The 144,179-nt window shown below is 45.3% G+C and overlaps 3 protein-coding genes across 4 annotated transcripts in view; 1 reads left to right on the top strand and 2 right to left on the bottom strand.

Moving 5' to 3' along the window:
- The window catches only part of ASPM (assembly factor for spindle microtubules), a 45,405-nt gene extending 33,406 nt beyond the window's left edge, over positions 1-11,999 (bottom strand). For both annotated transcript variants that reach the window (XM_066597196.1, XM_066597197.1), the window contains exons 1-6: positions 11,725-11,999; positions 8,226-8,369; positions 5,400-7,161; positions 3,007-3,096; positions 2,734-2,844; positions 2,321-2,467 (exon numbers count right to left, since the gene is read on the bottom strand). In XM_066597196.1, the coding sequence (XP_066453293.1) occupies positions 2,321-2,467; positions 2,734-2,844; positions 3,007-3,096; positions 5,400-7,161; positions 8,226-8,369; positions 11,725-11,973 (2,503 nt within the window). In that variant the 5' untranslated portion in view covers positions 11,974-11,999. The remainder of the gene's footprint in view (positions 1-2,320; positions 2,468-2,733; positions 2,845-3,006; positions 3,097-5,399; positions 7,162-8,225; positions 8,370-11,724) is intronic.
- Positions 12,000-23,973: 11,974 nt separating this feature from the next.
- ZBTB41 (zinc finger and BTB domain containing 41) lies at positions 23,974-52,064 on the bottom strand. Its single transcript, XM_066597195.1, has 10 exons — positions 50,002-52,064; positions 49,704-49,911; positions 46,549-46,618; positions 42,440-42,587; positions 38,618-38,747; positions 37,153-37,248; positions 35,567-35,673; positions 31,660-31,765; positions 27,715-27,803; positions 23,974-24,756 (listed from the first exon to the last, which is right to left on the bottom strand). The coding sequence occupies exons 1-10, from the start codon at positions 51,743-51,745 to the stop codon at positions 24,254-24,256; spliced, it is 3,201 nt and encodes a 1,066-aa protein (XP_066453292.1). The 5' UTR covers positions 51,746-52,064; the 3' UTR covers positions 23,974-24,253.
- A 35,770-nt stretch (positions 52,065-87,834) lies between these two features.
- Positions 87,835-143,603, top strand: CRB1 (crumbs cell polarity complex component 1). Its single transcript, XM_066594991.1, has 14 exons — positions 87,835-87,943; positions 93,946-94,002; positions 95,691-96,224; positions 99,765-99,960; positions 100,039-100,178; positions 102,380-102,544; positions 109,196-110,116; positions 111,652-112,199; positions 113,614-113,776; positions 117,011-117,911; positions 118,065-118,109; positions 124,778-124,906; positions 127,837-127,963; positions 143,329-143,603. Exons 1-14 carry the CDS (start codon positions 87,835-87,837, stop codon positions 143,542-143,544), a joined length of 4,251 nt encoding a protein of 1,416 aa, XP_066451088.1. The 3' UTR covers positions 143,545-143,603.
- Positions 143,604-144,179: the final 576 nt, after the last annotated feature.

The following is a 144,179-nucleotide window of genomic DNA, read 5'->3' as shown; positions in this document are numbered from 1 at the left end:
GAGCCTGCTTTATAGGGTGCAGATGAAAATACAAGAATTTACTGGGTCGTCAAGTCATTAAAAAGCAGTAGTGAAATTGATCTCTAGTTCTGCCGGCAGAGTTCATTTATCAAAATTCGGAGAAGCTCAGTAGCTGGTGCTAATCCGTGACTGACAGTCATTCCTGTATGTTGTCTCATATGGGGAAGGATGTCAATCATTCAGTGAAACTCCCCACATCTACACATGTATTCATCTAAGCTACATGTGTCAAACACAAGGCCCGCTGCCTCATGTTATGTGGCCTGCGGCGTGCCAACGTCGCTCACCACCGAAGCGATTACCAGCTGGGGTGCCGCAGCTCCTCGCTGGTAATCGCGCTTTTGCCAATGATCCCGGCGCACACTGACGTCAGTGTGCAGCCAGGATCCTCCTCCCCGAGTCCCCTGCTCTTCAGTTCCGCAGGAGAGGACTCGGGGAGGAAGCGTTCCGGGCACACACACTGATGTCAGTGTGCATCCGGGAATCAGCGCGAGAAGAGGAGGAGCGGGCTGACAGAAGGGAGGAGGTAAGTATATGGGGGGGGGGGGGGCTTATTATGGTTACTGAAAGGGCCTATTATTGTTACTGAGGGGGGGGGGGGGGCTTCTTATGGCTCCTGAGGGGGGGCTTATTACTATTACTGGGGGGAGCTTATTATTACTGAGGGGGGCTCATTACCGAGGGGGGGCTAACGTTGCTATGGGGTTATTACTACTGAGGGGGGGCGGGTTAACGTTGCTATGGGGGTATTATTACTGAGGGGGTTAATATTACTAATTGGGCCACTGTGGGGGTCATTATTTTTACTGGGGCCACTATCAGGGTCACTATTAGGGGTCGTTCACACGGGTGTAATTGTATTTCGGTCACGCAAATACGCTGCGTAGTTGCGCTATCGAAAATCGCTTAGGCCTGTATATTTGCGTTTGCAAAAATAAACGCACGTGGGCCCATTGAAATGGTGCGCAAATATACAGTGAATACATGATTTTTTTCTGTGCATTCACCACGTATTTGCGCGGCCCATGCACACGGGCGGAAATTCCGCGGCGGTATTTCTGCCGCGTTAGAAAATGCAATCCTATGTCCATACGAAATCTCGCGCAGAAAACAAGTCGCGGCATGCTCTATTTCTGTGCGGGGAGCGCAGAGCCCCGCACAGAAATGTCACTCCCCGGCCGCCGGCTCCGATCTGCGCATCGCCAGCTAACCGGCAGCTGGCACATCCAGAGCTGGAGCCGCGGGAGCAGGTAAGTACCACGCTGGTTCCTGCAGAGGAGCGGGTCGGGTCCCACTGCGAGAATTCTCGCAGCGGGATCCAACCCGGCCGTCTGCAGGCGACCTTACAATCGGCCCTTTGAAGGTCACCATAAGCCTGATGCGGCCCTCGGTGAAAAGGAGTTTGACACCCCTGATCTAAGGCCTCTTGCACATGAGCAGATTTGCATTGCAAAATCTGGAGCGTGATTCCGCCTCCAGATTCTGCAGCAAATCCAGCCCATAGCATGCTATGACAATACATGATTTCCTGCCCACAAGCAGAAATAGATTGAGATTTTCCACTTAGGGTGACTACCCACTAGCGTTTTTTTTACTGTGAAATTCGCAGCGGTTTTTTTTTCTGCAGGGGTCTTTGGGCTATGGGACATATAAAGCTAAAATCGCGATCGTGCAAAATCGCGATATCGCGGTAAATCGCGATTTTGTGGAATCGCGATTTTAACATTACAAGTCCCATAGACCCCTGCAGAAAAAAAAAAACCGCTGCAAATTTCTCAGTGAAAAAAAACGCTAGTGGGTAGTCACCCTCACAGGGGAAAAAAAACAACAACAAACAAGCAAAAAAAAAAAAAACAAAGAATGCTGCGATTTTGTGTGGGCTACGCATGGCCAGCTTCCACTGAAGTCAATGGAAGCCATCCGTCCCACGGCCATTCTGCAATCATCATTGCAGTATGGTCGCGGGAGCCGTGTAATTGCCATAGCGATGGCGCTGCGTCCTCTCCTGCTCACCGGCCGGCACATCTGCAGCAGAGGAGAAGACGGTGGAGAGGTAAGCTGGGGTCACCAGGTCGAACTCCACTGCGGGAATCCCGCACGTGGGGCCCAAGCCGCCCATGTGCAGGAGGTCTAAATATTCCATGTATATAAGTTATACTAACTCTTTCCCCAAAAACTAAATCCGCTCAGCTCCCTGCTCCATAACACCCCGACCATAAAATGGACAAGAATGTTTAAGGTGACAACAGTCTTTTAAGCATGGTAAAACTCCATCACATATAGATTTCACTTTACTGACCTTTCATAGAATCTGTTTTCACCGCAAAGTCATCTGGAGTGAGAATGAAGTTCAACCACCAGGTAAAGCCCCGTTCCTGCTTTGCCATCCATCGCTCGTCATAAAACATGTTTTGGGCAGCGAATGGCATAGGGTGGCGAGGAATAACTATAATAAAATATAGTATGTTAGTATACGGTAAAGACACTCTTAAATGAGCAATCCATGTCCTTACACAGCAGAGTAGTGACCAAGCCATAGACCTCAGCCCTTACGCACATACGCTAGTCATATCACCCATCTATTTGTGGCAAGACTCAACCAAAAAGTCATTTTCTAAATGTCATCGAAAAGAGTAGCAGATAGTCTGATTGTTCCTTGCTTTCAGGTTGCAATCCTCTAGAAAACCCATTTTAAAAGCAAACATCCATTACCTGTTTTTGGGGGCTTCATAAACATCAACTTTGACTGAGCAACAGCAACAATTCTCTTGGAATTCTTAAAAGTGACGGCCAGCGGCAGTGGTGGTCCTGCGGTGTCCGACGCTGAAAAGTAAGCGGAAGAAACACTTCAACCCTGACGCTTTGAGCAGGAGTGTGCATTACAGTCATATACTGTACATATTACGGCCATTCTATCACAAGAAGTAACGCTATGCAGTAAAGGCAGCAGATCAGATTGAAGCTACACTTCTAGCACTTCCATACCTTTCTGTGTTTTTGCCACCGTGGGTTTTGCCTTCATAGTGTCAGCTCTGACCTTGTGTATTTTACCAGTACTTTTCAACGCCAGATTAGCTAGAAAATAAGTAGACAAAGTTAGTGGTGTCTAATTAAACAATCATTGATTGGAGAGGACCGACTTCGATAACACGGAGTCAATCAGCTGGCAGATATCGCTGTTGCGGGCCGTAAAAACTGCATTTTTGTTACAGTCAAGTTCCTTTCTTGTCACGATCATTGGGGGACACAGAAGACTTGGGTATAGCTGCTGCCACCAGGAGGCGGACACCAAGTCAAGAAAGTTAGGCCCTCCTACCAGTTATTCCCCTCCTGTAGGCACTGCGCCAAATCAGTTGTACGCAAGCAGTAGGAGAGAACCAACTAACACGTGAAGTCAATCAATGCAGAGTATAACCAGAAAATATACAGTTCTAGGTCAAAACAAGGCTAGATGGAGGATCACAAAGTTATCCAAGAAGAAACAAGTCCAGCTCACCACTTCCTCAAGATGCACAGACAGAGCGCAGATACTCTTGGCCAAAAGCTATGTGAATACATGCAGGAGAAGATCCAGCTGAACCAATACTTGGCAAAAGAAATAAATAAATTTAAAAAACAAACTTTAATTGAAAATTATTAAAAATATTTTGATGTATACAGGATGATCAGTGAAATGTACTGGTCAGATGTATTCCACAAATGTGTAAGTGTCATAATTACTGGCGATAGTAAAATATGACCAACTCCTCCTATGGATAGGATTGCCGTGGTAAGCTAATGCTGCAGCGGACCACTTGGCGAGGTTGGTGCAATGCATAGTAAGAGAGGGCATTCCTCACCAGGCAGGTGTCCCAACTGGAAGGGCTTCCTCAGTGTTAGCCAGACAAGCCCCATGAAGCCTCGTCCACAGAATGCCCTTCTTGAGGGTGAAAAATTGCCGGTAATCACGAGAGGTTGGACTAAACGTCAGGGAGTCCCATCATACTGTGCAATCTCGGCTACTGTGCTACCAAGATTTTTCACAAACTAGCGTAGAGTGAGACGTAGTGTATGGGGCAAGCAGATCTGCCACGTACGGACACCAAGCTAAAACAGATTTAACTCAGTGCCTGTAGGAGGGGTATAGCTGGTAGGAGGGACTCTTTGCTTAGTATCCTCCTCCTAGTGGCAGCAGCTATACCCTTAAGGTCTGCTGTATTCCCCAATGACACGGATCAGAAATTATTTGCATTCAAGTAAATTGAGATATGTTTTATTAGTTTTATCTAAAGCGAGAGCCAAATCACGTAAACAAATTGCCAAAAATCACATTCTGTTTTGTGTGTTTATATTTATGAATTTCCATTATGAATATCTTCTGCCGACAACTAGTAGGAAAACACTCTACAAGATCTTCAGTTATATGGGTAGTATATGACAAAAAAGGATGGACAGGGGAACATTGGACCACTGCGGTAGTTGTACCTAGTACTTTTGCTCTGGAGAACGTGTCAGGACTACGGCTCCTCAACACCAAAGCAAGGCTGGTGGCAGTAGAGATGGAGGCTTTTTTGTATCAATGCCAAGCCTTCCCTTTAAGCGAGGTAGCATAAAACACCAGCAAGGCTTTATGAATATGGAGGGAATAAAGAGACAATACTTCATGCAAGTCAATTTCCTTCTGTTTGAGCCTATACTTCGTAACAGATGGCTCAAAAACAATATGTCCTTCTGTCCTCCGGGTGCGGCTGGACACGTCTCCCTTTCGGTGGTTTCAAAAAACAGTGTAGTGTTTTTTTTATGTGATTAAATGGTATTTTTACTAGGTTCATGCTGCCCGACACAAGCAGCGTGAACCCCTGGTAGGTTTTATTCTGAAAAGCTGCAGTGGTTCAGATAAGACATACTATGAAGTTTGACTTGTGAATGGAGCTCCGAGTCACAGAGGCGGGCCGTGCCGGCCCGTCCACACATCATGGAGTGTGACAGGTCTCTCCCTACACACAAAAGGAAGAGAGCCGTCAGTCTACATGCCCCATTCCGAGTCAAACTTCCAAGGTATGTTTTCTTCGAAATGCTGCAGTGTTTCAGAATACTAAATACAAAGGGCAATAGGCACACCTGTCCCGGGCTCATGCCGCTTGTGGTTCGGGCACCATGAATCTGGTGACAGATTCCCTTTATCTACAGGCTACCATAGGGCTGCAATATTAGTGACACCTATTGCTGTGCCTACTGTTACTAGCTCCAGTAAGAGAGGGAAGAGAATCCAGTTTCTTGCAACCACAATAGATTGTGGACTAGAAGATGACAGAAAAGTATAAACAGCCTACAGAATATGAATATGGTGCCACCACTTGTCTTACAATTCTGCAGTTCCACAACTGTTGGGCTTTTACCTGTTTTGCTCCGCTGACCCTGCGTGTTCCCATGCCTTGAAGGCGTAGGTTTGGAGATGTGTACTTTCTTTGCTTGGGTGGCAGTATTCTGTAAGGTGTCATTGGATGTCACAGAAGCATCTCTGGAAATCTCCTCGCTTCTTCTCTTGTGGCCGCAGATGGACTTGGGTTTGGATACTTTTATTGAGGACTCGGAACCACTGATGGAACTTGGAACTGAATAATCTGAAACACTTATCACAGGCAAATCTGAAAGCAGGATGATTTGAGGATCATCACTCCCGTCTGATTCGATGTCCTTCAGCCTTCTGCGGGACTTCGGCTGTGGTTTCTGTTGCGTTTCGACGCAATTCACTGCCTTGACTTTTACGACGGTCGCTGATGCTATGGATGGCTTTACGGGATCCTTGGTGCTAGTTTCATCATTGGTCAGAGGTTTTGGTTGGTTCTCTCCATCGTTATCAGGCTTTACTTTTGTAACTGTGTTGGATATTATCGGCAATCTTGGAAGATACTTCATGTCAACTGCATCATCACCATCTTCTTCTAGTGGAGACCAAAGTCCATGCTGCTTTCCACTGCCATCTCGTACATTTATAACAGGTGGTTTTACTGGATTTATGGTACCAGTCGTATCATTAGTCAGTACAGACTGAGGTCCAAGATGCCTACTGATGCCGTCCCCAGTCTTCCCTTTTGTAACAGTGGCTGGTATGATGGGTGGCTTTCCATGACCCTTGGGAACAGTTTTGTCATTGCTCAAGTGCCTAAAGTTTCCTCTTTGCTTCTTAACACAGAATGTTAGCCTGGAGCTAGCCGGCTCAAGGACCTCTATGCTACCATCCAGAGATTTCTGGTCTATGTACTCAAATTGTGTCATTGTCACCTCTTCTTGACTAACAGACGATTTACATGGTGTGTTCAAGGAGAACGCACCACGAGCTCCCAGTTCAGCTGGAGGCGTCATGAAGTTGTCCTTCACAAACTGATCTGGTGACAGAATTGAAGTGTGCGAGGCCGCCGTCAGATACTCCTCAGAGACCATGTAACTATTACTCACAAAGGAGTCTGGACTCAAGGCGTTTCGTTGTGGTGTCTGCAGGACTGCCGGAGGAGTACAGCTCCTGGAGAGGATACTTCTGCAATGCTCACGCGAAGATTCTTGCGAAGAGCAAGACGTCTGTGAAGGTTTCACTGTAACCTCAGCTTTAAAGAACTCAGTAGGGGACAATGTAGGGTAAGACGTATGCTCATGGGAAATACTCGGGGTACAAATAAAGTTACATTGCTGGTTAGGCACAGGGTTAATCGGGGACAGGGACTCTTTACTTAACCTCGGTTCACCTAGAGTCCACTCCTCTTCAATAAGAGCGTCTGCCTGTGTACTAGATGCGGTGGGGACGTCTTGAAGGGTCTCACTGTACTCTGTAGTACACAGAACCGAATAGGTTTTTGACCTCCTTAATGAGCCTGAAGTAAAGTCCTGGAGCTGGTTGGCAAGAGGGTCGACTAGGTCGGCTGGAACTCTGTTTTCTGAGCCTCGTCTAGACTCTCTGATTGGAGAAGGGCTGGACGCCGGTTTGGACAGATTTTCACAGGACTGTAGGGAGCTTCTTGCCCTCTCTAATGCCCCATGGCCACCTTTGTGGCTTGCGCTGAAGGTTTTGTTTTTGCTGCCCTTAGAACAAGAAACTTTTGTCTTGAACTCTGAAGTTTTGGATCTCACAGAAGTTTCCTTTCTTATGGTGTTCCATCGATTTCTCTGGAAGACAAGGACCAAATTAAAAGCATAGACTACATGTACTTCAATTTCCAATATTAATAGTGAAGACTTCCCTCCAGGTGTTGGCATTCTCTGAATAGAGTTAGCAGGGCACACAGTGAGCGACTAAACACGACTACATTCAGAGAACATGGGCAGAAGTAAGCTCCCAGCTCTGGAGGAGAACCACGGTGGGTTGGAGAACCGCTCCCAATAATTCACAAGCGTCCGATCTCTACAGATCCAAGCCCACTGACCAGGTGATGGAGAGGACTACATCTGCCCCAACAGGGTCTCTTTTCTTGGCACTATGTCTGGTATGATTGTATGGAAATCGTGGTTGGTACTTTTTAGTAATTGAGGCCATGTTCCCATATATCAGACCTTGGGCTTTTTTTTGGCGCTGTAGTTCAACATTGGGGGAAGCTAGTGCCGGAACGGATCCATAGTTTTCTACGGGACAATTCAAGGTATCAGGGACATCTTTAATTGTCCCGGATGCCCTGAGTTTTAACCGGATGCGATACCAGACTGTGTGTTCTTCATGCAGACGTATTGGCAAGCCTCATTACTAGGATTACAATCACCATCATGCCACACGCCATGCTGCTTATGTGTCCCAGTTTGACAAGCTTACAGTTATTAAACAGAATCCATCATTACCTTTGAGCCCCATAAACTACGTGAGGCGAGGGAGCGGGCAGTCCGGGGCGCTGTGCTTCATACTGACAGGTTGCCCCCGTTCTGTACTGTGTGCCGCACACAGCCCATCTGAAGAGAGTTGTGCCACGTGCACCAACTTTGCAGTGAATCCATGCAGGAATGGAGCACCCACTAATTGTGAAGCACAGCTCTCAGGACTCCCCGCTCCCTCATCTGTGAGCCCCGTTACATAGTTTATGGTGATGGCAGGTTCCCTTTAAAGCCAAGCTGACACTGACAGGCTCTGCCATCCTCTGCCCCCGCCGGACCGTAACTTTATATAAAACACCTTGTTGCTTTATTACCCCCCCTCGCACAGCAGTTATGGCAGCCCCGACACGTCTAGCGGTTTGGACTTGTACCTTTCTCTTCACTGGAAGCTCGGCGCGTCCCAACAACACAGCCTGGTGCTTCACCACATTGTTCAGAAGGAAGGTGACCAGTTCTCGGACCCCTCCCTCCTCTAAGGGGGTCCACGTGATCGTCAGAGGAACAGTTTCGAAAGGCTGCAGGGGGGGAAAAAAAGCACAATTAAAAGTCAGCAGAATTGACCATTTTGCAGTCCTTGTACTTCTGGATATGTGAGTGATCAGGGGGGGGTTCTCACCAGCTATTATACAATAGTCACAGCATTATCGGGGCGCCCTGAGAACACACAGCGGGGCACCCATTGTACCCTTGTATTAAAGTGGTTGGTTCATCACCCACACACAGAATAAGTGATAGATGTATTACTGCTGGGGGGGGGGGTTTGACCCCTGACCCCCCACAATCATCACTATGATTGAGCATGCACAGCACCCTTCCATTCACTGCCTATAGGATGAAGGAGATAGCCGGCTGCAGCGCTCAGCCACTCCTATAGACAGTGACCACAGGGGACATGGGACCCCCGTCCTTGTGAGCAGTGGGCTCCCAGCGGTCAGACCGCCACCAAGCAGGCATTTATTTTCTATCCCATAAGGGTTGTTGAAGAACCGATTTAACATTTGGCTCCCCAGCAGAGAGGGGCTTAAAATCCTGAATGCTGATCGCTCAGTGTAAATAGCAGCCGCTCAGTACTGAACGGCCGCTGTGTTATGTGAATGGAGAGGGGCGGGGGAACGAGAGGAGAAGATAACCGTGACGCAGAGTGTTAAGGCAGCAGAATGCAGTCCTAAGCTCTCACTTATGACCTGAAGGTTGCAGGTTCAAGCCCCGCTTGGTTCAGGTTGGTGGCTCAAGGTCAGTAAAATGAGTACCCAGCTTGGGGGTATAATAAATAAATTACCTGCGGAATAAGTTGGCACTATGCAAATAACGATTCCCTTCTATAGCCCTGTAGCCATTTATAGAAGCCTTCATCAGTACACGCGGTGCCCAGCGCCTCCCCTACCCAGTAGTAGCAGCCACCAGGACTGGCACACCCCCCCCCCCCCCCTCCCCAACCAGCTCCAACTTTTACGAAACTTTTTACAAGAATCTATATAAAAGCAATTTTCAAACAGTGAAAATTGGGCACCAGGGCCCCCTCCCCAGTACATACAGGTGCCCATTACTAGTGCCCCCTCCTGGTATATATACAGGCACCCATCACTAGTGTCCCTCCCGGTATATTCAGTTACTTCCAACGGTGCCCCCTCCCGGTACATACAGGCGCCCATCACTAGTGCCCCCTCCCGGTACATACAGGCGCCCATCACTAGTGCCCCCTCCCGGTACATATACAGGCGCCCATCACTAGTGCCCCCTCCCGGTACATATACAGGCGCCCATCACTAGTGCCCCCTCCCGGTACATATACAGGCGCCCATCACTAGTGCCCCCTCCCGGTACATATACAGGCGCCCATCACTAGTGCCCCCTCCCGGTACATATACAGGCGCCCATCACTAGTGCCCCCTCCCGGTACATATACAGGCGCCCATCACTAGTGCCCCCTCCCGGTACATATACAGGCGCCCATCACTAGTGCCCCCTCCCGGTACATATACAGGCGCCCATCACTAGTGCCCCCTCCCGGTACATATACAGGCGCCCATCACTAGTGCCCCCTCCCGGTACATATACAGGCGCCCATCACTAGTGCCCCCTCCCGGTACATATACAGGCGCCCATCACTAATGCCCCCTCCCGGTACATATACAGGCGCCCATCACTAGTGCCCCCTCCCGGTACATATACAGGCGCCCATCACTAGTGCCCCCTCCCGGTACATATACAGGCGCCCATCACTAGTGCCCCCTCCCGGTACATACACAGGCGCCCATCACTAATGCCCCCTCCCGGTACATACAGGCACCCATCACTAGTGCCCCCTCCCAATACATACAGGCACCCATCACTAGTGCCCCCTCCCAATACAGCCACGGTATATACAGTGACTGCCACCCGCGCCCCCTTCCAATATATCCAATACATACAGGCTCCCATCACTAGTGCCCCCTCCCGGTATATACAGTGACTGCCACCCGCGCCCCCTCCCAATACAGCCACGGTATATACAGTGACTGCCACCCGCGCCCCCTCCCAATACAGCCACGGTATATACAGTGACTGCCACCCGCGCCCCCTTCCAATATATCCAATACATACAGGCTCCCATCACTAGTGCCCCCTCCTGGTATATGCAGTGACTGCCACCCGCGCCCCCTGCCAATACAGCCACGGTATATACAGTGACTGCCACCCGCGCCCCCTGCCAATACAGCCACGGTATATACAGTGACTGCCACCCGCGCCCCCTGCCAATACAGCCACGGTATATACAGTGACTGCCACCCGCGCCCCCTGCCAATACAACCACGGTATATACAGTGACTGCCACCCGCGCCCCCTCCCAATACAGCCACGGTATATACAGTGACTGCCACCCGCGCCCTCTCCCAATACAGCCACGGTATATACAGTGACTGCCACCTGCGCCCTCTCCCAATACAGCCACGGTATATACAGTGACTGCCACCCGCGCCCTCTCCCAATACAGCCACGGTATATACAGTGACTGCCACCTGCGCCCCCTTCCAATATATCCAATACATACAGGCTCCCATCACTAGTGCCCCCTACCGGTATATGCAGTGACTGCCACCAATTCCCCCTCCCTGTTCATACAGGCTCCCATCACTAGTGCCCCTCCCAGTATATGCAGTGACTGGCACCAGCGCTCCCTCCCAGTATATGCAGTGACTGGTACCGATGCCCCCTCCTGGTACATACAGGTGCCCATGCCTAGTGCCCCCTCCTGGTATATACAGTGACTGGCGTCAGCAACCCCTCTAGGTAAATACAGGCACCAATCACTAGTGCCCCTCCCGGTATATTCAGTTACTGCCACCGGCGCCCCCTCCAGGTACATCCAGGCACCCATACCTAGTGCCCCCTCCCAGTACATCCGCGGTATATACAGTGACTGCCACCAGCACCCCCTTCCAATACATACAGGCACCCATCACTAGTGCCCCCTCCCAGTACATCCACGGTATATACAGTGACTGCCACCAGCACCCCCTTCCAATACATACAGGCTCCCATCACTAGTGCCCCCTCCCGGTATATGCAGTGACCACCAATGCCCCCTCCAGGTTCATACAGGCTCCCATCACTAGTGCCCCCTCCTGGCATATACGGTGACTGGTACCCGCAAGCCCTCTAGGTAAATACAGGTGCCCATCACTAGTGCCCTCTCCCAGCATATACAGGTGTCCGGCGCCCCCTGCCGGTATATACAGTGCCCATCACCACCGCCCCCTCCTGGTACACAGGTGCCCACCACCAGTACACATTGGGCCTCCCATGACATATACGCTGTAGGACAGCATGGCATGCTTGGGGTTGTAGTACCACAGCAGCTAGAGGCGACCCGCACTCCCCTCCACATACCGGTACGAGCAGCTCGCTCTCCCGCACGCTGAAGCCCCGCTCCCGGGGCAGCTTGTCTACGGTGACCTGTGCCGGGTCCGCGGAGGGATTCTGCAGCAGAAGAACCGCGCTGCGGGCGGAACCGGGCCGGACACAGCCGAAGCTGACGAACGGCGGCCGGCAGAAGTGTGTGAGGGAGAGCAGCGGCACATCCTTGTCCTCCGGGCGCCGCTTCTCCTCCGCCGCCGGGGGGGATATACTGAGCAGCATGTCCGTACTGTCAGCGCTGCGCTATCTCAGCTGCCATACACTTCTCCACTACTACTCCGCTCGTACACAAAATTCAAACTACGGAGACCACTGATTGGTCCAACGGTAACATTCTCTCCGCCTACTTTCTAGGCTCACCCAATAGCAGAACAAAACGAATAGACGTTCCAACCATTCAGCAGCCGTACTGGTAGTGAAGAGGCGGGGCCGAAGGGGACAACCAGTAAGAGGTCGGAGAGTTATTTAAAAACGCAGCATCCGGAATGCACCGCGGTCACGTGAGAGCAACGGGTAAACACAGCAACAGAAAAAGCACATCAGTGAGGCTAAAGTGGAGGTGCTGGAAGGAGGTGTGACGTCAGGCAATTTTCTCCAGTCACGTGATGCTAGCAGCAAGCTGTGGGGAGAGTATACAGTGCCGTGCATGAAGAAGTTGTGGAGGAGTTGTAGAGTGCACAGAGTCACGTGGTGAGCTAGCTGAGTTGTGAAGCAGGTCTGTGGATTGAGTAGTCGTGCTAAGGGTCACGTGACGCCAGTTTAGATATGGAAAGCATGCCGTATCTTACTGTAGATTTAGATGTGTGGGTGCCATGGGGAGCATTCCGCATGTTGGGGGGCAGTAGAGAAGGTCCTTTAACAACCGATGTGGTCTTTCAAAGTACAATAAAAAAGCATGAACACCTGCTTTCAGAAAACGCTGCTCGAAATTGTGGCATTTTTAGTGTTTTTTTAACTCCTGGTACAGCGCTTTTTAATGCGTCCCATCATTGTGATGGGTGAGGAGGTCTGTTAAACGCGAAAATGCAAAACTAAAACAGACATCTCTCGAAAATGGCGGTGTTGGAAATGGGAGCGTTAAATCAGGACACTGCGGTAAAAAGCGGTATGTGTGTGAGTGGCCTTAATATCTTTTTCACTGACTTTTTTTATTTTATTTTTTTGTATTTTTTTTTAAACCACTATATTTACGCAAAACTAAAGTATGTGAACGGGTTACTCTACTTGTTTCAGACACTTTGATATATATTATGAACGGTTTTGGTTGGTGTTGGCTTTGGGTTATTTTCTTTCTTTCTTATGTATATAGTTTGTTCAGTAAGTTTTAACTTATGTATGTAATTATGTTTCTTACCATCTATGTCCCCCATGACGTTGTAGAAGACCTCTGGGGGACATTCACATGTTTTGAGATATATATATATATATATATATATATATATATATATAATTTTTTTTTGTTTTTTAATTTTGACACTATCCCACTGCAGCTGAGCATCCATAGGAGCCCCCACCCCCGCCCCCACAGTGGAAGAAACCCTTTCACTTTAGTACATATCGCTCATTGAGCGGTGTGTACTAAAGAAAGGAGGAGGCAGAAAGGGTTAAAAACCCACTTCTCCCTCCTCCAGGTTATCAGCTGTGACTAACAACCCGTCCTGCTTCTGATTGCAGGAGCCTTTCAATCCCCACCGTAATTTTACATACGGCTGGGCTGTGGGCTGCATTCCCACGAACGTATATCGGCTCGGTTTTCACGCCGAGCCGATATACGTCGTCCTCATGTGCAGGGGGGGGAGGATGGAAGAGCCAGGAGCATGAACTGAGCTCCCGCCCCCCTCTCTGCCTCCTCTCCGCCCATCTGCACTATTTGCAATGGGGAGAGGCGGGCCGGGGGCAGGGCTAAGTTCCGAGAATTAGCCCCGCCCCATTGCAAATAATGCAGAGGGGGCGGAGAGGAGGCAGAGAGGGGGCGGGAGCTCAGTTCCTGCTCCTGGCTCTTCCAAACTCCCCCTCCCCCCCCCCCTTGCACACGAGGACGACGTATATCGGCTCGGCGTGATAACCGAGCCGATATACGTTCGTGGGAATGCACCCTTAAGCCCGAGACCAAGCGCCGTATATTCACAGCACCTGGTCCTACATGGGTTAAGGGAAGTGTCCTTGGGCCTCATTTCCTGGAAGGTGGCTTTTCTGGTTGCTATGACTTCCATCAGGAGATTCTTGGAATAGGCAGATCTTCTATTGCCGTTCCCCCTTTTCGGTCCTACATCTGGTTCCCTCTTTCCTACTGAAGGACATTTCTAAATTCCACCTCAACAAAGGAATCCTGTTGCCATCATTCTGTTTCCCTCCCACCCATCCCTCTCGGAGAGACAGCCTTGCACACGTTGGATGTAATGAGGTCAGTTTGCCCGTACCTATCCATCACCTCCTCTTTCTAGTGCTCTCATTCTCTGTCCTCCCAGACAGCCGACGCGAGGGGTTTGCCGGCCTCTAAGGCTACTATCTTTCAGTAGATATGGGCAACTATCCTCGAGGTGTACCGCATAAAGAGACAGATTTCCCCTTCTGGAATTTTGGCCCACTCTATTCATTCAGTGGGTGCTTCCTGGTAGCGTATAACCAGGCTCTGGCCCTACAGCTCTGCAAGGCTGCTATGTGCTTTCTAGGTTTTACAGGCTGCAGCGGCACAGCCTTCTACCAGAGGTTCTTCTTGTTGCCCACCTCTGGGGATTGCTTTAGGACGTACCATGGTTCTTGGGTCCCTCAATAAAGCACCCAAGAAAGGCTTCCCCCTCCGCGGGCCAAGGGGCCACCTCCTTCTTGCTTCTGCTGTGCCGGTCTTGAGAGCTCCTCTATAGAAGAGGTTGCAGCGCACTCTCCCGCTCCTGTGACACCAGGGGGCAGTGCTTGCTGCCGTCACATGACCGGCCAGCAGGGGGGGTGGGGCATGTCGGCAGCAGGTGTGATTCAGTTAGAAGCCTGAGAAGAACAGGGAGTGGCTGTTTGCAGGTATAGGTTTTACCCTTTACCATGGTGTGACTTCTGCAGCATTGCTCACTATAAGTGCTCCAGCATCAGATAATACCAAGCTAGCTACAGCCTCTGGTGCCGTTAGTAGCCTGGGGGTCACCCATAAGCAAGCCTATAATATCTGAGATGCCCTTGCTGATGTTGCTCTTTGTTTTGATGAATGGCTGAGTGCTGTGACCAATCACAGACAGCTCTCAGCCGTCCCTCAATGACAGGGCGCTGGGCGCTGCTTTGATTGGCTACAGCACTCAGCCAATCAGAGGCAGTGCTTTCTGGAGGTGGGAATTTTTCAGTCCCTGGCCTCCAGAAGACAGGAGATGACTGCCAGAGCTAGATGGCTCTTCTAGGTGAGTTCTTTACAGCTAGGGTGGATTTTCAGAGAAGGGCTAATATTTCAAGCCCTTCCCTGAAAATCATCGCTGCAGGGCTTGCCTGCAACTCATTGCTGTCAATAGGGCAGCGGCAGCAGTGCCGTCCCCATTGAAAGCAATGGGTTAGTATCGCTGACCTCTGCCACAGCTGTGTCAGGGGAGCGCGATGTACTCCCTATGCTTTCAATGGGGCCAGCCCTACTGAAAACAATGGTCAATGGTGAAGATTTTTCTTAGCACTGCGAGTGTGCAGTGAAGGCATCGCAAATGTGAATGAAACCATTGAAAATCATCGGTTTCATTTTCATGCGTACTCGCTCTCAACGCAAGATAGGCTATCGCCAGTGTGAAGCCGGCCTCCATTTCATTATCGAAGAAACCAAAATGACATTGAAAACTTTGAGTTGGCTCCTGGCTGTGAGATGTAGCCCTTTTTAGTTCAATATATGTACCTTCATTCAGATGCATCCACAAGGTTAGAGGGGTGGAATCATTAAAGGGGTTGTCCCGCGAAAGCAAGTGGGGTTCAGCACTTCTGTATGGCCATATTAATGCACTTTGTAATGTACATTGTGCATTAATTATGAGCCATACAGAAGTTATTCACTTACCTGTTCCGTTGCTAGCGTCCTCGTCTCCATGGTGCCGTCTAATTTCAGCGTCTAATCGCCCAATTAGACGCGCTTGCGCAGTCCGGTCTTCTCACTGGTGAATGGGGTCGCTCGTGCCGGAGAGCTGGTCTTCGTAGCTCCGCCCCGTCATGTGTGCCGATTCCAGCCAATCAGGAGGCTGGAATCGGCAATGGACCGCACAGAGCCCACGGTGCACCATGGGAGAAGACCCGCGGTGCATCGTGGGTGAAGATCCCGGCGGCCATCTTACTAAGGTAAGGAAGAAGTTGCCGCAGCGCGGGGATTCGGGTAAGTACTAAACGTTTTTTTTTTTTTTACCCATCCCTTGGGTTTGTCTCGCGCCGAACGGGGGGCCTATTAAAAAAAAAAAAAAAACGTTTCGGCGCTGGACAACCCCTTTAAATAAACAAGTATATACTGTAGAGTAAAATAGCTAAATAAGTAAAATGTCAGTCAGATACCGTAATGCTTAAATCTTAGAATTTATATGTATTACAATAAAAAAAAAATGCAATTCTGTGTTTTCCAGTTTTTGTAATTTCAGGTTCTAATCCAGGATGCCTCATAATTGTAAAAACTCTCTGAAAACGTCTGTTACATGTGCGGCGAGGAGACATTTTCTGCCCAGAAGCCTAGAATTCCTCCAATCATGAAGGCTGCATATCCCCAATATTTCAGTATGCAGTTAGGAGATCAGGACCAGCCCCGCATATTGTCTGCAATTCATGCGCTGTGAACCTACACAGATGGCTGAACAGAACTATACATTCTATGCCATTCGCCGTCCCACTGATTTGGGGAGAGCCTTCAAATCACATAAACGACTGCTATTTCTGCATGATCCCTCCCCTCAGGCACGGCATGTCACGAAAAAAGAAATAGCCTATAGAATACCCAAACATCCCGTCAGCCATTCGACCTGTAGCACTCCCTCCAGTAGGGTGCACTCTGCAGTCAGAGGTAGACGAGGAGTCACCGTGTCCTTCATCACAGGATCCTAACTTTATGCCAGACACTGAACTAGCAAGTGAGCCAGCAATGGTTGGTCAGGCTGAACTAAATGATTTAATTCGAGACTTAAAGCTACCTAAAGACCAAGCAGAGCTTCTGGCATCAAGAAAAGAATCTTCTACCTAATGTTAATGTGTCTCCATACAAGACTCCACAAAAAGACTAGAGTCAGTACTCTTGTCTACTGTAGTGTGATGAAGGCTTTATAGTTGGAGTACAACTCGCACTCTGACCGTGCAGGAAGCCACCTTACATCCATGGTCGTTAAGGGGTTAAACACGCATGCTGGCTTCTGGATGTTACAGCTCTAAAACATGTAACCACATATTTACACATAATAAATATATATATCTCTATCATGTCTTCAGGAATCTATTGTTCCATAGTTTAAGGCCGGCTGCACACGGCCGTGACAGACTCCGCGGCGAAGCCCGTCAAGGCGCCCCCCAGGAGACCCCATACTTACCTGCAGATCCGGCGTCCTCACTCCCGCATGACGCTTCCCCGCCCACCTCTGCAGTGTCATGTGACACACCTACCGTGTCATATGACGCGGCGGCGGTGGGCGGGGAAGCGTTTTCACGCTATCTTCTGCTGTGCTACACTTTGCAATCCAATTTTGGATTCAGGGTTCCCTAGGGGTTTTTCTCTTTCTGCCATTATACAATGGCGCCGTCTGCTGGCTAGAGCCAATACTGCGGTAGCGGACATGCCAGAGAGGCCCCCGACAACAGAGCAGCCAGTAATCTACAGAAATACCCTGCTGGAGCTGCACTGGCTTCAATCAGAATGTCTTCAGACAGTGGATTGGAAAGGGTTAATACGACCAAAGTTTTGTAGCAAATGGTAAATTCAACATTTATGACGTAGACCTTGTGTATGTCCTGTTCATGCCTCTCCTGGGTATACTTATGTAGACAACTGGTGGCACCAAGCAAGCACAACATTTTGATACCAGCTAAGGGCTCCTGCACACTTGCGGTTTTTCTTGCACGCTGTTTTTCACACGATATCGCTGCCTTTTTTAACACAAAGGTCAATGGGACTTTCTAATGTTAAACGCATCGCACAAACTAGCGACTTTTGTGCGATACGTTATTAACTCCTTCCTGATCCATGACTTACCGGTGCGTCATGGGAGCCTGGTACTTCCTGCAACATGACGTACCGGTATGTCATCGGGATAGTGCGAGATCGTGACTGACCTCGCTCTATCCCGCAGCAGGAGCCGGCTGTCAGTCATAGCCGGCCTCCCACTGCACCAGCCAACAGCAGGGGGCATCGGAGACGGGCCCCCTGCTGTTAACCCCTTCCCTGCCAAGAGTTCACAGAGGGATCGCGCTCCCTCTGTGTCCCCAGCCGGCTCTCGCGAGGTCATCGCGAGAGCCCAGCCTGTCACCATGGCAACAGTATGCCAGACACTGGCGTCCTGTAGTGTCAATGCCTATGATCGCTGTACAAGCGATAAGGCATGGCAGGGGAGTAGCTCTGCCATGCCTTATCACAGCGATCATAGGCATAGTGCTGCAAGCCCCTCAGAGGGACTCACCTTGTGTAAAAAAAATCTGGCAGAATTGATGCGTTTTCTCTCCCTGTTATCATAAAAAAATAAAAGTTTTACGATATAGTCTATGTACCCAAAAGTGGCACCGATTAAAAACTACTGTTCGCCACACAAAAAACAAACCCTTATATGGCCGCGTCGACGAAAAAATAAAGTTATGGCTTTTGAAAAATGGAGATGGAAAAATACCAAATATCGCTTGGTTCTCAATGCCAAAATCGGCCGTGTCCTTAAGGGGTTAACATTTGCATTAATAAAGTGCAAAATTACCGCTTGTAAAGTAAAAGAACAGGGGCAGCAGAACTTGCGGTCTCTGGGCTTAAGATGCTAATGGGTAGGTGGCATCTACTGAAAAGCAGACAGATGTACAAGTAACGGGCAGATCTACTCTGATCACCTCACGTACCGCACACCAATGCCTGAGGGACAGAGCGGCACAATAAGGCTGGTATCACACGGGGCGGAAAGCCCGCACAGTAACTCCGCCCACGGCTCCTAATCCTGGGATTAGCCAGCAAAGTGGATGAGTTTTAGCAAAAATCCCGTCCACACGCTGCGGCCGAGCCGCACTGAAACTGTCATGCAGTGCGGAATTCAATTCCGCAGCATGTCAATTGTTTTGTCATTTCTGCAGCGGCGCCTCTCCTCTCTATGGGAAAAGAAAGCTGCGACGGACTGCCGACGGTGAAACCGCTGTAAGGGCCGCGGATTGGAAGCTGCACTTTTCCAGCAGAAATCTCGCAGTTTTTCGGTGCGGCCAGTCTGTGAGAATTCTGTCCCGTGTGACCCCAGCCTAAAGGACAATGGGATTAAAGCATTTAAAGGGAACCTATCTCTTCTAAACACTATAAACTATGTAATGGTAGTCCTAGGCCCGGTCCCAAGGAGTCCCGGGTTGTAGTTTTTATACTCGCCTCGCTCCGTTTCTGTGCGGTCATCTTTAGAAATCACATCGCCAGCATGTAACATTTAACCCATTACCTACTAGGAACAAGATGTACACTGCAGTATGTCTAGTGCAATACCTGGAGTGGAAGGGTCTTTTGAATCTGTGACTTGACCACTACACCCTCAGGGCTCCAGACTGGGCGGAAAAGTATCTTTTTGATGGAGTGTTGCAACATTGTTGGAAAATAAAATAAGACCTACTCTCCTCCTGCAGACGGCCGGGTCGGATCCCGCTGCGAGAATTCTTGAAACGTGATGCAAGCTGTGACCACTGCAGCTCACCTGTTCCTGGTGTCTCCTCGCTCTATGTGCCCGCTGCCGCCCAGCCAGCTCGTCACGAGTGACGTTTCTGTGCAGGCCTCTGCGAGACTCACACAGAAATAGGACATGGCGCAATTCGTTTTCGCGCAGTGAAATCACGGCTTTCTGCATAGGATTGCATTATCTAATGCAATCCTATGGCAGCAGGCACGGGCGGAAATTCTGCGGGAAATCCCGCCGCAGAATTTCCGCCCATGTGCAGGGGGCCTAAAGGACTCCCCAATCCCACACTGTCATCCTGGTCTCTGCTGCTCTTATTGCAGAAGATGGAGCGTCTTCTGAGATCAGAATAGCAGGGAGTAAGGCTCTTGTGTTGGACCAGCGGGGCCACTTAAGGTGGTGCGTGACTTATTTTTATTGATTTGCCACCATTTTTATTCCCCATATATTTTTCTTTTCAGTCCTGGAAAACCCACTTTAAGACCCAGTTCACATTTGACAGTGGGAGTGTGGGCAGATCGTATTTTGCATGCGGGAGCCCGCAGCTGAATCAGACCCTGCCTACGGCCGAGGACACTGATTACCCGTCCTGGTCTTCTATTTTCTTCAGTGTGGAAGCGCCAAAAGGTCTGCAAAACAAATCTGCATGCTATATTTCAGCTGCGGACTTCCATGTTTCGCTATGGGCGGCTTGAACTGAAGAATGTCAACGCATGGCCATTGGATCTTAGGCTTCCCGCACACAGGCGTTTTTGTATAGCGTTTAGCGCTGCTTTTTCAGCACAGCGCAAAACTCTGTACAACGCTCTCAATCATTTCAATGGGGCTGCTCACAAATGGCTGAAAACACAGCATCTTCAACAGCGTTGCATGTCCTATTTTTGACCGTTTTCAGCTCTGTGTTGCCATTGAAATAAATGGGCAGCGGTTTCAGCGCTGCTGAAAACATGACACAACTTGGTACCGCGCTTTTGGCAGCACTAAACTACCTGAGTTAAAAGAAACAATCAATACTCACCTTGCAGGTGATGTCTCTGTCCAAAGTGGCGCTCCCGGGACTTGTCGGCCAGCAGGGAAACCTTTTCTCTGGTGATGGGGATTTGAAATCCCTGCCTCCAATGAGAGATTGCTCTGATTGGCAGCTCACTCAGCCAATCACAGCCATTCATTCATTGAATGACTGTAATTGGACACATCCATTGCTGGCTCTGATTGGCTCAGCCAGTTATCACTCAACAGCACTTAGCCAAGCGGCAGGCTTCACAAGGTCCTGACAGCGGCACGGGGGACAGAGCCTTCACCAGGTAGGTGACTATTGATTTTTTTTCTTTTATCAGATACACTGAAAACGCAGCCATAACGCATGCCAGCACTGCTGAAACCGGGCGGAATCTGCAAACCCGTGTGAGGGAGGCCTAATTGTTGATCTTTCAACCACATCTGCTGGAAGTTTGTTCCAAGCATACAGACCCTACACTTGCAGGAGGCCAAGCTGCCGAAACACAACGCCCATGGTCATGAATGGTGCTGTTTGCGGAAACTGGGAAGGTATGTCCTTGTTCTCATGATTGGTGGGTGACCTAGTAGTTGAACCAACAAATGATTAAACATTGAACCATCAAGTTCCCCGCCCACAAGCCCTGTGCATGTAGTTCTACAGTGACCATAGTTTCCTTTTAAGAAGCACATCTCAGAAATGTTCCTGGAACAACTTCTTTAAGAAACCAACAAGTTTTTATACCTGGTTTTCCCACCATTTAAATCGATGAGTAAAACATTGCGGCAGTCTCAATACAACATCTCAATCACTAAAGCAGCGTTTCTCAACAGGCTGCCTGTGCAATGCTAAGGACATCCTGGAAACTAGACCTATTTGAGGTCCTTCACGACTAGACTTGAGAAGTAAAGTACAACATGGAAGCCACAATGCAACAAAAACTTCAAGTGTAAACTTGGGCTAAGCTGGCCAATTTCATTAGATGAATCGAATGCCGAATATGCATAAATCACCAGTTTATTCCAGGCACATTCTATAATTTGTTCCTTTTCTCAATATCACCCAGCAGTGGAGCGGAGATCCGTCAGCCCACAGTTAGCACATATGGTCAAGATCAGAGTTTAGTAGTAAGTGGGCACATCCTGGTTACATCTATTAAAGAGATATTCCGGGGATTAAAAGTGACCATTCTATGCTTCATAGGGAGACTTTTGCAATATAATGTTGTGTCTTACAAAGCTCCAGAGATATGGCTTTACCTGTGGTCTCCCTGAGCTTAGTTCTCCGTTGGTATCCAGTGGTAATGACCTGTACCCTCTGCTGGTTTACTGGTCAGGCATGTGCAGCGTCCTCCGCTGCGGTGATGAGACAGTCTGTGCAGTCCTGATTGTGCACTCACTAGTAACTGGCAATGGGGCATGTTGGGAGATGTAGTTTTTGCACTCCCCGCCAGACATTTTTAATAATAATGTAGAAATCTGAAGTTCACTGCGACACAGCGCGGGTTGGCAAAGAAAAAAGGTACCGGAGGTCAGTTTGATGTTTGGAAAGTTTTGCCAAGTCTCCAGAATATGTATTTAAATTGCATTGCCTATATGTCCAGGGGCGTTAGGACTCATGCACACAGGTGGATTTTTGGTGCAGAATCCAGAGCAGGCGTCCGCCTCCAGACTCCATAGCCATCTATGGAGGGCTAGTGCTGTTGAAAAAGATTCTTCCTGCGGTTTCCGCTTGCGGATGAAAAATTGCAGCATGCTACATTTTACTGCGGTTCCTGCCCAGACGGCTTACATTGAATATCAATGGAAGCCATGCGATTCACGGCCTGTCCACAATTAACATGCGGACAGGCTGCGAATTCTGCTGTAAACGCACGAGTTTGGGGGGGAAAACAAATCTGTACTGCGCCTGTCCGACAGCGAGTCGTGTGGACCATCTGCCATACAAAAAGTAGAAAAACAAACTAGGTACACGCGGACACCGCTGCTGCTGCCAGGGTCAGATTCCGCATGAGAAATCAAACCCGTCTGTGTGCATGCGGCCTGAGGATGGCTTTATGCACACTGTATGCAGCAAAAAGAACCCATTCATTGTGATGGGTTCTCGTTTACTTTTTCTTTTTACACACACATTTCTTGAACACACAAAAAAAAAATAGGACCTGCGCTATTTTGTGTGCATTTGTGTACCAAGGGTCTCTGTAGAGGTTTATGGAAGGTTCTGCAACACTGCAATTCTGTGAAAAAAACAACACATTTGGGCCTCATCAGGCTACAAAAGCCTTTTAAATGGGAGGGGGGGGGGGGGGGGTTGCAGATTCATGTGCAAAAAAAAAGTACAGTACAATGCGCAGATATGCACAAAAATCAACCTCGTTCATAGTGCAAATTAATATGGACGGGGTAGTGCTGAAGCACCTAAGGGCGCTGTGACATAAGGTCACACACAGTTTTTACAGCATTTAATGCAGCGTTTGAAACGCCATGCTCAGTGCTGTAAAACGCCTCAACTGATTGCAAATGGGCTTCTGAGATGAGCGTTCAAACACGGCGTTTCTCAAATGCTCTCTGCTCTATTTTAGTGCATTTCAGCACTTTTTAACGCACCTCCTCACAATGATGGTGTGCACTAAATGCTGTTGAACACGTTTGTCTGCTTTATTTCAGTACGTTTTAGCTCTTTAACACACCTAATCACCCATTATCATAATTGGATGCAGTAAAAGAAAAAAAAAAATCGCTTTAGAACGCGTTTGAAATGCAGCATTTTAACAACTGTGTGTGTGACAGTGGCCTAAGGGTTTCAATCACAATGGCCAGTCCAGATGCCAGCTGTAATCAGCATTTCTCCCCTACAAGATACAGAGGAGAAACTCTGTTGTGTAATAGCAGCAAGGCCTCATGTCCACGGGCGAGTTGGATTAGGCATGTGGGAGCCCATAGTGGAATCCTACCCTGCCCACAGCAGAGGACCCTGCGTACCTGTGCCTGCATTCTTTTTTCTGTACTGCGGATGTGTGCGGAAGTGCCAGACGGTAAGGAGGGGTGGGGGTGGGGGGGTGTCTTTTTTTTAACTTCTGCTTTTCTGCAAAATCCGCAGCCCATCCGCAATGTCAATTGTGAACGAGACACGGATCGGATGGAATCCACACTAAAATGGAGCATGCTGCGATTTGTTTTCCGTATGCAGAATCCGATAATCAAATCCGCATGTGTAAATTGAAGTGTGGGCGTCCACGCTTCCCTATGGGCGGCTAGAACTGTGGATCTTCCGCAAATCAAATCTGCCCGTGAACATTGGGCCTAAAGCCTCATCAGGATTGTAACATTTACCAGTGATACACCAAGTTCTTAGATATAGGATGTCTAAAAGAATAGACTAAACTCTTGTGTACAACTGGTCTTTGGTATGAGAAAGAAGTCTTTATTATTCTACTACACAGTGGAGTATAGCGGGCCGTTATCGATGATCACCATGCAAACTCAACAGCCTCTTCCAGAACAAAAGTAACTTTCTAGAGTCTGAACTCCGGGCTGCAGACTTTCACATATTATACGGATAAAACGAAGACATTTATTGTACAGCAGTGTAAAAACAATTGAAAATTTCTAAACAACCTAAATAAACAGCAAGGGTGGTGCCTGCCCGTAACCCCTGTAGTGCCTGCAAGGTCTCCCCAAGGTCATTGATGCTCCGTGCTGGAAACACTTTGCGAGTCCAGCCCAAGCAACGTCCCCAAATATGACTGATCTCTGCTTTCCACGATTTGCTCCGGTCTGACAGGATGGAGAAGGGTTGCCGGCTGTGGGTTAAGGGTGTATTTTTCCAAGAAAGCCAAGTCCGCCGGCTGGGCCATGACGGAAGATTCGGCATGTGTCTCTACCTCTGCCTCGTTTTCTCCCATTTCAACTGGTACCAATGTGATGGGGACACAGATCTCTGCGTCGGAGCTGTGCGAGGGATCGGGGTAGGTCTTTGCCTCCTCTCTCGCCCCTTCTTCCTCCTCCGTCTTACAGCCGTGAACATGGTCGGTGTGATACTTCAGCTTATCCTTCCGCTTGAAGCTTGCGCTGCAGTGCTGGCAGTTGTAGGGCCGCGCGTCTGAGTGTATGACTAAATGTTTAGTCAGAGTCTTTTTAATGCGGAACGACTGGTTGCAGATCGGACACTTGTAGGGCTTCTCACCTGCGGAGCAAACAACTGATCATTTCTCCAAAAACTATATAATGCATTTTCTTAAAAAGATGCTCAGAAGTTTCATGAAATCCAGCCTCCCAAATAAGTCTAGTGTAACCCATATTGAGGTGCGCAGCGTACATTACATGCGTCACAAGAGCAGGTTCTGAAAACAGGTCACTTAACCCCTTCCCGACACACGTACAGCTATATCCCGCTAAAAAAAATCCCTAGCATGATTTTTAAGGATTTTCGGGGAAGCTTAAAATATAAGCCTTACCCCAAAAATAAGACCTAGTTACAGTGCTTTAAAAAAGTCAATAGGAATGAATTAGGACCAGGAAAAGGGATATAAAAACGTAATTACTGCCTTTTACAGTGCTTTTCAGCCGAGTCACTTACCTAGCAGGCTCGGTCCAGGTCCTTCCCGCTGCTCTCCAGCGCCCTGACGTGGTTCCCACGGTTTCCGGCCGCCCAAACAGCATCACTTTCTGCTTATCAGATTCATAAAATCTGCCTACAGAAAGCGATGCTCAGCTAATCAATGCAGCGCTTAAAGAACCAATCACAGCCATCGCTTTGTGAAGGTGGGATCTATAAACAATTCCCGCCTCCACAAAGCGATGGCTGAGCAGCAGCGTTCGAAGAACCAGTCACAGCCATTGCTTCGTGGAGGCGGGATCCTGTGTGAGTGGTCGAGGACTGCGCAAATCACACCAGAGCTCTGAAGAGCAGCAAAAAGGACCTGAGCCGAGCTTGCTGGGAGAGTAAAAGACAACATCCCCTAAAAGTAAGACCTAGCACAATTTTAGGGGCACAAATTACTATAAAGACCCTGTCTTATTTTCGGGTAACATGGTGTATCCTAATTGCACATACCACTGTCCAGTTCAAACTATGGTATATAACGTTCTGACTAGAAGACACACCAGGTTTAGACAACAAAAAAATATTTAAATATTTAATACTAATTAAAACTTTTTTGGTACAGTAGAGGGTTAACAGCCACACAGCCGTATGCGAGGTGTGCCCAAGAATCTCGGGCACAACTTGCATCAGACAGGACACTGGCACCCACATGTGTGCTGTGCAATTTGCATGGGGCATGGACATTACATCCCCTATTCTCGTATGCGATATGGACAAAAATATGACATGCCGCACATTTTTTCACACAGATCATTGGCACTTGTGTGTCTAGTCCCGTAGGCTGACACGGCTCTGTGTGCGGTCCATGAAATACATGGACCAAAAATATGGTTATTTGAATAAGCCCTTAAATGTGTCTTCATCTATTGGCTACTGAAACAAATTACAATGGCGGATGTAGAGACTTTATTTACATCTTGGCTGAAAAGGGGGTTCTCACAAATGTCCTGTGGCTGGCAGGGGCGCAGAAGCTCAGTCCGCCCCATCCACAGCCGGCTGTGCCCGACAGCCAGCCTCCTGCTGTTAACCCCTTACATGCCGTGATCAATGTTGATCGCAGCATGTAAAGAGTTTACAGAGGGAGGATGTTCCCTCTGTGACGTCATCGGCCCATCATGATGGAATCGCAGAGGGCTGCTGGGCTGATATGGCAACGGCATCCGGGTCTGTCATGGCCTCACATCGTTATGAATAGTGATAAATACATGCAGTACTGAAGTACTGCAATGTATTATCAAACGATCACAGTTTCAAGTCATCTACAGGGACATAAAAATGGAAGTAAATAAAAATGGTAAAAATATAAATATATATATATATTAGTAAAAAGAAAAATAACCTTTTTGCACACTTTCCCCTCTTTTTTTTTTTTAAACAAACACACAATGTTTGTCATCGTATCCCTTACGAACTGTATAATAAATTAAAATAGATGTTGTATTCTGCATGGCAAACGCTATAAAAATAAATACATTTATAAAAACTGAGACAAAATGCTTTTTTGCTAATTTCACCTACCTAAAAAAAGCAGTAATAGTAGTATATAAAAGCCATATGTACCCCCCCACATGGTACCAATAACAACTACAGCTCATCATGGAAAAAAACAAGCCCTCACAGAGCTCTATCCACGGAAAAGTAAAGTTATAGGACTTGGAATGCAGTGAAGCAAAAAACTTATTTTAAAAAAAAAATGCAAAAGCGGAAAAAACCTAAAAACAAAATATATAATTTTGGTATTGTTGTAAGCATACTAACCAGCCAAGTAGTTATGTAATTTATGCTGCATGAGTATCGCTGTGTGTGGTGGGTGGTATATTACTTGGGTTGCTATCATTATCAAAATACCAGCGACCATTTGTCTGTCCATGAGTTATATGCTCCGTCCCTGATCACATGACGGTGACTGCATCAAAGGTCCTTCATCCTGAGTTACATGCTTCACCCCTGATCACATGATAGTGATGTCATCAAAGGTCCTGTAAGGACAGGGCTGCTGTCCGGCTAGGTGTTCGTTAGTATTCCATAGCAACTGAGGCCACGGGGTTTGTATGGGATGGAATACTAATGAACACCTACAGCAGCCGTGTGCTTACAGGACCTTGCATGATGTCACTGTCATGTGATCACAGAAATGCAGCAGAGGTGTGGCAGCATAGATGGTGAAGTTTCAATTAAACAAGTTTTTATTCTTCCATGGTCTGAAACTTCTATGCTGCCACATCTCCGATTACTACTTGAGCTTTTTTGGTTCAGGCTCGTTTTTTTGGCTTTGCATTCTATTCCACCTTGCTTGGAAGGTAACTGTTTGAGTGCTGTTGGTCCATATCTTCTATACTAGGACCATCATGTGATCAGTCACCTGTGTGGGAGCAGTCCGGGGGTCACATGACCAGGGAGTGATCAGTGAGTGCAGCAGAGCTGTGTGTGATGTACATGCAGCAGAGCTGTGTGGCGTGCATGTAAAAAAACTGTGTGGCGCCACCAGAAACCCTGGTACTATATGATTTCCTAATAATTACCAGTATTTCTACTTACCAGAATGTGTCCTGAAGTGCATTTCAAGACTTGATTTCCCTTTAAAGACTTTTTTGCATACTTCACATTGATGATATTTGGTCTTGTACCTGCAAAGTGCAGAAAGTGACATGCGGTCAAACTTGCAAACAGTACTAGGACCAAACAGAGCTGCTAATTAAAAGCACAGCTAATCTTGCATGACCTAAGCAACAGCATGAGTTATCTGGTATCACAGATAGTCCATGGTGGCGTTCCCAGACATGTTGGCAACAGACACTAAAAGGTGAAAAAACAAACTACCTCTGCCTGTACATCACGGGGAGGGGGTGCCTTATATTTACAGCATCTGCAGCAGAAGCTGTGACTGACCGTGGGGGTACCGCTGTTCATCCCTTACATGCTACAATCAATGCAATACCTATTAATGGTGTGAGGCTGAAGAAGGTGCATCAGGGGTCTAGTCCCCACACTATGGTGGGCCTCTGCGGAGCCTAATACCATTAATAGGTATTTAAAATGCTTTGCATTATCTGTGACATGCACTTTCCTCTTGAATGGGGGTTGTACTGGAGATGCATTGATGGCTATTGCCCTGGACATACCTAGTGATATACATCTACTTGAATCTGTATTATGCTCTCAGGGATATTATGTGGGGACTTTCTGATTTAATGTGTTTTTATATTTGTGTGTGTGCTTCTGGGTTTTTCTTCTTTGTAGGACTTTTAGCTAAAAGTGCAACAAAAGTGATCAAAAGCTATATGTATCCAAAATGATACCAATAAAAGCTACAGCATGTCATGCACATAACAAGCCCTCACGCAGCGCCTTGCATTGAAAAATAAAAAGTTATGGGTCTTTGTATGCACCAACGCAAAATAAAATATTTTCCACAAAAAGGGCTTTTATTGTGTAAAAGTAGAAAAACCTAGAAATATATAATTTTTATATAATCATACTTGATCATAATGACCGACAGAAAAACTATATGTAATTCATACCGCGCGCCGTAAACAAATATAAAAGGGCAAAATTGATTATTTTGGAGGGGCAGGGTGAAAAAAATACAAGTAATACACCACATTATAAGTACCCCAAACATGTGCTACCGAAAACCTACAGCTCGTTACACAACGAGGAAGCCCTCATACAGCCATGTCAACGGAAAAACAGGATTGGTCCCAGTTAAATCCTTTGATCGGATGTTCATAAGCGGACACAGCGAGGACCTTAAGTTCAGATCCTGCCACAACAGGGAAACGGCCGGTACTCCCGAACAGGTGGGGGCCGTGTCCCCCAACGAACAGTCAAGAAAAGGAGTTCACAGTGAATGACAAAAAAAAACCTAAATTGTGTTTTCTCATCTGTGTCATTGGGTGGCACAGTGAAAGCCCTGAGACATTCAAAAGCCAAAAGTACCTCTGTGCAATCAGAGTGCTGCCACATGCAGAATGCTGCAACCAAGGACCGCATCAGATCGCAGCCTTGTAGACCTAGAGAGCAGAAACGCTAAGGGACACTGCCCAGGAGGCACCCACCGTGTATGTGGATTGAGTCGTCACTCAAATGGGCAGAGTCCTGATCTTGGCACAGTAGACTTCCGTAACCACTGAACTGATTCTAGGTCAGGGGATTTGGTATGCCTCCCTGAAGAGGTGCGTTTTTAAGGCACGTCTGAAATTTCGTGCATCGGGAATTGTCCGGATGCCTTGGGGTAGAGCATTCCAGAGGATGGGTGCTGCTCTGATGAAGTCCTGTAGGCGAGCATGTGAGGTTCGTATTACAGGGGTGTTTAGTCTGAGTGTGTTAGCTGATCAGAGTGAGCGGGCTGGGTGGTGTACTGACAGGAGGGAGGCGATGTATGGTGGCGCAGCGCCATGCAGAGCTTTGTGAGTGAGGTAGAGGAGTTTAAATTTAGTTCTGCAGTGGATGGGCAGCCAATGCAGCGACTGGCATAGTGCAGAGGCGCCTGAGTAATGGCTGGATAGAAAAATGAGCCTTGCTGCCGCATTTAGTATGGATTGGAGTGGAGCGAGTCTAGTGGGGGGGAGACCGATGAGTAGCGAGTTGCAGTAGTCAAGCCGGGAGTGGATGAGGGCAACCACAAGTGTCTTTAGTGTGTCAGTGGTTAGGAACAGCCGTATTTTAGCAATATTTCTGAGGTGCATGTGGCATGTTTGGGTTAGAGATTGGATATGGGGGGGGGGGGGGGGTAAAGGAAAGGTCAGAGTCCAGTGTGACCCCAAGGCGGGTATGCTGTCTGGGGGTTATGATGGTGCCAGACACTGGAATGGAGATGTTGAGGGGAGGTCGGTTGGGAAAAAGGGAGGACATAGTGTTAGAGACAGCGGACAGACAGTCGGTGATATTTTGGAGGAATGGTCCAGAGATCTCACAAGAGGAGGTGTATAGTTGGGTGTCGTCAGCGTAGAGATGGTATTGGGAGCCGAATTTGTGGATGGTTTGTCCAATTGGGGCAGTATAGATAGAGAAGAGAAGGGGACCAAGGACCGAGCCCTGGGGTACCCCAACAGCGAGAGGAAGTGGAGCAGAGATAGAACCAGCAAAGGAAACACTGAAAGAGTGGTCAGAGGGTAGGAAGAGAACCAGGAGAGAGCAGTATCCTTTAGACCAATAGAGTGGAGCATAGTGAGAAGGAGGTTATGGTCAACAGTGTCAAATGCAGCAGACAGGTCAAGGAGGATTAGTAGGGAGTAGTCACCCCTCGACTTTGCAGTCATCAGGTCATTTGTTACTTTTGTAAGGGCAGTTTCGGTCGAGTGTAGAGAGCGGAAACCAGACTGGAAGGAGTCGAGGAGTGAGTTGTCAGACAGAAAGCGTGTAAGGCGGGCGTAGACCAGGCGTTCCAGTAATTTGGAGATGAAGGGGAGATTTGAGACGGGTCGGTAGTTGGCAGCATCAGTTGGGTCCAGGGTTGGTTTTTTAAGCAGAGGGGATATGATGGAGTGTTTAAATGAGGTTAGGGAGAGGTTGCAGATTGTGGTGAGGTGAGTAATGAGAGCTGGGGAAAGGAACCGGAGGAGGTGAGAGGGTCGCTCGCGCAGGTGGTGGGGCAGGCAGCGGAAAGGAGCCTGGGGACTTCTTCCTCTGTCGTTGGTTCTAACGTAGAAAGTGAGTTAGTTCTGGAAGCAGTGCTGAGGAAACTGGGATCAGGGCTAACCATGCAGTTTTCAGAGATTTCTTTTCATATGTTGTTGATTTTTTTCTTTGAAATAGGCAGCTAGTTCTCCAGCAGTCAGGTCTGTCGCAGGGGCCTGTTCTTTGGGGCTGAGGAGGGAGTGAAAGGTCTCAAAGAGTTCTTTGGGGTTATGGGATAGTGAGGAGACAAGGGAGGTGAAATAAACTTGTTTGGCATGGTGAAGGGCTAGGTTATAAGTTTTAAGCATGAATTTGAAGTGGGGGAAGTCTGCTGGCAGCTTTGACTTTCTCCACAGCCGCTCGGCGCACCTAGAGCACCGCCCATATAAGGGGGTCCCCAAATCCCTGCAATTTCAAGACTGCAAATTCAAATGTAGCGTATGAAAGTGATGGTGAAGAGCAGGCCCCTGCCATAGCAGATTCTGACTAAGTGGCAGGGGTCCATGGCATGTCAAGCAGTAGGGACACAAGATTGGCATACCAAGGATGACTTGGCCAGTCTTGGCTTTCTTGAGAAGCCGTGGGATGAGAGGAATCAGTGAAAAGGCATAAATGAATGAAAACTAGTTCTGAGAGATCGCTAGAGCGCTCACCATCTGCGCTTAAGGATCACAAGTTTATGAAGCTATCAGATCCACATCCGGAACGTCCCATTTAATCACTCTGGCACAATGGAAGCTCAAAATAACAGGCGGCTATAATAAACTATAGCCTGGTGACAGCAACTACATATACTACATACTGCACATCTGATATATTTACAGTAACAACTATACAAAGGTATGGTATTTATAGCAAACTTACTTCTGCCAAATCTTTTCTCCTAGATGAACACTTTTATAATGTACAGTCAAATGGTCACGGCGGCCAAAACATTTCCCACATTCTTCGCACTGATGGGCTCGCTCCCCTTCAAACAGATAAAGCAAGTAGATGAGAACAAATTCACATTATGTAGAGTTACTGTACCAGATGTATGGCACAAGATGTTACACATGGAAGAAGAATAAAAAGTATACAAGTATGTCTGACGAATATCATCTGCTGGAAATCAGTCACCCATAGGCTCCCATGTTCAAAGGAATGCATTTAATGTGTGTGTGTGTATATATATATAATTTTTTTTTAACTGAATGGCTGTTGTGTATACCTCTGATGACTGCCATTTGCCACCCTATGGGCTCCTATGTTATAGCTAGTGTTTGTATTGAATTGGTATCCTGAAATATTGTATAACAATAAATCTGTATCATGCACATATCTATACATACACATGTCTAATGCACATGTCTACGTATTAGACATGTGTATGGCCAAGTCTATGGGAGAATGCGCACCCGAGACTGATTTTCCTGCGCCACACGAACTTCAGAGAGACCAGGTAGCGGGCCAGTATAAAACCGACATCACCCGACTCCCTGTCAGCATCATAACTTAGTTTGTGGTGCTGTGGGGACGTGATGGGTTTTGCCTAAATGATTGATCCCTGTAAATCACTGAGTAGGATTTAAAATAAGTTAATATGGCCTAATAAAACACAATCTACACTTTGTAGGTAAAAGAAGTATGGTGGTATAGGTCTCCATGAATTTTAAACTTAATACTGTGTTTTCCTGAAAGTAAGCCCTACTCCTAAAATAAGCCCTACCATAATTTTCAGTTCTCAGTGCTGACAGAAAAATCGCTTGCTAGTAATGGGGTTTGTAAACCCCGCCTCCAGCAGATTGCTCTGATTGACTCTCGAGTGCTGCGGTTCAGCCACTCGCTGCAGCGCTTGATGAACCAATCCTAGCCATTCATTGAATGGCTGTGATTGGTTCATCAAGCGCTGGCTCCAATTGGCTAAGCTGCGGCGCTCGAGAACCAATGAGAGCAATCGCTTGCTAGAGGTGGGGTTTACAAGCCCTGTTACAAGGCAAAGTATGTTCTGTTGGCGCTGAAAACTGCAAGCAAGCCTGCCAGAACTGTGGAGACCAGTGGGAGGTGCCTGCTAGGTAAGTATAAGACACTCCCCGAAAATAAGACCCTGTGCCTCTTAATATAAGACAGGGTCTTATTTGAGGGGATCCAGTACAAAGTTGCTTACCTGCCTAGAATATTGGATTGGTGCTGTCAGGACTCAGCAGGACAAAGCTTTACAGTTGTCTCCTGAGCCGTTATTGCCTTGGTTGAATTCCTCTCAACTAACTATATTAAAGTCATACCACCATCGGTGTAACCATTGCCTGCTACGTGAATGCACACATCTACTCCTATATTCTCCCTCTGCCCTCTCCTTTCTGCCTGATCCTAAGTAACCCAGCTTTTCTGCTTAGTTTAGAGGACCCCGTATTTAGAGCAGGAATCATATCCGAATTCTCTAGAATTCTACATATGATGGGGGGCTGTGACTGGCTCTCACCAAAGTCAATAATTTCACTGTCTGATCCTCCTGCCCATGGAGAACTCTACAGCTTCACCACTTCCTCAGCTCCCTTCCTCCTCAGAGCTGCTTTCTTGCATCCCAAGATTGCATTTGTATACCTCGGTCTAGATACCGGTCTCCTGCGGCCTACCTTGTCTGTACCTGCACATTACTGCAATCTTCCCTAAATCAGCCTCCATCTATGTTTCTACTCCAGTGGGAGGCTGATCTCAGTTTTTTATTGGCCCTGGAACAGCAGCTCCGTACTTGCATTCTAAGGCTGCTGTCCACCGGGCGTTTTTGCATTGCGTTCCCCATGGGGATAATCCAGCCGCGGGGAACGTAATTCACACTTTCCATAGCGTTGCTATAGAAAGTGCAGCGCCCCTGTCTACGAGTGGAGAATCATAGCAGATAGGCTGACCGCGGAGATCCGTCTGCAGGCTCCTGCTCCAGGGCGGCGGCTTCCGTGGCGGAGATCCGCCGCGGGATACCGCAACACCCGTGGACAGGCAGCCTTATGCATAAGGCGTCCATTTGATCCCGGTTTCAAGAGGCCAACTACAAGGTTATGTCACATTGGTATAGTGTTCCGACCCATTTGCATACACTTATACGCTCAGTAAGCCCAACATGATGGAGATGTGGGGACATAAAGGGTTTAGTCCTCCACATTTTTTTGGTCTTGTAGAGTCTTGGCACACTTCTGCTAGGAGGTCCAAAGCTAATCCATATAGGTTCATGTCGCTTGGTCGGACTGGGGCTGGCCCTTCTCCTCCATCAGTAAGGGATTCCCCAGCCCCATTCCGACCAAGCGACATGCAACTATATGGATTACCTTTGGACCTCATAGCAAAAGTGTGCCAAGACTCTACAAGACCAATAAATGGTCCATTTTACATTTTCCTGTGATGGAGGCCAGAGTCTGCATTCTTCTAATGTGGAAACACGAAAGTGCTCCCTCCATGACTATGTGGCTGTCCAAAATGAGTTAAGTCATGCATATGGAGGATCTTACGTCCATTATACATAACTCTTAGGATTGGTTTTATTAAAGAAAAATTGTTTTACCGGATGGAATTCCCGCTTTCAGCAGAATACATGGCTTTCTTACAAGATTCAACATGACAAGCTTGCCTACTGTAAAAAGACCACTTGCTGACCCAGTCACGTTGCCTTTCCCTTCCACCTCCTTACCCCCTTCCTTTCCCTTTTGCCTACCTAGCGCTGGTTCTGGTTTTGTTTCTGAGTTGTAAGACTATTGAGGTGAACTCGGAGATGCATATGAGCTACGCCTGCCTCCTCTTATCCTGCCCATCTCTTTGTGCTTGTGTTCTGCATGTGAATTATTCTATCATGTGTCTGTTGTTTATTATGGGTTGGTCTGTGCTTGTAAGGGCTCACTCACACGACCGCATGCGTAAACCGCTGCAGTGTTTACCGGTCTGTGTGAGCCAGCTATTGCCACGCATGAAAGCGAGCGCACTGCGTTTGAAAGAGTATCTCGCGCACGCAGTTATGTGCAGCGTGACCTTTGTCTTATTTTTTAAAATTCCCCGCTGTCTCATAGCGCCGCTTCGTATGCATCGTCACCCATACACAATGTATTGTGTATGGACAGCTTTGCATACGCTACCCATACAAAAAAAAAGTATAGGGCTCTCGCTGTGCGATACATTGTGAAATAGAGCATGCTTTGATCTATTTCACGTATGTATCTACACACAGCGTTCACACGCTAATGTGAACAGATCAATGAAAGTACATGGCCGTGCATCATGGTCATATGAATGAGCCCTAATAGTAGTTTGTTTATCCTGAGGACAAGTATCCCTCCATTCTCTGTTTACTGACTCCGTTCTTATATGTAATGATTGATCGCTGGGGGTCATGAGAACAACGCCCCCCCCGAGACCACTAGGTGAATGCCGATGCATATATGTGACCACTACTCCATTCGCTCTGTGAGACTCTGGAAGATAGCTCAGCACATCACCCAACTAAGTCCCATACATTGGAATGGAGCAGTATTCAGTATGCCAACCATCCCTCCACGATGTAACAGACACAGAGTGATCAGTCCTCATGATCCTGCAGTCAGACCCCAGTGGTCAATCATTTATCACCTACCTTATAGTACCAACATATAAAGTGCGAGTGGCAGTCTGTACTACGGACATCTTTCACATATGCCTTACAAACAGTTGTCATTACCGGCCTGTATTACAGTGCAGAATCCAAAGTCATTAACCAAAGTACTGGAACATTCTATATACACATATTAAACATCTGATAGCTTCACCTTACCAGAATGTATCTTTTTGTGTTTAGTGAGGTGATCATGGCGGATGAAGGTCTTCCCACATTCATCACACTCGTATCGCTTATCGTCATGATGGACACGAAGATGAAGTCTAAGAAACAGGGAGACGTTTTTGACTAGCCTCTATATAAAGGAATATCCTGATGCAAGATGATGATACGGTCAGCCTACAGTCACTGAGGAGTTTTTTTTGTTTTTTTTTAAACTGGAGGTTGAAATCCAAGGCTGAAACTTATTTCTTGCTGTTTTTGGCCAGCAGATCTGAACATGGCTAAGCCCTGTTATATAGTACAGCGGGGCTCATCTGTAGATTTTCCCCACAGACATAGCAGCAATAATGAGAATATTAAAACCTGTAGTGCGTTCATTATTTTGCACAGATTTTTCTAAAGCATGCGAACAAGTATAAAAGACCCCAATTACCTGCATTAACTGCGGAATATCGGTAGCTTCGTTTAGGTAGGGAATCCGTGTTCGTGGTGTTACAGTTTTAATAGTGACGTTTTTTAAAAGGAAGCCTGTCTCCAAGTTTATGTTGCCCGAACCATGGCCAGCATGAACCTGGGACAGATATGTACACTGCGCTCTTGTAGATCTTATTAGGATGCTCCAAATCATTAGGGTACTGCCATGCTGGCCACTGCCCACCCAGATCACCAAGAGTGACGGCCCTCTCCCTGCTTGTGTATAGGGAAAGAGCTGTCCCTCTAGATGATGTGGGAGGGGAGAGGATGCCCCTGTGGCACGGCCCCCACCTATGACTCAGAGCACCATTTGGAATTGAACTTCAAAGTACCATATATACTCTACTATAAGCCTAGTTTTTTAGCACATTTTTTATGCTGAAAAAGCCCCCATCGGCTTATACTCGAGTGAGGTAGAAAAAAAACAACTAAAAACCCGCAATACTCACCTCACAGCCGGCGTCTGTGTCCCCGGCGGTTCAGCAAGCTGCTTGAGAATTCTCCTCACTGTCATCTCCCTGCTCAGCTTTAAATTTCCCCGCCGTCAGCGCTGTGTAGGTAAGATCTGTGGTTGCATCGAGCGCCAGCCAATCACAGCCGGCGCTCAATCATTCACAGCCATTAAGTGGATGACATCACTGAATGACTGATTGGTTTATCGAGCGCCGGCTGTGATTGGCTGGCGCTTGATCCAATCACAGCGCTTACTTACACAGTGCTGATGGCGGGGAAATTCAAAGCCAAGCAGGGAGATGACAGCGGGTAGAATTCTCAAGCAGCTTGCCGCAACGCCAGGGAGACCATTGTGGCGGGGACAGACGCCGGCTGGGAGGTGAGTATTGCATTTTTTCTTTACCTAGTGTATACTGGAGTATAGCTCGGTCTATACTCGAGTCAATAAGTCTTACCAGTTTTTTGTGGTAAAACTTATTGACTCGGCTTATACTCGGGTCGGCTAATACTCGAGTATATACAGTATGTTATTTCTGAAACACCACGTAAACGGGCACAGTCTTCATACCTGTCCGCGGTTCGGGCAGCATGAACCTAATGACAAGTTCCCCTTAATTATTTTGCACTGGCTAAGCATAAACCAATCTTGTTACCTGTATGAGCTGCCATGTCGGAAACTCTGCCCACAAATACTGCAAAGGTGCGGCTTTTCCCCGCTGTGAATTCTTAGATGCTCCTCCAATGTTGTCCTGGAATACATTTAAAGAAAATAAATCTAATTTTTCATCCGCTGTTGTACATCTAGATCATTTTCTGACTTGGTTTTAAGACTTTTAGACATTAAAAACGTGCACATTCAATAGCAATGATGACATGACTCTTGCATGAGAACCCTTGAGCATTACAACTGAACGCCGGTTTAGCCCAAATGTTTGAGATTTTTAGAAATAGTTTTTTTCCCTATTCTTCCATAACAATACTGTGGCGTATATATTATATTTTAAGACTAATAAAAACCTAAAGAATCTTGAAAATCTGCAGATGCTAGGTCAAATACATCAATAACCCAGAATCAATAACACCTATGCTCCACTCTGCCATACCTAGGCACCATGTGTTTAACATTTTTTTTTTTCTTGCAGTTTTCAAAATGATAGCAGTATATACCTTTTATTACAAGGGATCTCAAGAAAATTGTACACTGCACAGTGTAGTGTAAAAAGGAGTCTGAACAGAGCCTCATACCTGTCTGACAGGTTGTGCCATCAGACATACAGTGCTGCCCCCCCCCCCCCCCAAAAAAAATAAGCCCTACCCCTTGGGGAGGTGGGGGTGGCTTGAAATATAAGCCCTACCTGCACTTTATGAAACAAAACCCAATACTCAGCTAGCAGGCGCCGCGACGGTGCCTCTTGCTGGGCTGCGGCGATCCTGCAGGCTTCTGTGCAGTCCTCAATGCCAACGGAGCATCTCTTGTTGATGGCGGGGCTTGAATACCCCGCCTCCAGCAAGCGATTGCTCCGATTGGTTCAAGAGCACCACTTCAGCCAATTAAAGCCGGCGCTCGATGAATCAATCACAGCCATTCAATGAATGGCTGTGATTGGTCCATCAAGCGCCGTCTCTGATTGGTTCCGGAGTGCCGCCTGAGCCAATCAGAACAATCGCTTGCTGGAGGCGGGGTATTTAAGCCCAGTTACCAGCAAGAAATGCTCCATCGGCATTGAGGACTACCGAAGCCCGGCGGGAGGAACCCAAACAGCAACTGCTAGGCGAGTATAAGACACCCTCCGAAAATAAGACCCTGTGCCTCTTTTGGGGCAAAAATTAATATAAGACACGGTCTTATTTTCAGGGAAACACTGTAATACTTTTTAGAACTAGGCAACTGTTTGGCCAGGAAAAAGGCTTTAGCCAGTCAGACACTTCGCCAGTAGTAGTATAGACAGTCTTCTAGGTGAATGGCCATCCTATAATACAAGCACAGCTAAAAGTCCACTCAAGCAGGAGAGCAGGTCTTCATTCTGGCTCATGGAGGGGGGTCCCAAGTGAAGAATCCTTTTAAACACAATATAAGGTTCTTAGCTGACCTACGCTCCCAGGTCCCACATTTCTTACCTTTCTCTTACCGATTTTCCACAGATAAAGCAGATCCACTTCCTCTTTCCTCCATGTGTATACTCAATATGACGTTTCAGATTGCCAGTGTCATTAAACTGCCGTCCACAAATATCACAAGGGAAGGGTCCTGAAAGGCATTTGAGACCAGATGTGTAAATGACATCTACTGCTCTTACGGTCCTCGGCTGACAAGCATTTGTTGGACAGTAAAACAATTAAAAAAAAAAAAAAGTTTATTCATAAAAATTTTTATTTATCTTCAGAGAATATTAAAAAACTTGGAGGATAAAAAGACAAGTTTCATCTAACTTTCACATAAAAGGGGTTGTCCCGCAAAATCAAGTGAAGGTAAACACTTCTGTATGGCCATATAAATGCACTTTGTAATATACATCGTGCATTAAATATTGGCCATACAGAAGTTATATACTTACCTACAGGGGTCCCCTCTCCCCCCGTGTTGGCGTCCCCGTCTCCCTGGCGCCGACCAAATCCTTCTCCTGGCTGAAATAGACGCGCTTACGCAGTCTGCTTCTTCTGTCCCGTGGACGCGCCGCTCCAACGTGCTCACACCGCACAGCTGGTCTGCGCATGCGCAGACGACCTGTGCGGCGCGAGCACGTTGGAGCGGCCCCATTCTATGGGACAGAAGAGGGCAGACTGCGCAAGCGCGTCTAATCAAGGAGAAGGATTTGGTCGGCGCCAGGGAGACGGGGACGCCAACACAGGGGGGGGGGGACCCCCTGTAGGTAAGTGAATAACTTCTGTATGGCCAATATTTAATGCACGATGTATATTACAAAGTGCATTAATATGGCCATACAGAAGTGCTTAACTTCACTTGATTTTGTGGGACAACCCCTTTAACTAATACCAGCTAGTTTTCTTGTTCTGGAAGGTCAGCCCCCCTATGACCTAAAAGGCGTACCCGTCTGCCAAAATGTTCCTATTTTTGCACAATATTACATATTTACTGGGCAGCAACGACAGCTCTCTGGGCGTCCAAGCAACGCTGCAATACAAATGACATAATGTACTGCATGGTACAGATGCTGAGAAAGCTATGACACCCGGAGAGTATTGAGCATAGGTTCATAGTGCGCAGAAGGAATACAGTGAGTACATAGTACAAAAGTAGGTGCCCGGCTGTCAAGGTCTGACATTTTTGGATGTAAAACTGACAGGTTTGGGTAATGCCACAGCGTCTGCAATGAGTACAAGTGCCAACCCATTTCTCTAATGATACTAGGGTAAACCCTAACATCCTACCAGTACCACCTTTGGACACCGTTCTTCAGTGTGCATTTAGGATTAATCTACATAAAATGCAACTTTGGGAATATATTGCATTAAAAGGAGTACCCGCACTTCCACTTAGGAGAGCTCCTGCTTGGTCAGCTGTTTACGGCTCCTTCTGGGAGCTGAAGACAACCCCATATAGCGCAAAGTGCTATATGGGCCACATCTTCAACTGCCGAAAGGAGCCGAAAATGGAGCGATCTTCAGCTGGCGTAAGGAGCGCTCTGAAGGGAAAGTGCAGATACTCTTTAAGAGGTTTTCAAGCTTCTCTAGTTCCAGCCCAGCTCTGTGCAGCAGAGTTTTTATGCCGCCGGGGCTTCCTGTAGATGGGTCTACCAAAGTAAAAGGACTACAGTTTTCATGATTTCTTAAACATCTCATAGACATGGCCTCCATTTATAGCTTCCTCCGTGGTTCTCTATTAACCCTTTCCAATCCACTGTTTGACGTCTGAAGACATTCTGATTGAAGGCTGCACAGCTCCGATGTCGGAAGATATACAGTAGGGTATTCTTACTGTATATTACTGGCTGCTCTGTTGTCGGGGTGGGAGGGGGGGCTCTCCAGCATGTCCCATATCGCAGTACTAGCTCTAGCCAGCAGATGGTGCCACTGTATAATGGCCAAAAGAGAGCCCCCTAGGAAACCCTGAATCCAAAATTGGATTGCAAAGGGTTAACAGTTAGTGCTGTCACTGCTCCTTGTCTTCACATACAACACAGATGCGCTACTTAAGGTGTATTTACACAGAACAAATTATCGTATGGAAAAAAAAAAAAAAAAAACCCAAAACGCTGGATCATTTGAATAATAATCATTCAGCGTAAACATGGCCAGCGATGAAGGATGATTCGTTCATTTCATGCAAGCATGAAAATCAGCAGTGGCTCGTTCACTAATTGTTTGGCTTAAATACCAATCATACAGTCGTTCTCATTCACTTAGTGAATGGGAACGACCGAATATTTTAGCGAGCAAAGGATCTATCTTCATCTATAAACACGCTGCATGAGTGCACTCTGGCGTCATTCGCTTGAGCGAATGATAATTCACTCTATCCAAAATTACCCTTAAGGTCCTTTAACTCAGCATGACTATCAGGCGCTTCAGCACCCAACAATTGTCCCCATGATGATTGCTCCTGTGCTTTCACTTTGTCTGCCCGCCTCTATTCACAGTAAACAGGCCGTCGTCGGCCATAGATGAACAACTGCCTGTTCACACCGGCCGATCGTCATCGGGTTTTTTTGCCTGCAGAAGCTGCACGACGAACAAACTATTGTCCATTGTTCAAGGTAGATGATGGCAGTGATGGCACAATTAGCATTCAGATTAATGAATAAGAGATCCCTTATATACCTCCCCAGCTGTGACATGTACCGCAGAGAGGAGATAGCCATGAGAGAAAAGGCATGTGACCTGTCAATTCCTGTACTTCAGAGAGGGGTAGAGGAGAAAATGTAACTTCTTGAGACTAACTGCACACGGGCGAGCGCCGATATTGTGCTTGGCAACGTTAACTTCACTGGCGGATGCAAGGCGATTTTCAGGCAAAAACCCCTCGCATCACTTCTGGGCAACTGCAATCCTCTTGTGTAACGTTCACGCATGCTGGAGGATCGGAAATGTTTTTCATTGATTTTAATGGGAAACCTTGCATCACACTCGCATGGCATGTGAGAGCCAGGTGATATATTTAAGGTCCCATTTAAATCAATGGGTATGCCAAGATTTCTTTCCTGGCAGCAGCGCTGCGAGGACAAACATTGCTCATCTGTATAGAGTTCACATTCGCGCAGGTTTTTTGCGTCTCGCAACAAGAGAGTTCTCACACGTGTGAAATCAGCCTCAGAGTACAACAGACATAAAAGCAAAGGGGAATATACACGTGAAACATAATCTTGTGACAGCGTGAGACTGACTAATGTTGGGTTTACACAGGACGACTGTCAGCTAAACGACTGCACAAGCACCTAAACGATTGCATAAGCGCCGGCGTAACCGCTAAGGTTGTTAGCGCTGGTGCAGAGTGTTTACACAAACAGATCACCGCTGAGTAAGGAGCGAGAAGTCAGCGATGATTTTTATGCTGGTTTGAAAGTAAGCGACAAAAAAAAAAAAAAAAGTTAACAAAATAGTAAACAATGTTTTTGCATTAAAATGTCACGATTATCGCGCATTTTTGTTCGGGTGAACAAATTTTGCGCGATAATCATCCCGTGTAAATGGTCCTTTACAAAGGTATCTCAGCTACAGACAGTACATGGATACGTGATAACCTATGTTGCATTGAAGCAACCTGCACATAGTTTTTGAAGATTGTAACACTCCTTTAGCTTGTACTGCTCCTCAGCAGCAGCCTTCATTATAAGGCTGTTATGGAAGTGGTAACACTAGACAATATGGAAGGATTTGCAGTTGGGTCATTGCCATAACCTGCCACCCATCTTACATGAAAAGAAACAGTTTTAGGTCACTTTTTACAACACTTTGTCGGTTTAGAATATGAAACTTTCATACCTAAGTGATATTTTTCTTGATGTCTCAACCTTTTAAAGCGCGATTTAAACTGCTCATCGCAATAGGTGCATTTAAATGGCTTGTCCTGTGAATGGAGGATCATGTGCTCTTGTAAATGGGGTCGCCGCGTAAAAGATTTATTGCAGATCTAAAAACAAAAAGATAGCAATGTAAGACCTCTGCAGGAAAGTGAAAACCAATGACTTCATTTTCAATGGGGTGAGTCTGATGTCTACCATATATTAGAGGACTTGGAAACGATTAGTAGCTGTCTCTTTATACACAGTAATAAGCAGTCAGTCAGTGACTGGAGGTGGATAGAGCTAGCCTACAGCTCATGAATATCGATGACTACTTCCTGAAGTCCTCTATATCTGGCTGCTAATAGAATGCAAGTTTCTCCCAAACTACTGCAGAGATACACACAGCAGACATATCACTGTAATTAATGTGTCACTACCTTGTGCTGCTCTCAGAGAAGGCCGGGAGAATATGGCGAGAGTCTCTTTACAATAAATCGGAACTGTTGAGAGATGCTTTGGAAAGTACATTTCATTTACGTCCATGACAGCACCAGTGAGAGACCACCTCCTGTCCGGACAGGAAACAGGGACCTCCCAGATCTGCTCTTCACCCCGTCAGTTCCCGTTAGGAGGAGGTAACTGATGCTTGGCTATTTCGTCTCTTTCAAGGATTCCTCCAGATCGCTAAAAGTGATGGACTGCAGGACCTCACTCCCAATGTCTATGGCATGAAAGGTTACCTGTCTAGTATAAGTCCAAGGGGACCTACTGGGGAAGCCTGGAATCATCCTCCTGTCTCCTGCATTAGATGCTGGGCTTCCCTGTTTCTTGAGGTTATGAAGAGATACTTCAAGGCTACAAGTCAATTTTGGAGTTTCACAGGTACTTTACCCAACGAGTTATTGAGCCATCAGTAGAATATAATTTCAGGCCATCAACCCTCCCTAGGTATTAATCTTATTTAATCTCTCATTGGTGCAGTCATAAAACATAAGAGAAACATAAGATCACTTACCGGTAATCCGATTTCATGGCCGCACCACTAATTTCCCTCCTACTTCATCATAGGAGTTAAAAATAAATGTAAATAAAAAGGGATGGGCCTCAAACAGTCCATGGATCTTGCTGCAGAACTGAGAAGGTGTAGGGTGTGCCTACTTTTAAAGAGATCTAGGAGGCTCCTGTCTGAACGGGGGACGGTCTCTCACTAGTGCGGTCATGGAATCATGGAAAACTGATTACCGGTAACTAACCCCTTCAGTGGCAGGTTTATCATTACCATGCCATGCCTCACAGGGCAGGTTTTTAAAATGAGTCAGCAATGCAATTAACCCCCCGGAAGATTTCAGATGGCAACTTAGTGTTCTGCACATTTCAGCACTAGAGCTGTCCACGGAAATCTTCCGGGGTTAAACTGCATGTTCAGTGCAGCAAGCCCCGGAGATTTTCTGGACATGCCAATAAAAGGGTCAATCTTATGTTTTAGAATCTACAGGGCTTATGACATTAAAAGAGGTTTCCCGGGACTTTACTATTGATTACTTATCCTCAATGAGCTGCTTGCAAGAGGCCGCCATTAGTGCAGACAGAGCTGGAAGCCGATAGTTATGTCTGTCTTGCAGCAACCAGAGTTGGCATTGCAGGTTTACGATAGTAACACTCTTTACACGCAAAGAAAAAAAAATAATCAAGCACCTAGAAGAAGCTGTCATTATGCTGCAAAACTCAGCGTGATTAGGTGAACGGTCTTGCTAACTGAGGTCTTAAAAGTCTTGCTACCCATAGCCTATAAAAAGGCTCTTAGAGGCTACTTGTGTGTAGTGGACCAAAGCCATTCTAACCAACTGTTAGGAGGTGTTGGGACCAGTGAATGAATGAGGGCACACAAGGTGACCGGGCTCAGGAAAACCCTTGACAGACCACCAATAGAAAGGATCATCTGATCGTCCGACAAGCACCACCAGCTCCAACTGTTCCGTTGTCTACCATCCAGAGACAGATGGCGGCATCATCATTACAAGCCTCTGTGTCTGTCGGAACCATTTCCAGGCCCTTCGCTGAAGGACATTTGATCTCATAGTGCCCATTACATGTACGGCCTTTGACCCCACCATCGCCTCAGTTTGCAGTGGTGTCAAAAACTATGAAACTGGACGCGACAGGGTAGAACTGGGTCATCTTCAGCGATGAATCCAGGTCTAGTTTGGGCACTGACTTAGTGTGAACACCTCAATCCTGCCTTTGCTGTGGTGCAGCACACTGCCCCCTGCTGGTGTGATGGTTTGGGAACCATCACATATGACAGTCGGTCACCCCTAGTAGTGGTACGAGGGACAATGACAGCTCAGCGATATGTTCAGGACATCCTGCAGCCACATATGTGTTCCTCGCATGGCGGCTTCCAAGAGGCATTTTCCAGCAGGATAATGCTCGGCCGCACACAGCAAGAGTGTCACAGGAATGTCCCCACAGCATTGTCACACTTCCATGGCTGCCCGGTCATCAGATTTATTGCCAATAGAACATGTTTGCGACCATCTGGATGCCAACTTCGACAGCTTACGTGTTTTCACGAGAGAGGCTCAGTTACAGCAACTATGGAGCGATATGCTGCAGGATACCATACAGAACCTGTATGCCTCCATGCCCACCCGTATCACATCTTGTATCCAAGCTAGACGCAGTACAACAGGGTACTAGAGCCTCCATGTCCACCCGTATCACATCTTGTATCCAAGCTAGACACAGTACAACAGGGTACTAGAGCCTCCATGCCCACCCATATCACATCTTGTATCCAAGCTAGATGCAGTACAACAGGGTACTAGAGCCTCTATGTCCACCCATATCACATCTTGTATCCAAGCTAGAGGTGGTAAAACAGGGGACTAGACCCTCCATGCCCTCCCGTATCACATCTTGTATCCAAGCTAGAGGTGGTACAACACAGTGCTAGAGCCTCCATGCCCGCCATATCACATCTTGTATTCAAGCTAGAGGCAGTACAACAGGGTACTAGAGCCCCCATGCCTGCCCGTATCATATCTTGTATCCAAGCAAGAGGCGGTACAACAGGGTACTAGAGCCTCCATGCCTGCGCGTATCATATCTTGTATCCAAGCTAGAGGCGGTACAACAGGGTACTAGAGCCTCCATGCCCGTCCGTATCACATCTTGTATCCAAGCTAGAGGCGGTACAACAGGGTACTAGAGCCTTCCTTCAAGGGGTCCGTTTTCTATAATAAATTCTCCTTTTGCTACGATATTGGAATCCCTTATATAAACGTTACAATTACAAGTTTCATTCCATTCTGACAACTCCTTCCAGGCGCTTGATTTGTATTTCTTTTTTACAATGAGTGTAGTAAATCTCCAGTGTATTTATATTTCACAAGTCACCAACTGAACAATGCCCTTTTAGGCCGCCTGCAGACAGGCGGAAATTCCGCTGCTGGAAGCTGCCATAGGATTGCGTTAACAAACGCAATCCTATGCACATGGCTGCGATTTGGCCGCGCGAAATCTCACGCGGCAAACAAATCACGGCATGTCTATTTCTGTGCGGGGTTCGCTGAGCAATGTCACTCACCAGCCGCCAGCTCCGCGGCAGCCGGCACATGAAAGAGCCGGGGCCGCGGGAGAGGTGAGTGTCCACGCTGCTCTCTGCAGACGCTCGGGTCGGTCCCACTGCTCGCAGCCGGATCCGACCCGGACGTCTGCAGGCGGCCTTAGGGAAGCAGATTCTCAATTGAACGATCAAGTAACATCATCGCTAACTCGTTCGCACACATTCAGCTTATTTAGACAGGCAGATCATCGTTGAGAATCGTTCACTTCTCGTTACCATGTGGAACGCCAAACAGGGAGTGTTTACAAGCAGCGCTAAGTGCATGAGCCAACGAGGAGGTTTAGCCCTGCTGAAACCGAACGAAAAGTGAAGGATTCTCGTTCATTGTTGGCTCGCATTTACACCAAACGATCATCGGTCAGTCTCGCTCGTTTGAACAATAATCGTTAGGTCCAAGTGCAGCATTAAGAGCATAATTCACCGTTGTTACATCGCACACAGAGCATCGCGTTACTTACATCACAATTCCAGCCTTCGGTCTTTATTCTTTTGATGGTGAGAAAATCTTCTGCATTTTCAGCGTGGAACCTAAAGAAACAGACAGAATTGCGGACTGACTATCATATCCAAACATGCACATATTGGCCCACAACGAGAACCACAGCCTGGGCAATTCATTCCACGTGAGCTTCCATTGCATGGATCGAGCTTGTCTCTAGAACCACTGACTACAGATGGAGCACGTTGTATTTACCCCTGTACTTTGTATAGGTTGGATGCATGAAGCTACTGAAATGCAGTAACAATGTATTTGGGATTCAACCGTTATGCATCTCTCAAAAGTTTGGGAAGAGTATCATCTCTCCTTAAGGACAGCACCTAGAAGGTGAGTGAGGCGTCCTATAAGGCCATGCATACTCCTCTGGGAAATATGCCAATAAGGAAGATGGAAAAATACCTCTGGAGCGCCACCTATTGGATGGCAGCATTCCTTCAAATCAATCTCAGACTCTTTATACAAGCCTTGTAACAATGATTGTTAACCAGAATCCATACACAGACAGCTGTTTAAGGGTCCTTTTTCCTCATCAGCATGCAGTAGGTTTCTGGCTTGGCTAGTGACAGGCCTATGACGTTGGTTGGGAAGAGTATTATTTTTCCTTAAGGCCCCCTGTCCACGGGCGAGACGGAATAGGGGAGAGAACTGACAGTTCTTTGTAGTGAGCCTATTTGACAGATAGGCTCACCGCAGAGAATCGCGGCAAATCGCAGCATGCCACAATTTGAGTCCCGCGAGCGGAGAATCGCTATGATTCTCCGCTCGTGGACAGGGGGCTACGCTTTCCATAGCAACGCTATGGAAAGCGGGCACTGCATTACTCGTGGCCGGATTATCGCCGCGAGTAACGCAATGCACGATTGTCTATGGACAGGAGCCCTAAGCAAAGCACCTAGAAGGGCAAAAACCCCTAAACAGCTGTCTGTGTACGGATTTTGGCTGGGTTTCCAATTCACAGTCAGCGTTATAAGCCTTTTATAAAGAGTCTAACATTGACTTGCAGAGATGCTGCGTTCCAATAGGTGGCACTGCAGAGTTATTGTTCCATCTTCCTTATTTGCGTATCTCTCAAATACACTTGTATACATGAGGCCTTAAAGGTATGAGCACACGGGAGAACCAAAGGCAGATGTTTCTGCCTCTGAAAACTGCGGCTTTCTGCCATGGCTAGGCAGATGTAGGGCCGCGGATCTGCATAGGGATTTAGCCCTTTACAATGTGCAAATTCTGGTGCAGAATTCCCAACGAGGATTCAGCACAGAAACATCCCGGAATCTGCAGCAAAAAGTCACATGTCACTCTTTGTCATTTGCGGATTTGCAATTCATGTGCGTGAAAGAACTGCAGGATACAGACCTCAGCACAGATTCGCAATGAACTGAAAGGGTTACAAGAATGTGGCTGACATAGAAAAGGAGTTAAAATAGTGCCGCAAGGGGGCAAGTATGTCCAGATATAAAATAGTGATATAAGCTCACCTGCTGTGGTTATGTGTTAGTGATGACACTAACAGTAGCTGTCAGTGAAGTCCTGGGCAGGTAGGCAGCTTGCTTCCAAATTAGTGAAATACCAATCCAAAAATTCTTCATTCAACCATAAGGCCCAGGATCCAGAGGGGTCAAAAATTATTTACTTCAGGATAATAAACAGCAACGCAATTTGGGAACTAGAGTCCCATTCCTCAGAAATACTTAAGAGGGGTTTTCCATTGAAATACTATTGATGACCTATCATCCGGAAAGGTCATCAATAGTTGATCGGTCGGGGTCCGCCACTCAGGTGCCACTGTGTGGGTGCATGCTATCAGCGCCGCAACAACACAGAGGGCGGAGCAGAAGCCTCCCATCCCATGTAGTAGCCTGTGCTTATAACTGCAGGCACAGTTTGCGTTGATTTCAATGAGACCCGTGCCTGCAGTTACAAGTGCCGGCCACTAGACGGAGGTTCACTCTAAATACACAGAGGTCAGAGAAGCCTCTGCACCAACAGCTTGCGTCTGCACAGCTGATCGGTCGGGGTCCCAAGCGATCAACTATTGACTTATTTGGATGATAGTATTTTCATGGAAAACCCCTTTAAGTGAAACTTTTATTAAGTATCTCAAATGTGGCCCTCTGTCCTGAAGGATCAGGCCCCCCTCCAGTCAAGTGCCTTACATTAGTACTACCCTTGTATATCAGATACTTCATTGATGTAGAAGTACTACTTTTAGTACTTGACTGGGAGGAGCGGGCGGCTCTCCTTCAGGTACGAGTGCCACATTTAAGATACTTGTATTAAAAGTATTATTGAGGAAGGGGGCTCTAATTCCCAAAACGCGATGCTATTTTTTATCCTTTCACTAAACCATTTTTAACCCCTTCTGATCCTGCGATTTCTGGTTGAAGAATTATTGGATTGGTATTTCACTAAGTTGGAAGGAAGCTAGCTACCTGCCCAGAGAGGTTTTTCCAAAATAGCGGCGCTTCCCCTCCTCAAGAATACTTATTACAGATACTCCCCTACTTACGAACAGGTTCCGTTCCAGGAGCCGGTTTGCAAGTACATTTGTTCGTATGCCCGAACAAGCGGTTGTATAGTGGGGATCGCGGGTGGATCCCCTTCCATACAATGTCGGGTGACAGCTGCTCTTACAGCCGACAGCAGCAGTTCCTACAAGCCCAGCCGCTCATCGGAACTGTTAACACCTTAAATGCCATAATGTCTGAGATGGCAATAGTTCTTTAAAAGGGGTTGTACCGGGATCGTAAGTTATCCCCCTATCCACAAGAAATACCTAAACACTTGCCACTCTGTTCTCTCCACAGTCCCAATGATAGCGAATGAAGCGTCAGAGCGATCGTGCGACCAATGCCCCATTTAGTCTCCTCCTCATTGTGGGGGTTGTGCAGCAAGTGCAGATAGGAGAAATGGGACCCCTGTTTTCAAGACTAGCAGGGATCTTGGTGGCGAGCCCCCCGTGAGCAGCAAGTTATTCCCAAGCCTTTGGATGGGGTATAATTTGTGACCCTGGTAAAAACCCCTCTTCAAAGTAAAAAACTCTTACACTAAACTTTTGTTCTAACATCTCATAGAAAATCATGAGTTCGCCAACTAATTAGGCCTATACCTCACCTCTTCACATGTTTCACAAGGGTCTTCCTACTTGCATGGAGCCTGTTACAAAATGGACACTTGTGCTCCTTCTTGGGCAGGTCAGCCTCGTTGCTGTGCTTCTTGCGGTGTACGGTCAAGTTGGATTTGGTGGAGCATCTCACATAGCAGATATCACACTCAAATGGCTTTTCTCCCGTGTGGACGCGGGTATGACTTACGTATTTACCTGGGAAATAAAGGACACGTCAGCCGATCCCTACGCTCTGCCGTCATCCGTATAGCCACATCACTCCTAACAAATAACACAAATACATACCAATTCGATCAAAACTTTTATCACACAATGGGCACTTCAAAATCTTCTTGCAGCGTATCTCTGACAGAATAGGGGCGAGTCCTTCAGGGAAGTCTCCAAGAGAAGAGCGGTTGTCAGTCTTTTCTTCAGGTTTCACCAGATCCTCACCTGGTTCTTCAGGATGAACTTCAGATACCTCCTCGTCATTCTCTTCTTGCACAGACGTATCCCCTTCCTCCACTTCTTCGACCTCATCATTCATTGCGTTACTGTCTTCAGAATAAGATGCAACTTGAATGATCTTGTAAGATGCAGTACTTATGGAACTGTCACTTTCTACATCATCTTGTTCTCCAAACTTTGCCGGACACTTTCTCTTCCGAGCCGACTTCCTGGTGGAAGAGTCAGGATCCTTAGAACCTGCTTTCAGCCATGGATGGGCTCTGTCCATGTGATTCTCTAGCGTTTTCCTATAACGGAAGGTCCGATCGCACAGAGGACACTTATGCTTATTTTCCAGTTTAGCCGGCTCTTGCGTTACTTCTGGATGAGACGTATTTTTAACCGGAGATAAACGTTCATCCTCAGGAGCCAACGGCTTAACCGGAGAGGAGTGTTCATTGTCAGGAGATAAAGGCTTAACCGAAGAGGAGCATTCATCGTTGGCAGCCAATGGCTTAACCGGAGACCGTTCATCCTCGGGAGCCAACGGCTTAACCGGAGGTGAGTGTTCACTGTCGGGAGATAAAGGCTTAACCGGAAGAGTGGGTTCATCCTCAGGAGCCAATGGCTTAACCAGAGAGGAGAGTTCATCTTCGGGAGCCAGTGATTTAACCAGAGATGAGTGTTCATCGTCAGGAGATAAAGGCTTAACCGAAGAGGAGCATTCATCCTCAGGAGTCAACAGTTTACCTGGAGATATACGTTCATGCTCAGGAGTCAACAGCTTAACCGGAGACGAGTGGTCATCTTCAGAAGTCAACGGCCTAACCAGAGATGAGCGCTCAACCTCGGGAGTCAACAGCCTAACCGGGGATGAGTGCTCAACCTCGGGAGTCAACAGCCTAACCGGAGAGGAGCGCTCATCTTCGGGAGTCAACGGCTTAACCGGAGAGGAGCGCTCATCTTCGGGAGTCAACGGCTTAACCGGAGAGGAGCGCTCATCTTCGGGAGTCAACGGCTTAACCGGAGAGGAGCGCTCAACTTCGGGAGTCAACGGCTTAATGGCTATACGTTCATCCTCAGGACCTAACAGGTTAACAGCGTCTATGATATCAAGAAACTTTGCGGCTTCCAAGACTATGTTTATCTCCTTCTCAGAAACGAAAAACTCTGACGTGTACAAAAAATTAAGCAAATGTTGGAAAACGGCACTACTGACGTGCTCCAACATCACCACCTCCGCGTCGGGGTTCTTAATCAAAGAGGCGTAGAAATAACTGCTCCCCACCGCCACCACCACCTTGTGCGCCCGGAACTCCTTCCCTTCCACCACCACCACGAGGTCGCAGAACGAGCCCGGCCGCTGGCGGTCATCATTCAGATACTTCAAGAGATTTTCGTTGTAGTGACGAGAGCTCAGGACTTTCCTCTGATCGGGGGGGTGAAGATCAGCGCCAACATTATTAGGATCGCCCTGATCGGGGGGGTGAAGATCAACGGTATTAGGAGTGTCCAGGACACCAGTGACGTCATCATCCGCCTCCTTCTTGTTGGTTTTTGGCGGCGGAAGGCTTTTCGGACCCAATTTTCTCCTTTTCTTCATTGTAACAAATGATCAAAAAAATGACTTCCTGCAAATGGTTAAAAGATGCATCTAAAATCCTATCAAATGTTTCATATTGTAATCAGAACATCGTATATCTGCTATATAGACAGGATGGGAGATGTAATAAGCCAGGTAGAAGCCATCACAGGTGCCCCATAACATGGCACCCAATGACTATGTCAGCTCCACTGCTCAGGACGCCATAGCGGCTCCCCCATAACCCGGATAGCCCTAGTGATACAGCCCCCACACCTCCTATTTGCACCGCGCCGTCCCAGCCGCACAGACCCGCAGCATGCAGAAGAAACACTTCCGGGAACGTCACTTCCGCTCAGCGGCCGCCATATTGCCGGAGCCCTCTTCTCCACACTGGGCAAATGTCTTCGCCAAAATGGCTGCCGGGCGGAAATTGTAAAACACGAATAAAACCTTCTCGTTCTGGGACTGTTCTGTCTAGATAACCGACGGGGAGGGTCTCTGCAATGGCGGCTGTAGGAGGGAAGCAGCAAGGATGCGTGATAGTGCTGGATATTAGGCTCAGCTCTGCCTGCAGGGGGCAGTATTTTGGTAGCTTTGCCTTTGTGGGGTTAGGTTTAACGGAAAGTTTTCCGTTAGGTCTCATTCGCACCGGCGTATTCAGTTTCGATCTGTGAGATGAACAGCATTATCGCGGACTGAAACCGTGCGTATCTTTGCTCGCGTATTTTGTTTTTCACACGCGTAAATAAAGACAAGACGGCCCCGTTAATTTCACGTGTAAATACGTTTGTATCGCGCATATCTAGGCAACCCTATTGACTTTAATGGGTTATTTTGGTCTGTAATAGGACCTGCTGATTACTCCACTGCAAAGCAATGGGGTTTCAGCTCTACGTATTTTGCACCTAAGGCCCAATGTCCACGGGCGGACTTGAATTGCGGAAACGGTCCGCAGTATGAACCCACCATAGAGAAACATGGGCGTCTGCAGCTAAAATAAAGCATGCGGGTTTGAGTTGCAGACCTTTTGGTCCGGAGAACAAATCGCGGCATGCTCCATTTTAGTGCGCATCGCACACAGACGGCTTCCTTTGAAGTCAATCAAAGCTGTCCGATTTGTGTCCCATCCGCGATTGAATTGCGGACAGGCTGCAGGAAAGCAGGAGTTTAAAAAGAAACACCCCACTGTGCACGAGCGGCAGCACGCCAGCCGGCGCTTCTGCACACATCCGCAGTGAAGAAAATAGAAGACCGGGATGGGCACGTAAAAGACCCAGACGTGTAAGCAGTGTCCGCGGGCGGGTTCAGATGGTCGAACATAAACCGTATAGTGGCTGTATCAGTATGACTGCAGGGGGCGGTTGATAATGGCTAGCAGGAATTGCAGTCAGTAAGTCAGGGAGCATGTTATCAGGCGGAGTACCGAGGGGTTTGGTTTAGGGAATGCGGTATGCCTCCCTGAAGAGGTGCGTTTTTAGAGCACACCTGAGGTTGTGTGTATCGGTGATTGCCCGGATAGTTTTGGGTAGCGCGTTCCAAAGGACCGGAGCTGCTCTGGAGAAGTCTTGGAGACGGGAATGAGAGGTTCGGGTTAAAGGGGCGCGCAGTCTAATTTCATTAGCGGAGAGGAGGGCGCAGCCTGGGTGGTGGATTGAGATAAGGGAGGCAATGTAGGGCGGCGCGGTGATGTGGAGGGCTTTGTGCATGAGGGTGGTGAGTTTGAATTGGATTCTGTATTTGACGAGCAGCCAGTGCAGTGACTGGTGAAAAGAGAGGACATGAAGCGATATTCGTTATGCAGCGAGGGAAAGCATCACTCATGTATATGACTCCATTCAAAAGAATGGAGTTCATATTTGCACGAGTTTTGTGAGTCGCAACGCACCCAACTCACGTGAGATTCTCGGCTGCGTGAAACCAGCCTAAGGGTGCATTCAGACGACCATATATCGGCTGGGTTTTCACGCCGGCCGATATACGGCGTCTGTCTCTGCAGGGGGAGGAGGCTGGAAGAGTCGGGAGCAGTGCACCGAGCTCCCGACCCCTCTCTGCCTCCTCTGCACTATTTGCAATGGGGAGAGGCGGGACAGGGGTGGGGCTAAGTTCCGTGAATTACTGCTGGTAATGTATTAGTGTAGATACCACAGGACACATTAAGAGGTCTTTCATGTCTAAATGAGGGCTCCTCTACAGGGCATATTTGTGCACGTAATATTTACACATGCCATGCGGAGAGAATAGTACCCATTGATTTAAATGAGTTTGTTCACATTTCTGTATTTTGCAAACAATACGCAAAGAGATGCAAAATACTCTGCGTAATTCTGCTGGAAAAGGAACACATCTGGAACTCATCAGATGAAGTAGCCATTTTAGGTGGTGCGCCTTTGTTTGACACATTTAAATGAACGTTTCCTGTGGGCAAAAAAGTACAGTAAAAAGAATTGTTCATTCCACAAAGCGCTCAGGTACACAGAAATGCACATATGCTCATGCAAAGGAGCCCTTAGATGTTTTTGCAGAGCTAGGGGCATCTACACAATACTATGGAGGTGAATTTACTGGCTTGGCAAATCAGTGTATATACATTTTGTCAAAAAAAATCAAGCACCTAGAAGGAATTGTCGTTTTGCTGCAAAACTCGGCATGCAGTTACATCTCAGGCATACATGCAAATGAATAAAGTTGTGGCAAGATTAGATGAATGGTCTTGCCACCTGAGGCTGTAAAAGTGGTTCTCCCCTTGACCTATAAAAAGGGTCTCGGAGGCTCCTTGTGTGTAATGACCTCTTCTGATTGTGTAGAGCTTGTTAACCACTAGGTATGCCTCCATGACGCAGTCAAAGAGATTTTGAGAGGGGGCGCATTATTGGAATGTGTGATCTGGATGATCGTATCAACAAATTGCCTGCCACCTGGGCAATTCTGACCAGAATGTTAGGAGGTGTTGGGACCAGTGGATGTCTGAGGGCACACAAGACAACCGGCTCAGGATGTCCTCAACAGACTACCAGTAGAGAGGATTGTCTGATTGTCCAACATGCATGAGCAGCTCTAAGTGTTTTGTTGTCCACCATCCAGAGACAGGTGACACCATCGCTATAGGCCCCTGTGTCTGTCAGAACCATTTCCAAGCCCTTGGCTGAAGGACATTTGGTCTTGCGACACCCATTATGGGTACTGCCTTTGACAGTCACCCAGTGTCGCCTCCATTTGCAGTGGTGTCAAACAATTAAACTGGACTGCTATGAAGTGGAATTGGGTTGCTTCAGCGATTAATCCATGTTTAGTTTAGGCACTGATGATGGCCATGTTCATGTCTGAAGACCTAGGGGTGACTGCCGCAATTCACCCCCCTTTGCTGTGGAGTGGCACACTGCCCCCATTGCTTGCTGCTGTGATGGTCTGGAGGGCCATCGCAAATGATAGTGAGTCACCCATAATAGAGGTGCGAGGGACAATGACAGCTCAGCGATATGTTCAGGACATCCTGCAGCCACATGTATACCTCTTATGGCGGCTTCTAAGAGGCATTTCCCAGTAGAATAATGCTCGGCCGCACACACAAGGGTGTAACAGGAATGCCTCAGTAACACTGTCTTAATTCCATGACCTGCTCGACCGCCACGTTTATCACCAATGGAACATTCAGCTCAGATGCCAACTTCAACCACCTTCAAGTTTGCATGATCTAGAGGCTCAGTTATAGCAAATGTGGATTGATATGCCAAAGGGTACCATACGGAACCTGTGTGCCTCCATCCCCGCCTATATCACATCTTACATCCAAGCTAGAGGTGGCCCACCAGGGTCCTAGAGCCTCCCTTCAAGTGTTCAGTTTTTCACAATAAATAATAATCTTTATTTGTATAGCGCCAACATATTCCGCAGTGCTTACATAGACAGGGGGAATACAGAAAGACAATACAAACATTACAGAACCACGGTTACATAGTAATCAGTTGATGGAAACAGTAGGGGTGAGGGTCCTGCTCCAACAAGCTTACATACTACAAGTAATGGGGTGATAGAGAAGGTAAAAGGGCTGGCAGTGTGCACAGTATGGCGAGGTGGACAGTGAGGGATGCTATATACATAGACAATGGTCAGACATTTAGCCATGTGACGGCAAAATCGTTATGACTGCAGGAGCAGTTTATGATGACTAGCAGAGATTGCAGTCAATAGGTCAGGGAGCATGTTATCAGGTGACATACAGAGGAGTTTGTTTAGGGAATGCGGTATGCCTCCCTGAAGAGGTGCGTTTTTAGAGCACGCCTGAAGTTCTGTGAGTCCTGGATTATCCAGGTAGCCATTGGTAGTGCATTCCAGTGCTGCTCTGGAGAAGTCTTGGAGGCGGGAATAAGAAGGTCGAGTTAGAGGGGCACGCAGTCTAGTTTTGTTAGCAGAGCGAAGAGCCCGGGCTGGGTGATGGATTGAGATGAGGGAGGCAATATAGGAGGGCGCTGCGCTGTGAAGGGCTGTGTGGATGAAGGTAGTGAGTTTAAATTGAATTCTGGGCAGCCAGTGCAGTGACTGGCACAGAGCAGAGGCGTCCGAGTAGCGGCTGGACAGGAAGATGAGCCTGGCTGCCGCATTCAGGATGAATTGGAGGGGGTAGAGTCTGGTGCAGGGGAGGCCGATCAGCAACGAGATGCAATAATCGAGCTGAGAGTGGATGAGGGCAACATTAAGCGTTTTTAGCGTGTCCACGGTGAGATAAGAGCGGATTCTTGCGATGTTCTTGAGGTGCAGCTGTCATGTTCGGGCAAGAGATTGGATGTAGGGAGATCAGAATCGAATATGACCCCAAGACAGTGGGCATGTTGTCTAGGAGTTATGGTGGTGCCACACACTGAGATGGAGATGTCAGAATGAGGTCGGTTAGTTGAGGGTGGAAACACCAGTAAGTCAGTTCTAGAGAGGTTTAGTTTTAGGTAGAAAGAGAACATAGTGTTATAGACAGCGGACAGACAGTTGGTGATGTTTTGGAGGAAAGGTGCAGAGATCTCACGAGAAGAGGTGTATAGCTGGGTGTCGTCAGCATACAGCTGGTATTGGAGACCAAATCTCCTGATGGTTTGTCCAATAGGGGCTGTGTAGATAGAGAAAAGGAGGGGGCCGAGGACCGAGCGCTGGGGGACCCCAACAGCAAAGGGAAGAGGAGGGGAGGTAGAGCCAGCAAAGGAGACGCTGAAAGAGCAGTCAGATATGTAGGAGGAGGACCAGGAGAAAGCAGTGTCCTTTAGGCCGATGGAGCGAAGCATACTGAGGAGGTGTTTGTGGTCAAGAGTGTCAAATGCGGAGAGGTCAAGGAGGATCAGTAGGGAGTAGTGATGAGCGAGCATCGCCCTTAGCGAGTACCTGCCCGCTCGAGAGAAAAGGTTCGGCTGCTGACGGCCGGGCAGGGAGCGGCGGGGGAGAGCTGGGAGGGACGGAGGGGAGATCTCTCTCCCTCCCCCCCCCCCCCACCACCCCGGCTCTCCCTGCTCACTGCCGCAACTCACCTGTCACGCGCGCCGGCAGCCGAACCTTTTCTCTCGAGCTGGCAGGTACTCGCTAAGGGCAATGCTCGCTCGAGCAATTGCCCTTAGTGAGTATGCTCGCTCATCTCTAGTAGGGAGTAATCGCCCCTCGATTTGGCTGTAATAAATTATCCTTTTGCTCTGATATAGTAATTAGAGATGAGCGAATGTGCTCGTTCGAGTATTAGTGTGTTCGAGATGCTCGTTATTCGAAGCGAGCACCACGCGATGTTCAAGTTACTTTCACTTTCATCTCTGAGACGTTAGCGCGCTTTTCTGGCCAATAGAAAGACAGGGAAGGCATTACAACTTCCCCCTGCGACGTTCAAGCCCTATACCACCCCCCTGCAGTGAGTGGCTGGCGAGATCAGGTGTCACCGGAGTATATAAATCGGCCCCTCCCGCGGCTCGCCACAGATGCATTCTGACATAGTTCAGGGAAAGTGCTGTCTTGCTGGAGTTGCTATAGGGAGAGTGTTAGGAGTTATTTTAGGCTTCAAGAACCCCAACGGTCCTTCTTAGGGCCACATCTAACCGTGTGCAGTAGTGTGGAGGCTGCTTTTTGCAGTGTTGCACATTTTTTTTTTTTGTATATCGGCTGTGCAAAGCATTGCGTCCTGCAGTAATTTTACATTGTCCAGGGCCAGTAGTGGTGAGGCAGGGACAGAAAACATTTAGTGTATATAGGCAGTGGGCCTTTCCAAAAACATTTGGGAAAAAAAATCTATTTGGGCTGCCTGTGACCGTCCTCAGTGTACTGGGTCTCTGCTGGGGGTAGTTGTCCTAATTCATACGCAGCCAGCTAAGTGTTACAGCAGGCTTGCGCAAAATTCTTTCCTGGCTCTGTGTTGCCTGTTACATCACCGCTGTATTCCTGTCCACAGTGAAACAGTCTGCAGTAATTTTACATTGTCCAGGGCCAGTAGTGGTGAGGCAGGGACAGAAGACATATTTAGTGTATATAGGCAGTGGGCCTTTCCAAAAACATTTTGGGGAAAAAATCTATTTGGGCTGCCTGTGACCGTCGTCAGTGTACTGGGTCTCTGCTGGGGGTAGTTGTCCTAATTCATACGCAGCCAGCTAAGTGTTACAGCAGGCTTGCGCAAAATTCTTTCCTGGCTCTGTGTTGCCTGTTACATCACCGCTGTATTCCGGTCCACAGTGAAACAGTCTGCAGTAATTTTACATTGTCCAGGGCCAGTAGTGGTGAGGCAGGGACAGAAGACATATTTAGTGTATATAGGCAGTGAGCCTTTCCAAAAACATTTGGGAAAACAAATCTATTTGGGCTGCCTGTGACCGTCCTCAGTGTACTGGGTCTCTGCTGGGGGTAGTTGTCCTAATTCATACGCAGCCAGCTAAGTGTTACAGCAGGCTTGCGCAAAATTCTTTCCTGGCTCTGCTGTGCGTTCCGTAAGCGAAGTCAGCCTCCAACCACAGGCCAATAAGCGGCACATTTAATTACAGCGTTCTGTTTCTGCACTACCGGTAATACACCATGCTGAGGGGTAGGGGTAGGCCTAGAGGACGTGGACGCGGCCGAGGACGCGGAGGCCCAAGTCAGGGTGTGGGCACAGGCCGAGCTCCTGATCCAGGTGTATCGCAGCCGACTGCTGCGGGATTAGGAGAGAGGCACGTTTCTGGCGTCCCCACATTCATCTCACAATTAATAGGTCCACGCGGTAGACCTATATTAGAAAATGAGCAGTGTGAGCAGGTCCTGTCGTGGATGGCAGAAAGTGCATCCAGCAATCTATCGACCACCCAGACTTCTGCGCCGTCCACTGCTGCAACTCTGAATCCTCTGGCGGCTGCTCCTCCTTCCTCCCAGCCTCCTCACTCCATTACAATGACACATTCTGAGGAGCAGGCAGACTCCCAGGAACTGTTCTCGGGCCCCTGCCCAGAATGGGCAGCAATGGTTCCGAATCCTCTCCCACTGGAGGAGTTTGTCGTGACCGATGCCCAACCTTTGGAAAGTTCCCGGGGTCCGGGGGATGAGGCTGGGGACTTCCGGCAACTGTCTCAAGAGCTTTCAGTGGGTGAGGAGGACGATGACGATGAGACACAGTTGTCTATCAGTGAGGTAGTAGTAAGGGCAGTAAGTCCGAGGGAGGAGCGCACAGAGGATTCAGAGGAAGAGCAGCAGGACAATGAGGTGACTGACCCCACCTGGTTTGCTACGCCTACTGAGGACAGGTCTTCAGAGGGGGAGGCAAGGACAGCAGCAGGGCAGGTTGGAAGAGGCAGTGCGGTGGCCAGGGGTAGAGGCAGGGCCAGACTGAATAATCCACCAACTGTTTCCCAAAGCGCCCCCTCGCGCCATGCCACCCTGCAGAGGCCGAGGTGCTCAAAGGTCTGGCAGTTTTTCACTGAGAGTGCAGACGACCGACGAACAGTGGTGTGCAACCTTTGTCACACCAAGATCAGCCGGTGAGCCACCACCACCAGCCTCACCACCACCAGCATGCGCAGACATATGATGGCCAAGCACCCCACAAGGTGGGACGAAGGCCGTTCACCGCCTCCGGTTTGCACCGCTGCCTCTCCCCCTGTGCCCCAACCTGCCACTGAGATCCAACCCCCCTCTCAGGACACAGGCACTACCGTCTCCTGGCCTGCACCCACACCCTCACCTCCGCTGTCCTCGGCCCCATCCACCAATGTGTGTCAGCGCACCGTCCAGCCATCGCTAGCGCAAGTGTTGGAGCGCAAGCGCAAGTACACCGCCACGCACCCGCACGCTCAAGCGTTAAACGTGCACATAGCCAAATTGATCAGCCTGGAGATACTGCCGTATAGGGTTGTGGAAACGGAGGCTTTCAAAGGTATGATGGCAGCGGCGGCCCCACGCTACTCAGTTTCCAGTCGCCACTACTTTTCCCGATGTGCCGTCCCAGCCCTGCATGACCACGTCTCCTGCAACATTGTACGCGCCCTCACCAACGCGGTTACTGCCAAGGTCCACTTAACAACGGACACGTGGACAAGCACAGGCGGGCAGGGCCACTATATCTCCCTGACGGCACATTGGGTGAATTTAGTGGAGGCTGGGACAGAGTCAGAGCCTGGGACCGCTCACGTCCTACCCACCCCCAGAATTGCGGGCCCCAGCTCGGTGGTGGTATCTGCGGCGGTGTATGCTTCCTCCACTAAACCACCCTCCTGCTCCTCCGCAACCTCTGTCTCGCAATCAAGATGTGTCAGCAGCAGCACGTCGGCAGCAGTCGGTGTCGCGCGGCGTGGCAGCACAGCGGTGGGCAAGCGTCAGCAGGCCGTGCTGAAACTACTCAGCTTAGGAGATAAGAGGCACATGGCCCACGAACTGCTGCAGGGTCTGACAGAGCAGACCGACCGCTGGCTTGCGCCGCTGAGCCTCCAACCGGGCATGGTCCTGTGTGACAACGGCCGTAACCTGGTGGCGGCTCTGCAGCTCGGCAGCCTCACGCACGTGCCATGCCTGGCCCACGTCTTTAATTTGGTGGTTCAGCGCTTTCTGAAAAGCTACCCACGCTTGTCAGACCTGCTCGGAAAGGTGCGCCGGCTCTGCGCACATTTCCGCAAGTCCCACACGGACGCTGCCACCCTGCGCACCCTGCAACATCGGTTTAATCTGCCAGTGCACCGACTGCTGTGCGACGTGCCCACACGGTGGAACTCTACGCTCCACATGTTGGCCAGGCTCTATGAGCAGCGTAGAGCTATAGTGGAATACCAACTCCAACATGGGCGGCGTAGTGGGAGTCAGCCTCCTCAATTCTTTACAGAAGAATGGGCCTGTAATCATTAGCGTCACCATTCCTCTGCTATGCCTCTTGAGAAGTTCCCTGCAAAGCATAAAGGCAGACGCTTTGCGCTCGGAAACAGAGCCGGGGGAAGACAGTATGTCGCTGGATAGTCAGAGCACCCTCCTGTCTATATCTCAACGCGTTGAGGAGGAGGAGGAGGAGCATGAGGAGGATGAGGAGGAGGGGGAAGAGACAGCTTGACCCACTGCTGAGGGTACCCATGCTGCTTGACTGTCATCCTTTCAGCGTGTATGGCCGGAGGAGGAGGATCCTGAAAGTGATCTTCCTAGTGAGGACAGCCATGTGTTGCGTACAGGTACCCTGGCACACATGGTGGACTTCATGTTAGGATGCCTTTCTCGTGACCCTCGCGTTACACGCATTCTGGCCACTACGGATTACTGGGTGTACACACTGCTCGACCCACGGTATAAGGAGAACCTTTCCACTCTCATACCCGAAGAGGAAAGGGGTTCGAGAGTGATGCTATACCACAGGACCCTGGCGGACAAGCTGTTGGTAAAATTCCCATACGACAGCGCTAGTGGCAGAAGGCGCAATTCCGAGGGCCAGGTAGCAGGGGAGGCGCGGAGATCAGGCAGCATGTACAGCACAGGCAGGGGAACACTCTCTAAGGCCTTTGACAGCTTTCTGGCTCCCCAGCAAGACTGTGTCACCGCTCCCCAGTCAAGGCTGAGTCGGCGGGAGCACTGTAAAAGGATGGTGAGGGAGTACGTAGCCGATCGCACGACCGTCCTCCGTGACGCCTCTGCCCCCTACAACTACTGGGTGTCGAAGCTGGACACGTGGCCTGAACTCGCGCTGTATGCCCTGGAGGTGCTTGCTTGTCCTGCGGCTAGCGTCTTGTCAGAGAGGGTGTTTAGTGCGGCTGGGGGAATCATCACAGATAAGCGTACCCGCCTGTCAACCGACAGTGCCGACAGGCTTACACTCATCAAGATGAACAAAGCCTGGATTTCCCCAGACTTCTCTTCTCCACCAGCGGACAGCAGCGATACCTAAGCAATAGGTAGGCTGCACCCGCGGATGGAAGCATCGTTCTCTATCACCATCCAAAACGGGGACCTTTTTGCCTTATCAATCTGCGTATAATATTTCTCCTCCTCCTCCTGCTCCTCCTCCTGAAACCTCACGTAATCACGCCGAATGGGCAATTTTTCTTAGGCCCACAAGGCTCAGTCATATAATTTTTGTAAACAATTTTTATACATTTCAATGCTCATTAAAGCATTGAAACTTGCACCTGAACCAATTTTTATTTTAACTGGGCTGCCTCCAGGCCTAGTTACAAATTAAGCCACATTAACCAAAGCGATTAATGGGTTTCACCTGCCCTCTTGGTTGGGCATGGGCAATTTTTCTGAGGTACATTAGTACTGTTGGTACACCAATTTTTTGGGGCCCTCGCCTACAGTGTAATCCAATTAATTTTTTGCCCACCTGCATTAAAGCTGACGTTACCTCAGCTGTGATGGGCACTGCAATGGGATATATTTATGTACCGCCGGTGGGTTCCAGGGAGCCACCCATGCTGTCGGTCCACACGGAGTTGTAACTACATGTGTCCACTTCTAAAGAACCCCAGTCTTACTGGGGCATGCAGTGTGGGCCGAAGCCCACCTGCATTAAACATGACATTACCTCAGCTGTGATGGGCAATGCAATGGGATATATTTATGTGCCGCCGGTGGCTTCCTGGCACCCACCCATGCTGTCGGTCCACAGAGACTTCACAATAGGGAGTTGTACCTGCCTGTGTCTATGAATTAAAAACCCCGGTCAGGTTGGGGCATGCAGTGTGGGCCGAAGCCCACCTGCATTTAATCTGACGTTAGCTCTGCTGTCCAGGGCACTGCAATGGGATACATTTTTGTACAGACGGTGGGTTCCAGGGAGCCACCCATGCTGTGGGTGCACACGGAATTCCCATTGCGGAGTTGTACCTGCCTGTGACTATTTATAAAAAACCACGGTCTGACTGGGGCATGCAGACACCTTGACAGAATGAATAGTGTGTGGCACATAGGTTCCCCATTGCTATGCCCACGTGTGCAGCTCCTGATGGCGGTGGCACAGGATTATATTTCTCACTGCTTCTGTACAGCATTGTGGGCTATCGTCCTGCCCCTTTTAAAGAGGGTCGCTGCCTAGCCGTGCCAGCCCTCTGCAGTGTGTGCCTGCGGTTCCTCCTCATGGCAGACGCACTTATAAATAGACATGAGTGTGTTGTGGCATGAGGGCAGCTGAAGGCTGCGCAGGGACAATTTGGTGTGCGCTGTGGACACTGGGTCGTGCAGGGGGGGGGGGTTTGGGCAGCATGTAACCCAGGAGAAGTGGCAGCGGAGTGTCATGCAGGCAGTGATTGTGATTTGTTGGAGGTAGTGTGGTGCTTAGCTAAGGTATGCATTGCTAATGAGGGCTTTTCAGAAGTAAAAGTTGTTGGGGGGGGGCCCACTCTTGCCGCTATTGTGGCTTAATAGTGGGACCTGGGAACTTGAGATGCAGCCCAACATGTAGCCCCTCGCCTGCCTTATCCGTTGCTGTGTCGTTCCCATCACTTTCTTGAATTGCCCAGATTTTCACAAATGAAAACCTTAGCGAGCATCGGCAATATACAAAAATGCTCGGATCGCCCATTGACTTCAATGGGGTTCGTTCGAACCCTCGCTCGAACCCTCGAGCATCGCGAAATTTTCGTCCCGAGTAACGAGCACCCGAGCATTTTGGTGCTCGCTCATCTCTAATAGTAATCACTTACTTATATCAACCCTAAAATCACATATATTAAAGGGGTTGTCTCGCGGCAGCAAGTGGGGTTATACACTTCTGTATGGCCATATTAATGCACTTTGTAATGTACATTGTGCATTAATTATGAGCCATACAGAAGGTATAAGAATTTTTTTCACTTACCTGTTCCGTTGCTGGCGTCCTCGTTTCCATGGAGCCCGTCTAATTTTCAGCGTCTAATGGCCAAATTAGACGTGCTTGCGCAGTCCGGGTCTTCTTCTTTTCTCAATGGGGCTCCGTGTAGCTCCGCCCCGTCAGGTGCCGATTCCAGCCAATCAGGAGGCTGGAATCGGCAATGGACCGCACAGAAGCCCTGCGGTTCACCGAGAGAGAAGATCCCGGCGGCCATCTTCAGCAGGTAAGTAAGAAGTCACCGGAGCGCGGGGATTCAGGTAAGCGCTGTCCGGTGTTCTTGTTTAACCCCTGCATCGGGGTTGTCTCGCGCCGAACGGGGGGGCTGTTGAAAAAAAACCAAAAAACGTTTCGGCGCGGGACAACCCCTTTAAGTTTTATTTGATTCCAACAACTCCTAGGTGCTTGGTTTTTTTTTTACAACGAATATTTCTATTGGTGGACTCTATAGCTATATACATACTGGGGACAAATTGGCTATATATTCCTACAGTGGCACATTGTGGCTGTATATTTCTATAGGGAGGAAGTACTGCTATTTATTACTACAAAGGGACAGTACAGCTATTTATTATTACAGAGGGGCAATATGGCTCTTTATTTACTACAAAGGGGCATTATGGGTATTTATTGCTACAAAGGGACAGTAGAGCTATTTATTATTGGGGGGGGGGGGAGTAATAATTTGAAGATTCCCTTTAAATAACAGGGCCTAATTTGAATTTACAATTAATTCCTTAATTGATCTTAGTTCTGGGGCTGTATTTAGGTACTTAGCCTGGTTCTGGTGCTGTGGTTATTTACTGAGCTTGGTTCTGGTGCTGTACTTATGTTATAAACTGTTATAGTATTAATTTACTCACAGAACAGAATGTAAAAATAATTCCTTTATTATATAATGATTAAAAACAGAGCAAAGCATATGGATTTGTAGCCATATAGGGATTACTATGGCTGCCGGTCACGAGGTTATAAAAAATCTTCTGTATAAGGCCGAATGCATACGACCGGGTTGGATTCTGACTGTGAGATCTCGCAGCAGAATAAGACCCTGTGCCCTAGCAGTGATCCCCGCGTACCTGTCATTTTGTCTTCTCTCTGCTCTGTGGATGTGCTGGCTGGCTCACCACTGGTTGGACGGCTTTTATTGACTGCAATGGAAGCTATCCATGCAAAGCTCGCACTAGGAATAGGACATTCTGCGATTTTCCCCCTCGTGAGTGGAAAATCGCAGTTGATTTCCGATAGTGGGCATGGAAAAGCATTTTGCAAAGCATGTCTATGGGCAGTATTAGCTGCAGCATCTGGAGGCGAACACTCGCTCCAGATCCCGCAGTGCAAATACGCCCGTGTGCATTGGGCCTAAGACCACAGCCTAATTTACAAACAGGCCAACCCAAGCAATAAATAATCCCCTATTTCTAGGCAGATGGTAATTGCTTTTATTACTCATGGGACTGAGACATATGGTTTCCACAAGGTCACTTGTTATATGCAAATGTGGTCGCATGTAGTGCAGCGTCCGAGGAGCAGGCCCACAGCTGGGGAAACAGCGGGGTAGAGAACGACCTTGTCGCGGGGCTGTACCATCTCCTTCCCTAAGAGTAGCTCAGGACCTGACCATGTTACTGCTGAGGGTGATCACAGAGATAGTAACTGGGGGTTACCTATAATCCAGTTGTCACTCGTGACGCCACTGTTCCTTCTCCAGGGATGAATTTTGCAGATGAATAAAATAGTCCACCACCAGAAGAGTATATTTTGGAACAAAACTCGGAACGCTCGATCTTGTCCATTTACTTAAAGGGGTTGTCCCGCGCCGAAACGGTTTTTTTTTTTTTTTTAAACCCCCCCCCCCCCCGTTCGGCGCGAGACAACCCCGATGCAGGGGTTAAAAAAACAACCCGCACAGCGCTTACCTGAATCCCGGCGGTCCGGCGTCTTCATACTTACCTGCTGAAGATGGCCGCCGGGATCCTCTGTCTCCGTGGACCGCAGGGCTTCTGTGCGGTCCATTGCCGATTCCAGCCTCCTGATTGGCTGGAATCGGCACGTGACGGGGCGGAGCTACACGGAGCCGGCATTCTACACGAGCGGCCCCATAGAAGACTGCAGAAGACCCGGACTGCGCAAGCGCGGCTAATTTGGCCATCGGAGGGCGAAAATTAGTCGGCTCCATGGGAACGAGGACGCCAGCAACGGAGCAGGTAAGTATAAAACTTTTTATAACTTCTGTATGGCTCATAATTAATGCACAATGTACATTACAAAGTGCATTAATATGGCCATACAGAAGTGTATAGACCCACTTGCTGCCGCGGGACAACCCCTTTAAACGTTTCAATAAAGTCAAGAACAGTTGCAGAAATCCCAGTTTACAAGAATTATACTTCTGTGGAGCTCACGGGGTATTTGTACAATCCACAGTCCAAGTTATCTGCAGGTTCCTTCACTCCCAGTACTCACTTTCTCCACTGGAAAAACTCTCACACTTTCCTCCTCCTCTCGCAATGAAGCGGTTTCTTTCTCTCAGCACTCAGCAGTAGTACCGAGGATCCCTTGGTTGAATGGGTCCAGGCTGAGCATTAGGCAACTGCTCGGCCTCCTCCATTTTCTCCACTCACAGACCGAACTGACAGTCTCTCCTGACCGACTCAGACTGACATCAGACTTCCTTCTTGCATTCTTGCAAACACATATATATAACACGATCACGTGACCACAAATGATACATTTTCCGACAAGACAGAACATACCAGACATTAACCCTTTCTGTCCTGCAAACATCCAATACACATAATTCAAAAGCACTGACAAGACAGTGACACCAGACAGACATAGAACATTCTGGAGGTGACCCACTAACTCTGGGCCTCTACAATAGGTTCATAATGGATCACTCATTTCTCACTCACAGTGTATTGATAATTCACAGCGGTGCATAATCACTTGTCAAAAATTTGAACATGGGCCTATACCTACATGCAGATTTGAGCACCAACCTCACATTGACAGTGTCCGTAGAGACATATTGCATACATACTGACCCTAGTCTAATGTAGATGCTGCACTACAAAGACCCTGGTGGGATAGGAGGACTTCAAGTGGGGTCTTGTAGTGCAGCATCAACATTAGACTAGGGTCAGTATGTATGCAATATGCCGCTATGGACACTGTCAATGTAAGGTGGTGCTCAAATCTGCATGTAGGTATAGGCCCATGTTCACATTTTTGATTATGCTCCGCTGTGAATTATCAATACACTGTCAGTGAGAAATGAGTGATCCATTATAACCCTACATGTGAACACATTCGCATATGACAAGTGACCTTGTGGCAACCACACGTCTCAGTGCCCCGAGCAATAAAAGCAATTACCATCTGCCTACAAATAGGGGATTAATTATTGTTTGGGTTGCCTCGTTCTTAAGGCTGTGGTCTTATACAGAGGATTTTGTATAACCTCGTGACCGGCAGCCATAGTAATCACTCTACGGCTACAAAGCCATATGTTTTTAATCATATAAAGGAATTATTATTACATTCTTTTCTGTAAGTTGTTGACTATTAGGCTCTGCCTCTGTGACTTTCTACTAATGACTACAGTAATATATGTTTGGGGTATTGTAATTGTTGGGCTATTAGTTTAGAGATAATTGCTACATCATTGGCTTTTCAGATCCATAATTTAATCCCCCAAGTAGGCAGCGTCTGGATCCTGGACATTTGGGGCATATGTATATGTCTGTGTCTCTGTGTGTAAATTTGTGTTTTCCTATATTTATGCATGTTGAAATGAGTATATGCTCATGGCCTGAACCCCTCTTCAGGTAATTCCCTGATACATTTACAGTCATATTGCTTTATGGACACCTGATAAATGACCAGAGAAATAGTACACACATTGCCTTCAGAGAGCCATGCAGTATCCATACTGTACCACATTACAACTGTGAAGGCTATGAGCATAAAAATTTTATATTTATATATATATATATATATATATATATATATATATATATATATATATATATATATATTTCATTCTGCCTCCTATGAACATCTTTGATATATGTTTGTACATTCATGTGTTGTTTGCACTGCAAGATTGCATTGTTACAGGAATTAGAAATAGAGAATAGTACTTAGCAAACGTATATATAACTCACATTCTTCTTTATCTTCTGTTACACTGTTCAAAGGTCAGTGTGCAATCCTGTCCAGTAAAGACAATGCCTTAATGTTTAACTGCTATCTATGTAAAACATATGACTGGCTGAAATGTACACTTATTGACAATAGACCACTCTCCTTTAAAAATACTATATAAAGAAAGATGTTTTGTAATAAAGGTAGATAGCTTTAAGACACGGTCATGATGTCTGTGTCCATTGCTTTCTCACGGCGGCCGCCATAACCCCCTTTGATTTGGAGCCTCACAGCATATTGATGGAACATTGAATTTCCCTAACACAACCATTTACTGCATACTCTGTACAGATAGTCATAATATACCCATTTAGTGTCATGCTCTGCTTTGATACATAATGCATATTGCATTGCCTTAGGTCTCATAGTCAAAACCAAACCATATTCACAAAATGCAATACTTTGGCTGAAAAGAGCTAAACAGTGTCCAATGTCTCATACTTTATCCAAATTGAGTTTTATAGTGCCCACACAGAGCCACAATATGCACACATATGCTGCCAATGGTGCATGCAAGGGTGTAACTATAGAGGATGCAGGGTATACGGTTGCAACCAGGCCCAAGAGCCTTAGGGGGCCCATAAGGCCTCTCTTCTCCATATAGGGAGCCCAGTACTATGAATAAAGCATTATAGTTGGGGGCCCTGTTACAGGTTTTGCATGGGGGCCCAGAAGCTTCAAGTTACGCCTCTAGGTGCATGGAATGTCATACTTTGCCCAAACAAAGCTAGACAATGCTGTATATTGCTGAACGGTGCAGTGTTATTTAAAGGCTTGTCCAGTTGCAAACTATTCATAGCCCACGCATCTGGGTATACAGGGAGGTAGGAACTATTAGGGGTTGATCCAGGGATTTGTCTGATTCCCATTAGGGAGTCGGGAAGGAATTTTCCCCCAAATGGGCTAATTGGCTCCTGCCTCTTGGGGTTTTTGCCTTCCTCTGGATCAACAACATAGGAGGATAAACAGGCTGAACTTGATGGACATTGTCTTCATTCGGCCTTACATACTATGTTACTATGTTACAGGATAGGTCTTCAATAGTAGATCAGCAGGGTCTAACCAGGTGGAATTTTTTTGCAACCGTAACCTAGTGGTTGTGGCAACCTGCAACTTCCTTGAGATCAATGGCAAAGTTCTGTTGCAGTGCTACACAGCAATCTTTAGTCACATGACCCCCATTCCGGCTAAAGTCACTGTGTAGCCCCAGCCTTAAGGGGATTTTCTGAGTTATTTTATATAGTTTTGACCCCTGTCCCCTTTCTCATTAAAAGGACGAGGCAGACCCAGAATATTGACCAGCCAGATTAAATTGTATTCTGTACGATATCATGTGTTTTGCTTCTCGCCAAGAACATGTGATGTGTCATTTTGAGGCTTAGTATGATCCCAGCATGCAGTGATTAGAAGTACCCATGCTGTTACCTTATTATCTGCTGAAACAAGACAATAATATTGTGCAGCATGGCAGTTCAGTACAGCGTGTTTTTAACCTTCAGTTAGCCATGGCAGTCCCAGATATGACTTGTGTCTGAATGCATATCCACATATTTTGTCATGAAGCTAGAACAGAAGTGTAGGTAAAGAAGGTATCCCAGCCAAAATGTTTATAAACATTTATTACCCCACAGCATGGGGGTCCAACTGCAAGAAGTGGGACCTCCAGGGATCATGCGAATGGTACACCCTGAATCTTCCTGGTAAAGGAAGCGGGAGTGCACATGTCTATGGAGATAGCTGAGAAACAAAGGCCCTTAGAAGTTAATGAAGTGGTGGTCACACATGGCACCAACACTCTATTCACTATGTATACTTGAGGACTACTGTTCTGTGACTACCCTGTGGCTCTCAGTAGTTGGACCAAGGCTGGCTCCAGTTTTACGTAGGCCCTTGGACAAACCTCACAACTTTTGAGCACTGCAAGGAGAGAAATGTAGCACTGCCCTTTTACACTAAGCCATGGCTCCACTGTATCCCATAATACTGCCCTTTAATTACCCCCTCACACGACAATCGGATTTGCAGTGTGTGGTGTCTTGCACATCGCACAACACACGGACAAGGTTTCCGTATGCTATGCGATGCAAGTTGTGCCCGTACTTGCTATCAGTCGTGCAAATATGGCCTTAGGAGCCCTGATAGTAATAGTGTCCCCATTAGCAACCTTAAAAGTAAAAGAACCCAATTAGCGGCTCCAGTAGTAGTGTGCTCCATAGTGGCAGGAGTAGTTATAGTGCCCCCTTCAGCAGCCCCAATTGTAACAGTACCCCCATTGGAGGTTTCAGTAGTAGTAGTGCCTCCAGTAGTAATAATGCCCCCATTAGCAGCCTCAGTGGTAATAGCGCCCCCTCAGTAGTAAAATTGACCCCAGTACTAATAGTGACCCCATCCCCATTAGTAGCCCCAGTGGTAAAAATGCTCCCCAATAGTAATAGTGACTCCCATTAGCAGTTCCAGTAGTAATAGTGCCCTCAGTAGTAATAGTGACTCACGTTAGTGGCCTCAATAGTAATACTGCCCTCAGTAGTAATAGTGACCTCCAGTAGTAACAGTGCCCCCATTAGCAGCCCTAGTGATAATGGTGCCCCCTCAGTAGTGAAATTGATCCCAACAGTAATAGTGACCCCATCCCCATTAGTAGCCCCAGTGGTAAAAATGCCCCCCAGTAGTAACAGTGGCTCCCATTAGCATTTCCAGTAGTAATAGTGACTCATGTTAGCGGCCTTAATAGTAATACTGCCGTCGGTAGTAATAGTGACCCCCATTAGTGGCCTCCGCAGTAATAGGGACCCACTTTAGCGGCTCTAGGAGTAATAGTATCCTCAGTAGTAATAGTGATCTCCGTTAGCAGACTCAGTAGTAATAATGACCCCCGTTGGGAGTACTAGGAATAATAGTGACCCCCATTAGTGGCCCCAGTAGTAGTAGTGACCTTAGGAGTAATAGTGCCCCCCACCCTTAGCAGCTCTACTAGTAACAGTGCCCCCAGTAGTAATAGTCACCCCAATTAGGTGCCCTAGTAACCTCACCTTCTCTGCTGTCCCTTATCATCCCTCTGATCTTCCTTGGCCAACAGTTGGTTACTTCCTTGATGCAGTACGACTGCTGCAGCCAATCACTGACCTCAGTCGTGTTACCGTTTAGGCCAGGTATTGCAGCAGCACGGGACCGGCTGCAGGGAGATCAGCACAATTAGAAGGTTCTGCGAGCAAAGCGGAGAGGCAGCAAAGAAGGTTAGTGTAATTTTTTCTTTTTGCACGTCGGACCGGAGACTGTCCTGCAGAATCTGTGACTGTTGAGAGACATGCCCAGTGTGCCCCCTTAGTAATTTATAGGCCCCTCTGTGACCCCTGTGCAATTTATAAGCCCCCCTATGTCCCCTGAGCAATTAATAAGGCCCCACTGTGCCTTGGCAATAAAATACATTCACTCATCTCTATCATGCTGCCATGGCTTCCTCCATCTTCTGCCTTGGCCTCTTCTGGCCAGGATCATGGGGAGCTACACAGGCAGTGTAATGACATCATCATGCCGCGAGTGTGACAGAGAAGGCACTAGTTGGTTGAACAGAAAGCACTCAGGTTCCTGCAGCTGTCATAGTCAATTGTATTTTGAAGAAGCAGATACAATTGCCCAGTGCTGTACGTACAGCAATCATAGATTTATAACGATTCTGTATATAGGTGATTATTATTTTTATTTTATGATCATTGCTTATTGATAGGAAAGCCTCTATAAGACAAATCTGGTAAGGAGCTTTTGCATGAATGATAAAAGGGAATACCACAGTTGTGGGAACCTTATAAAAAATATCTGCAGTTGGGACTTTATCACAATTGCTGCAACATTTAAATGCATATACCCAGGCAGAAATTAATGAAAGAACCGTAACGTTCCTGCAACCGAGTTGATAGATCAGCCTTACAGTGCACAAGAGCTGAATCTTTAACTTTATTTAACTTTTCTTACACTTTTATGCGATCGCCGTTATCTATTGGATGGATAATGCAGCCCCCATGACAGCTCCATGTTGTCAGATACCTCCGGCAGCCAACAGCATGGAGCTGTCACATCCACAGGCCCCACCGCTTTAACCCTCAGAGTGAGGGTGTTTTTATGGCCCTGAGGTTTAAAGCCTACAAAGCCAAGATGTAAAAAGGCAATGGGGCAGTCACTAAGGGGTTAATTAAACCAAAGATTCCCAGGGGGGTGGGGGGGGGGGGGACAAAGAAATGGCACAAAGTAAAGGGGGAGCTTATCAAGGCACTTGCACTTGCACCCGCAGATATTATATATATAAAGATTAAAACTGCACACCAGCCCTCACAGGATGAAACGTAACAATCATTCGGAATGTGAGATCTTTAAAGAAACTGCTTGCAAACATTTCAGAGGCGGGATACAAAATAATCGACTCTTTGCGTCTATTCTCAATGAAATTGGGTTTTCCATCATTTATACAGCTCTGGGACTGAAATTACAAATAAAACTATATGTCTTTTTAATTAAATTTGTTTCCGAAAATGTGTAGAACCCTCCATATATGCTGGATATACAAAATTGTCTATTAGTTCTGGACAAGCATGGCTAAAACGTAAGTCCCTCATTTTATTTCTAGCTCAATACACCCTAATGACTGCCCATCCCAATAAGTACATTATTATGGGTTATGATGGACAGGAGTATACACACTGCTCAACATTCATAGCCCAATTACATCTGTAGCACTCTGCAATGAATGGCTTGTAATGTTGGCCACCAAGTGCTGCAGGAAGCGATGAGAATGTCAAGACTTTATGTAAAGCAGAAGCAGCGCATAATATGTTGGCTTAAGCATCTAGTTGCTGTCAAACATTTCTACCGCATGGACCATCTTCTATCCCTTTTTAAATATGTGGAAACAATTAAAACATGATTTGACCAATACGGATATTTCTTTTTCCTTCGCTACACTTTATCTGGTCATCTATAATAGCAAATAGGGTTAAGTCTTACAGAGACGGTTGTGGCACATCACTAAAAAAAACAAAGCATCTGCCGACCATTTGTGATAAAACCTTGAGATAATTGAAAATTCAAGTGGCTGAAGCAGTATCACAGAAAGAGGGACATCTCTATGGTTACACTGCCGAGTAATATATTAATCCATTCATTGCCGGACATAGCAGGAGGAGATATTTAATAGCGCTAACATGTTAATCTGGTGTGTCCCAATTCTGTTGTCAGCACCCACAATAAGCATGTCATTCGTTTGGGAAGATTGTGTTTGTCAACAGTTGTGACTTACATAACAATCAGGTCATATTTCATTAGTAATCAATGCAGAAATTCATGTCATTTCAAAGGGGTCACTTACTTTTCTTCCAACTGTAGGAATAAATCATTTGCTGGTTTGGTTCTTGTTTTGTTACTTCGTGTCTCGATAGAGGCTTCCAGATTTTGAGTGTATCTAATTTGCCATGCATAAGTCATGTTTGGTCATGTTTATAGATTCATTCATCCTATAATCATTGCAATAATTAGATTAGAAAATTGTAGTTTCCTAAAATGTTATGGAATCACTTCAAAACTGGATTTGCTCCCTAATTCATGACACTAACCATGACTACAAAACCAGGTGTATACATGGACTGGAACGATCTGTTTCCTGCTACTAATTTGACACTCCTGGAAAAAAACCATCTAATGAAAGAATAGACAATAGACATTGTTGGGTGCTCCTATGTTGGCAAAACGTTGGTAGAGTAAATACTATTAGGATAGAAGTGGGTGGATATAGTATATTCAATCTAGGCAATCCTCTGCAAGCTAACACCCCAAACTAGAAAATGATACATCTTACTAGGGGGATGGGGACTTGTTATTTAGCGCCAGTTGTATAGTGACAACCTATTCCGCAGTGCTTTCAGTTAATTTATTTATTCCCCCCCACCAAGCTGGGTACTCATTTTATCAACCTCAGAAGGATGGAAGGGTGAGTTAACTAAGTGCTGCGGAATAAGTTGGCGCTATACAAATACCAAGATTTATTTATTTTATTTAACCTTGAGCTGGCTACCTGAACCATGCAGGGATTGAACCTGCAACATTCAGGTTGTGAGCAAGAGCTTAGGACTGCATACTGCTGCCTTAACACTTTGCACCACACGAGAGCCCTACTTACTTACACTGAGTTGTTATAGCATTGCTGCTGATGGGTGCAGGCCAGAGTTTTGCCTGAAATGGTTTTGAGAAGTATTCAACCAATGAATTTAAACAATGTTATCATGTAACCTCTTCTAAATTTGCGCCATACATATAAGGCACATGTCGGGGTTATTGTAAAGGGCAGGCTCCGGCTATCTTTGACAACCAATATCCACTGGCAACAACCCCAATCAGAGATGACTCAGATAACAGTAGTTAACCATGCAAATGCTGCTGTCAATTCTGACAGTGGCATTTAAATGCACTGATCGGAATTATGATGTCCAGAACATCTCCCCTCAGCAATGAGATTGCAGGGTGCCATCCATGTGTCATGGCAGCCAGGAGCCTTCTGAAGCCCATAAGTGATTGCCTATTGAGACATGTCCGTGGCACATCTTAATAGGATGCCTGTTAGAATACAGTGTTGTTAGGTTGTGCTTCTGAGACCTGTAGTACTATGGGTTCTGGGAGCATATGTCCACAGGCATGATTGAGCTGGCTGGGTGTGGTGTTCTCCTGCTAGCCAATCATCACCGGTCTGTTTGCATATAAATATCCACCCTCTGTCTGGAAGGAGTTGGTTTCCTCATTCTTCTTTGTGTTGGCATTCATTCTTGTTGCTCTGTGAGTATGAGCTAGTTGCCAAGCATATGGTGTGTTCCGTTGTGTTTGGGTTCCAGGCTGAGTAGGTGTGAACTGTGTCCTGTCCTACTGGATCGTGTATCATCTCTTGGCTGGTGTGGCCCTTAGGTTTCAGTGTGGGGCCGCCCTTATCGGGGCAATCACCCTGCTTGCAGGCAGGGCTCTGAAGGATGTTGTCTTGATAGTGTAGGGACCCACAAGACAACGAGGAGCTTTGTATTGGCTTGCGGGCTTAAGTATTTTGACCAAATACCTCGTATTTTTATAGCTATAACATCTGCTTATGCGTGCGGGGATGTTTAGTGAGTGTCTTGGGTGTTGTCAGTCTCTGGTTTGTGTTTGTCTGTCTGTACCCTGCGTGTAGCCACCTGTATTCCTAGTTTTCACGTCCATTCTGGCTGCCCCCCCGTATCTGGTTCCTGTTGGCAATCGAGGACGAACGTAACAAGTGTAATGCAATACTATACGATTCCACTTTTCTGTATGTGTGATCAAACGATCACAAGTACAAGCCAATTTTGGAACTAAAAAAGTAAAAATAAGTAAATTCTTTTTAATTAGTATAAAAAACATTAAAAGTTAAAAAAAAACTTTTCCTAATCGTGGCACCAAAAAATAAAAATTGGTATCACTACATCTGTAAAGGTCCAGTTTATAAAAATATCATATTATTGGTCTTGCACAGTAAATGATGTCTGAAAAAATACTTAATGCAATATTTGCGCATTTCTAATCATCCCCATCTCAAAAAGCAATCAAAAATGTATATGTACAATGAAACTGCTCCAATAAAAACTACAGGTCACCCTGCAAAAAAATGAGCCCTCAGTGAGCTGCATCAATGGAAATTGTAGAAAGTCATGCAGTCAAAATATGGCGATAGAAAGCAATTTTTTAAAAGTATTTCATTATTTTTAAGTAATGCTAGTAAGAAATTTGCTATCACCGTAACTGTACTGACCCAGAGAATAAAGATAACGTCATTTTATTGCGTCATAAACACCATAAAAAACACAGTCCCCTCAAAAATTGCGCAATTGCATTTTTTTCCATTTCACCCCACTTAGAAGTTTTCAATTACAATATATGGTATGTTTAATAGTACCATAAAAATACAGCTTGTCTTGCAAAAAACAAGCCCTAATGTAGTTATGTCACCCAAAAAAAAGAGAAAAAAAAGTTAAGATTTTTTTGAAAGTGGAGAGGCAAAAAATGAAAATGAAAGAAGCAAAAAGGGCTGCAGCAGTGAGGGGTTAATGACAGCAAGACCAGATCTCAAAAATGATGGAGGAATAGACCAAAGTATGTTAGAAAGTTGAGTAAGCGTGCCTACCCACTAGCGATATATTTTCTTGGAATGTGAGAGTGAGTGAAAACTGATGAATATGAAACCAATGATTTTCAATGGTTTCATACTCATTTGGGATTTTTACTCTCAAGCCTCACAGCGCAGAGAAAAAATCTGCGATATCGTGCAGTGTTTTCAATGGGGCCGGCGGCAGCAGCGCCAGACTGATTGAAAACATAGGGAGTACATCACGTACTTCTGCCACAGCTGTGGCAGAAGTCCGTGATGCTATCCCATTGCTTTCAATGCTACGGCCCCATTGAAAGCAGTGGATTGCAGGAAACTCCCGCAGTGATGATTTTCGGGGAAGGGCTTGAAATATAAGCCATAAAAAAATATACTCACCTAGAAGAGCAGTCCAGCTCTTCTCTCTGGCCCCGGCAGTCTTCTAGAGGCCGGGGATTGAAAAATCCCTGCCCCCAGAAAGCTCTGATCTCATTGGCTGAGCACTCAGCCATTGAATGACAGCTGAGCGCTGCCTGTGATTGGTCACAGCACTCAGCCAATCACAGGCAGTGCTCAACCATTCATGAATTCAATTACTTCATCCCCCACCCTCGCGGGGATGAAGGAATCCTCTTCCATAGCTGTCACAGCTGTGGGAGAAGTCCACGATGTACTCCCTATGTTTTCCATGGGGCTGACGCTGCCGCTGGCCCCATTGAAAGCACTGAGTCATATAGCAGAGCTTCCTCTGTGCTGCGAGGCACTCGCTTTTGCCTTGCAAGAAAATATATCACTAGTGGGTAGGCACCTTAACTGTCATCATTAATTCTACATAAAATCGTTTTATGTATATGTTTTAACTAACTGATTCATTTTTACATTTTAGCAGATTTTATTTACTCACTTATTGTACATGTAATATTTAAGGGAAAATCTATCATGTAAGGCGGAATACGTAGAAATCGGTGCTGCTTGGAACACAGATAAAATCAAGTCGGAAATAAGCAGCTAGCAACAATGAAATCAAAAGAAACACAAGAAATTATCATAATTTTTTCTCTCAACTTTTGAAACTTGAGGTCACGTTACTTTTGGTCAGGAACTGAACCGTATGACTTATATGTTTAGTGGCAATTCCCTCCATAGGAGACGTGTATACAGTAATATGTGTATGGTGTATAACAGTCTTGTATTGCTAAAACTTAATAAAAAATATTTTTAAAAAGTCAAAAGAAGCCCCTGCCCATCTGCAATGTGTGTATGATTACATGGGATTTCATTACTTTGCCTAAATATCTACTGTGCCAGAAACACCTCATTCAATAACACTATGGTATAACAGTCAGCCTAACAATGTGTGACTGTGGACTTCAAATCACATTCGAAAAGGACTTCAGATAATCCAGCAATATGTTAGTTAACCATAGCCTCTGCAGGCTGAACCATTCCCTCCCTCCCATCCACTCCATGCATCTGCCGTTATCTGCACCAGGTTTTCCCCATCACCCATGCCACTTGTTCAGCATCCTAGCTGGTCTATGAATGAGAGCAGACTTTGTCTGTGCTGTTGGGTACATGATGAAGAACTGATGCTTTGTGCATATGGACTAGGTATGGTTCCGGGCATCCTGCCTCTGGATGGAGTGATGTGGACAGAACCATAGACCGGGTAGGATGATGGAACAGTCACGGGTATCCTGGGCTCGCAGTCTCTGTGTCCTGATCTATCTCCAAGTCACATGTGAGTTATATTGATTCTTTATTAAGCTCCAGCAACAATTGATTTTTTGGGATAATTGATTTACTAATGTACTAATTCTGATGAAAATATTTGCCGTCGATTACTAGGTATTTTACACAGTCGGTTCTTGTAGACTTTTTCGCAACCTGCTGTTTTTCGCGATCGTTACTTTATAGCCCTGTATAATAAGAACTGCAGACTTAATTTGTATGCATCATTAGATATGAAAGGCCTTTTCAGGACAATTTGAACTCTGCAGGAGCAATTTTGTAGCATCAGTGTATTCATGTACGATTTGCTGAGCAGAGACTGACATTAGGGGCAAGTACTTTATATAACCATAGAGTCTTTATACGACCTGGAGTCTGTGCTGGGTAGTTTAGGAGTAGTTACAGAGACGTCTCTGGTTTGCTTCTTGTTACTAAATGATATTCTGGTCAATAATTAGAGGAATAGAGAGAATCTACCCTATATTAAAAAGATATTACTACCCCTGTTATAACAAATCGGTCAGTGAATTACATTTATCTATGTTGTAAATGTAAAAATTGTTGTTTTTTGGTTGGAGGTCATGTGTCCAGTCAGATATTCCAAAATTCTAAAGTCTTATTAGCAGTGTCAATAGATAACGAATTGACTGCTGTGATAAGGATTTTCCTAAAACTAACCTTTATGACCTATCAGCTATGTCAGATAAGATTGGTTGTATTCCAGAAAATAGAATTCACCCCCCCCCCCCCCCCCAAAAAAAACGGTCTCATTCTCATCTGGATTCGCATTAATGTTGTGGATGTAGTTAGGAGGCTTGGCCACTCTCCGTTCAATGAATAGATAACACAAAAATCTAAGATCTGAGTTGTGTCTGATTAAGAGGATGCAACAGGAGTCCTGTCCTTTAGTGTCCCGTCGCCTTAGACTTGCATTGTAAGAAAACTGATCTGGCAGCTTCAATGGGACAGAAAAATGAGACAGTCTCCATTGGTCGGGTTGACCTAGAATAATTCTTTCGAGGGCCTGTTTACTTCACTTTGGACTTTCCCTTTGAATCAGTTTAAGAGGGTGGTGGGGGTGGGGGTTCAAACAGATTTGTTAATAAATCCATATATAATTTAATTGGAGAGTTCGATATTGTTAAAAGTGAAAAGTGTTGGCTTGTCTCTATTAGACAAGTTTGAATGACTCTTGTTAGTTTTCAAAAGTTTGACAGCTGTGTATGCACATATGGACTCATGGGTAGAGATGAGCGAAACTACTCGGACACGCCCCTTTTTTGCCCGAGCGCCGCGATTTTCGAGTACTTCCGTACTTGGGTGAAAAGATTCGGGGGGCGCCGTGGGTGAGTGGGGGGTTGCAGCGGGGAGTGGGGGGGAGAGGGAGAGAGAGAGCACCCCCCTGTTCCCCGCTGCTACCCCCCGCTCCGCCACGCCTCCCCCCGCCCCCCACCCCCCGAATCTTTTCACCCGAGTACGGAAGTACTCGAAAATCGCGGTGCTCAATCGAGTAATTACTCGAAATGAGTATATTCTCTCATCTCTACTCATGGGTATTAATAGGAGAAAAGCTACGTTCACTGTCCTCTCAATGTTATGAATTAGTAATTTTTCATAAAATCATAGAATGGTAGAGTTGGAAGGGACCTCCAGGGTCATCTGGTACCAACTTCAACATCCTGTCTTTTTGGGTCTAAAATTCTGTGCTGATTATCTACTTATAGAGGCTGCAACTTCAGCTTTGTGACACAACCCCTCTCAGTCATACTTTACATAAAATACTGCCTGCCACCACTAGAGGGAGCTTAGGAGTTTATTGCATAGATTGTTTATCAGGCACAGTGCCATACATGTAGAAGTGGCTCTGCCTGGTAGTGCAGCGTACTGCAGCTCAGTCCCATTGGCACAGCTGCTACCAAATGTTAGCAATGAATCAACTTATCTTAGGGATGTTGGGAGTCAGGCCCGAACTAATCTGAAAGAAAGTGAAGGGATCTCCCGCACTCCAATAAAATCAAAGCTTCTCATTTGAAGTCTTCTTTTAAAATCTAAATGTAAACGGAAATTTTGGGGACTCAAGGGCCAACTAGGGTTAAATTGTAACCAATCCCACCACAGCCTTTGCCATAAGCTGAAACCCACAGTTGGGTCTCCTTAAAAAGTCACCTTTATTGATATGTATTAAAATATATTGTTGTAGCAATGAATTAAAAAGATCAGAGTTTCAATATAGTATGAATGAGTGTAATATATTAGACAAATCCGGTCTAAGATAAACAATAATCTGCCTTGCTAATTATGCAGAAATATCAGGGTCATGACTGTTACACTTGCTGCATATGGTGTACGCTACCATGCAGCAATACACTACTATATACTGCAGATTCAGCAAGTGATTCGATCCCTGCATGAACTGCCAGCATGTGTGATAAATGCTGCCAGATAAACAGAGTCTGACATGAAAACTCCGGCGTCAATTCTGGTGAAACATGTCGGGGTAGCTGGTCTTTTAGCACAGAGCCTCATGTAGTCTATCCTGCTATACTAATGTCAGACTCAGTTTATCCGGCATCAATATTAAAGTAACTTAACCCTTCCTGACACAGGCCATACATGTACGGCGCTGATTACCAGGGGCTTAGAGCAAGATTGCGACTTTTACTTACAGCCACGGTCTCACTGTAACCACCAGGATAGAGCTTAGCTCCAATCCTGGCGATTTAACCCTTTAAATGTCGCTGTCAATGAAGATAGAGGACTTGGAGAGTGCGAGGGCTCCCTCCTTCATCCCATCAGCACTTTTCGGATTTAATTACAGGGTGCCAATGGTTGCCATGGCAACCAGATGTCAAATCATGACTTCCATGTCTGCCATGCACTGGGGCTTGTGAGGGTCAGCGTTCATCACTATATAAATAGTGCACTGTATTATCGAAATGATCGCACCTTCAAATCCCCTTGTGGGCCGAACAAAAAATTTGGTTAAGAAAAACATGAAATAATTAATATTTTCATGTGTAAATCCCCTCCCCTCCCCCCCCAAAAAAAGGATCCAAAAACTGTAATTTGGTATCAACGCATTCGTAACAATTGGTACTATAAAATTATTATGTTATGTATCCCATGTGGTGAACACTGTTTAAAAAAAAAGTAAAACAATGCCAAAAGCACTCATTTGGATCATCTTGCCTCAGAAAAAATTGAATAAAAATCAATTAAAAAAACATGTGTCCCAAAATGGGTACAAATATAAAAGTATACTCATCCCAGAAAAATGCAGCTCTGTAGATGGAAAAAAAAAATGTTATGACTCTCTGAATATGGCAATACGAAAAAAAAAATCAATGTAGTAGGCTTTTATTGTCCCAAAGTAGTAAAATCTAAAAAAAATGTATAAATTTTGTATTGCTAGAATCTTAATGACTTACAGAATAAGAAAAACACATCTGTTTCCCCCAAAATAAGTGCTTGAAATATAAGCCCTACCCGAAAATAAGCCATAGCTACACTGCATAAGGAAAAAAAAGAAATACATTACCTAGCAGGCACGGTCTGGGTTCCTCTCGCTGTTTTCGCAGTTCTCGCAGTCCTTGCCGCTCGTACATGATCACTTCTTGATAACAGGATTACTAAATTCTGCCTCCAGGAAGCGATGGCTATGATTGGTTCTCAAGCTCCACGCTCAACCAATCAATGCAATACTCGATTAACCAATTACAGCCATCGCATTGGTTCATCCAGCGCTGCATTGATTGGCTGAGCCGCGGTGCTCGAGAACCAATCACAGCCTTAACTTCCTGGAGGCGGGATTTATGAATCCCTTAATCAGGAAGTAATTATGTACGAGTGGCTAGGACTAAAAAACAGCACGGACCTCCAAAGAGTGGTGTGATGGACGTTGACCACGCCTGCTGGGTAAGTAAAATAAGACTGCCCCAAAAATAAGACCTAGTGCCTCTTTTGGGGCAAAAAGTAATATAAGACAGGGTCTTATTTTGGGGGGAACACAGTATTACTTATACCGCAAGATCAACACAATGCAAAAGAAAAAGAAAAAAACAGTTAGAGCTGTGTTTTTTTTTGTGCACCTCCGCTCTCAAAATATGCAATGAAAATTATCAAACGCTCACATACTTCCCAAATTGGTACTAATAAACATCTCAAAATAGGGTGATTAATGAGGTTTCTAATATATAGGCCTCCCAAAGTCACTTTAGAACTGAGTTGGTTCATTAAAAAATAGATTTTGGAAACTTTTATCAAAACTACAAAAACTGCTTCCTGATGTCCAAAATAGAAGGACGCTTTTAATATGGTGCCAATATGCAGCATATATATGGTAATCTTCGTTATTAGCTATTCTGCATGATATAATTGTCTTACAAGCCGAAAAATTCAAAGTTTTAAAAATTGCAAGTTGTTTAAAATTTCTGTAAATTTAGGATATTTTAATGAAAAAAACGCAGAATGTGTTAATGAAAATTCACTATTAACATTAAAGCACAATGCGTCATGAAAATACAGTCTCAAAATCACTTGCAATGCAAAATTATTTCATTTAAAGTAACACATGTCACATTTGAAAAACGTGGCCTGGTCAGGAAGGTTAATACTGGCTGCAAGGAAGGGGTTAATAAATAGTTTTTTGGGGGCCCAAAGCACTGTAGTCAGATGTTAGATAAGACACTATAGTACCATATAAAGTGCACTACATGTTAAATGTTTTGTGCCATTTTTGTAGTCAGTGCTGTGTTTTAGTTTTTTTTAAATGCTCTATGCTATAGGCGTTTTTTGGCATTTTTTACATAAGATTCTGTATAGGACTTGAAAGGCTCCTGAAAAAAACACGTTAAAATGTAACAAAATAAAAAACAACACTAAAAATGCTCAAAAAATGATATACCGGTAAAAGTTGCTTGAAAATGCTGAAAAAACTGTGTGTGCAAGTGGCCTAAGGCTTGTTTTATGATCATTTTAAACACAATTTACTATCAAGATTTCAGTTATGCACAAAGGCTTATAAAATTGGCATCAGATATGTTACAATTACTTTTGACCTCTCATTTTGCATCCAATCTACAATCTTCATAATATTAGGCTGCCTTCACATCTGCATTAGGACCTCTGATAGGAGGTTCCATCACAGATCGGGCATGAAATACTGTAAGAAATAGAGCTGCATTCCGTCCAGGTAACCAAATGGACCTCATTATAGTCAACGGGGTCCGTTCGGCGCTATTGGGTTCTGTTATACAATGGACGCGTTCGGCCATGGAGATTCCCCTTTCCTGCTCCCCCCAAATCAGCACCGCAGATGTGAGAGCAGCTTTAGGCCCAATGTCCACATGCAGGTTTGATTTATTAAATCTGCGTGGATCTCCGAGAGGGAGATCTGCAGCTCTAGCTGCCCATAGGAAACAACGGGGCATCCGCAACTGAATTAAACTCTGCTGATTTGATTTTTTAGGTGTTTGCGGATGAGCCCGCGCCGATCTGAAATCGCAGCATGCTCCATTTGATCGCGGATGTGGCTCCATTCATCTTTATGGGAGATGAAAAGACACAATCCGCGATCACCCGCAAGCCATTAAAAAATAATTTTTAAGATGATCCACTGCGGATATTGATATTGAAAATCCGCGCGTGCCGTGGTCATTGGACTTTACTCTGTTCTACTGGGGATACTGACCTTTTCTTCCACTCATGACCGTCATATAAAATTAGCATACTAGGCTACTAATAATGTTTTACTGTTCTGAAGATCTTTATAATATAATTGTCTTTAGGGTCTCTGGGCCACTTACAAACTTCTGGCGAATACAAGTGAAGGAAAGCAAAAGAGCTCACAACTTTATATATGGTGCCTCAGTTTGAAGGCCACCTGATTGCGTGAAAAGAGACGTGGGCCTTATTAAATTATACCCAGGCAATGACAGAGTTAAGACGAGGACAAAGAAACTCTAGAAGGGCTCATATAATCTAGGTCACCTTCTGTCACTGTTACTTAAGTGCAAACAGTGTAAACCTCTATTTCTTGTATGTACATATATTTACCAGATATGTAACAGAATGGATTCATTTACTTTAGAAGAGTTTTACTTTGTTGAAATGAATGACACCCAAGAGGTTTTCTGTATTTGCCACATATAGGATTAATTTAGGTGATTTGGAAGAAGGAGCATTAGGGGAGGTTATAATCCTACAGTGTTTTCAGATGGAAATCCCTTTTTACTGCCATTCCATTTTACAGAGATTTGCCTAGTTTTGTTCCTCATTAAGGCTTTGCTGGGTAATACTGTCTTTGATACAAGCTTCTAACTTCAGCGCTGCTGTCTACTTATTTTTCCCCACTGTTGATCAAACATACCATGATTGTACAAGACATAGGACTTGCATCTGAGGATCTTCTATATGGTGCAGCAGGGTGTATCGATAGGGCAACTCATTCATAAGTCTCGATACAATCTTTGAGCAATGTGCCGAGCCATCAGTAACCGTGAGATGTGGATGAGAATAGTAGATAGAGTAGAGTAGATAGTAAAGAAGACAATCCTTTTCTGCAGTAAATGCACCCATAGTGATAATGCTGTGAATACTCATTGTGGGGTTGATTATAGTGTCAGCCATGTGTTTAAGATTTTTTGCTTCAAGCTTTTTCTGCCTGGAAATTGACCGGCGGTGTGGGTTTCTAAATTCACAGCATGTCAATTTCTGCTGTGGATTACAATAATTGATTTTGACCCCTTTTAACTTGAAAATTCTGTACCCCTTTTAACTTAGATGAAGAAATCCACAACAAAATCTGTATGTTACAGATTCACTGCAAATCCCAAATCCCCTAGCAGATTTATTGCATTTTTTTTCCTGCCACATGTGTACCTAAAGGGCTTGTAGGTGTCATGTCTACGTGGCACAAGAGCACCAGGCCCAGCACGAATGCAGGGCAACGTTCACACAGAAACGCAAGAAGCACACACGATACAATGCTAACACAGACTGCACCATTCTAGGCAAAGGTATATGGAGAAACCTGTCCCATACAACTCACGGGAATGGGGAACCCCTGCCTAAAAGCGGGGTAGGTATCCTGGTAAGGAGGGCCACATGGTCTTCACTTAGGACCTGACTGTCCCTGATTCGGTACCTGGAAAGATGCACAAAACACGATAAAGAAACTGTGTAAAGACTAACAATAAGCAAAAGGAAAGAAAACCAGCACTTAATTAAACGTGGAAAGCTTCCACCCAGGATATAGGCTCCAACCTGCTCCAACTACACCCCTAACTGAACTGAAGTTGGAAGCTGCAAACAGACTTAAACTCTGACTGCCAAACACCCAAGACACCCAATAAGCATACCAGACCAGTATATCAATATTTGCAGATGACACAAAATTATACAATAAAATCAATGCAACGGAGGACAATGTACGGCTACAAACGGACCTAGATAAGCTGGGGGCTTGGGCAGAAAAATGGCAAATAAAGTTCAATGTTGATAAATGTAAGGTTATGCACATGGGCAGGATGTCACCCATATACACTCAATGGGGTATTGCTAGGGAAAAGTGATATGGAAAAAGACCTGGGGGTACTAGTCGATTGTAGATTAAACTGGAGTAACCAATGCCAATCAGCTGCTGCAAAAGCTAATAAAGTCTTGGGGTGCATTAAAAGAGGTATAGGGGCGAGAACATTATTCTTCCACTATATAAGGCACTTGTCAGGCCTCACATGGAATACTGTGTACAGTTCTGGACACCGGTGCTCAGGAAAGATGTTGCAGTGCTTGAGGGGGTCCAAAGAAGGGTAACTAAATTAATACATGGAATGAAGGGACTGGAATACCCAGAGAGGCTATCAAAATTGGGATTATTTACCCTGGAAAAAAGACGGCTAAGGGGTGATCTCTCTCTCCCATGATCTGTTTACACCCAGGACTGCATCGGTAACGAGAGGGTAACCGCTACGTCTAGAAGAAAGCAGGTTTCATCACCAACACAGAAGGGGGTTCTTTACTGTAAGAGCAGTGAGACTGTGGAACTCTCTGCCTGAGGATGTGGTGATGGCAAAATCCATAGAGGAGTTTAAAAGGGGAAGGATATTACAGGATATAAATCTTAGGTCAATTGTTAATCCGGGTATACAGGCAGGTAGGAACTATTAGGGGTTGATCCAGGGATTAGTCTGATTGCCATTAGGGAGTCGGGAAGGAATTTTTCCCCAAATGGGTTGATTGGCTGCTGCCTCTTGGGGTTTTTGCCTTCCTCTAGATCAACAACATAGGAGGATAAACAGGCTGAACTAGATGGACATTGTCTTCATTCAGCCTTACATACTATGTTACATACTATGTTAGTATGTATAAATAAGTGTAATTGCTACTGAACGTACAAGGTATTGGTTTGTGTCTTGCTCAAGACACTTAAGCCTGTGACAAGGGTCCTTGTTGTCTCAAGGGTCCCTACTCTTACAAAACAACTTACTATGAATCCTGCCTGCCAAGCTCTAAATGGTAAAGACTCAAGCAGGACAGGATACAGCTTACACCAACACACCAGGGATTGCATACCACACAGAACATCATGCACCACGAACAGGACTGTTCACACCTCATGTCCGGCCACCTGCACAGCCACACAGAACATAACACTGTTCACACCTACACAACAACATTCATAACGGCAAATACCAGGGCATTGGGAAACCAGCATCCACTAGCCATAGGGGCTGGTATATATGTGCAGCAGACCAGTGGGGATTGGCTGGCTGGAGAACACCACACCCAGCCAGCACAATTATTCCACACCTGTGGCAGTGTGCTCTTAGAACTTCATAGAACTGCAGCTCTCAGCAGCACAACCTGACAGTGGGCCTTGATATGTCCATCCCTCATTCTGCCTAAGGGTCGTGAGGGGTATCATATATACAAATAAGGATTTCCCAGGGAAGCATGCATGGCCTTATAAGTCTCCTCACTCACCTACTAGGTGCTCTCCTTAAAGAGTGGTGTTACCCCTCCTGACCCACATCATAGGCCTCTCACTAGTCAAGGCAGAATCCTACTGCACACTGATGAGGGGCAATGATGTTAAGCGGTACTAATGAAAAACAGCTGGAAGATCAATTTTTCAATAAGTCACAAGACTGGGTATAAAAAAGCATGTTAGACAGGTAGAGCCTCTCAGAAGCAAAGATGGTGAGAGGTTCAACTCTCTGTGAAAAACTGTCTTACAATTGTGGAACAATTACAGAAAAATATTCTTCACTGTAAAATTGCAAAGAGTTTGAAAATCCCATCATCTACAGTACATAATATTCTCAAAAGATTCAGAGAATCTGGAGAAATTCATGTACACAAGAGAGAAGGGCAATAATCAATATTGAATGCTGGAGATCTACGGCTCTCAATCGTCACTGCATTAAACCAATTGTGTAATGTAAATCACTGCATGGGCTCAGGAATGCTTCCAGAAATCATTGTCTGTCAACACAGTTCGCCGTGCAATCCACAAATTCAAGATAAAGCTGTATGAGGCGAAGAAGAAGCCATATATCAACACAATCCAGAAACACCAGCATCTTCTCTGGGCCAAAACTAATTTAAAATGGACTGAGGTAAAATTAAAAACTGTTCTGTGGTTAGATGAAATTAGAAATTTTGGGGGGAAACAACGGACACCATGTCCTGCAGACCCAAGAGGAGGGGGACCATCTAGCTTGTTATCAGCACACAGTTTCAAAGCCAGCTTCTCTGATGGTATGGGGTTGCATTAGTGCCTATGGCATGGGCAGCTTATACATCTTGGAAGGCACTATCAATGCTGAGCAGCATATAGAGGGTTTAGAACCACATATGTTCCCATCCAGACAACATCTCTTTCAGCAAAATAATGGTAAATTACATGCTCCATGATCCATCACAACAACATGGCTTTGCAGAAGAAGAGTCCGGGTGACAAACCGGACGCCTGCAGTCCAGACCATTTAGCAACAGAAAACATTTGGTGCATCGCGGAATGAAAAATCCAGCAAAGACGATCCAGGACTGCTGAGCGGATAGAATCCACATCAGACAAGAATGGGACAACATTCCTTTCCCCAAACTCCAGCAATTTGTACTCTTCACTTCCCAGATGTGAATGCTACACAATGGTAGACATGACCCTGCACCAACCTTTGTGAGATGCATTGCTGCCATCAATTTGTAAATGAGTTAATTTTTAAAAACTAAATAGAAAATGTCTCCCTTTCACTTTCTGATATGTGTTCTATGTTCTATTGTGAATGCATCTGGCTGTATGAAATATCCAAATCATTGATTTTTTTTTCCTTTGGGGAGGAGACTTATAAGGCCATGCAAGCTCCTTTGGGAATTACCTAGTAGAGATGATACCCCTCCCGACCAACGTCATAGGCCTTCTCACTAGCCAATCCAGAAATCTACTGCACACTGATGAGGGGCGAAAACTATTGTGTATGGTTTTCTGACTTTTGGTCAATTCCCAATCATTGTTATAAAGACCTGTATAAACGGTCTGCCAATTGATTTGCAGGAATGGTGCCATCCACTAGGTGGCACTGCAGAAATATTGTTCCATCTTCCTTATTTGAAGCACAAAACAATGGACACTGTGAAGTTACAGTTCAGAAATAAGTATATGGGAGTAATAGACAGTACAGTAAAGCACAAGAATAATGGACAAAATGATGACATAGAACAGGAATAATGGACACTGGTGTCACAGAACAACACTAATGTGCAAGATGATGTCACAGTGCATGAATAATGCACACTAATCTCACAGTACAAGACTAATGGCTATCATGATGTCGCAGCAGAGAAATTATAGTGATGTCACAGTAGAGGAATAATAGACACTATTTTCACAATACAGGAATAATGTCAAAATACATCTGATGTCACAGGATAGAAATAGTGGACACTTGTGTCATGACAAGAATAATTAGGAACAGTTATGTCGCAGTATAATGGACATTATGATATCACAGTGCAGGAATAATGAGCCCGGTGATTACACAATTACATGAAAGTGCAGAAACAATTGGGGTGGTGATGTCACAGGGCATAAATAATGGACACTGATCAGGGGCTGTCTGGCAATTTTAGGCTGGGGGCAAGCACAGAGCACTGTCCCCCGATGCCCTAATCAGTAATAATGTTTAGTGTATATAGATGCATGTGCATCACATGTACACTATATGGACAAAAGCATTTGGGCTCTGCAGAAAATCAGCAAATATGCAAATACTGAGTTTGCCGAACGGTATGCTGGGAAGGGCATGGGTAAAACAAAAAGCTGCTCATTTTGTAATAACTATTCATTCATCCAAGTGAGCACTTGTGGGACAAACTGAAGCGATGGGTACGACACTGCCACCCAAGCCCATCTTCACAGCAATCTCTTCTCATGAGGAATGGTGAGCTATTCCTGCCCAGACTTACAGAGAACTAGTGGAAAGTATGCCTCGACGTGTTACCACGCAATACAAGCAAAAGGAGGGCCGACATGTTACTAAATACAAGGTAACGCTGTAATACAAGGAGGGCCGACACGTTACTATATTTGTGTAGGTGTACATATACAAGCCTGTAGCAGGCGAATAGTATGTTCACACATGATAGACTTGTTGCAAATTTTTGAGTGGGGATTCCAAAAATAATGGTAGAGGAAAAATGAAGACAGTGATGTCACAGTACATGAATAAAGTATATTGGGATGTCGAAGTGCAGTATTAATGAGCACTGTGATGATGTAGTAGAAGAATAATGGACGCAGTGATGTCACAATGCCAGAATAATGAACACAGTTGATCTCACAGTGCAGGAATCCTGCACACAGTGATGTCATAGTACAAAGAGAATGGTAGTTTATTAGTTACTCTAAGTTAAAGTACAAGGAAAATGCAAACCGTGACAACATGTAGCGCTACATCTAGTGTAACAAGATACGGGACAATCAAGATAATGCAATCAGCGTCTCAATAAAATCAACGTAAATTCCAAAAAACATTCTGAGTCTGTTCTTATAAGACCAATTTCTTATAAGTAATAGATTTTGGTATATGAGCGGCAAAGTGATCTGCAACTACTCTTGTCTCTGTTGAACCTCATGGGCCTTGTGGATGTACTTGTTATGTTGTGTTAAAACTGTAGCCCCTAAGGCTGGGTTCACACGGGACGGATTTGCCGCAAAATTTCTGCGGCCCCTAATCCCGGGGTTAGCCAGCTATGTGGACGAGATTTCGCAAAAATCTCATCCACGCAGGGCGGCCAATCCATTGAGGCAAAGCTGGCGGAACCGGCGATGCAGCGCAGAATTGACAGCCTCAGCATATCAATTCTTTTTTTTTTTTTACATTGTGGCCTCACTCCTTTCTATGGGGAGAGAAAGCCGCAATGGAATGCCGGCGTCCGAACCGCTCCCAAACCCAAGGGTTTTGAAGCTGCGGAAATCTTGCGGCTTTTAGGTGTGGCCAAGCCGCGGGATTTTTGTCCCATGGGAACCCAGCCTAAAGATAGTCGTTGACACTTTTTAAATGTTATGGATTTAGTTTTACTTTTATTTGAAAAATGGTAAAATAAAAACGTGTAATGTTGGGATAAATATTTTGTCTGAGCTTCTGATTTCAGAAGCTAAAGTTTTGGTACATTTATGCTTAATGTTTCAAATGAATGACCAGATTTACCCTAATTTCTACTAATTTGTTCTGCTTCTTATCTTCTGCTTGAGCAACTGGATTTTCTGCCACATCAGTTCAGATTCTGATTTCTTGTCTTTAAATGTTGTTAGCACCTGCTGAGTGGTTCAGCTTCACAGGATGCCAAAAAATAATCCCCACACCCTTTCCGTGTCATGGCACAAGGTGGCACATGGTGCTGATATTATGTTGTTACGGACACAATTTTGTGAGGTTCCTACTGTAATGCATAGGCTTAATCATAGTATTTAATGGAAGGGGCAGCTCTGGGATCCACATAGACAAATATATACAATTAAGCGGATTTTCTAGGGAAATACACTTTTTATTAAAAAATCAAGCACCTAGGAGTTGTCATTTTGCTGCCACCTGAGGCCCCAAAAGTGGTGCCACCCTTGGCCTATAAAAAGTCTCTTGGCGGCTACTTGTGGTTTTTCTCCCCTTGTGTAGATCTTGTTGGCCAGTAGACATGCTTCTACAATGCAATCAAAGAGATTTTGCCCAGTTAAGAGTTTGAGAGGGGGCGCATTATAGGAATGTGAGATCTGGATGGTTGTATTGACGAATTGCCTGCCACCTGGGCCGTTCTGACCAAACTGTTAAGAGGTGTTGGGACCAGTGGATGCAAAGGGCACGTACACAAGGTGATCACGATCAGGACACCCTCGACAGATAAGCAGTAGAGAGGATCGTTTGATCATCCAAGAAGCATGAGCAGCTCCAAATGTTCCATTGTCCACCATCCAGAAACAGGTGGCACCATTGTTATAGACCCCTGTGTCTGTTGGGACTATTTCCAGGTGCTCGGCAGAAGGATATTTGGTCTCATGGTGCCCATTATGTGTACTGCCTTTGACACCCACCATCACCTCCATTTGCAGTGGTGTTGTGAGAAACTAAACTCGACAGCTGTGGAGTGGAAGTGAAACTGGGTTGTCTTGAACTTGACAAAGACCACAGACTTTTAGTGGTTGAAACGTTGTTAATGCTGGATGGATTAAAGTTTTCTACTTGAAATAATTTCCCTGGATGCTGCTTCATCTCCATTATACGTTGGTCTATGCTTTCTCCGGGTCGCTGGATCCAGAACCGGCTATAGAAGCGCGCATATTCTTGCCCTGTGGTTTCCTCCCTCATATCAATAGAGGTATAGTGTGTGCTGGTGTCATTTTCAATTTTCTGTAGGGTTGTCTTCAGTGATGAATCGAGGTTTAGTTTAGGCACTGATGGTGGCCAAATTCATATCTGAAGACTTAAGGGTGAGCACCTCAATCTTGCCTTTGCTGTGAAGCGGCACACTGCCCCAACTGCTGTGAGGATGGTCTAGGGGACCATCGCATACGACAGTCGGTCACCCATAGTAGTGGTACAAGGGACAATGACAGCTCAACAATATGTTCAGGACGTCCTGCAGCCACATATGTTGCCTCTCACGGCAGGGCTTCCAAGAAGCATTTTCCAGCAGGATAATGCTCATCCAGACACAGCTATAGGGTATCACAGGAATGTCTCCACAACGTTGCCACACTGCCATGGCCTGCCCGGTCCCCAGATTTATCGCCAATAGAACATTTATAGAACCATTTGGGATGCCAACTTCTACCACCTACAAGTTTTCACAATCTAGAGGCTCAGTTACAGCAAACGTGCACCGATATACTGCAGGATACCATACAGAACCTGCATGCCTCCATTTCCGCCTGTATCAAATCTTACATCCAAGCTGGAGGCGGACCAACAGGCTACTAGAGCCTCCCTTCAAGGGCTCAGGTTTTCACAACAAATTATCATTTCACACTGATATTGTAATCACTTATTTATTTCAACGTTACAATCGCACATATAAAGTTTCATTCGATTTCGACAACTACTTCTAGGGAAGGGATTTTGTTTTGACAATGAGTATGTTATTGATAACCTATCCTCAGGATAGGTCATCAATAGTGCATCAGCTGAGGTCTAGCACTAGGGACCCCAATGGGTCAGAGCCACTATACACAGAGCAATGGAGTGGAAGCTCCTGCTCCAACCTCTGCGTAGTGGCTGGGGCTTGCAACTGCAGTTGCAGCTCGCATTGATTTTAATGAGACCCCAGCCTGCAATTACCAGCAGTGGCCACTGAACAGGGGTCAGCTTCCACTCCGTACCCCTGTGTGTAGTGGTGCTGACAGCAAGTGCCTGATCAGCTGAGGTCTTGAGCAACGGACCCCAACTGGTCAACTATTGATGACCTATCCTGAGGATAGGTAGTCAATAGTATGTTCCTGAAAAAAAACCTTTAATAAAAGAAAAAACAGCTCTCTAAACTTTTTGGATACACGCTATGTACATCAATCTGAATAGGATCCTGAAAGTATAGCGGAGACACGTAAGCCAATAAAATATTCACTTTAATATAAACAAACAATTTGCATAATCTGCTTAACCATGCTCATTATTGACCATTTTATTTTATGAGCTGCATTTTAGCCTACGATTTTGTCCTTCGCGGCCATTATAACCTGGCAGCTACTTTGTTATTGTCCATCTTGTATATGTCATGAATCACTTTGATATATAAGCGTAGAAGCTTTGTTCTCCGAGTGTTTAGGTGAAAGAGACATAGGATTGGTACCCAAAGATAAAACAGGCTGATGTTCTTCTTTTGTGTCGTTAGTTACCATGGTGATGTTTTTGATGGGTATCAACAGGTTCCTATGGCAACTAACTGAATGCTGAAGTCACTAACAATGTTATAGCCCTGGTGCAGGAAAGCCATATTTTGTACTGTTTATGAGCATAAAGGAAAAGAGATTGCCTGTTTTATGCCTCTTACATTACCTATTACCTTGTTGCACAAAAAAAAAAATGTTTGCGCCTAGAAAAAAAATGCAAATTCTGTACCGAACACAACAAAGACTCTTGTGTATTTTATTGTAAGGGGGTATTAGAGTGCATAGTGTTGTGATATACACTTTTAATACACATTGGTTACAGAAAGCATACAGCATTACAACCTGTCTCATTGTTATTAATACCATTTTGTCATATTGCCAACATTTCCAGAATTATTTGCTTCCTCACTAAAAGCATAACTGAGTTTTTAACAAGTTTTCTAAAATACACCAGGTTCTCCTTATCCTCTTATTTACAGCTGTTTACACTCTGTTTCATGTCTGTATGTTCTGATTTGCAGGTAACCTCCCCCATTTTCCTGTTGCTTTGCTCTTTATAGTCTACTTTCAGGAAGACGGTGTGTATCAAGCCTAGGATTCTTCCAGTAGTTCACTGTACTGACTTCCTTTCCCTTATTTCCCATGCTGCATTGCACTGTCTCTGGATCAATCAGCAGGGTGGCAGTATCTGAATGCCCACCCATCTGCTTTCCCAGGACGATTGTATAAGTCAGACATTCAGAGACATTCTGGCCAAATCTTTAGTAAACTCAATATAATGTGCATGCAAGTAATGTAACTGCAGGAGAGGCAGAGATTGGGGAGATTGCAGACACGGTGTCTACAGATCTTGCATAGAGAAACCTACAAAATGCCAGCAGCACAATCTAGATCATTTTAATAGTGTGGCAGCATAGTCACCTGAAACCAGAATCTATGGATCAAATCTGGAATCATAGAAGAAAAATATGACAGCATCCAAGATGCAAATATAAAAAGTTTTTTTATTCCCCCAAGAATATAGCAGCAACATTTCGACCACAAGGTCTTTATCAAGCATGCTTGACAAAGACCTTGTGGTGGAAATGTTGTTGCTATGTTCTTTGAGGACTTTTTGTATTTGCACCTTGGATGCTGTCACATTTTTCTTCATTGCGTCTGCAGATCTGTCAGCATGTGAAGGCCGGGAGCGCCTTGTGAAGATAGCACCTACCCCATTGCTAAGAAAACATCCCAGTAACTACAGAAACTCATTACCTAACAACAAGCAGTGGATTGCACAGGGGCTGGAAGGGAGACCACCTAGTAGCAGCCACTCAAATCTAGATTTACAGTGGCAAAGCAAAACAATTTTAAAGTATATTACAAGATTGATGAGACACATACAGGCTATTACATGAACATAAGTTTGCTTGAAAAGTTAGTGCCCCTTTAAAATATATGACAGGCAGAACAATGACTCAGTAAGGCTGCATGGTGGCTCAGCGGTTAGCACTGTTGCCTTACAGCACTGGTTCAAATCCCACCAAGAACAGCATCTGCATAGAGTTTGTATTTTCTATCTGTGTTTCTGTGGGTTTCCTCGCACACTCCAAAAACATACAAATAGGAAAATATCGATTGTCAGTCCCAATGGGGTAAGAATTGAATACATCAAGCAAGTGCTGTATAATATGCATACACTATATAAAGGTGATAATGTTTCATGCTAATGTAATTTGGACTTTCCTGTTGTCTTAATAGAGTAAGTGAAGACATAACTAGGGCTATGTAGTGCCCAAATAATAAAACATTACTAGGTGCAGAGTAAGCATAGTGTGAAGTCCTCTCAGTCATGTTCACACAGTCTGGAATCCTCAATATTAATGAGCAGCTATGATCCCTGCTCCCCTCATCCATTGATTAACAACTTTCTCCCTATACACAGTATTAGGGAAAAATATGTCAATCAGCTACGAAAGGCTGGGGGAGCATGCTGCTCATGAATACGAGAACTCTGTGCACCTAATAAAGTGTGATTTTATAGAAACTTCCAGAAAACCAGTATTGATACTGCTATAGTCAGGATGTCTGAAATGGCTTTATGCGGCCCTCAGATAGAGCAGCATACGACTGGTGACAATTGCCCTTCACAATAAATTATGATACTCTGCCAATTTTCAAATCAGTTTCAAGTGAAAAACAAACAAATTCCTGGAGCTTATGTATTTAATGTTAATTTTTTTCATATCCTGTTCAACATATTTTTTTCTCCCACCTTTTCTAGGTACCCTTTGCTTCAGGAATGCAACATATTGCTCCTCTCCTCCATGCAAGGAGGACTTACCATGTTCATCTTCAAAAGCTTGTGGGAGCTTATCAGATCCATGTTTCTCCAATCCTTGCCCACAGAATGCCACATGCCAAGTCACCCTTGATACACAGACCTACGAGTGCCGATGTCCTGCTGGATTCAAAGGAAGAAACTGTGAAATACCTATGAAGAGATGCTTTAAAAATCAGTGCCGACATGGAGGACAGTGTTATGTTACTGACCGCGGGTCCAAGTGCTTTTGTGCTGTAGGCTACAAGGGAACATTTTGTGAGACTCCAGAAGATGAGTGCCTTTGGAATCCATGCCAAAATGGAGCTGTGTGCAGGGAAAGGGGGAACGGACAAGCATGTTACTGTGTTCCCGGGTTTCAGGGTGCTTTATGTGACATTGAGGTCAATGAATGTATCTCTCAGCCTTGCCAACATGGAGCCACATGTCTGAACCAGATTGGGAGCTACAGTTGTGTTTGTTCACCTGAGTATACAGGTAACTCCTGCTTCTTAGTATGTAAAATAAAAAGTAAAATATTGTATTCAGATCTGTCATGTCTACATCTATCAGGACGTTCATGTACTTTACTTTACTGTTTATAGTCCACTTTCAGGAAAAGGATGTGTAGCAAGCCAAGTATTCTGCCAGTAGTTCCCTGTCCTAACTTCCTTGCCCTTATTTCCCATGCTGCATTGCGCTGTCTCTGGTCCACTCAGCAGGGAGGCAGTATCTGAATGCCCGCTCCCCTGTTTTCCAGGGATGATTGTATAAATCAGACATTCACAGACATTCTTGGCAAACTGTTAGTAAATTCAATATAAGAATGTTACTGTGTTCCCGGGTTTCAGTGTGCTTTAGGTAACCTTGAGGTCAATGAATGTATCTCTCAGCCTTGCCAACATGAGCTTCAACATCAGGATGTTCATGTCCACAGATTCAGGCATGATAGGTATGGGTCATGATCTGCTCTTCACTCACCTATCCATGAAACATAATTTATGAACACTAGCTGTAGTGTTACTTGCATATACTCTATATACAAGGGGTTAACATTGGTATTCTTTTCACTAAAGCTCCTAGTAATACCTACCAATAATTAGTTTTAGTTCAAGACAAATAATGGAAAAAATTGAATATACAAGAAATTCTTAATTAGATTTACTGGATAATAAACAAAATAAAGATTGTTACTGGAGATGAGCGAGCATGCTTGGTTAAGGCAGTTACTTGAGCAGGCATTGCTCTTCTCGAGTAATTGCATACTGGTCTGAGCAGATTCGGGGGGCGGCGAAGAGGAGTGGGGGGTAGGGGGGGGGGAGTGGGATCTCTCACTCTCCGCCCTGCTACACCCCGCCGCCCCCCTGAATCTGCTCGGACCAGTATGCAGTTACTCGAGAAGAGCGATGCTCACTTAAGTAACTGCCTTAACCGAGCGTGCTCACTCATCTCTAATTGTTACATTTTTCTAAATATGTTTCGAAGGAACCTTGCCTTTCAGTCATTAGTAAGAACAGATGTTATTTATTAGTGAGTTATAAATGAATTATAAATACATTTTAGTTTCAAATGTAGAAGTGATTTGTGGTATTTCATCATCAAAGCACGTAGTAACCATCCGAAGGTTAATACATTTTGAATGCTGTTGACCGTTTCTTTATCTTCTAAAGCTTTTGCCACCTAAATTTGTCTATGTTTTTCTTGCTCTTCCTTTAGATCCGTTGCCAGACATAAGCCACATTTTAATTATTTTACCTGGCACAGCCTAAGGTCCCTAATTTGTGAACTCACAGGGTACATGCCGTGTCTCCAGCGGCTGCTTGCATTGTGCTCATGCTGTGATTCTAATAGGCAGCACAATTTTATTTCTTTGATTAGGGTGTACTTGGTCTAGGATGGGGAAACTGAGGAAAAGGTGTAGAAGAGTAGAGAAAAACTAAGCAAAGGGAAATACAGTAACTGTGGTTAAGCTACCCAAAGTTACTGTATTTCCCTTTGTTTCTGTTTCTGCAGGCCAAGTACAGTACCTTTTTATTTTAAAGGTAGCCACAGGGGTGGACAAAAATATGGAAACACCGTACGAAGCGCATGCCTTAAAGGAGATGTCCCGCGCCGAAACGGTTTTTTTTTTTTTTTAACCCCCCCCCCGTTCGGCGCGAGACAACCCCGATGCAGGGGTTAAAAAAACCACCCGCACAGCGCTTACCTGAATCCCGGCGGTCCGGCGTCTTCATACTCACCTGCTGAAGATGGCCGCCGGGATCTTCTACCTTCGTGGACCGCAGCTCTTCTGTGCGGTCCACTGCCGATTCCAGCCTCCTGATTGGCTGGAATCGGCACGTGACGGGGCGGAGCTACACGGAGCCGCTCTCTGGCACGAGCGGCTCCATAGAAGACTGCTGAAGACCCGGACTGCGCAAGCGCGGCTAATTTGGCCATCGGAGGCCAAAAATTAGTCGGCTCCATGGAGACGAGGACGCTAGCAACGGAGCAGGTAAGTATAAAACTTTTTATAACTTCTGTATGGCTCATAATTAATGCACAATGTACATTACAAAGTGCATTATTATGGCCATACAGAAGTGTATAGACCCACTTGCTGCCTCGGGACATCTCCTTTAAGTTACATGGTATTATAAATCATATTTCTATTAGACATGTACAGACCGATTTTAAGTGGAGGTAATGTGACACAGATGCTGCCGGGCAGAAGTGAACATTTGTCCAAAACAACAAGGTTCCATTGGTCAGGCATTTGAGCCACTCCGCTGCTGTTAGCACCTTGCTCCCACAACCACCCAGAGCATGGCAAGAGGTGAAGTAAACACAAATTTGTCGGGAAAGCTCTCAGCCAAGCAGGAGTCAAAAGGCTAGCTCAGTGCTAATGGTTAAAAAACTATGCATTTCGTATGGTGTTTCCATATTTTTGTCCAGCCCCTGTATATATTGAAGTTGCATTTGTTAGGATAGTTTGAGATAACATTTGCTTTATTCTATTAGAAACACTTTGGGCAATTTCTGCTAATCAATATTAAGGCATCGGTGAGCTGCATAGTAAAATATTTCAGAACATGAGGATTTAGGGTTCATCGTTATTGGTCAATTAGTAGTAAATAGCAAATATTAATACACATTTCGTCTATAACCGACAGCTGCCTCTCCCGATCCCTGCTTGGCCACATGTGCCAGACTTCTCTAACAGCAGCTTATCTCCCAGGAACAAAAGGTTTAGGTAGTTGAAATCTAGCTGCCCAATTCTTGCCCCTCTCGATATCTGCTGTGGTATGAGAGTCAGGAGGCTGGCATATGCATAATATAAGTCCGAAATCAGTGGACTTGGCTGATTAGTATCTAATTTTCCATACTGACAATTGTGCTATGTTTTTTGCAAAGCTCAGATGTCATTGTGTTTTCTTGATGGACACCGCAGGTTTCCCAGAAAGGCTTGGCAATCTTCACTTTTCTTTTTCACCTGTGATGAAAATCCTCTCCAATTTAATTCACAGACACGGGGACAATCAATGCGGGGAATTGCGACTTCCTCTGATCTCCCTCTGAATTTCACATTTTATGTGCTGCATTACCTATCGTCAGGTTTCATACAACCCAGCCATATCAGACTTATGCATCTGTTCCAAAAAAGTGTAAAAACTGTTCATGTAATATATTTAAAGGGAAGATTTGTGTTGTGCAGCGATGAAGGAATAGCTGCAGGCGCAGAACAGGAGGTGTAACGCAGACACAACAGATGCTAATTATCTTCTGTTCATGGTAGATACGTGCAGATACAGAGATGCAACTTTGGTTAATAATATGATATTAGAAAGCATTTCTGCATTTTCCAGAGACGGCTCCACTCAAGTGAATGAGGGTGAGTTACAATACTACACCACGGACCAGAGTGACACTGTTTCTAGACAATTAATATATTTATATTATGGGCATAATTAACACATGATGTGTATGAGGAATTGTGAACTGATAACCATGATTTATAACGCTCCCTCTAAAAATGTTATGTACTAACTTTTCTTCTAGGCAGAAACTGTGAGGTGGAGTATAATGAGTGCACATCAAAGCCTTGTCTGAATGGTGCCACGTGCCTCCAGAATTGGGGATCTTTCGCTTGTAAATGTTCTGCAGGATTCTTTGGGGAACTTTGTGATAGAAATATAAATGAGTGTGCTAGTTCTCCTTGCCTTAACGGTGGACACTGTGTAGATAAGATTGATGGGTGAGTACGATTTCCCAGTACATGGCTTTTCTTTATGAATTAAGTTCTATCTATTTCCAATGGTCTGATGTTTTCCAGGTATATCTGTGACTGCAGTTTGGTGGGGTTCACTGGTCTCCACTGCGAGGGTCCTGCACTTCTGTGCTCCTCACAGCCATGTCAAAACAATGCCACCTGCTTGGAGGATCCTGCAGGCTTCCAATGTCTCTGCAGGCCGGGTACAGTACCTTTTTATTTTAAAGGTGGCTACAGGGGGTGGACAAAAATATGGAAACACTGTAAGAAATGCATGCCTTAAGTTACATGGTATTATAAATCATATTTCTATTAGACATGTTCAGACCGATTTTAAGTGGAGTTAATATGACACAGATGCTGCCGGGCAGAAGTGAACATTTGTCCAAGCAACAAGGTTCCATTGGTCAGGCATTTGAGCCACTCCGCTGCTGTTACCACCTTGTTCCCACAACCACCCAGAGCAGGGCAAGAGGTGGAGTAAATACAAATTTGTCAGGAAAGCTCCCAGCCAAGCAGTAGTCAAAAGGGTAGCTCAGTGCTAATGGTTAAACTATCATGCATTTTGTATGGTGTTTTCATATTTTTGTCCAGCCCCTGTATATATTGAAGCTGCGCTTGTTAGGATCTTTTGAGATAACATTTGCTTTATTCTATCAGAAACACTTTGGGCAATTTTTGATAATAAATATTAAGGCATAGAACATAGGTGAGCTGCATAGTAAAATATTTCAAAACATACTGGGGATTTATGGTGGCTTCACACGAGCGTGTTTTTGTGCGTACATAGGTGCGTACATAGATGCGCAGCCATGTACATGCAAAACCACGTGTGAATGCAGGTCTGTGCATTGTTTTCAATTGAGCCACAGCTGCTGCCGGCACCCCTGCATTCTTTTCAGGGAAGGGCTTTACATATAAAGCGGCAGATGTTTCCTTCGTCCCCGCTAGTTAAAAGAATTCCTTCGGCGAGAGTTAAAAGAATTCATTCGGCGAGAGCTGCCTGTGATTGGCTGAGCACGTCAGCCAATCACAAACAGCTCTTTCAGCAGGCAGGGATTTTAAATTCCTGCCTGCTGAAAGATCATCACTAGAGAGTGGGGGACAGCCAGGAGAAGACACGGCTGAGCCCGGCAGCCGAAGGGAGGTAAGTATGTATTGTTTTTTTTGTTTTTACAGCACTTTTACTTGATTTTCAGGGAAGGGCTTATATTTAACTACTTGTGGCTCCAGGACGTACATTTACGTCCTGGAGCGTCGGTGTATGTATGAAGAGAGGTCGCACCACGACCTCTCTTCATACAGCGTGGGCGTCAGCTGTTTATTACAGCTGACACCCACGGCTATTAACCCTTTACATGCTGCTGTCAGTCCCACACGGCCCCCCCCCCCCACGGTGAGATCGGGGGAGTCGTGCAGGTGTCATGGCAGCCGGGGGCCTTCTGTGTTCTTCATCCCCGCAGGGGGCACAGCAGTGGTGAAGAGGTAAGTGTATATATATATATTTTTTTTTTTTGTTTTCTTTTTCAGGGAAGGGCTTATATGTAAAGCCCTTCCCTGAAAAAGAATGCAGGGGTGCCGGCAGACCATAGTTTTCCATGGAGCCGCCGGCAGCAGCCACGGCTCCATTGCAAACAATGCGTGCATTCCTAACGGTGCACGCATGTCCTATCTTTGCAGGCACACGCCTGTAAAGCACTGACATGTGCATACACCATAGGGAATACAATGTTGCAAAAAGAAGCGTGTTTTTGTGCGTGCGTATGCTCGTGTGAAGCCACACTTAGGGTTTATTGCTACTGATCAATTAGTAGTAAATTGCAAATAATACACATTTCGTCTATTGCAATGTAGCGTTATTAAATCTTTTCTGCCTCTTTTTGGGCAACAGTTTACCTAGCTGTGGATTCCCAAATACTTGTATATGGACATATTCAGGATCCATACATCTTATAGCCTGCTATGAGCCCATACTGTATCTCCGTATGCTTTAGATTTGATATAGAATCACGCATAGATATTTTGCTCAAGGATATTGTGCACTTCCTTGAGAAAGTAATTGCTGCATGCCGTATCTTCAGGAAACCAAGTGACTACACATTGAGTACTCCCAAATCTGTTATACTGGCCTGTTGCTGCTCTGTGATTGAGTTGTGCCTGAGCTTTGAGTAGGGGCATAGCTATAGGGGCTGCAGGGGTAGCAGTCGCTACAGGGCCCTGAAGCCTTAGGGGGGCCCAAAGGCCCCTCTATCACATAAGAAGGAACCAGTATTATAAATGGCAGATAAAGGGCCTTATTACAGATTTTGCATCAGTGCCCAAGAGCTTCTATTTACGCCTCCGGCTCTGAGGCCCTGTGTATATCCTTCATGGCATTCTAAAATTAAAGTTTCTATCATTACAGGCTACACAGGTTCACTATGTGACATTCATATCCCTTTGTGCAATAGCCAGCCTTGTATGTATGGCGCGGAATGCGTGGAGCTGACGTGGTTCAATATGTCTCAGGAAGTCAACACACACGATGAAGCCAAAGGTTACATCTGCAAATGCGGAAAAGGATTCAGTGGTATGTTCTAAATAGAAATTCTAAGTATTAAATGAGACCTACAATTTCTAAGACCGATCTGCGGAATGTCAGATTATATTATTTTACTAATAGAGTAGTAGATGCGCAGAATACTTCCAGCAGACGTGGTTGGAAAATCTAGAGTAAGCAAATGTATGCATGCATGTATCCTAAGGGAAACATAAAAAGGTAACATTATAAGGGCAGACCAGATGGACCGTGTGTTTTTAATGCACACATGTACTTTTGTAGCCATTGTTTTATCTATAGAGAAGTCTGTGGGGAAAATACCACAGAAAAAGGGCAAAACAAAAGCATTTTGCATTTTGAAAAAGAATCTATGGACCTATAAAAAGGCACCAAAAGTGACCATGACACAAAAAAGGCACTAAATATGTCACAGTTTGTAGTGTTTAATAACGCACTATTTACCTACAGCTAACATATAGCTGCGAGAAACATGGCAAAAACACAGTCAAAATCCACAAAAAAGTTTTTCCTAAAAATCCTGTATATGAAATCACTCTTAGCCCTTTGCAATCCAATTTTGGATTCAGGGTTTCCTAGGGGTTTTTCTTTCTGCCATTGTACAATGGCGCCATCTGCTGGCTAGAGCCAGTACTGCAGTATGGAACATGCTGGAGAGGCCCCCCGACAACAGAGTGGCCAGTAATATACAGTAAGAATACCCTGCTGGACGTCTTCCGGCATCGGAGCTCTACAGCCTTCAATCAGAATGTCTTCAGACTTCAGACAGTGGATTGAAAAGGGTTCATATAATCATGTTTCTTACAAGGCCCACTATCTAATGTAAAGACTCTTTATCTGCGACTACAAACTTACTTGACTATCTTGTGCATATTTGCAGACATCTGGGAGATATGCCATCATTTCCACCACATACTAGATTTAATGTACACAGCTTATTCTAAAACCTGCAACACACTGCAGAAGCCAGAAACATTTAAAGAAAAGCCGGCTAATCAGGAACTCCCCCCCCCCCCCAAAAGAGGTTGAGCTACAGTCGTGTGGTCAGCTGACCCACTCATAGCAACACCAAAGTAGAAGGCAGTAGAATTCCTGCTGATTAAAACAATAAAATGCATCTCTATTTCCTGCATTAAATAATTATTTCTATTTCTATTTATCTGATTGATTCTATCTTTTGGTCCTGATATTGTAGGGTGTAATGACTGCATTAGCTTGCAATCAGTTATTCATAGATTGCCTAATAGGTTCAGCCAACCTAAATTGGTCAATGATGTAATAGAGTTGAGTTTCACGTGGTATTTTTCTATATTTCCAACATTTCTAGCAATGACTGTTGAATCAAGAGAATATTTCTCAATATCAAGCTTCATAAGAATCTTACATGTGATCTGAGTAGAGATGAGCGAGAATGCTCGGTTAAGGCAATTACTCGAGCAAGCATCAGTCTTTTCGAGTAACTGCATACTCGTCCGAGAAAATTCGGGGGGCGGCGAGGGTTGCGGGGGGAGCGTGGGGGAGAGAGAGAGATCTCTCTCACTCTCCCCCCCGCCGCCCCCCAAATTTTCTTGGACGAGTATGCAGTTACTTGAAAAGAGCGATGCTCGCTCGAGTAATTGCCTTAACCGAGCGTGCTCGCTCATCTCTAGATCTGAGTATTTACTTTCCAGCAATGCACCATCTACAACAATTCACATTGGCAACCAAACATCTACTGACAAGGCCAAAATAGATCTGCTCACAAATAGCAATCTGTAGTTGGCAAATGTGTGGCTCCTCTTTAGATCTCCATTTAATACATTTTTCTGCTTCAGATACAATTGAGGCTCCCTGCACATTGCCACATTATCCATATGCCCACAATTTTATAGAGAGGCACACTGAGGTTTTTCAGTCACCGATTACGTGAGAATCTGTGAGAAAACCATCGAGGCATGTTCTATCACATGCTGGAGGTATTCTTCCTGAGAAACATCTCATGGAGGCACCATATGGCAGCACACGGGAGATATCATTTGCATATTTTTGCATCGCTGGATGCCTTCCCACCTTCTTGATTATCTCATGCTTGTTGATTTTTTACTGTTCACTACTGGAGATATTTTTCAGTTTATAAAATACTAGCTTACCCGTCGCGCGGTGCTGCAACATCAGAAGAAAGGAAAATCAAGGAAACTCGTTCTTATAACATTGAATTTACATTGTGTCTTATGTTGTTTTAATTCTATGTATTTAATCAAGTGCCTGTGGATACACAATATTTTTTGTTTTTCCGTCTGGTGCGTACACGAATAAATCCGAAGGTTTTCCGACGCGTGAGCTGGCCACATACAGTTGTCCGTGTGAGAAGCACGGATTCTCCAAATCTAGCCCACACACAATTTCAAGTTTCTATTACATTGGGAAGTGAGAGAATTAGATTCCGTACATAAAATTTGGACGCTAATTCTTTTGCGCATAGAATTGAATAATCGAGTTGGGACCCATTAACTTTTCCTATTTATGACATAATCAATGCTGGAAATCGAACGATCTACGTGGGGGGGTCGTAACTGTTGACGACACATGCACGCGCCATTTATAAAATTTGGACGCTAATTCTTTGGCGCTTACAATTGAATAATCGAGTTGGGACCCAATAACGTTTCCTATTTATGACATAATCAATGCTCGTGCCAAATTTCAAGTTTCTATGACATTGGAAAGTGAGAGAAATAGATTCCGTACGTAAAATTTGGACACTAATTCTTTGGCGCTTAGAATTGAATAATCGAGTTGGGACCCAATAACTTTTCCTATTTATGACATAATCAATGCTCCTGCCAAATTTCATGTTTCTACAACATCGGGAAGTGAGAGAATTAGTGGCAATGATGGAAATCGAACGATCTACGCGGGGGGGTCGGAACTGTCGACGACACACGCATGAGCGCCATTTATCGTAGCATAAATGTACTATGTCTATAATCTTCCCAGGAGTGTACTCAACAACTTCCCAAAGTTTCATGGCGATCGGATGAATGGTGTAGTAGCGCATAAAGGACAAACAGACACGCACGCATACAGACATACATTCAATTTTATATATATAGATATTGCATATTATTCAGCCTAATTATACTCTCTATCATATTTAATTAAACACTAAAAATATCTATAGTAAATTAAAGAACATTTGATAGAGCAAATGTCGGTTTTACATATTTTCATTCTCTCTGACTCCTGTGGGTGTGGTGTTCTTTTCTTCTACTTTATAGTATTTTACTCTTAATTATTAGGAAATTATAGTACCGGTATAGTACTGGTGGTGCAATGCGCCACACAGCTCTGGTATATGCATGTCACACACACAGAGCTTTGCTACATGCACGACACACACACACAGCTCTGCTACATGTACATCACACACACAGCTTTGCTACATGCATGTCACACACACAGCTCTGCACCGCGCACGTCACACACAGCTCTGCTACACGCACGTCACACACAGCTCTGCTACACGCACATCACACACACAGCTCTGCTACATGCACGTCACACACACAACTCTGCTACACGCTCATCACACACACAACTCTGCTACATGCTCATCACACACACAACTCTGCTACACGCTCATCACACACAGCTGTGGTACATGCACGTCACACAAATAGCACTGCTACATGTACATCACATACAGCTCTGCTACATACATTCTTCATACAACAGGAATGAAAAGCAGCACAGTAGAGTCCTACGCATACTTTTCCCACACAGGTGACTGATCACATGATGGTGACATCATGACAGGTCCTGTAAGCACACGGCTGCTGTAGATGTTCATTAGTATTCCATTCCCTAGCAATCCCCCGTGTCCTCAGTTGCTATGGAATAGTAATGAACACCTAGCTGGACAGCAGCCGTGTGCTTACAGGACCTTTGATGACATCACTGTCATGTGATCAGGGGTGGAGCATGTAACAGACGCACTTCGGATGAAGGACCTATGATGCTGTCACCATCCTGTGATGAGGGGCGGAGCTTGTAACTCACTCTTGCTCCGCCCCTGATCATCTGGTGTGAGTTACGTGCTCCGCCCCTAATCAGATTATGGTAATGTCATCACAGGTCGTTCTGGAGCTCATACCGAGTGAGTGAGTTATGCATCCCCTAAAAACCCTTGCAGCCTCAGTTGCTATGGAATAGGACCTATGATGATGTCACCATCATGTGATCAGAGGCGGAGCATGTAACTCACGGACGGACAAGTGGTTGTTAGTAGTTTGATATTAACCTATCACAGTGATAATAGTTTTGCACATTTTTGGCAATTTAACAAATTTCCTTCTCTACCAAGGAAGTAGCCAACTAGGGTGTGTTATCAAGGTTCAAAAGATTTGCCATACAGCTGAGTATTTGTTGGCTTTTCATTTTGCTTTAATATAGCATAATAAACTAGAATATTTCCATCTACAAAAATTTTACTCCCATTATGGCCGAGGACCGATCCCTGGGAGAACTCAACAGCAAGGGGAAAAGGATAAAATGAATGAGTGGTCAGATAGGTAGGAGGAGAACCAGAAGAGAGCAGTGTCCTTTAGGCTGATGGAGTGAGGCATATTGAAGAGGAGTTTGTGGTCAACAGTGCCAAACGCTGCGGAAAGGTCGAGGAGGATCAGTAGGGATTAGTCATCTCTTGACTTGGCCATCAGGAGGTTGTTTGACACTGTAGGGGGTGAAGAAGAGTTTTCTGAGAGATAGCTTATAAGGCAGGAGTAAACCAGGCATTCTAATAGTTTGGAGATGAAGGGGAGATTTGGGATGGGTCAGAAGCTGGCGGCATAGGATGAGTCAAGCATCTTTGAATGAAGAGGGGAAGATGCCAGAGGTCAGAGAGAGGTTGAATATAGTGGTGCTGTGGGAGATCGGGGAGATGGACTGGAGGAGGTGTAAGGGAAGATGGTCACTAGCGCAGGTGGTGGGGCAAGCTGAGGGAAGCAATCTGGAGACTTCATCTTCTGTTGTTGGTTTGTGTACAGAGAGTGAGCAGGAGATAGATGCAGTATTCAAGAGACTAGGGTTGAGGCTAGTCTGAGATTTGGACAACATCCAGCAGGAAATAATCTCCCAAAAAAGATAAAATAGGTCAGCACTACCAAATGGAAATATATCTCAATAGAAATATATAGTTGCACGTTAAAAACGTGGTTTCTGCTTCTGACGGATGTTGTCGCTTTTTTTCTTGAAGTAAGCAGCCAGATCTTCAGCATGGAAATCGGTCACAGTGGGGCTGCAATTTAGGACTGGGGAGGGAGTGAAAAGTGTCATAGAGTCGTTTAGGGTTGCGGGATAGTGAGGAGACGGGAGAGGTGAGGTAGACTTGTTTGGCATGGTGGAGGGTTAAGTTGTAGGTTCTGAGCATGAATTTGAAGTGGAGAAACTCTGCTGACTTTTGTGACTTTCTCCACAGCCGTTCAGCACACCTAGAGCACTGCTGGATGAAGCGCATTTAAGATGTGAGCCAGGTAACAGGAAAAGCATGTAGAATGCTAGAAGGATTGTAGAAGCAATGTCACAGAATATTTTAATGAAAGAGTAGTAGATGCTGGGAAGAAACTTTCAGCAGACGTGGTTGGAAAATCCACAATACATGAGAAATTCAAGCTGCCTGGGATAAGCATAGATCTATACTAAGACAGAGAGAAAAAGGAAATAATATAAGGGCCAACTAGGTGGACCATGTGCTCTTTTTTTGCCTTCACTTTTCTATGTTTTCTTATCCCACAGTAATGACTATCCCAATCAAGTCCTTCTAAAACTGTTTCACAACTGAATTCTTGAAAGTATCAGGAAGTGTTTAACCTTTTTACTCTCATTGTAGAGCCTCATTACGAATATGCATAATCCAGGACTGTTGACTACTTAGTTTATGTATATGTTTTTTCTATACTGCAGTCTACAAATCCTAGATATTCTTTATTGAGGGCTAATAATGGCTCTTGAGGTGATAAGTAGATCTCCATTGAGTTTTCTCACCCTACCCATTGCATAAACGGTAATAAGAAGAATTAGACTAAGCTGGTTTTAAGAGATTGGAAAAAAAAAAGTCTGTGCAGAAGGGTAATCCACTGACAGAATCCAGGCATCAAGATGTCCAGAGACACCGCTAATGATCAGCGCAAGGGAGATCTCTGAGAATGCTCAGTTCAGTAGTATGGATATATGTCTCATCACTCCTCATACATTTGGGTAAGGTCTCCGTCATCTGGAGGGTCTGGTCATCAGCTATTCATTTTAAGTCGTCAGCTGACATACAGAATTGTGATAACTAGGGGTTGATCCAGGGATTAGTCTGATTGCCAGTCGGGAAGGAATTTTTTCCCCAAAAGGGCTAATTGGCTTCTGCTCTTGGGGTTTTTTGCCTTCCTCTGGATCAACAACACAGGAGGATAGACAGGCTGGACTAGATGGACATTGTCTTCATTCGGCCTTACGAACTATGTTACTATGTAACTAGATAGTAACACATCTACTAAATGTCCTATCTACTATATATCTTATTCTCATCTAATTTCTTATTAACTCACATTGTGTTCTAGTAAAAAAAAGTAGATTTACCCATATTAATGAAGACAATGTAGAAGTCAGATGACTTGTTATTTTCTCTCTTCATTTTAGGTGTCCACTGTGAACAAGATATCGATGAGTGTGAGTCAAATCCCTGTCAAAATGGAGGCACTTGTGAGAATCTTCCTGGGAGTTATATTTGTCACTGTCCTAGATATGTCTTGGAAGGACATTACTATGGCGGTCCAGACTGTATACAGGTTCTTACCGGCTGTGAGGAAGACTTATGCCAAAATGGCGGCTCCTGCATACCTTATTTAATGGACAATAAGCACTCCTTTACCTGCATGTGTGTGCCAGGATTTATAGGCCCCTACTGTGATACAAAGACCACACTCTCATTTAATGGGAGAACTGTTCTTCCTCTTACATTGCAGCCTCCGAAGGGCGAAGCTTTCAATGCATCTTTCACCTTCCGCACTGCGCAGACTTCTGCCGTTCTATTAAACCTGGGAGACCAAACAACAGCCTTGAAGCTGTATCTTCAAAATGGCTTCCTTTTCTTAACTTTATCCAGCAATAATCAGTTGCATACTCTTTTACATTTAGCTCACAACGTCAGTGATGACAGTTGGCATTCTGTTGAAATAATCTTCCAAGATTACATTCACTTCAGATTGCTTGATCCTTCTTGTGGAAATACATGCGTGAACCAGTCTCGCCTAGGAGATGCATCCAATATTGAGTTCCAGAAAATATTATTTGGAGGCGAATTATCAGCACAGCAAGGAACCAATATTACTGATATCGTTGAAACGCAGCCATCGTTTGTAGGCTGCATACGGGATATTACAGTGGGCTCCATTGCTATTACAGAGGAAGATGGGAAGTTAGCGAACGTTGAAGTTGGTTGCAGGAGACGCGACCATTGTGAGAGCCACCCATGTGGAAACAGAGGCAAATGCGTTAATTTGTGGCTGAGCTATTACTGTAACTGCCATCTGCCTTACAGAGGAAACAACTGTTCCACAGGTAACCCCAGCTATTAATGTATGTCGATATATGTTCACCCACAAAATGAATTACTCAGATATGAGGGATGCAACAGATGAAACAGAATTTGTATTTAACTATATAATATTAAAAACACATAATGACAATGCAAATACCCAATGAGTACATTGTAGTATGCAGGAAGTATAAGTGTCGTATAACAGTAAAATGAAGTATATACAATTGGGAACATGGCAGACATTTTGTTGTCCATATTTATTATGGTAAGATATAGGATATTTTCTACCTTTGATAGCAAGATGCAGGACAGTTTTATAGCAGGGCTGTTGCTAAACAGTATGTATATGCTAATATATGTATGAACATAAAAAGCGCCGTCTACTATACTGTTCTATTTTGTCAAATAACAGGAGCCTGATGTATATTTTCGCTTACATTTGCACAGAAAGGTGAAGGCTACATAGACTTTTTGCAGTACATTTTAGTTGATTTTAACTATTGAGCTGCAGCTGCAGTCCGGATGAGTGCAGTGAGTTGCATCTGGGCCTATTTGGATCAACAATGGAACAAATAGGAAGTTTTGAAAATGGTTGTACCTTCTGCAGACGGTTGGTGCAGCTGTTCTTGAGAAGATGTATTCTTACCACCGAGGAGGTGATCAGTTTGAATTGCTCAGTCTGTCTCTTATGAATATTTAAAAAAATTACATGAAAGTGGCCTATACACAATTTATATAAGTATATAAATACATGACCCATTTACTAGTAATTTACATTTGCCAGGTGCTCTACTTAAAGAGAAACAATACCCTTTCTGACCAACGTCGGTAGGCCTCTCACTAGCCAAGCCAGAAACCTACTAAACACTGAGGAGAGGCAATCACCCTGAAACGGCTGTCTGTGTATGGTTATTCTGGCTTTGGTTTACAATCCCCAGTCATTGTTATGATGCTTGTTTAAAAAATCTAACATTGACTTGCAGGAATGCCCTTTTTCCAATGGGTGTCGCTGCAGAGGTATTGTTCCATCTTGCCATTTGCATATTTTCCAGAGGAGCATGGACGGCCTTAAAAGTCTTCTCGCTCACCTTCTAGGTGGTCTCCCTGAGGAGAAACAATGCCCTTTCTGACTGACGTCTAATGGCCTCTCACTAGCCAAGCCAGAAACCTACTGTACACTGATAAGGGGCAATCACATTGAAACAGCTGTCTGTGCATGGTTATTCTGGCTTTGGCTTACAATTCCAAATCATTGTTACAAGGTTTGTTTAAAAAGACTTACCTTGACTTGCAGGAATGCTGCCTTCCAATAGGTGGCTTGCAGAGGTATTGTTTTATCTTCCTATTTGCCTGGATGGCCCTATAAGTCTCCTCACACATCTTCTATGTGCTCTCCTCAAGGAGAAACGATACCCTTTCCTGACTTACATACGCTAAGACACTTTATTACAGGTCTGAGTGCGCATGCAATGGATGAGAATGTGTACTTCATATACCTGTAAAGTTTTCTATTACTTTAACCTTGATGTTGATTATTCTTTTTTTTCTCTGTTAGAATATGAAGCTGCAGGATTTGGTTATGGAAATGTATCATCATATGCTGTATTCCAAACAAGGATTCGACAGAGTGATGACATGATTATGTCTGCCTTTGTCAGAACAAAGCATGATACGGGGGTTTTGTTTGCTCTGGGAAACTCTACTCACTGTGACATTATAGTATCCCTGGAATCTGGTAAATTGGCAGCAAGAACTGAACATGACAACTTGGCTAAGGGAGAACATGGCATCAGTGATGGACAAGTTCATCTGGTTACTATGAAGTTGACACAAAGCAAGCTGAATCTGTTCACCCCATCACTACCACTGGATATTATAGCTTTAGATATCAGAAGAGAACAGTATATAGGCTTTCTATATGTTGGAGGATTGGCTGATCATTTGGAGACCAGTAAGAGAGGAGGGTATTTTAAAGGTTGCATTCAAGATCTGAGGGTTGATGGCACAGCCCTTGAGTTCTTCAGCACTTCAGACAGTAAAATTTCAGGAAATTCAACTTTGGTTAATGTCACAATGGGATGCTTATATGATACAAACTGCAAGGTGAGGACAAAAGTAAAGGACGCTAACAAAGATGGATTGCATGATTTTGATGTAAATATGGGAGAAAGTAAAGTTAAAGAGGACCTGTCATTGGCTTGTTTGTTTTAGTAAATACTCATATTCAACTTGAAATAACAATCGTGGAGCATCTTTTTTCAGAAGTCTATGTTGTGCTTTTCCTCCGTTATTTCTCCTGAATACTCATGAGTAAATTGACAACTGGATGTTACCACTCTCTTTGACGAAGGGGTGTGTCCGAAACTGTCAGCTCTGAGCCCTTCTACACTGGTCGAGAAATCGTTCAGCTTCCCGTGATCAGCAAGAATCTGAATGGTTATCATTCACTTAAAATGCACGCACTACTGAACAAGAAATAAGAATTAGTTCGTCATTAATTGTCTACATGCATAAAAACTGAGCAATGGATCAGCCTGTGTAAACAGGCAGTTCGTCTCTGAATGAATGGAGGCAAGCGGGCCGAAATAATCCCTGGCCCACTCCACCTCCATTCACTGAGCGATGATTGTCGGGCACATGCGCCTGAAAGTCGTTCTGTGTAAAAGCTTCCTTAGGCTGCCTTCACACGAGCGTCTATTTTGCCGTGATAAAATGCCGGCCAAAAATCGCGACCATGTGAAGCATTGGATTCCAATGCACTTGTTCAGATGGGCGTAAAATCGTCCGGCTGGACAAGATAGCACACACGGTGCGCATTGCAGCCGGACACTTTTACGCTGACCGGAAAGGATAGGTCTGGACCTATTTTTTGCTGAAATACGTTTACCGCTCCCACAGACTCCTATGGGAGCCTATGTGAGCTGCAGGAAAAGGGAGGTGGGAAGGAATCTAACACCCAGTTGTCACTTTATTCATTAATAACGGGGAACTGAACATAGTGTGCTAAATAAAGATGTTCCAGAATTGTCATTTCATGAAGAATACAAGACTGTACTAAAATAGACAAGTCAGAAGAGGTCACAGGTTCTCTTAAAATTTTAAAACAATCTATGGCATTTAGACCCCATCAAGCAAACTTGAATGGTATATCTTAGGCTGGGTTCACACGGGACGGATTTGCTGCGGAATTTCCGTGCAAAGCTGCTGCAGAACACGCAGCTGTGATTTTCCAGCGGAATTCTCGCAGATTTTCAGTGCGGCCAATCCGCAAGAATTCCGCTGGAAATCCATCCTGTGTGAACCCAGCCTTAAGGATAGGCTGTTAATACTTAAGCCCAGAAAATCCCTCAAAGCTTAAACATGTAGAAGGCATGGTAGAATCACTTTCGTTGGGTTTAAGATTTGGTGCAAATCAGAGTGATTAGCATTATGGACAATAAATGTAGAAGAGAATGTGCTCAATTCTAATGTGTATACATGATAAGAATACTTAACGACCTATCTCTTGTTGCCTTAGCCCAGTCTTTGTCAGAATGGAAGTACTTGTGATGGTACAAATGACAGTGATTGCCAGTGCTCTTCAAAAACAGCAGGAAAGCCATGTGAAGACCAACAGTGGTGCCAGCTCACGAAATGTCCTTCTGGGTCTGTCTGCCAGCCTGTACCTGGTGGATATGAATGTAAGTACATGGATTAAGCCACAAATCCCTCATATAGAGGTACAGCCAAAGGTCCCTGGAATCAAAAAAAATCTAGATTTGGACAAGAAAGATGCATAAAAACAATTTATTTGGTACTTAATTCTCAAAATAATTGAGCCTTTGTCACAATCTTTTTGCACTCCTCATTGAGAGCAGCACAAGGTAGTGCCCATCACACTGATTACAATTATATGTATGCTGTATGTATCCGTGCAGTAGTTTGGGAGAAACTTGCATTCAATTAGTACTGTGTTTCCCTGAAATTAAGACCTTGTCTTATATTAATTTTTGCCCCAAAAGAGGTACAGGGTCTTATTTTCGGGGCGTGTCTTATATTCATCTAACAGGCGCTGTCCAAGTCCCTCCCGCTGGTCTCCGGCAGACTTCTGTACACTCCACTGCATCGACAGAGCATCGCTTGCTGGTAACTGGGTTTGAAAACCCAAACTCCAGCAAGTGATTGCTCTGATTGGCTGAGATGCGGCACTAGAAAACCAATCAGAGCCAGCGCTCGATGAACCAACCACAGCCATTCAATGCGATGCTGTGATTGGTTCATCGAGCGGCAGCTCTGGTTGGCTGAGTCGTGGCGCTCGAAAGGAGGTCAAGGAGGATCGGTAGGGAGTAGTCATCCCTCGATTAGGCTGTCAGGAGGTAGTTTAACACCTTTGTAAGGGCAGTTTCTGTCGAGTGTAGAGGGCGGAAGCCGGACTGTAGGGGGTCGAGAAGGGAGTTTTCTGATAGATAGCTTATAAGACGGGAGTAAACCATATGTTCTAGTAGTTTGGAGATGAAGGGGAGATATGAGATGGGTTGATAGCTAGCGGCATCAGTCGAGTCAAGAGTCGGTTTCTTTAGTAGTGCGGATATGATGGTATGTTTGAAAGAGGAGGGGGAAATGCCAGAGGTCAGAGAGAGGTTGAATATAGTGGTGAGATGGGGGATAACCACCGGTGAAAGGGACCGGAGAAGGTCTAAGGGGAGAGGGTCGCTAGCACAGGTGGTGGGGCGAGCAGAGGAAAGCAATCAGGAGACTTCTTACCCTGTTATTGGTCTGAGTACAGAGAGTGAGCAGGAGCTGGATTCAGTACTGAAGAGAATAGAGCCAGGGCTAGTCTGGGATTGGGAGCTTAATTTTCTACCAGATGTTGTCGATTTTCTTTTTGAAGTAAGCAGCCAGCTCTGCAGAACTGAGATCCGTCACGGGGGGCTGCAGTTTAGGCCTGAGAAGGAAGTGAAAAGTGTCAGAGCTGTTAAGGGTTGTGAGATAGTGAGGAGACGAGAGAGGTGAAGTAGACTTGTTTGGCATGGTGGAGGGCTTGGTTGTAGGTTCTGAGCATGAATTTGTAGTGAAGAAAGTCTGCAGACTCCACAGCCATTCAGCACATCTAGAGCACGGCCGGATGAAGTGTGTTTGAGGCGTGAGCCAGGGTTGCCTAGGTGTGCATCGGTTGGCTTTAGTCACAGGGGGTGCCGCTTCATCCAGGGCATGTTTGAGAGTGGTGTTGTAGTGTGCAGCAGCCAGGTTGGGGCAGGAGAGAGGTGAGGGACAGAGAGGACTGTAGCGACTCAGCAAAGTTATGGGTATGAATGGCCTAAAGGTTCCTGTACGTACGGTTGGTATGAGGTCTGGAGAGATGCTGGGGTGCTGGATAGAGAAAGAGTGGAGGTTATGGTCCGAGAGCAGAAGAGGGGAGTTAGAAGTGGGAAGCAGAGCAGAGATGGAGGAAGACCAAATTAAGAGTATTGCCATCTTTGTGAGTGAGAGAGGCTGTGATTTGTGAGAGACCGAGGAAGTGAGCGATAGAAGCTGGGAGGCAGATGGGGTCATTTGTGGGGATGTTAAAATCACCTAAGATGAGGGTTGGAATGTCAAAGTATAGGAAGTGGGGGAGCCAGGCAGCAAAGTGATCCAGAAACAGGCGAGGAGCACCTGTGGGGCGGTAGATAACTGCTACTCGCATGGACAGCGGACAGAAAAGTCGTAGCGTATGTACCTCAAATGATGGGAAAGTTAATGAGGGTAAGGGGGGGGGGGATGAGCAGGGAAAAGAAGAGCACCTACTCCTCTGCCACGCCTGTTTTCCGGTCTTGGGGTATGGGAGAACTGCAGACCATTGTAAGACAGTGCAGCAGGGGAGGCCGTGTCAGACTGCTGTATCCACATTTCTGTGAGAGCCAGCAAATTTAGAGATTTAGCAGTAAAAGAAAGTCGTGGACGGTGGGGAGTTTTGCACATTTAAAGGAGTCAGGGAAGGGTAAGCATAGGCTAGTGGTTGGGCTTGAGGGGTGTCTAAGTGAGGCAGGTAGGGGGTAATAGTTAGAAGCAGTTGTGAGTAGACCAGGATTGGGAGAGATATCTCCAGGTGCTAGTAGCAGCAGGATAGCAAGGGTGAGCAGATGGTTAGCAGATTTTTGAGGGCGACTGTTATGTTTGTCAGTGGCATTAGGGGGTTTGAGGCTTAGTAAGAAAGTAAAGAGTGCATGTAAACTGTACATGGATGAGGATAGGAGAGAGGGGCTGATGTGAGTAGAATGCTGTTCTGAAACTAACAGCAACGATGAGGATAGAGGTGACAGCACTAGTGATTGTTGTGAAGTGCAAGGCATTTAGACAGAGTTTGTGGCCTACCTGTCTCCTGCCCTGTCCAACTGCCATTTCTAACTGCGTAAAACACTTGGTCCAGCTCATACTTCATACAGCTCAAACTCGTGTGGCTACCATGGTTACGCTGATTTTATAATGCAAGTTAAGATACAACAGGGATACAGCTGGGAGTGGCTACTTAAGTTACATTGACTAGGCAGCTGGAGTTAGCATTGTAAACCCACTGACCAAGAGAGAAGAGGGGTGGAATTTATTTCTTTCCTTAGATAAAGCAAACATCTTCAACAAGGCTGAGTGAAGATGCTATTGGGGGAAGTGAGTGGCAGAAATGACTAAAAAGTAAAGTTTCATTTAGTCAGGAGAACGTACCAAATGCAGACAGAGTAAAAATAAAGTAGACACAGATCACAGCACAACCGCAGCACAGAGGATTTTAGCAGACTTGGTTCAGCTTGGAATGCAATAATGCAGAGTGTCTGTACAGTTACAGGCATATAATGACTCCATGACAAAGCTACTTTTGCCTGCCGTATAATTATTATTCACTATTATATGACCTTAGGAATGTGATGATTTCTTGCTTTTATTTTCATTTGCTATAACAGGTATTTCCAATGCACTGTTCAGTGGAAACGGGCAAGCTATCAGTTTTAAAAGTAATGGGAAAATAATGAGGGACCTCACCAACCTAACCATTGGGTTCCGCACCACAGACTCAGAATCTGTGCTCCTGCATGCTCAACGAAAACCCGAAATCATCAAGGTTACCATCCAGAAGAAATTTCTACATTTTCATCTTCAAAGTGGGAATGACCTCCACGCAATGAGTCTTTTAAGCAAAGAATCGGTGAGTGACAGCCAGTGGCACACTGTCACCTTATCAATGACATCTCCTGGATCCCGGTCCTCAACATGGCAGATGGAAATAGATGGAAAGCCACAGAAAATGACCAGTTCACTTGTGACAGGAAACCTAAACTTCCTTAAGGAAGGCACAGAGATTTACTTGGGTGTAGACAATGGTGGAATGAACAGGAACTTCACAGGATGTCTTGGAACAGCACTCATCGAAGGAATACATTTACCATACTTTGCAGATACGGACTACTTAATGGCTAAACCACAAGTAGAACAGTTTGTAAAAACTTCTCCTGACATTGTTGCCATCAGATGCTTGGTGTCTGATCCATGTGCCTCTAACCCATGCTTGTTTGGAGGCAGCTGTCGAGATGTATTTACCCATCCACTCTGTACTTGTCCTAAAGGGAGAAGTGGAGACGTCTGTGAAAATAAAGCCACGGAGTGCCTGCCAAGCCCTTGTGCACATGGCAATTGTACTATTGAAGCTGATGGTTACAAATGCGAGTGTGAGCCGGGTTACACTGGACCAAACTGTGAATTCATTAGCTGTCATGGTCAACTGTGTGTTAGAGGTGCTACCTGCGTTGTAGAAGCAGATGGTTTCCATTGCCTCTGTCCAGCTAATTTCACCGGGCACCAATGCAGGTGAGGACTGATCCAATGTCATGACCTACGGCCTTGTGTTCAGAGAGAGTATATGGTATCCATTCTGTTGTGTTGTGCCTAGTCGCAGAACATGGAGTTTGTCCATCTATGTGTATTAACATTACCACACCTTCATTCTTATGTCCTTCACAGCTTGTCCTCACCATCTGAAAAATCATCTCTGAGTTTGGTAAGAATGTATGTATCGGCTGTCTCTAAGTTATATTTATGTGATTTAGCTCCCTTAGCTTTATAAACCTTGCCTTGCAGATGTAGCGCTCCGCATTTAGATTTATTTATATTTTACCCAGCATTTCAATTTTTTGAGAATTGGAATCCTAAACAATCTATGAGAAGCATTTGGTTTGTCATTTATTCTTTAAGTCCTTACCATGCAGGATGACAGAATCAATGCAGAAGTGTTCATTGTTGTAGATGTTTTGTTGGCTGCACCTACGCCGCAGTTCCTTGTCCTCCAGCAGTCTGTGGATTCTCTTCCTTCCCCTGAGTTCAACCTGATAAATAAGTAATTTCTATTATATTTAAATTAATTTACAAATTATCAGGAAGATTTGCAGCTTCCAACATGATTCAGAATGACCCATCTGTTCCATAATCTGGATAGCACTGTTTGGTGCAGGAGAATTTACAGAAGTGTTTTCTATATAGTCAGGAATGAAATCTTATTCTTTTGAACCACGATCATTCCTTATGCTGCTGTAGAGAAGTGCAGACATGGCTTTTTATTCCATCCATTTGCATACCCTTTGAAAATGCATATTTTTTCTCTCCATGCCAACTGAGTGGTCAAGCTCTCCTTGCTGTGAGGCTACTGCTGTGCTCATCACTTTGTGCCAGTTAGACACTTACATATGCATGCAATGATTCACCATCGCACTTGTGATGATGTCCACGTCCTGCTTCCAACCACCACTCATACCCTGTTTTGCACTGTAAGGGGGCCCAGGTATCTAGCTCATGGACTTACTGGAGATCGAGATCAGAGTCAGTATGTACTACCCAGCAGGTCAGGCTTCACTCCATTAGAACCACCATAATGCTCTTGTTGTCCTATATGGGCAGGGGCGACAACAAGAACTCATGTCCCATCTCCAGCCATATCAGTTTGGGAGAGGGACAGGTACAGAAATAGGTCCGGTTAGTATGAAGACTCCATGGGAAGCTGGAGTATGAGTCCAGAGTCAATATATTGCTTGCAAAGAATAACTTTTATTAATTTTCAACAAAGAAACAGTTTAAATCCCATTCCTGAGTAATGATAAGTCCAACTGCCACTGAGCAAGTCCTGTAAATCTATGTTAGCAGTATTAGGCTCCAAATTCACTTCTCATTGGCTGGGATCTACAAGAGTCCTTACCTAGTTTCGTTTCCAGGGATGAAAGTCCTCTTTCACAGCCACCGTCGTGGACCTGAGAAAAGGGAGGACAACGAGGAGGCAACAGTCTCTGTAGCTTACACTCACTATGTCCCTTTTTTTTAGAGGAGTCACTGCTTCCCTGCAGTGTTGTACATGAGACAATCTCTAGCTATGCGCTCCACAAAGTAGCTATGAACTTTGAACACTTCCAGTACATTTTCTCACTCAGAGACTCGCTCCTCGTTCACAGTGGAACATCATATAGACATTTGAAGAATTATATGCAACCATACCCCCTTACAGTGCCACTCTTGTTGTAGGGTTTTGAAGCATCACTGCAAGCAAATCACACCTCACTTCAGCCAATGCCCATGTGCCCCAGGCTTTTAAGAACTCTTCCTCATCTCTCCTTGTCTGAGCAATATGGTCCTTTAGGTTCCTGAGTTTGCAAAGCTGGGTTTGTTTCTGTTCCATCTGACTTTCTCCCAGTATGTATACTTGAACAGACCTTGCTGTTAGCTGCCAGCTCTGACTTCTGCCAGTCTACTGCTCTTGCCCAACTCTGTATGCCTTGAACAATACACTGTATGACTACAATTCATACACACTGCCTTGGTGCTGCAACTTGGTATCTTCTTTCTAACGAGGGGTTAGACCTTGCCAATTGGGACTACCCGGGGATAGCAACCATTGGTTTCCTGCGGGAAAGTCCATACCCCTTAAGGGGGAAGTACATGTAGTTCCATAGACTCTGCTTCCTAGTTTAGCCCTAGGCTAAACCTGTTAGCAACCAAATGGGTCCACATTTCCTGCTGAAAGAGAATCTGCAGCTGTGTTCCTCTCCCCCTAGTCTGTTATTTACTTCATTACTATAGACATTTTTTAGGCACATTTTCTTCTATTAATGCATATTACAAAGTTGATAAAATTAGTATTTAGAGGTTTACTGACACTACGCCAATTAATTAGACCCAATGCCTGTGTGCCATGTACTTGTCACTCACATCTTACAATGGATTTTAATGCCCTATTCTTAGCAATTGCACCACAACTGCAGAAAAGAACAACTAAAAGACAAGAAGTATATGTAAGGTTGGCACTACACCTTAGACAGCCATCACATAAATACTTTTTATGTTGAGAGCTGTTCCTACCAACACCTCCACCCCTTCCATGCACAGGAATGATGGTGCATGTGTTCTCAATGGGCAGTTGAATAAACTGCTGCTAGGCCCCATGGCAGCAGCAGCCTACCTTTCATTAGAACAAAGCACCAGGCCCCATCCTTCTTTTCCCTGAGACCTGCTGTCAATGGAGAGTCAGGACACGGAGGTTAGACCACTGCTTATCTTATGTGTATTAGACACCTAAAGTAATAAGAGCTTTACAGATTTCTATTGCATACAGTGCTTTTGGAAAGGCTTCAAACTCTTTCAAGTTTTTACATATTTTTATGTTGGCTTTGTGCAAATTTATGTTCAATCATTTTATTAAACATTTTCAAATAATAACAGCATTACAATGAAATAAATCAGTCTGGGAGAAATCTACATTCTAGGCTTGAGTAAAACACCTTGCTGGTGAATAATCAAAGAACTAAAATTTCCCATAATTCCCAATCAGATTATCCAAAATCTAGGCTTTGTGCAAATAAAAAAAAACAACAAATTTTCCCCATCATTCTGCACTCAATACTCCATAATGACAAAGTGACATTCACGTTGACATAAGTATTCACAGCCTTTTGTATAACACATGAAATTTAGCTCTGGGGGCCTCCCATTTCTCCGGATCACCTTTGAGATGTTTCTACACTTTGATTAGAGTCACCTGGGGTAAATTCAGTTGATTGGATATAAGTTTAAAAGACACACCCCTGTCTATATAAGGTCTCACAGCTCACAATGCATATCAGAGCCAAAACCAAGAGGAGGAAGGAATTGCCTGTAGAGCTCAGAGACAGGATTGTGTGGAGGCACAGATTTAGAGAAGGCTACAAAAAATTTCTGCTGCACTGAAAGCTCCCAAGAGCACAATGGTCTCCATGATTCTTACATGGAAGAAGTTTAAAAAAATCTGGACTCTTCCTGGACCCACCAAAATAAGTAATCAGGGGAGATGGGATGTGGTAAGAGAGGTGACTCTTCCAAAAGGTCAATCATCACTGCAGCACTCCATCAATCTGGGCTTTATGGCAGAATGGCCAAAATGAAGCCTCTTCTTAGTAGAGGACACAGGAATCTCAGGCTGTGAGATACAAGATTTTCTGGTCTGATGAAACCAAAAATGAACTTTTGGGCCTCAATTCTACACATTATGTCTGAAGGAAACCAGGCACTGCACATCACCTACCCAATACCATCCCTGAAGCATGGTGGCAGTAGCATCATGCTGTGGTGGTATGTTTAAGCAAGTAGGAGAGAGTGGGTAGGGTTGATGGAAAGCTGAATGGCAAAGCACAGAGTTATTCTTAATGAAATCCTGATGGCAGAGAGCAAGGGACCTCAGACTGGGAGAAGGTTCACCTTCCAACAAGACAATGACCCTAGGCACAGAGCCAAGACAATACAGGAGGGGCTTAGGACAACTCTGCAAATGTCCTTGAGTGGCCCAGAACCCTGACTTGAACTTAGTCGAACATCTGTGGAGAGACCGGAAAATGGATGCCTACAGATGGTCCCCACCCAACCTGACAGAGCTTGAGAGGATCTGCAGAGAAAAATGGCAGAAAATCCACAAATCCAGTTGTGTAAATCTTATGGTGCTACACCAAAGAAGACTGGAGGTCACAATCACTGCCAAAGGTGCATCAACTACAGTAAGGGTGCCTATCCACTAATGATATTTTTTGTTGTGATGTGAAAGCGATGATTATGAAACCAATGATTTTCAATGGTTTCATACTCATTTGCGGGTTTTTTTGTTAAAGGGGTTGTCCCGCGAAAGCAAGTGGGTCTATACACTTCTGTATGGCCATATTAATGCACTTTGTAATGTACATCGTGCATTAAATATGAGCCATACAGAAGTTATTCACTTACCTGTTCCGTTGCTAGCGTCCTCGTCTCCATGTTGCCGTTTAATTTCAGCGTCTAATCGCCCGATTAGACGCGCTTGCGCAGTCCGGTCTTCTCCCTGGTGAATGGGGCCGCTCGTGCCGGAGAGCTGGTCCTCGTAGCTCCGCCCCGTCACGTGTGCCGATTCCAGCCAATCAGGAGGCTGGAATCGGCAATGGACCGCACAGAGCCCACGGTGCACCATGGGAGAAGACCCGCGGTGCATCGTGGGTGAAGATCCCGGTGGCCATCTTGCTAAGGTAAGGAAAAAGTCGCCGCAGCGCGGGGATTCGGGTAAGTACTAAACGGTTTTTTTTTAACACATGCATCGGGTTTGTCTCGCGCCGAACGGGGGGCCTATTGAATAAAAAAAAAACCGTTTCGGCGCGGGACAACCCCTTTAAGTCTGGCAGTGCACAGAAATTTGCGATATCGCTCAGTATTTTAATGGGGCCGGTTGCAGCAGCACCAGCGCCATTAAAAATATAGGGAATACATCACGGACTTCTGCCACAATGCTAACCCATTTCTTTCAATTGGGCTGGCACTGCTGCGGCCCCATTGAAAGCGGTGAATTGCAGGCAACCCTCGCAGTGATGATTTTCGGGGAAGGGCTTAAAATATAAGCCTTTCCCTGAAAATCATGGCTAGCTGTAAAAAAAAAAAATTATATATACTCACCTAGAAGAGCTTTCCGGCTCTTCTCTCCTACCCCGGCAGTTGTCTTTTGTGTTCTGGAGTTCGGGGATTGATAAATCCCCACCTCCAGAAAGCGCTGGTCTCATTGGCTAAGCGCTCAGCCAAACACAGGCAGCCCTCAGCCATTGAATGACAGCTGAGGGCTGCCTGTGATTGGTCACAGCGCTCCGCCAATCACAGGCAGCCCTCAGCCATTCATCAATGAACTCAGCCAATGACACCAGCGCTTTCTGGGGTAAGGAATTTTTCAATCCCCGGCCTCCCGAGCACAGAAGACAACCTTTTTTTTACAGCTAGGGATGATTTGCAGTGAAGGGCTTATATTTCAAGCCCTTCCCCGAAAATCATCGCTGCGGGGGTTGCCTGCAATCCACTGCTTTCAATGGGGCTGCAGCAGTGCTGGTCCCATTGAATGAAATGGGATTGCATTATGGACTTCTGCCACAGCTGTGGCAGAAGTCCGCGATGTACTCCCTATGTTTGCAATGGGGCCTGCGCTGCTGCCGGCTCCATTGAAAACAATGAGCGATATCGCTGCGAGGCACTCGATCTCACATCGCTAGAGAAAAAAATGCTAGTGGGTAGGCACCCTTAGTCCTGAATAGAGGGTATGAATACTTATGTCAATGCAAAATGTTAGAATAAAAAACATAATATAAATGACAAAAACTCCTAACACCTTATTTGCACTTTATGCGGTATTGCAGAATGATGGGGGAAAACTTTAAATTTTTATTCTTTTAAATTTACACAATGCCACAACACAACAAAATGTAAAAAAAGTGAAAGGATCTGAAGACTTTCCAAACACCTTGTACGGAGGTCTGCCTGTCTTTGTTGGCTGCATCTACAAGTTGGAAACAGAATATTTGCAGTGGTCCACACATTTTGTTGTAAAGTCACACATGATGCTGCAGAGCGAATGTAAGACACCATGTTACAGAAACGTAAGGCTGGGTTCACACAGGGCAGATTTGCCGCGGAATTTCGCCGCGGCAAATCCGCCCGCGGCCGCTAATCTCGGGATTAGCCAGCCATGTGGACGAGATTTCTCAGAAATCTCGTCCACACGGGACGGCCAATCCGCTGCGGTAAGTCCGGCTGAAAATGCAGCCGCGGTTTCAGAATATGCAGCATGTCTATTTATCTTTTCTTTCCGCCGCGGAAAAGCGAGCGGCCGGGCCGCTTCAAAGCCGCCGCGGCCTTTTCAGCGGCGCTTCTCCCGGCAGAAATCTTGCGGTTTCGGCTGCGGCCAAACCGCGGGATTTCCTGCGGGAATACGCCTCGTGTGAACCCAGGCAATAGCACACTTGTTTCTTAAGTTGTGGTTGTGATGTAATATCTGTCAACAGTTGTAGTCGATTCCAGAAGATAAGGATGTACACAGAGGCGTAACATGAAGCTTCTGGGCCCCAGTGCAAAACCTGTAACTGGGCCCCCAATCATAATGCTTTATAATAGTACTGGGCTCCCTATATGGAGAAGAGGGGCCTTATGGGCCCCCTAAGGCTCCTGGGCCCGGGTGCAACTGCATGCCCTGCATCCCCTATAGTTACGCCCCTGGATGTACAACCTGAGTCATGGAGACGTTGCATAGTACAATTTGCTCTTATGCCTAGTGTTTTATGTAGCACTAGTTGATTTCTACACTTTTTATGTGTTCAGTACTTATATCGTTTGACACTTTGTTCTGTTCCTCCAAACTCACTTGTCTTTTGTTCTAATTATTGCAGATTTAATGTAATGCCTTCCACTTTCTGTGGAGATGAAAAGAAAAATATAACCTGTTATAACTTCAGTAACTGCACCGAGAAAAAAGGAGTGCTAGGATGTTCCTGCGAGCCTGGCTTTGTGGGAGAGCGGTAAGTTACACCATGGCCACTAACTAACAACTCCATGTGCACTTCAGGTTAGCATTTAATTATACATAACACAAGCAGAACATTTCTGTGCCAAAACCCACACATCTCCATGAGGATTCTGGTGCAGAAATCAACAGCTCTTAATTCTGTTGGAAATTCCGTATCAAAATCTGCAAGTAGATTCACGGGTTCTGGAGAGGAATTTCGCAATGGCAGATTAAGCTGCATGTTGCGGAAATATTCGGAGCCCCTTATACACGAACCCAAGTCTTGCCCCTTGCAAGAGCCGAACTGCTTGTGCATCTGTGGAGCGGGTGTGGGCAATACCCTGAATATCTCTTAAAGCTAAGGGATCATTCTGCGTATGCAGTTTTGGTCCGTGACAAACAGACCAAATTTCACTGTGTATGCGCATGTGTTTTTGTTGCATATGTGCATTTTTTTTTACATCCATGTGTCATCCATTTTTCACGCACCCAAAAAAAAACAAAAAAACACCCAATTAATGTCACCTTTTTCATTTTCACTGCCTCATGGCAAGATGCGTAAAACACACAGCGCACACGCCTGAAACATCTGTATTCTCTGGGATTTTTTTTCATGCTGACATAAATGCTCAAGGACGATTTTGGTACGTGAATATGGACCAAAGTAGGACATGCTGCAATTTTTTTTCAATGCGCAACATTAGTCGACATAAAGAACTGTGATTGTGGTAGTTAACTGTATAAATTCCATGGTCAAAGTTGACAGTGCATCAAAACAGTCTGCAGGAGGAAGCATAACTTCTTCACACGCCCCAACACAATCTGAGGGTGCCAATGGGCTAGAGTGGCACCCTGGAGTCTACTAAAAGCTCTAAGGGTTGTCATGCATAGATACCTTTAACATTAAAAATATATATATTATATACTACAATACTGTAGTATTTCAGTATATAGTACAAGCAGTCAAATGACTGCAAGTTCAAGTTCCCCCTGGAGCCTAAATAAAAATGTAAGGAAAACTTTAATAAAGTTTTGTAATAGTTAAACAAAAATTTAAAAAAATGTTATAGGAACGTTCACACGGGCTGGAATTGTCCTCAGGATGTAGAGCAGATGCAGATTTAGTTAATGAGTGCGGATTTTGTAGCGTTTTTAACTGCGGAATGCATTCTGCAGAACGTCTGGCAGAATTGCTTGTGTTTTTTCCTGCCAGACGTTGTATGGTTACAGAATTACATCTGCTGTATGATAGAAATCCACAAGAACAATTCTGCAAGTTGCCCTTGATTCCACAGCAGAAAGCTTTTCCATAGCAGAATTGAATCTTGCTGTTTTGGAGTCATGACTCACAGATTTAACAGATTTAAAAAAAACACATACTTGGTATCACCGTGTGCAAAAAAGTATGATTTATCAAAATATCACGACTTTCCCGTAAAGGCATAAAAAAATACGGAATGTCAGAATTGCAAGGTTTTTTGTTAAAAAAATACCTTTTTTAATTTAAATTTTTTAAATTACCATTTAAAAGTGAAAAACATAAAAAACTATATAAATTTGGTATCACTATTAGAGATGAGCGAGCGTACTCGGCCACGCCCCTTTTTTGCCCGAGCACCGCGATTTTCGAGTACTTCCGTACTCGGGCGAAAAGATTCGAGGGGCGCCGTGGGTGAGTGGGGGGTTGCAGCGGGGGGTGGGGGGGAGAGGGAGAGAGAGAGGGCTCCCCCCTGTTCCCCGCTGCTACCCCCGGCGCCGCCACGCCTCCCCCCGCCCCCCGGATCTTTTCACCCGAGTACTGAAGTACTCGAAAATCGCGGTGCTCGATCGAGTAATAACTCGAAACGAGTATACTCGCTCATCTCTAATCACTATGCTTGTACTGACCCATAAAACAAAATGTTCATATGTAATTTTACTGCACTGCGAACATTGTAAAAACTAACCCCCCAAAAGTGGCACAATAGCATTTTTGTCATTTCTCACCACTTAAAAATTTGTAAGAGTCTTTCCATACATTATATGGTACATTAAATAGTACTATTAAAAAACTTGGCCCACAAAAAACAAGGCCTGATATAGTTATATCAATGGAAGAATAAAAAAAAACCTATGGCTCTGGGAAGTTGGGGACAAAAAAAAAAAAAGCAAAATGAAAAAAAATTAAAAGTCCCTGGTCCTGAAGGAGTTAAAGGGGTTGTCCCGCACCGAAACGGGTTTTTTTAAAATTCAATAGGCCCCCCATTCGGCGCGAGACAAACCCAATGCATGTGTTAAAAAAAAAAAAGTTTAGTACTTACCCGAATCTCCGCGCTGCGGCGACTTCTTCCTTACCTTACTAAGATGGCCGCCGGGATCTTCACCCACGATGCACCGCAGGTCTTCCCCCATGGTGCACCGTGGGCTCTGTGCGGTCCATTGCCAATTCCAGCCTCCTGATTGGCTGGAATCGGCACACGTGACGGGGCGGAGCTACGAGGAGCAGCTCTCCAGCACGAGCGGCCCCATTCACCAGGGAGAAGACCGGACTGCGCAAGCGCGTCTAATCGGGCGATTAGACGCTGAAATTAGACGGCACCATGGCGACGGGGACGCTAGCAACGGAGCAGGTAAGTGAATAACTTCTGTATGGCTCATAATTAATGCACAATGTACATTACAAAGTGCATTAATATGGCCATACAGAAGTGCTGAACCCCACTTGCTTTCGCGGGACAACACCTTTAATGGTTCCATGTGCTGTCCATATTCAGCCGCCATAAATAATGTGGATAGCATACGGCCTGTGCGAATTGGCCCTAAAAAGCTGAGTGATTATATAATATCTATAGGAATTATATTATGGTACCGCATGGAAGAAATTACTGAAAGAATATAGAACTTTTAGCTTTTTTGGGAGGCGGTGACATGATGAAACTTCTTTACCCCTTTCTGGCATTTCAGGTGTGAGATTGACGTTGACGAGTGTGAATCAAATCCCTGTCTGAATGGAGGCATCTGTCAGAACCTTCCCAATCGCTTCCACTGTATTTGCGACCTGCACTTTGCTGGGGACACCTGCGAGATTGATGTAAGCGATCTGTCATTCTATGTGTCCATGCTGTTGTGGCAAAATCTATTCCAATTATTGTCCTACCTGATCCTGCGCATGGATGATGAGCCGGCAGTGGAGTGGGGGGAGCAAGACTATGAGGACTAGCAGATGGTGGTTTGCAATCAAACACAGCTAGAAGTCTACTACGAAGTCAGGATCCGAGCTGTAATATGTTATTATATACCAAAGAGTATTACCTGCAGCAGCGGGGAATTGATGGTCAGTGTACTCGTAACATGTTGCAATCGATCCGCTAAAGTTGCATGCGGATCACTGCTAATGAAATACCTCCCAACTTTTAAAGAACGGAAAGGGGGACAAATTAAGTGGCACGCTCAGAGTCATAACTTTTTATTAAAGGAGTTTCCTGAACTATTTCTATTGATGACCTGTCCTCAATCAATAATTGATTGGATGGGGTCTGTTACTTGGGACCACGACTGATCAACTGATCGTGTGTCTGCTGTCAGCGCTAAAAGACCCTGTATGGAATGGAAGCAGATAGTAGTGGTCAGCGCTGAGAACCGCTTCCATTAAGATCTGGAGAGCTGGGATGGCAGGACGGCTCCAGGGATAAAAATTGCCAGATGTTACCTGGCAATTCCCAGGTGAAACAATAGCAAGTTTAGGTACCACCCGGGAATTAGCAGTGAGCCACATGTGGTAACATCATACTTCTATCCAGGGGCGCAACTATAGGGGATACAGGGGATGCGGTTGCACCCGGGCCCAGGAGCCTTAGGGGGCCCATAAGGCCTCTCTTCCCATATAGGGAATCCAGTACTACGAATAAAGCATTATAGTTGGGGGCCCTGTTACAAGTTTTGCATTGGGGCCCGGGAGCTTCAAGTTACGCCTCTGCATCTATCTTTCATTTAGGGCATTAATAGAGTTGTTTCCATGTCTCCCATATACACTTAAAGGGGTTATCTGGTTACTTTTTGCAATTTTATTGTCAAGTGCAGATGTGGTAAAATAATAATTCAAGGAGAACGGATGGTGATGGCACAACCTCTGATTGGCATGCAGCAGTCATCTGACTTCTGCTGTCAACAGAGACCGGAAGAACAGCAGGACTGCAGTACTGAATCGCGGGGGCTGAGGATGGGTAAGTACTGCTTGATTTGTTATTTTACCAAATCTGCATTTGACATTAAAATTGCAAAAAATAGCCAGACAACCCCTTTAACGGAGAATATCACGCATGCCCATCTACTTCTCTGCTGGGAACAGGGGACGTGGACTGGGTACGCCTATTCTTGGGAGCAGTCGGCTGTTGACCTGTCAGACATTTTCAAGATGTGGTAATATTAAAGGGAAATTTGTCTTGTTGAAGGCTGACTTGGAGCTGAGCTCTGAGTCACGGGGGGCAAGCCATGTCAGCCTCTTCCTGCATGAAGACTGACTGCTCCTCTCCCTGCTTGTGTATAGGGAGAAAGCTGTTTCTCTACATGCAGCTGGTGTGGAGAGGCCTACCCGGCTCGCCCCATGACTCAGAGCTTGGCTCCAAGTCAAAGGGTATTTCAGAACAAAATATTTTAGAATAAAACACACACGGGGGCAACAGGCATCCCTGTCCTTGGTTCATGCTGCCTATGGTTTCCGCAATATGAACCTGATGACCAAATCCCTTTAATGATTAATATGGTGCAAGGGTCAGTTTTGCTTTAAGGAAACCATATCATCTCCCATGACATGTCTGCTTTAATAAATACTTGTATTCCCTATAATAGGATAATTCTGGAGCATCTTATCTCATAACTCTGCCTTGTGCTGTTCTTCTGTTATGCCTCCTAAAATGAGTAAATTGTCAAATGGGTGTTACCAGTTGAGGGTGCCCTAGCACATCCGCAGCGCGGATCCGCAGCAAATGCCGTTCGTAGCATGCTCTAGAAAAGCGAGACAGTGAACTGCATACTGGGAACTGGAATCACGGACATACATAACAAGCACTGACAAATGACCAAAACACTCACCTTGTATATCTGCACACATAACAGATGGAATTGCTATAAAAGTACGAGATATTAGTTCATGGATTGGCCCAGACATTTAAGCCCACAAGCCACTTCAAGGCTCCTCGTTGGCTCGCGGGTCCCTACTCTAAGGAGACAACATCCACCAGAACCCTGCCTTTAAACAGGGCAATCACCCCGCACTGGAACCTCAGGGCCCAACTAGCCCAGAGATGATAAATGATCCAGCAGGACAGGACACAATTCACACCAACACACTAGGGCTAGCATGCATGACAGAATACACACAGAACAGGACTGTCCACACCTAATGTCTGGCCACCTGCACAGACACTGGACAAGACACTGTTCACACACATAATACATACACAGTTCAAAAAGGTTTAACTTTTTTACATATATAGCTGCGTGGACACTATTTAAATTGACTTTTTTAATTAACTGTTAGCAGGGCTTAATTTTGGAGTAGGGCTTATATTTCAAGCATCCTCAAAAAGCCTGAAAAATCATTTTGCATCCTCAGAAATTCTGGAAAATCATGCTACGTCTTATTTTCAGGGTATGTCTTATTTTCAGGAAACAGGATATATGTATATATATATATATATATATATATATATATATATGCAGCAGACCCGGGATTGGCTGGCGGGAGGAACTCTATACCCAGCCAGCTTAATTAACCCTTACCAGTGAAGCTGTGCTCATGGAAACCTGTAGAAGCACAGGTCCCAAAAGCACACACCTAACAGATGGCTTCCGTTGAAGTCAATCGAAGCCATCCTACTCGCAGCCCTTCCGCAATTGACATTACGAAAAGGTCGCAGATTCTGCGCCATCGCCTAGCGATGCCACAGGAAAAATAAGCACTTAAAAAACATCTGTACTGCGCATGTCTGACAGCGAGCCGTGCGGACCATCCGCAGTACAGACAAAAGAAGAAAATGACAGGTACGCATGGATGCCAGCTATGGCCTAGGCGGGATTTCGCTGCAGGCTCCCGCATGCGGAATCCGACGCAGCCGTGTGCAGTCGGCCTTACTCATTAATTTCTAAGTGGAATAATAGAGGGACAGCACAGTGCAAAGGTGTAAGAGAAGATCCTTCAGAAATGTTATTTTATGGGAAATACTAGTATTTACTAAAACAGACATGTCAGGCGTAGTGACAGGTCCTCTCTAAGCCTATGGGGATGTGGGAAATAAGCACTAGATGGGCTGGAACCTGGCAGTATAAAACTCCATCCATGAAAAAAACATGAACACTTCACTTCTGCTTTCTCTATAGAACACAGTTTGATAAGTCACTAGTGTTTGAGCACTAACCAAATTAAATGTCTAATTAAGTATTCCATTTAGCAACAGTTATATGAAGAAGGGATTAAAATAACGCTAACATCAACAGTTTATATCATAGGCATCTCACAGTAGTGATATAGTGACTGAGGCACTGCTTCTGTGCAGTGCTGGTCCAGTATTTAAGGCATCCAAGCTTTCTAACATAAGACGATAGTAGAATAAATACTACACTGCCTCGCTTACCAGTAATGTACAATGCAAGTCACTTTGTCACATGCCAAGTATTAAAATCCAGCCTCAAAATGACTCAATGGGGAGTATGTGAATTGCAGGTGGGCCCCTGACCCAATTACATGATTCAGACTCTATGCTTCTCTTACTACATCCCAAAATTGAGTTTGCCTTTTTTGCTGCTGCATCACACTGTTGACTCATGTTCAGTCTGTGATCTATTAGTATACCCAAGTCTTTTCACATGTGCTGCTTAGCCTAATTCCTCACATTCTATGGCCTTGGTCAGATGAGTGTGCTTTTTGAGTGCACAAAATGAACGCTTCTAAGAGAACCAATGGGTTCCTATAGAAGTGTTCATATGTGTGGAACTAGGGGCGCAAAACGCCACGCACCTGGACATGTACTATCTTTGGTGCGCGATGGGCAGGAGTTTCCATTGACTCCTATGGGAGGCAGAAGTTAATGGAAACTCCTGCGCATGGAATAGCTTCCCCGCTGCTGACAGCACAACATTTAAAAGGTGCTTCTGGCCAGAAGTAACTTTTAAATGTCCCGCTGTAAGCAGTGGGGTATTCCTCCTGCCCCCTGCTGGGCAATTCCCCAGCAGCAGGGGGCAGTAGGAGACTCCCCCCGCCTCTGTCCATATAGGATTTCCCTATTGTGAGAAGGTAGGGCAGGGTTACAGGGCTTCCCCTAAGGGTGTTGGGCTCACCCTCTAGCCCCGCCCCCTATGTTTTGCACATAGAATCCCTAAATCCCCATAGCAGGGAGAGTGAGCAGACCTATGGGGGATTTCCCAATAGCAAGGGACTGAGAGCAGAACAATAGGGGATTAACCCTTTGCCATGCTCCGTCTCTCCGTGTTATGGGGAAATTCCCTCATAGCTCCGCTCACTCTCCCTGCTTTGGGGAAAACCTGGAGCACTGCGGGGCTTCTTCTCACTCCTCCTGGAGTGGCTGCACTTCTCTAAGCGCAGCAGCACCAGTGAAGGCATATGAAACATTGCCCGTTCATGCATTTTCAGTACATGTGAGCTGCGCATATTTTTTTGCACTCCTATAGGTGTGCATAAAACACGCTCGTCTGACCGAGGCCTTATGTGTGCTTTTTTTTATTTTTCTTGCCCAAATGAAGTATTTTGCACCCCCAGCCTCCCACACCCACAAATGGTGCTTGGAACAGTTTAATCCTGCACTACATACAGATAGGCAGCAAAGCATTCATATGTAGGCACAGCAGAAGGCCCCGCCATCTCAAGATCACCTAAGGGGAAGGACTACCCAAGCAGTTATCTTGTAGTTTTTTTCTGCTGACTGAGGGTAGCTGTACAATGCCCCCCAGAATGAAGCTTACTGGTGGGCTCTAGGCACCTCAGTCCGACATGAGCAAAATCCTTCAAAGGTAAAGAGAACTTGATCTGGTAACATGATTGTCTTCTAAAACATTCTGTCTTCATTTCATTGTGTTTTCATCTCTTTTTGTACTGTGTGTTTGTATTGTTATTGTGATACTTCTGTTATGTATTCTCTGTATATTAAAATCTATATTGTTTCCTTTCAGTGTTTTCCGATCTTTTTTTCATTTTGTCATTGCCATCATAACCAACATGGTCATCACATCATATGTCCAGATCTGGATAAATCATTAGATGTTTATTTTTTTAATGCTTCCACAAGTACTGTTTATTCTTTATCAAATGTATAAACATTTTCTGATATTCTCTTTTATTAGTTCCTCACAATTGTCAAGCATTCTGCTTGCTACCTTAAAGTCTGTGCTGGCCATGTGATAGTCATACAGGCACGGACATTTACTAGAGATGTTACTTGTAACGAGGCGAGAACCTGAGCGATCATCACATGAGATGATTATACCCCGGACGTACATAAGCCCAGTCTCCCACAGGTGTAGGTAAAAATTATCAGTTTTTATAGTTCTGACAATAGCCTAATCAGAGTGACTTACTATAAGTGGTCCCAGCTTTTCTCCTGTACTAGTACTGGCCTGTATCTCCTCACAATAGCACTTGTACCTTATCCAAGCCTTGGGGTCCATTTCAGGTCAGGTCGAGTCCAGACGTGCTTCTCTCCTGCTGGCCTCCACAGGCTAGCAATAATCCTGCAGTCATCAGGTGTCATATGCTGCATCAGCAGAGTAGGAACAGCTACTTCATTTGCCGCTTTGCTCCTGCTTCTCACTCTCTCTCATCTGAGATTCCTTCTCATCTGAAATCTCTTCTGAACTGTGAACTGAACCAACAGGAAGTGCAGGGTCTTATTTTACCTCCTCCTTACAAGAAGGTTCTAGCACCTTTTAGATCAAGCCCTCCCAAGCCAATCAGGGCTCAGGTAGCACAGAGCGGCAGACCCATGGCAGGGGATTTCCTAATTGCCAAGGCCAGACAAAGATACTGGAGCTACAGATATATAATCAAATACTGTATAAAAATGCATATGGTGTCACAGTCTCCCTAAGGTTTAAGATGAACCAGCACTGGGTCACTACACATTGTATAACCTTCCATAATACCAATACATAGCCTTTATTTGCTGAAACAGTAATACTACTTTCATAAAATAGTATTTAAATAAGCAGAAATCAGCAAAATATATGAAAACAGATTAATAGTGACACAATGTACACTGGCTGCATATACACAACGTCTTGTGTTACAATGTAGAACAGATGTGTGTCTGCACTTAAATGCTTTATACTGCAAATCTTTGGCCAAGGCCTCATGCACACGAGCCATATTGCACAGGTGCATTAATTACCCATAGCCTGCAATGCGTCGGTGCAGAGTTGTTTTTTCCCCGCATGGATTGATACTGAATCTGGGAGAAAACATTGTTTCTCACATGCTGAATTACAGAGGTATTCTACCCTGAAAACTCCTCTAGTGCCGATTATGAGGCATCATTAAAGGGGTTGTCCCGCGCCGAAACGGGTTTTTTTTTTTTTTAAACCCCCCCCCGTTCGGCGCGAGACAACCCTGATGCAGGGGTTAAAAAAACAAACCGCTCAGCGCTCACCTGAATCCCGGCGGTCCGGCGTCTTCATACTTACCTGCTGAAGATGGCCGCCGGGGTCTGCTCCCTCCGTGGACCGCAGCTTTTCTGTGCGGTCCATTGCCGATTCCAGCCTCCTGATTGGCTGGAATCAGCACGTGACGGGGCGGAGCTACACGGAGCCGGCATTCTGCACGAGCGGCTCCATTGAAGAGAGCAAAAGACCCGGACTGCGCAAGCGCGGCTAATTTGGCCATCGGAGGGCGAAAATTAGTCGGCACCATGGGAACGAGGACGCTAGCAACGGAGCAGGTAAGTATAAAACTTTTTATAACTTCTGTATGGCTCATAATTAATGCACAATGTACATTACAAAGTGCATTAATATGGCCATACAGAAGTGTATAGACCCACTTGCTGCCGCGGGACAACCCCTTTAAACATCATCTACTGTGGTCATTGGACATACGGAGTGCCCAGAGGCAACACTACAGGTAGGGTTGCCACCTTTCTCACAAAAAATACGGTCAAAGTAAAAAAGTGAATGTGGCGTGGCTTAACACAGTTTAATGTGCCTCCAGGGGTTTGTTCACATTTAGAGTTTTACGGCATTAAAAAAATAGGTTTTCATCTGAAATACAGTCCTGCAGCAGGCAGATAATATAATAGATACAGTTAGGGCCAGAAATATTTGGACAGTGACACAAGTTTTGTTATTTTAGCTGTTTACAAAAACATGTTCAGAAATACAATTATATATATAATATGGGCTGAAAGTGCACACTCCCAGCTGCAATATGAGAGTTTCCACATCCAAATCGGAGAAAGAGTTTAGGAATCATAGCTTTTTCAAGGGACCAAAAGTAATTGGACAATGGACTCTAAGGGCTGCAATTAACTCAGAAGGCGTCTCCCTCGTTAACCTGTAATCAATTCAGTAGTTAAAAGGTCTGGGGTTGATTCCAGGTGTGTGGTTTTGGATTTGGAAGCTGTTGCTGTGACCAGACAACATGCGGTCAAAGGAACTCTCAATTGAGGTGAAGCAGAACATCCTGAGGCTGAAAAAAAAGAAAAAATCCATCAGAGAGATAGCAGACATGCTTGGAGTAGCAAAATCAGCAGTCGGGTACATTCTGAGAAAAAAGGAATTCACTGGTGAGCTTGGGAACTCAAAAAGGCCTGGGCGTCCACGGAAGACAACGGTGGTGGATGATTGCCGCATACTTTCTTTGGTGAAGAAGAACCCGTTCACAACATCAACTGAAGTCCAGAACACTCTCAGGGAAGTAGGTGTATCTGTCTCTAAGTCAACAGTAAAGAGAAGACTCCATGAAAGTAAATACAAAGGGTTCACATCTAGATGCAAACCATTCATCAATTCCAAAAATAGACAGGCCAGAGTTAAATTTGCCGAAAAACACCTCAAGAAGCCAGCCCAGTTCTGGAAAAGTATTCTATGGACAGACGAGACAAAGATCAACCTGTACCAGAGTGATGGGAAGAAAAAAGTTTGGAGAAGAAAGGGAACGGCACATGATCCAAGGCACACCACATCCTCTGTAAAACATGGTGGAGGCAACGTGATGGCATGGGCATGCATGGCTTTCAATGGCACTGGGTCACTTGTGTTTATTGATGACATAACAGCAGACAAGAGTAGCCGGATGAATTCTGAAGTGTACCGGGATATACTTTCAGCCCAGATTCAGCCAAATGCTGCAAAGTTGATCGGACGGCGCTTCACAGTTCAGATGGACAATGACCCCAAGCATACAGCCAAAGCTACCCAGGAGTTCATGAGTGCAAAAAAGTGGAACATTCTGCAATGGCCAAGTCAATCACCAGATCTTAACCCAATTGAGCATGCATTTCACTTGCTCAAATCCAGACTTCAGACGGAAAGACCCACAAACAAGCAAGACCTGAAGACTGCGGCTGTAAAGGCCTGGCAAAGCATTAAGAAGGAGGAAACCCAGCGTTTGGTGATGTCCATGGGTTCCAGACTTAAGGCAGTGATTGCCTCCAAAGGATTCGCAACAAAATATTGAAAAAAAATATATTTTGTTTGGGTTATGTTTATTTGTCCAATTACTTTTGAGCTCCTAAAATGTGGAGTGTTTGTAAAGAAATGTGTACAATGCCTACATTTTCTATCAGATATTTTTGTTCAACCCTTTAAATTAAACGTTACAATCTGCACTTGAATTCTGTTGTAGAGGCTTCATTTCAAATCCAATGCGGTGGCATGCAGAGCCCAACTCGCGAAAATTGTGTTACTGTCCAAATATTTCTGGCCCTAACTGTATGTATTAGTGCAGCGTCCCATAGGGAGACCCCAGACAGCTGACACACGTGGGGAGCTGGAAGCGTAAAATGCTGATCTGTCACGGTGGCACTTACCAGTCTCCTTCCCGGAACAACACACCCAGCCACGGCCGGAGTATCGCTGCAGGCCACCTGGGACACTCCTAGGATAGGGAATGCCCAAATAAACAGGAATAACGGGATTAATTGTCACGGGTGATGCCACCGTTCCTACACACACTGGTATGACCCACGGTGGATAATAGCTTCAGCCACAGACAGGTCTGAGTACCACGGGTCTCTAGGAACGGTTAGAACCCGGTATGAACTTTACTTGAAAACTTGGAAACAGAAAATATAAGGCAGCTCAGTTTCAGAATTCACAGTGTAGGCAAATAAGTAGCAAAACATAGTACCTCCACATGGGTCTCATCAGCTCAAAGACGTACGTGTGTGAACTGAGTTTTTTTATCTTGCAGTACCTCCACCCTGACTTGGAGACGTGTGGGTGTGACAATTAAAGGGTGTACCTCTACAGGGGGATCCTGACTTCAGACGGTCGCGTAGGAAAATTAGAGGATCAGATAGTACCTCTGCACTGGCCTTGAAAGAAAGTAGTTACTTACAAATGCTCTCTCACTCTTGGGGGCTCACTCTATTTACATCCAGCTCACAAGCAGCACAGGAAATCTCTCCTCCTCTTCCATCTTCAGCACAGAAAGGCTGAAGGTGCCTCCATGTGGCTCTGTGTTAGGTGGAACTTAGGTGGTAGACAAGAACCCTTTCCCGCTCTCAGGCATCCTTATTTATATTCTCCTCTCATACCCTGTGACATTACATACTTGATACATTTACAGGCAGGCATTGGATTTTTGAAAATATGAACCTCTCAAGCACTGCAGCTCTGCAAAACACAAACTGGAAATAACAAGACAGGTTTGCACAGTGGATCAACATAAGGCATGCGTGTGTGACATTTATTGAGGGGACTAGGATGATGTACTGGGTCACTATATTAGCAGCAGTCTGTCCCCCCCTTTGTATATTAATAGGAGATTACAGTCAGTGCCCACTGCCAGAGTGCTGGGGTGGCTTATCTACATGACCGGCAAACCCTAGAGGAAGGATAATACCCGCTGGCATCACTGGTGAGTGGCACAGGGAGCTGCCCAGGAGCACTCATGAGGGGCAGCTGGATAGTTGTACTCCCACCCGGTCATGCTACAAACAAGGTTGAAGGGGATTGCAGTTTCTGCTCCGGGAGGGCGGGTCAGCATGTGGCGTAGTGCAGATGTTCCCTAGTGGGAAGGAGCTCCAGGAATCGGGGCAAGGGTAAAAAGACAAAACTCACTTTCATTTGTAGTTGTAGGTAAAGCAAGGTTACATCCAATACAGTCCATATTTTGTTCACAAGAATGCGGAGTTTGGTGACTGGAGATAAAGCTCTCAGACTAATGCGTTGTATGCGGCACCTTCTCTCATATTTAGGTTGTTTTCACATGGCCGAGAACATCGCTCGAATATGAACCCCATTCTTTTGAATGGAGTCCTATCCATGAAATAATCATGGCATGTCCTATATTTTCACATTTCTTGGAACACATCACCCATTGTTTTCAATGGGAAAGGAAAACACATTGCATGGCGTGTAATGTACACGTGAGTGCGATGCGCGGGTTCCCATTGAAAACTATGTGAACCACTTGCTGATCCTCCGACGCAGCTGAAACCCGAGCCGGAGAATCACCACTTTACTGAAGTGATGGGAGGCATTCCTGCTGAATATTGTCAGGAAGAAAATATCCTACAAGTTGCTTGAAAAAAAGATACTTATGCCCCCTTTACACGGACGATTATCATGTAAATTGCACGTTAGATCGAGTGGTTTGCACGATAATTTGGCAGTGTAAACGCATGCAATGAAAGACCCATCAGAGATAAATCGCTGATCGGATCTTTCATGCAGACCATGAAATCATTGTGGGTCTGCCATTGCATCATTCAGTTTAAACAGGCAGTCGTTCATTTATGAACGACTGCCTGTTTACTGTGAATGGAGGCGGGCGCACCACAATGATCTCCAGCCCGCTCCCCCTCTATTCACTGAGCAATTACTGTTCCTGTGTGAATGCACAAGAGCAATCATCGCTGGGACTTGTAAAAGGGGCTTTAGCAGATATTGGAGAACGCTGTGATGTGCTTGTCATTAACATTGAAAATATTAGTAATTTTGGGACAACTCAATTGATCTGGATTGTACATCATAATATCAAAAGTAGACTATAATTGTAACAAACTGGCTACACTGCACTACACCCATTTACAGATGGGTTCAGTACTGTGCTACATTTATGACACTGCTGGCATGTAATACCAATGTGCACCTAAACTACATTCTGATTGCTATTGTTGCAAAAGCAAAGCAGTAGAAAAAAGGACAGCGCTCTAATCAGGAATATGTCATGACAAATATGAGTAGTACTCACCTGGTGTGACAGATGGCACCCTAGGATGGGGACTACCTTCACACCTAGAAGCCAGGACAGTGTATTAAATTTATGGTCTCCCATACAGAACAGTTGAGTGTGCATGGATTGAATGAGTCTGATAGAAGGAGCGCTGACTTCCTTGGGTGACATCGTGAGAATGGGGAGCCTGGTAAGTATAAAAATTACACCCTCAGACTTCGTGGGACCTCTCTTATAAACACCATAAATCAGGTTATGGTGCTTATAGGAGGCAACAGGTTCCCTTTAAGAGAAGAGATCATTGCCTTGCGCAAACAGAGAAAAGGATATAAAAACATAGCAAAGACACAGAATGTTCCTAGAGATACAGTTGGAAGCATAGTTTTGCAAGTTGGAAATTAAAGGAACCCTGGCTACACTACCTGGACGTGGCAGAGAGAGGAAGCTGTCCTCCATGGCAGAGTCCTGAGGAGGCAGGTGGTCAAAATCCTGTGAGTGACTGCAGCAAGATTTGGAGGAGGAAGGAACTGAGGTTTCCATTAGCAAGCTAAATGCTGAAGGTCTTCATGTCTGATCTCTACATGGGCTGGTGGTCCATATAAAAATGAGGATGGAGGAATCAAAGTTCTAGTACCTAGGACATAGCTCTATCTGTGACCAGTTCTTTCTTCATTCTACCTTCTTTATAGGGGAAAGAAATCCAGGAATATCTCTCTGACCCTGGATACTTGCTGTTATGGAGTTGGGTGGTCGAAATTAAATGTCTGCAACAACTGCGTATGGTTCTGAAGCCTGGATCTATAGTTTTGTATGGATGGATTCCTGTGCTGAGGGTAGTATTACCCAATGCAATGGCTTGATTTGCAGTTACTGGGACCCTTTTATGATCAACAGGAATGCTCCTGCAGTTTCATCATTTCCTGTCTTCTGGTTTGATATAGTAGCAGGTGTTATGCAATGGTCTCACTGCTGATCCAATAGAGTTGGTCAGCTGATCGGATTGCTGCAGCCGAGGTTCATTTGGAGAAGAGTTCCTCTTGGCTAGCTTCTCTTTAAATATTCCTGGCTTCTGCAGTGTGGTGCTAGTTCTAGTGTAAACTATGTGCATTTCAATACGCTATTTCTTCTATGCTTCTAGTATCTTTTCCTCGTATTTCTTGGCAATGTAATTTTGCTCCTGCAGTTGTTTTTAATCCAGTCCTTGGTCCTTAACCTTGTAGCTGGTTGTTTTGCTTTTTTCCTATTTGCATCTATCTTTGTCCTGCTTCTTAGTTCAGCACTGCTCTGCTTGGTTTTCTTCTCTAGGTCCTATTGATTCTCCATTGTCTAAAATATTTTTATCGTTACTCAGGGACAGTGGTGTCTGATGTTAGGGTCATCATCAGGGATAAATTAAGGAAGATATAGGGAAAATTAGAGTAAGGGTACCTTTACATGGTAAACTATTGGGTGCATAAAAGCTCAACAGGTGTACCAGGGGCTGTTGCTCCAGTGCTTTACACAGTAGCAATAGTTGTTCAAATGAATGAAGGGGAGCAGTTTGGGGATATTTCCAGCCTGCCCACCAGCATTCACTGTAAAGAAGAGTCATAGATTGAGAGACTGCTGTATACACAGGGCGAAAATCTGCTCAGCAGTCATTTCATTTCAGTGAGCTGAAATGGAACGACTAGCGATAACTTTTCGCTTAGTGCCCTGTTGGGGGCTTTGTGTAGATGGACCAAAAGTCCCCCAAATCACTTATTTGAGTGATTATTCTGGCGACTATCAGCCTTTGAAAAGGTACCTTTAGGGTCAACTATTGTCAGTTTGTTATTATCTGTACACCATCACCCATCTGCTCCATTATCTTATAACAATCATCATCCTCCATCTGCTCCATTATCTGATTACCATCATCATCATCTGAGTGCCATCACCATTCTGTTCCTGTCATTCATGGGTGAGTTCCTATTATTGCATCCTTGTTACTTGCTGGTGTTGATACTTGCTTCATATTATTCGTCCATCCAAATGACTGATTTTGCATAAATCCAGTTCTGTTGTCTTGTGTCTGGCCGGTGTAGTTACTGCTCCAATACAAAATCTGGATCAGGATCCCCATCCACGTATGCCATTTATATTACTGGTTTACGGGTCCAGGTTCGACTGCCACCTTTGCTTTCTCTATAGCTATGCCCAAGTTCAAAGATTGCCAACTTTCCCTGTATGTATGACAATGCAAGCAGTTCTGTCAATCATCAAGACCGCCATCCAGTCTGCTAAACTCACATGTATTAGGGATTTAAATTCATGAAAGTTAGGGTGGTTTCACATCTGCACTCAGGGAGCAGGAAAGGGGAATCCCTGCAGCCAAACGGTTCCATCTCTGGAAGGAAACAAGCAGCGCTGGGTGGACCCCATAGACTACAATGGGGTCTGTCCGCTTTCCACCCAGCTGCCTGGCATGCAGCGCTTTTCCTTCCGCTATTTTCAGCCAGACCTGTTACAGAGCCTCCGACTGGAGCTTCCAATGCAGATTTGAAACCATACTTTCACTCTATACCCAGTTGATATTATTACCTATTTTGCTCTTCTCTCTTTACATTAAGAAGTATATTGTGGGGGTCTCATTGCCGAGACCCCCACCGATCCTAAAAATGTAGGTTCTGTGTCCCCTTCTTCTCATCACTGCTTCTCCCACCCGCAGTGATGTCACAGTGAATGGAACGCTGGCTGAGCATGCGCGGTCGACACTCCGTTCATTTCAATATGGCTGTCGGAAATACCAGAGCGCTTGCTGTTCGGCGATCGCCACAGCCCCATTGAAAATGAGTTGAGTAGCAGCCCGCTTGCATGACTGTTGCTCCATTCATTCTCCTCCCCACTGTGGAATTTGCAGAGAGCTCTTGGTGAGGAGGACAGGAGAAACAGGACCCCTCTTCTTGGGATTGGTGTGGATCTCAGTAGTGAGACCCCCATCAATCAGCAAGCTATTCCCTACACTGTGGATAGGGAATAACTTGTAATTCTGGTACAGACTCTTTAAACTGCTACTGCCAAACCAGAGGAGTGCCACTAAGGCTGGTTCACATCCGCGTCGGAACCTCCGCCTGGACGTTTAGTCACACATGCGGTTGAAAACACCAAAAAAAAAAGCGCTGCATTTTCTTCCGTCCAAAAATCCATCAGCTGAACAGAAAGCGGGTGAATCCCATTATAGTCAATGGAGTCCATCTGACGCTGTTTGGTTCCATTCAGAGACAGAGCCATTCAGCCGCAGGGATTCCCCTTTCCTGCTCCCCGAACAGAGCAGGAAAGTGGAATCCCGGGAGCAGATGTTAAAACCTCCCTAAACAGGCTGCACTGTTTCAAACATAGTAACTTTTGTCACCGTTCTGGTTAAACCAGATATATGTGTCCACTGCTGACCTCTAGTGGTAGAAAATAAAATAACAACTGCTGCACTACAATGAAAAGAAATGGTCGTGAAAGTATTTGCACTATGTAGTCTGTGAAAGGTGGATCTACAGAATGTTTGCTCATATAAAATCTACCCAATTGGAGGGGTTTCTGGGATGTATAAATAAACAGTGATATGTCTAAATGGGGAAAAGTTTGCAGTACACTTACCTCATTGACTCCGATTTACCATCCTGTTGTGCCCATTCCCCATTATCCTTGCTTACCAGCTATGTACAATAACTGTGACATCCATCACAAGTACATAAATACATCTGAAATGAATGCAGGCATCAGTTATAATACAAAGTGTAAAGTGTGGGGATCCCAAACAACATAAGTTTCCCTAATGAAATTCATTCTAAAGATATTACTAGAGTACAAGTGCATCAGTAATGCCGAGAAGCCTCCAGACATGTATCAGTATGATAGGGAATCCAGAATAGTTGTTCTCATAGACTGAGCAGTGCTTGTTCCCTGCTTTGATGACTGTAAATTTGCCTATATGTCCTTGCTTTGTACATTATTCGCATTATGTGGCCTATTGTCATCTCTCCTTTGTGGACAGTATAACATGCACTGATTTCTACCGTTATATGTCATGTTTTCAGCTCTCCGAATTCCTGCCTCCAGGAGTATTTACCGCTGTGGCGTCTGCTGTCCTGGCTTTGTTTTTTGCTATGTGTGCAGGTCTTTGCATCTTCATTGCAATTGCTGGCATGAGGTCAAGTCAAGGAACCTACAGCCCAAGCAGGCAGGAGAAAGAAGGGTCTCGGGTAGAGATGTGGAATATTGTTCATCCACCGCCACTGGAGAGACTCATTTAATACGTTTTTCCTTCTCCGGCTTCAAAGACGTCTCAGGAATCACCTACATTTCATTGTATCAGACGCATGAAAAAATCCATGTGACTGTGGGAGTAAGTCTGTGGTAAAGAGAAGAAAAAAGAACTAATTAAAAGGTTGTCCAAGATTAAACTTTTCTTCCACATGGGTCATAACTGGCCGTGGTCATTCCAAAAATTACTAGATAATTATAATTTATCTCTATTTAGACTTCTGCTGACTTTACTGTATCTTCAATCCAGTATCCCATTGCAGGCAACAGACGTACATAAACAAGTGCTGACGTGGCTCAGCCCATACATGAATCCCACCACAGCGGATATAAAAAGTCTGCACACCCCTGTTAAAATGCCAGGTTTTTGTCATGTTAAAAATCTGACAAAGATGAATTATTTCAGCTTTATTTCCACCTTTAGTGTGGCCCGTTATCTGTACAATTCCATCGGAAAACAAGCTGAACTCATTTAGGGTCTTGCCCCCCACCCCATACCCTAGCCATATGAAGAATATGGGAGATGGTTGTCACAGGCACTACACAACTAATACTTGCCAGAAATTCCTGCAGCTCCTTTAATATTGCTGTTGGCCTCTTGGCAGCCTCCAGGACCAGTTTTCTT

This window comes from Eleutherodactylus coqui, chromosome 3 (genome assembly GCF_035609145.1).
Source record: "Eleutherodactylus coqui strain aEleCoq1 chromosome 3, aEleCoq1.hap1, whole genome shotgun sequence".
NCBI classification, from domain to species: Eukaryota; Metazoa; Chordata; class Amphibia; order Anura; family Eleutherodactylidae; genus Eleutherodactylus; species Eleutherodactylus coqui.
Note: the sequence above shows the minus strand (reverse complement) of the source record. Positions and strands in the feature narration are given on the sequence as shown.

Coding starts and splice junctions, on each gene's coding strand:
- ZBTB41 (XM_066597195.1), bottom strand. CDS start 51,745: ATGAAGAAAAGGAGAAAATTGGGTCCGAAAAGCCTTCCGCCGCCAAAA. Junction 49,912..50,001: donor TAAAAGTTTTGATCGAATTG/GTATGTATTTGT, acceptor TTTATTTCCCAG/GTAAATACGTAAGTCATACC. Junction 31,766..35,566: donor ACACAAAAAGATACATTCTG/GTAAGGTGAAGC, acceptor ATCTGTTTGAAG/GGGAGCGAGCCCATCAGTGC.
- CRB1 (XM_066594991.1), top strand. CDS start 87,835: ATGGGCAGCTTATACATCTTGGAAGGCACTATCAATGCTGAGCAGCAT. Junction 102,545..109,195: donor ATGCGGAAAAGGATTCAGTG/GTATGTTCTAAA, acceptor TCTTCATTTTAG/GTGTCCACTGTGAACAAGAT. Junction 118,110..124,777: donor TCTCTGAGTTTGGTAAGAAT/GTATGTATCGGC, acceptor TAATTATTGCAG/ATTTAATGTAATGCCTTCCA.